The 141627-nt window shown below is 49.7% G+C and overlaps 3 protein-coding genes and 1 long non-coding RNA gene across 9 annotated transcripts in view; 2 read left to right on the top strand and 2 right to left on the bottom strand.

Moving 5' to 3' along the window:
- FOSB (FosB proto-oncogene, AP-1 transcription factor subunit) overlaps positions 1–6466 on the bottom strand; it is a 10055-nt gene extending 3589 nt beyond the window's left edge. The window contains exons 1-3 of one of the 2 annotated variants that reach the window (XM_083627750.1): positions 5668–6466; positions 2332–2649; positions 1388–1495 (exon numbers count right to left, since the gene is read on the bottom strand). In XM_083627750.1, the coding sequence (XP_083483876.1) occupies positions 1388–1495; positions 2332–2649; positions 5668–5799 (558 nt within the window). In that variant the 5' untranslated portion in view covers positions 5800–6466. The remainder of the gene's footprint in view (positions 1–1387; positions 1496–2331; positions 2650–5667) is intronic. The other variant, XM_083627749.1, reaches the window with a different exon arrangement.
- A 22689-nt stretch (positions 6467–29155) lies between these two features.
- LOC310769053 (snake venom vascular endothelial growth factor toxin HF-like) lies at positions 29156–86656 on the top strand. Of its 3 annotated transcripts, none has more exons than XM_083628125.1 (8): positions 29156–29324; positions 71009–71243; positions 73573–73603; positions 75115–75311; positions 76999–77078; positions 79241–79270; positions 81768–81830; positions 83352–86656. In XM_083628125.1, the coding sequence occupies exons 2-8, from the start codon at positions 71196–71198 to the stop codon at positions 83449–83451; spliced, it is 549 nt and encodes a 182-aa protein (XP_083484251.1). In that variant the 5' UTR covers positions 29156–29324; positions 71009–71195; the 3' UTR covers positions 83452–86656. The 3 variants fall into 3 exon arrangements, 2 of the variants coding, with proteins under 2 accessions (XP_083484251.1, XP_083484250.1); XM_083628124.1 differs by having other exon boundaries at positions 29307–29324; positions 83313–86656; XR_014551411.1 differs by lacking the exon at positions 29156–29324 and having other exon boundaries at positions 71101–71243; positions 81768–82862; positions 82915–86656.
- On the bottom strand, positions 57086–91223 carry LOC310769210. Its single transcript, XR_014551528.1, has 3 exons — positions 91003–91223; positions 61357–61485; positions 57086–59361 (listed from the first exon to the last, which is right to left on the bottom strand). It is a non-coding gene; the product is annotated as an uncharacterized lncRNA (long non-coding RNA).
- On the top strand, positions 90567–138654 carry PPP1R13L (protein phosphatase 1 regulatory subunit 13 like; the record flags this gene model as incomplete). 3 transcript variants are annotated; one of them, XR_014551354.1, is made up of 14 exons in its annotated part: positions 90585–90727; positions 112430–112548; positions 118416–118546; positions 119644–120214; positions 121168–121266; positions 122755–122852; positions 123961–124357; positions 125829–126379; positions 126974–127111; positions 130314–130447; positions 132753–132919; positions 133695–133894; positions 134971–136646; positions 136683–138654. XR_014551354.1 is itself a non-coding variant. In XM_083626960.1 (13 exons), 12 exons carry the CDS (start codon positions 112494–112496, stop codon positions 135007–135009), a joined length of 2580 nt encoding a protein of 859 aa, XP_083483086.1. In that variant the 3' UTR covers positions 135010–138654. The 3 variants fall into 3 exon arrangements, 2 of the variants coding, with proteins under 2 accessions (XP_083483086.1, XP_083483085.1); XM_083626960.1 differs by having other exon boundaries at positions 90567–90727; positions 134971–138654; XM_083626959.1 differs by lacking the exon at positions 90585–90727 and having other exon boundaries at positions 112407–112548; positions 134971–138654.
- Positions 138655–141627: the final 2973 nt, after the last annotated feature.

The following is a 141627-nucleotide window of genomic DNA, read 5'->3' as shown; positions in this document are numbered from 1 at the left end:
TGATTAGGTATTTTGTGGTTTTATATCTTGATTTTATTCTGTGAATAAAATCTCCACCTGGAGACCCCCGGGTACAGGGCATTATATAAATTCAAATAATAATAATAATACTGTAACAACAACCACCACCAGAAGGTTGGTGGTTCAAGCCCACCCAGGGACTCCTGTGGGTAAGTCTGCATCTGCCATCTTGCCTCGCTGCCTGCTCCAATACCCAACCAAGGAGAAGCAAGGGTGTTCATGGAGCCCACCAGACTAGGCCCAACTCATCTGCCTTTTCCATATGCTATACAGAGACCAAACTTCCCTGGAGGGCACCAAGCTGTCAAAGTCTTCCCTAATTCCATCAACTTCAGAGGCTAAACTGCTTTAAAAGTGTTATGGGGGGGCACCCTAGTTTTGGGGGGCATTGCAGTCAGGGACTCTGCCATTTCTCCTGCTCTAGCCAAGCAAGCATCCCTTTGCCCTCTTTCAAAATGGCGCCTGCAGGACCAGAGGGGCCTCTGCTGGGCGAGAACCGGTCTGGCCAACGGACTCTATGGCGCCCATTCCTCCAAGATGGCGGCCTAGAGCACTTAGGAACTTGGCAGGGAAGGTGGAGGGAAAGCAAGAGACAACCCCCTCTCAGCTTGAAGCTCAGGAGGGAGGGAGGAACTGGGGTTTGCCTAGTCCCCAAAAGATGGGGATGAGCTGTCCGTTTTTGAAGATTTGTAAATAAAGCTTGTTATCTTAAATATGGGAGCCGAAAACAGCTTAGAACAAGCCACAAGGAGAAGGGCATTAAAAATCAGCGGTTGCAGCCTATTTTTTTTTTAAAAAACCAACACCTTTTTCAAATATCCCAATGGAAGAAAAAACATTTCAAACTCTTTGCCCTGAAAAACCTGGATTTTGGGGCTTCACTGGGGTTTTGGAAGATTGGATCAACGCAGCTTTGGGGCTGTGTGGGGTTGGAGGGCGAGAAGGGCAGGAACAGGCAAGACGTTCCCAGACAGACTCTTTGGCTTTACCCCATGGTCATAGGGAATGAAATAATTGGCCGTTTGTGGCCCCTTAAAATGGTAATACCGGCCATGAGGAGACAACATGGGGTAGTGGTTAGAGCCTGAGACACACCAGGATTCAAACCCCCAACTTGGCCGTGAAGCTCACCGTGAGCCTCCGGTCACAGTCTCTGTCTCTCAGCCTGACCTACTTTGCAGGGTTGTTGTGGAGGTTAAATGTGATGGAGGTGGGATATAAATGCAATAGGCAGAAATTGGCCATTGAGGAAGAACAGGGCCCTGAGGCAGCTCCACCTCTCTCAAAGCTTGTGGGTTTCCCCCCCAAGGGCAGGGCCAGTGACACCAAAAAGCTCATAGCCAGGAAGTCCCCGTTCTCCACTCACCGCTTGAAGTCGGTCTGTCAGTTCACGGCGGCGATTCCTGCACTTGGCCGCTGCAAGCTTGTTCCTCTCCCTCCGGACACGGCGTTTCTCTTCTTCCTCGGGTGTCAGCTACAAGGGCAGGAGAAATAGGCAGTCAGTCCGTGGATGAAGGCTAGAGACAATTCTCCCTTTCTGGACATGGCATCGTCCCAAAGGACTTTGCCACCGCCTCTCTCCTGCAGGGCAAACCAGCTGCATCCATCCCTAATGAACCTTGGAGAAGCTGGTCTATCTTTGCACTTCATGAAGAGACAGAAGATCCCTTCCCCTGACTGGCTGTCAAGAATCCTGGGATCCACACAAGCGACCCCTGCCGTCAACGCTATCCTTGCTCATTCTGGTGGGGCAAATGGACATACTGGGTTTTACCCCAGTATTCAACCCAGGAGAATACACTCAAGTAACCCTGTGAGACTCTTAATCCAGAGGTTGTGGGTTTGAGCCTCACATTGGTCAAAAGATTCCTGCATTGCTAGATGACTCTCATGCTCCCTTCCCAACTCTGCAAGTCTATGAAAAGATGCAGCAACGTCGGAGCACCAAATTTGGGGGGGGGGGGTCAAGCAGCCCACCTTAGCTGGATGCTGTCCAGCCAGGAATCCCAAGTGGTTCCAGCTACAGTGGACTGGCAAATTCATCGCTGCAATCTGAATTAAGTCGCCCATACTTTCTCCCACCTTTCCCCCCAAGCTACCAAGGGGGCGAGAGGGCAGAGAAGGAAACCAGCCAACATCCCACCCCAAATATATATATATATACCAAATGCAGCCGTTAAGGCTGCTTGGGGAATCTGTCAAGCGGGGTCAAATCAAGGGTGCAAAACGATTTGAGTTAATAACCTCGTCGCCGGCTCCCCAGAGGAAATTCCACAGGAGAAGCAGGGCCCTACAATCCTCCCCGCTCACCGTTTCCTCCCGAGTCCTTCGGGGCCGGGCCCTGGTGGAGCGTGGCTGGGCGGCAGGCAGCCCCGAGGGGCCGGCACCGTAAGCAGCGCTCAGTCCTGGGGTGGAGTAGCTGGTCCCCGGCAGGTCGTAGGGGTCCACAGTGGGTGGCTGTTGCTGCTGCTGCTGCTGTTGAGGCATTTGCTGGCCCGGAGGCTGCTGAGACTGGGCCATGGAGGAAATCAAGGTGGGCTGCACCAACCACTGCAGGTCTTGGCTAGTCGATATGGCAGTCACTGTTGGCACAAAGGATCCGGGCATTTCCCCAAGGCCACTGCACTCCTGGAGAGGGAGAGAGAGAGGGAGGCATGCATGCTCAGAGGACGGCAGAAATAAGGCTCCCATGTTCCTTCTTCACGGAACACCTTTGCAGGCAACCGTGGCCTAAATGATCCAGGTGACATGGATCATTCGCCCCCAAGGCGAATGCCTAACAAATGAAGTGTTTTGCTTTATCAATAAAATGTTTGTGGGAGCTAGTCTGTGCAGCTGGTTTCTTCTCAACCTCATTACGGTTTTGAAAAAGCAACCTTGGCCACCACCGAGAGGGCCTTCTCGGTAGTGGCACCTGCCCTGTGGAACGCCCTCCCACCAGATGTCAAAGAGAACAACAACTACCAGACTTTTAGAAGACATCTGAAGGCAGCCCTGTTTAGGGAAGCTTTAGGGGAGACTACTGTTGTTTAATACTTTGTTGGAAGCCTCCCAGAGTGGCTGGGGAAACCCAGCCTGATGGGTGGGGTATGAATAATAAATTATTATTATTTAATGTTTGTAAGTCGCTTTGAGTTCATGGGGGGGGGAGAGAAAAGTGATGAGTAATAGCCTGCTGCCCTCCAGGTGTTCACAGAACTGTAGAGTTGAAATGGGATCTGAGGGTCATATAGTCCAACCCCCTGCATTGCTGAACTACAAATCCCATCAACTTCAGCCAGTGTCAAATCCCATCAGCTTTAGTCCCAATGACACCTGGAGCACCAACCCCATGTCTAAGCCAAAGTGTCACCTAGCTAAGACCAAAGGGGGTTGGGACCAGATGACCCTTTATGACCCCTTGGCAACTCTATGAAATGAGCCACCACAGCTGGCTCTGTCATCTAGTCCTGCCTGCCATCTGGGTTATGGGAGAGGAATTGCCAGCTGCAGTGGAGATGCAACACAGATATTCTGTCAGTGAGCGTGTTGGATTTCTGTTAAAAGAGTTGGTGGAAGCTTGTGGCAAATACTGTTCCCTCCAGCTTGAGAACTGAAGGCTAACCTCTCATTCCTTGAATAAGTGACATCAAGAAATATTAACAAATATCACAAGATCAAATGAAGGGAAAGCATCAGCCATCAGTGACTGCCACCATGATGGACACTTTTAGGGCAAGATACCAGAATTCTCTTTATTGCTTTTCAATAAAGCAATATATATTTGCGTGTGTGTGTGTGTGTGTGTGTGTGTGTGTATATGTGTGTGTGTGTGCGTGTGTGCGTGTGTGTATTGTATTCTGCACCTAAACTGGGAATAATAGTCTCTGGTTTGAAACCTTGGCTTTTTTCTCCTCTTTTTTTAGGTCGAAACCTCAAAGCACACAAGCTACCAGAAGGTGTGATATAATAAGAGTCCCAAGTACAGTAAGATCTGAGGGGAAGAAAGCTGTTGGCGATTCCCCCTGCAGGTAACACAGCTCAGAAATAACTCTTAGACAAGGAGCTCTAAAGCAACTCAGCTCCAGGTGGGGAAAGGAGTGAATTGGAGGGCAAAATGAGGCTCGTCCCTAAAATTTGCTGCTCCTTCCCTCAAAAGCAAAAGGAAAGGGTTTCACCCGAGTGACGCTATGCAGTTCACAGGAAAGCCAAGCTGCCTCCAAGCCACTTTATCTGGCCTTCCGCCCCACACTTCCAAATGGGTCGGGGGCTGGCTGCCATTCCTGGCTGGAGTGTCAGAGGCAAGCACATTGATGCCCAATAACATCATTACCCATTTCCCACGTTCGCCAGTGGGTCAGGGGAAGCTGTGGGGCTCCTCCACCCCTTCACTGCACCCCCCCTCTGAATTTCAGAGGGGCGTGCGCGCCCCTACAGAGCTCCCAGAGGACCAGGGCCAACACTGGGAGGGCGAGCAGGCATGCATCTTCCTCTCCCCATTTAACAAGGGAAGGAAAGAGATGGATGTTTATTATGGGCTGGAGCAAGGCCCCTTTCTCTCTTCCAGCTAAAGGGGGCATTATGGGGTGGGGAGCTGGCAACGGCCCCCCGAAATATGGGACGCAAAGCATTGCACTCCTGCTCCTTCCACAGTTGGAGAGGACTATTTTTAGGATTTCTTTTTTTGCTCTGCTGACTTGCACCAAGATAGAAGCAGCAGCAGCAAGCAGAGGCTGGAGGGGGCGTGGCCTCTCCTTCCCGGGCCCGGCCAATCCGCGCGCTCCTCCCGCCCGCCCCGCCCCTTAGCAACGGGGGTGGACCAGCGTTCCAAAATAACCCGCGCGCCTCGGGGAGGAGGAGGCGGTGGAGGAGCAACGCGCCGTGCGTGCTTCACGTCAGCACGGAGGGTTCCAGCACGTCATGCGTTACGCACAACCCCGCCCCCCTTTCCCCCCTTTCGTCTTCGCGCTCGCCTCCTCCACTCCCCCCTCCTCCTCCTCCTCCTCTCCGCGCATGCGCGTTCGGAACCCCAGAGGAAAGCGGGGTGCGGGAAGCGGAGAGAGTTGAGGAATGCGGACCGCAGGGGAGACTTGCGCGCGCGGGGAGAGTTTTGCGGGAGATCCGTTTCAATTGCTATACTGCCGGAATATTTGTACTTCTATTTTGCTTTCCAATCGCGGGTCGGACACTCGGATCCGGAGAATTAATTTCCGCGTGCTTTAAAAAGAAAATAAAATAGGGAAGCGGGGGGGGGGGATCTGTACCGCGATCGGGATCAATTTGGGAGGGGATCGGCCGAAGTGGGCAGGTGGGGCAAAAAAGGAAGGACGGCGGGGAGGGAAGAGGAAAACGAAAAGCACATGCAGTTGCGGTGGGGGGGGGGGCGTGAGAGTCCCCCGATAGGCAGGCAGGCATGCAAGCACCGGAGACCCCGAGCTGACCAGCGCTTGGATCAGGGGCTGGGGGTGCAGGGAACTGCAAGGGGAGTAAGAAGGGAGCCCCGTCCCCGCCTCCGATCTCCTGGATCCCGGCGCCCGGAAGAGTCCGGTGCAAAGGACGCCGCCCCCCCGCCCCGATTCCCATGGCTGGACGAAAGAACCCGGCAAGCAAGTGTTTGTCCCTTCACACACACACACACACACACACCCCGCGATCCGCGGCTCTTACCTGCGAGGAGGCGGCAGCGGCGGCCGTGGGGCTCCCGAAAGAATCCACCGAGGAGAGGTACTGGGACTCGGCCGAAGGGGACGAGCTGCACCGGGAGGTGGAGTCGTAGTCTCCGGGGAAGCCCTGATACATCTCCCTCGGGGGCGCCGGGGAAAGGCCGCGGCCTCGCCGGGGGCGCCTGGAAGCCAAGGTGAGCGCCGAGCACAGCCAGCCGGCCGACCCTCCCGCCGCTGCTGCTGCTGCCGTGGTCGCCGCCGCCGCCGCCGCCGGATCCGAGGCAGGAGGCTCGGGGCGCCTGCGAGAGTAGTTGCTCTTCTCCGGGTCGCCTGGCGGAGGGGGAGACGGCTCCCTCGGGTCCCCCCCTTCGCTCTCCTTTCAAAGCAACAGCATGGTCCCGAAGGCAGCGGCAGGCCGAAGTTCCACCGGTCGAGCCAACTCCAACCCCAACGCGCGCCCGGGAGAAAAGCCTCCCCCCTCCCCCCCAAACAAGCAGCCAGCAATCCGAAGCGATCGGTCGGTTTCCGAGCAGTAGTGTCGGGATCTCCCCTCCGGCGCTCGCTTCTGTCTCCGCTGCCCGCCGCCGGTCTTCCTTCCCGGGCCCGAAATCTTATGAATGAACCACGCTCTGCCTCGCAGCCTATTTATACAAGAGGGGGGCCGTGCCCCTCGTGACGTCAACCAGGAAGCGCGCCGATCCGGCCCCCCAAACGCGGATCCCCGGCGATCCCGGACCTCGCCGACCCCGAAACTCGGCCCGCGGCTCCCTCTCTCCCCGACCTCCCCGCTTGCCCAAAGGGGTCTCCGTGCGGGGCCGCCAAAGGGCTATTTCAGCGGGGATCCCTCGCTCCGCCCCGCCGGAGTTCCTGTGACGCAATTAGCCATATATGGCCTTGTCTCGGCTGTGTTTGTTTGGTATCCTAGCAATGACGTCAGAGGGAATCCCTTTCTCACAGGCCTCGCGGATTCGGCGGCGGCGGCGACGGCGAGGCTTTTTATGAATAGAAACTTTTACTACCGTTCTAGAAATGGCATCGGGAGCGGGAGGCGCGCGGAGGGGAAGGCGAGGGGGGGCGCATCTCTTCTTGCCCCCCCTCCAGAAACCAACCCCCCCACCCCACATTAGGGAGAAGACTCCGGGCGATGCTTTTAAATACCTGGCAAGGAGTAGATTTGTATTCTTGCCAGGAGGGTCGGCACTTAGTCCCACCTCCCCGCCAAAAATATATATATCACAGTATTATAGTTCACTCACGGAACCCATTGCCACAAGATGTGAGGATGAGCCTTTTAGGGAAAGAGCGTGGGGAAAACAAATTCAGACAAGCTCCAGCACTCTACCGCCAATAACCCGCTTGGTTCAAAGGTAGATGGTTAATTAGACATTTGTTTAATTTTTGCACATTACCAAGAAATAAAATGGTATGTGGAATGAATTGTACAATACTTTGCCATTCACAGCCTAACATTCGTTGTTTGAAGGTAAGAGAATCATATATATATATATATATATATATATATACACACACACACACACACACACACACACACACACACATATATATACACACACATACATATATATACACACACATACATATATACACACACACACACACACAGTGTGTGTGTGTGTGTGTGTGTGTGTGTTCACTCTGAATTGTTGTATCACATCAGATGTAAACTAAATTGCTCTAAACTCTGAGTCTCACAGGTTACTGCCCCCCCCACATCAGTTCAGAAATGAGTTGATTGATCCCACTAATTAAAGCTTACAACTCTCGTATTCTCCTATTTTGGAAAGGTCTTCTGGAGCCATTCTGCTTGTGACCCATAAATCTGCCTGAGTTTTCTTTTTTCCTCTTCCCTCACAATCCCTTTTTCCTTTTGTGCTGTGCGCAGGGGTTGTCTTTTCCGTGACATTTGCTAAGCCCCTCCTCGACAGCTTCATTTGGCTGAAGAGCAGGATGAAAATGCCTGGCATCAATAAGGAACATTCCCACCATCTTGGGAACATGGTGGCGCTGTCCAGATCCATTCTTTGGCTGGCTTTCTTCTCTCTCCCTCCCTCCCCACCCCCTGTTTTTATGATGAATTTGCAAACTAATCATCATCACCCTTCATTCAGATGCCTCACTAAAAGCCCCAGGGCTGCGGCTCAGTGGTGGAACACCTGCTTTGAATGCAGAACGCCCAAGATTAAATCCTTGGCACCCCTGCGCCTCCCCGACCCAAACAAGAGTCCAGTTCTAATCAGAGCGGCTCTGGGTTCGAGACAGCCTGCAAGCAGCGTCCCTCAGTTTCAGAGGGGTGGAGCCTCTGCTAGAGAGCGAATTCAGAGGTGCAAATCTCCTCTGTGGATGAACCGAAATATTGCCACTCCCACGCAGGCTTCACCTGACCTTATGTAAGTGCAAGACAGACACACCCTTCCCAAGGGTTTGGATTGGAGTCTTGTTAAAATCCACTTTCGTCTAGAGGCTGGGAGTTCCCCGGGTTCCATTGCAACACCTAGATTAAAGGGTTTGACAGTGGTAACATCTTCAGGTGTGCTGATAGCATGTATGGAACATAATAAGCAGTTTTATACTGAATCAGACCACTGGGCGGACCTGATTTATTATTGATTACGCTAATTGGCGGTGTCTTGCCAGGGTTTTGCACAGAGAGACCCTGTCTTGGAGATGCTATTTGAAGTGCTAAGATGCTATGAAGTGGTCGATAAAGGACAATGAAGTCGTAAAAATAAGATACCAGTTCCTCTGAGCACATGCAGAAATATAGCACAGAACCGGGAACATAGGAAACCATGATCCCCCTGCCCCACCAAATGGAAAATTGCCTCTGAACATGTGCAGATTGGACTTTACATATCGCTTGAGTATCCACAAACAGTTTGGGGTGAGTTTCGTGTTCAGAGGGCTTGTCTTTTAGAAGAGGCTATGACGCGGGTGGCACTGTGGTCTAAACCACTGAGCCTAGGGCTTGCTGATCAGAAGGTTGGCGGTTCGAATCCCTGCGACAGGAGCGCATGTCAAAGTGCAAGTAGATAAATAGGTACTGCTCTGGCGGGAAGGTAAACGGTGTTTCCGTGCGCTGCTCTGGTTCACCAGAAGTGGCTTAGTCATGCTGGCCACATGATCCGGAAGCTGTATGCTGGCTCCCTCAGCCAGTAAAGTGAGATGAGTGCCACAACCCCAGAGTCAGCCACAACTGGACCTAATGGTCAGGGGTCCCTTTACCCTTTACCTTTACTGGGTAAAAGGTAAGGTAAATGCGGGTGGCGCTGTGGTCTAAACCACTGAACCTCTTGGGCTTGCTGATCTGCAGGTGGGCGGTTCGAATCCCCGTGATAGTGTGAGCTTCCATTGTTCCCTCCCAGCTCCTGCCAACCTAGCAGTTCAAAAGCACGTCAAAGTGCAAGTAGATAAATAGCTACCACTCTGGCGGGAAGGTAAATGGCGTTTCTGTGCGCTGCTCTGGTTCAGCAGAAGCGGCTTAGTCATGCTGGCCACATGACCCGGAAGCTGTACGCCAGCTCCCTTGGCCAATAAAGCGAGCGCCGCAACCCCAGAGTCGGTCATGATTGGATCTCTAATGGTCAGGGGTCCCTTTGCCTTTATGCCCTGGCTGCCCTCTTGTTAGAAACTGAACACCAACTAATGAGCAGTTGTGAGGTGCAACCTCTCACCTCCCAGAGAATGAGCTGCATAGTCGAGAATCTCTTGCTCGGAGCTGTGGGAGACATTGATTCCCATCATGAGGACAGCCAGGTTGAACCATCACCAACTGCAACCAGCCCCATTGTTACTGTTGTTGTTGTTGTTTAGTTGTTTAGTCGTGTCCGCCTCTTCGTGACCCCCTGGACCAGAGCACGCCAGGCCCTCCTGTCTTCCACTGCTTCCCGCCGTTTGGTCAAACTCATGCTGGTCGCTTCGAGAACACTGTCCCACCATCTCGTCCTCTGTCGTCCCCTTCTCCTTGTGCCCTCCATCTTTCCCAACATCAGGGTCTTTTCCAGGGAGTCTTCTCTTCTCGTGAGGTGGCCAAAGTCTTGGAGCCTCAGCTTCAGGATCTGTCCTTCCAGGGAGCACTCAGGGCTGATTTCCTTCAGAATGGAGAGGCTTGATCTTCTTGCAGTCCATGGGACTCTCTAATCTACAGAGCCCCAAATGCCGCAGCCTTTTCCCATTGGGGGGAGTTGCTTCACCCCCATTTGTCATCTTGTTTGCTCTTTGCTGAACCTTTTCCAACTGTGCGACACCCTTTCTGAACTGAGACCACCTGAACTGTTCACAGTACAGTGGTACCTCAGGTTAAGTACAATGGTACCTCGGGTTACAGATGCTTCAGGTTACAGACTCTGCTAATCCAGAAATAGTACCTCGGGTTAAAAACTTTGCTTCAGGATGAGAACAGAAATCATGTGGCGGCGGCAGGAGGCCCCATTAACTAAAGTGGTGCTTCAGGTTAAGAACAGTTTCAGGTTAAGAATGGGCCTCCAGAACGAATTAAGTTCTTAACCCGAGGTACCACTGTACTTAATTCGTTCTGGAGGTCCTTTCTTAACCTGAAACTGCTCTTAACCTGAAGCACCACTTTAGCTAATGGGGCCTCCTGCTGCTGCCAAGTCGCCGCCGCGCGATTTCTGTTCTCATCCTGAAGCAAAGTTTTTAACCCGAGGTACTATTTCTGGGTTAGCGGAGTCTGTAACCTGAAGTGTATGTAACCCGAGGTACCACTGTATTCCAAATGCGGCTGAAAACCTCTGGAGGGACCCCAAGTTGGGGAAGGCTGAGCTGACTCTTAACAAAAGGGGGGTGGTCCGATCTGCCCTGCCAGGCTGAACCAGCTCCGCTTTGATCTCAGGGGAATAAGCCAAGATGTCACCTTCCTGGAGCCCCTCCCTGGCTTCCGGGGAGGTTTTAACAGGTGTTTCCAGGGAAGGCTAATCTGCCCATCCCACACTAATAGCTTTCTAATGCTCCACCCAGCGAGGAGCTGATACTGAGGCCAAGGCAGGGGATTTATGTAACCTGCAGGTGAAAAGGGAACGCCTCCCCGTGCCAGCCTGACTGCTTCTTTCGCGGCATGATTATTCCACAGTCTTCCCCCCTCTCCCTTAGCCAGTGCCTCCTGATCAGCTCCAGATGTGCTCTAAACAGCTGGTGTTGAGGAAGAGCTTCGCTTTTTATTTTTACTGCTCACGGTCGTGGGCTTGACTTGTAAGATGATCCTGCGAGACTGGGATCGGCTCGGCCAGGCCTGTCCAACTCCCAAGAGACTGCAATCTTGTTGTTGTTTAGTCGTTTAGTTGTGTCTGCCTCTTCGCGACCCCCTGGACCAGAGCACGCCAGGCACTCCTGTCTTTCACTGCCTCCCACAGTTTGGTCAAACTCATGCTGGTAGCTTCGAGAACACTGTCCCACCATCTCGTCCTTCGTCGTCCGCTTCTCCTTGTGCCCTCCATCTTTCCCAACATCAGGGTCTTTTCCAGGGAGTCTTCTCTTCTCATGAGGTGGCCAAAGGCTTGGAGCCTCAGCTTCAGGATCTGTCCTTCCAGTGAGCACTCAGGGCCGATTTCCTTCAGAATGGAGAGGTTTGATCTTCTTGCAGTCCACGGGACTCTCAAGAGTCTCCTCCAGCACCAGAATTCAAAAGCATCCATTCTTTGGCGATCAGCCTTCTTTGTGGTCCAGCTCTCACTTCCATACATCACTACTGGGAAAACCATAGCTTTAACTATACGGACCTTTGTTGGCAAGGTGGTGTCTCTGCTTTTTAAGATGCTGTCTAGGTTTGTCGTTGCTTTTCTCCCAAGAGACTGCAATCTACTCCCAGTATAAAACAACATGCATTGATCTATCCATTGTCTTTTTTTTAATAATTTTTTTATTGGTTTTTCAACACATATTAAAAGACAAAACAACACAATACATAAACAAACAAACAAACAAACAAACATATAAACACGTGTAATTTCTTAACCTTTCTTTCCTTAAACCTTCTTTCAGCGACTTCCCCATACCTCCCCTTTCTGCATCCCTGTTTTAAATCAATCCAGCAACCCCTAATTTCAATTTCTTACAACACTTTCTTTAAATCTTTTTTCTCATAACTAATTGTTTGTCACTGCAATTCTGTTTTGCTTTACCCATGACATTTTAGCGCTCATTAATTTTACAACAGTTCTTAAGATAAACTTTAAATTTCTTCCAATCTTCTTCCACCGTCTCTTTCCCTTGGTCACGGATTCTGCCAGTCATCTCCGCCAGTCCCATGTAGTCTATCACCTTTGTCTGCCATTCTTCCAGCGTGGGTAGTTCTTGTGTCTTCCAATACTTTGCTAAGAGTACTCTTGCTGCTGTTGTAGCGTACATAAAGAACGTCCTATCTTTCCTTGACACCAATTGACCTACCATGCCCAGGAGAAAAGCTTCTGGTTTCTTCACGAAAGTGCATTTAAGCACCTTTTTCATTTCATTATAAATCATTTCCCAGAAGACCTTGATCCTTGGGCACGTCCACCAAAGGTGGTAGAAAGTACCTTCAGTTTCCTTACATTTCCAACATTTGTTATTGGGCGTATGGTAAATTTTTGCCAGCTTGACTGGGGTCATGTACCACCTTGATCTATCCATTGTCATCGGAGGGACGAGGAGCATTCATGGAGGGTGGGTGGATTACCCAGAGTTGTTGAGCCCAGAGTTCTTCAGTTTTTATATGTTAACTTTTGGTAAACTTTATTTAATCCCACGATCGATTTTGACCTATGCGGCCTAGGACCCACGTACCTACAGGACCGCCTCTCCTGGTATGCCCCGCGGAGGACCTTAAGGTCCACAAATGACAACATTTTGGAGGTTCCAGGTTGCAAGGTGGTTAGGTTGGCCTCAACTAGGGCCAGGGCCTTTTCAGTACTGGCCCCGACTTGGTGGAACGCTCTGTCACAAGAGACCAGGGCCCTGCAGGACTTGACATCTTTCCGCAGGGCCTGCAAGACAGAGCTGTTCCGCCTGGCCTTTGGTTTGGACTCAGTCTGACCCTTATGTTTCCCTCCCCTTATGGCTTTGACTTTTAAAATGAGGCTGCATTTTAAATTGCATTTTAACCTGTATTTTAAATTGTTTCTTTTTCTTTTTTTCTTATTATGTTTTTACTGAAATTTTATTGGTGTTAGCCGCCCTGAGCCCGGCTCTGGCCGGGGAGGGCGGGGTGTAAATAAAATTTATTATTATTATTATTAGGCTCCCGCGTTCTACCAGGATCAGCCGGGGATCTACTGGTAGATCGCGATCTACTGGTTGGACATGCCTGGGCTAGGCTGTCCCCCCCCATATCATTTAAAATGTAGTCTTAGCAAGATTGCAGTGGAAGCACCGACGAGCGCTTAAGGCTTTCTGCTTGCACAATCCCCTGTCTGCCTTTAATAGTATTTGGAGCGGATTAAGACAGAACTTTGACAGCCCAGACCAAAATTGCCATCAGCTTCAGCCAAGCACTGTGTACAGTGTGGGAGCCTGAGAGGGTGGCTGCCTCCACATGCAATCTATGCATGACCCCATGAAAATTGAGGTCTGTCCCGCTTCCCTCATTTTCCCATTAACTAACCCTGGACACGGGTGGCGCTGTGGGTTAAACCGCAGAGCCTAGGGCTTGCCGATCTGAAGGTTGGCGGTTCGAATCCCTGTGACAGGGTGAGCTCCCATTGCTCCACCCCTGCTCCTGCCAACCTAGCAGTTTGAAAGCACGACAAAGTGCAAGTAGATAAATAGGCACCACTCCAGCGGGAAGGTAAACGGCGTTTCCGTGCGCTGCTCCGGTTCGCCAGAAGCGGCTTAGTCCTGCTGGCCACATGACCCGGAAGCTGTACGCCGGCTCCCTTGGCCAGTAAAGCGAGATGAGCACCGCAACCCCTGAGTCGGCCACGACTGGACCTAATGGTCAGGGGTCCCTTTACCTTTTAACCGTGAAAATGTTCTCCTTCCACCGAGTACCGGCTTCTGGAAACAGCAGGAGAAGAGAGTTGCTCTCGTGTGCATGCTCTGTTTGTGATTTACTGACACAAGGAACCAAAGGAGTGGAAGATTGAACAGATAAACAAAAGGACTTATTCATGGAGTGCATAACCTGCGGAACTCCCTCCCACAGGATGGCTTATGGATGCCAATACGGATGGCTTTAAAAGAGGGTTAGTTAGTCAAATTGGTGGAGGATAATATGGATGGCTACTAGCCAAGTTGCCTAATCTCTGCCTCCACAGCTGGAGGAGGCAGCAATTCTGGAAACTGCAGTAAGGGAGAGTTGCTGTCAGGCTTTGTTTCCAGATTTCCCAATATGGGCATCAGTTTGGCTACTTTGGGGACAGAACTTTGGACTAGGTGGTCCACTGCCTGATCCAGAAGGCCTCTTATATTCTTACTGGATACCAAATACCTTTTTATTTCCAGCAGGCTTTTTTTAATAAAAAAAGGAAATTGCCTTTTATTATTCATTTTGTATATCTATTTCATTCATAACTTACCTCCTTCAATGAATCTTGAAGCGATTTGCAATCTAGTAGAAATGTATGTTAAATCGATGGCATCCTATGCCCTTTTAAAATGTGGGTGTTTCTTTAGGGTGGGGTTTATTGGGTTGTTGTTTTTATTTTGATTATATATTTTGTGGTTTTACATTTTGCATTTTGTTCTGTGAACTGCCCTGAGACCTCCGGGTATAGGGTGGTATATAGATTCAATAAACAAAAAATGAATGCTTAAAGTCAATTTGGAAACAAAATGGAAAACAATTACGTAGAAAGCAACAACCCATTCCTTTGTTGTTGTTGTTGTTTATTCGTTTAGTCGTGTCCAGCTCTTCGTGACCCCCTGGACCAGAGCACGCCAGGCACTTCTGTCTTCCACTGCCTCCCGCAGTTTGGTCAAACTCATGCTGGTAGCTTCGAGAACACTGTCCCACCATCTGGTCCTCTGTCGTCCCCTTCTCCTTGTGCCCTCCATCTTTCCCAACATCAGGGTCTTTTCCAGGGAGTCTTCTCTTCTCATGAGGTGGCCAAAGTCTTGGAGCCTCAGCTTCAGGATCTGTCCTTCCAGTGAGCGCTCAGGGCTGATTTCCTTCAGAATGGAGAGGTTTGATCTTCTTGCAGTCCACGGGACTCTCCAGAGTCTCCTCCAGCACCATAATTCAAAAGCATCCATTCTTCGGCGATCAGCCTTCTTGATGGTCCAGCTCTCACTTCCATACATCACTACTGGGAAAACCATATCTTTAACTATATGGACCTTTGTTGGCAAGGTGATGTCTCTGCTTTTTAAGATGCTGTCTAGGTTTGTCATTGTTTTTCTCCCAAGAAGCAGGCGTCTTTTAATTTCGTGACTGCTGTCACCATCTGAAGTGATCATGGAGCCCAAGAAAGTAAAATCTCTTCTACATTTATAAAAACTCAGTCTTTCAGTGCAGCTGCACCAAACTTCGGAACTCCCTGCCTATTGACACCAGGCAGCAGTCTTCGCTGCATTCTTTTTGGCATCTGCGAAGAAACTTTTGGCTTTGAGAGGCGTATGTTGATGCATGTTCTTAGCTGAATGTCGATTTGAATTTTCGATTTTTTCCCTTTCTGATTATTTCATTGTTTCATCCTTTTTGTAAACAGCTTTAAGTTTCTTAAATCAAGCAGTGTGTCGATTGTGTGAAACGAAATAAAGTCGTACATAACATCGCTTTCAAATTCAACACGAATATTATAAGCCGCCCTGAGCGGTGTGTTTACACTAGAAGGGCGGGATATAAACACTCTTAAACAAATGAAATAAGCTGAAATTAAAGGTTCTCCAGGGTGGCTATAAACGTGCAAGCCTGGATCTGCTCTGCTTGATCAGGCGAGGCGACTCTTGTGTTCTCGATGGGCGTGAACCGAGAAGGAAATGGGTGGGCACCCTGCCAGGCTCATGCCAGCAAGGCTGGCACAAAGGGATGGGAAACGGAGTCCAGATCCGGAACCGCAGTTCCTGGTCTGAGCAGCAAAGCCTCTTCTACTGGCTTTGTTCGTGCCCCTCATTTGGGTGGCAGTGGAAGGGGCACGCGGGACTTGGCGCCCAGATTGTTCTGACGGCCTTTTTCTCCAGGCATAAGGGGGAGAAACCCACTGGAGTAGCACCCAAAACCATTCATCAAATGCACTGGGCGCCATTCAGTGCTTGCTGGTTCCTAGAAATCCAAAAGGAGCAGCAGCATGGTGATGTGGTCCGAGAGGGTCTAAGGTCAGTGTGGGCGGAGTGGAAGAAGAAAAGGCAAACCGTCTCTCAATTAAGCTCCCTTTGTTGCTGTTAATTGCCTGGGTGAATGAGGAATTCATTCCTCCTGGCAGCTGGCTACTAGAGTGGTACCTCGGGTTAAGAACTTAATTCGTTCTGGAGGACCGTTCTTAACCTGAAACTGTTCTTAACCTGAGGTACCACTTTAGCTAATGATTTCTGTTCTGATCCTGAAGCAAAGTTCTTAACCCGAGGTACTATTTCTGGGTTAAGGTAAAGGAAAAGGTACCCCTGACCATTAGGTGCAATCATGGCCGACTCAGGGGTTGCGGCGCTCATCTCGCTTTACTGGCCGAGGGAGCCAACGTACAGCTTCCGGATCGTGTGGCCAGCATGACTAAGCTGCTTCTGGCGAACCAGAGCAGCGCATGGAAACGCTGTTTACCTTCCCGCCAGAGCGGTACCTATTTATCTACTTGCACTTTGGCGTGCTTTCGAGCTGCTAGGTTGGCAGGAGCAGGGACTGAGAAGCAATAATAAAGGACAGAGTGCGACCCTAAGCATACGCAGAGTTCCTCGTTGCCGGCTGGAACTGTAGCCAGCTCCTTTCCCTCACACATCTCGGATTAGCAGGTGGGGTTCTCCCTATTAGGCAGTGTAACGCAAGTAGGTTTGGGATTTAGCCCCTCTTGTACATGTGCAGAGTGCATTTTCACACACACCCCAGACACTTGGCATGTGTTTACGGTATTTCGTAAAATTTACTCACTGCTTGGCTGTAAAAAGACAACAACCTTGAAGCAGTTTACAAAAAAAGATAAAGCTATAATATTATCAATATGAAGAACAACAATAATTTAAGACTTAGAGAAAGTTAAAATAAGAATAAAAACATATTAAGACTTGCATCAGCTTTCTAAGCATCTGGCTAGGCTTGTCTAAACAAAAATGTTTTTAGCAGTTGCCGAAAAGCGTACCGCAAAGGTACCTGCTTGATGTTCCAAAGTGCAGGATCGAGTTCTTACAAATGTGGAACCGGGATTATGTGGCCCCTGTCGCAGTGCCAATTCCCCCGTTCGAAGTGGCCAAATGGGCATATATGGGATAAGGTGATTTCGCAGCTGAACTGGTCCCAAGTTGTTAAGGGCGATTTATACACAAAGAGCAACACCTTGAACTTTACCCGGGAGAAAACCAGCAACCAGTGCAAATCTCTGAACGCAGGCATTACATGCTGACAATGCATCTCTCCTGCCAGCAATTGTTCTGCAGCACTCTTCACAGACTGCAGCTTCTGGAGGGAAGCCTCACAGAGAGCACCTTGCAGGAATCCAGTCTTGAAGTAACTGGTGCATAAACACTACTCTGGCTAGGCTTTCCTGGTCCAGGAATGGCCATAGCTGCTGAACCAATTGCAGTTGATTAAAGATGTAAATCAGAGCTTTCCAGTATACCTGAAGGAGCGTCTCCACCCCCATCGTTCTGCCCGGACACTGAGGTCCAGCGCCGAGGGCCTCCTGGCGGTTCCCTCGCTGTGAGAAGCCAAGTTACAGGGAACCAGGCAGAGGGCCTTCTCGGTGGTGGCACCCGCCCTCTAGAACGCCTTCCCACCAGATGTCAAAGAGAAGAACAACTACCAGATTGACATCTGAAGGCAGCCCTCTTTAGGGAAGCTTTTAATTTTTAACAGACTACTGTATTTTAATACTCTGTTGGAAGCCGCCCAGAGTGGCTGGGGAGACCCAGCCAGATGGGCGGGGTATAAATAAATAAATTCTATTCTATTCTATTTCCTAATTCATTAGTGTGTCGGCTGCAGTGTGTAGGTGTAGCAAAGCTACAGGGAACCAGGCAGTGGGCCTTCTCGGTAGTGGCGCCCGCCCTGTGGAACGCCCTTCCAGCAGATGTCAAAGCGATAAACAACTACCTGACATTCAGAAGACATCTTAAGGCAGCCCTGTTCAGGGAAGTTTTTAACGTGTGATATTTTACTGTATTTTTGGTTTCTATGGAAGCTGCCCAGAGTGGCTGGGGAGGCCCAGCCAGATGTGCGGGGTATAAATAATAAATTATTATTATTATTATTATTATTATTATTATTATTATTATTATAGGTGCATTCCTCGATATGTGTCCGAATCTGTCATAAGGGGTTAGTTTAACCTCCGGTTTGCTAGTGAAACTGAATTACTGTGTCACAAAATGATGCACATCTAAAAAAGTGTGTCACCAACATGAAGAGTTTGGAAAGATGAAGCGACACTGAATTCCCTGTTGAGGAGGAATGTCTCTTGCTCCAGTTTGCGCTGGGCGTGAGTTTCTCTTTAGAGGCAAGGAACCTCCTGACTCGGCTGGCTGTTTGCATTCCACTGGCTAAGGCTCATAACCACAGCGCAAAAGGCTTTCTCGCCGCTGCCACAAACTGATCTTCCCGGGGACAGTGACCAGCAGGCGAGACACAAATAATGACAAGGTGGAGCCTGGCCTGGCCATTTCTGCCTGGGTACCAAATATAGACCCCGCCAGCCTGCCCCACCAGCAATCAGACAGGACCCTGGCGAGGCTTGGCTATTCTGAGCAGCTGGTTTTCACCCCCTGCCTTGCCCCACTGTGCCACCCCCTGTCTGTCTGCCCACTGCTGCTGCCATCTCATTGCTGTCTGATCCCCCCCGCCCAAGTGACAGTGACTAGACAGAAGGGCTGCCCCCTTTCCCAACAAAGTCCCTTCCTCCCGTGGGGAAGCCTAAGTGAGGAAGGGCCACCGTAGCTCCGTGGCCCCTACTTCACATGCTGAATGCCCCGGGTTCAAGCCCCAGCGGCAACTCCAGACGCAGCTGCAAATTTAGGGGTTCTGGATTACTCCATTGGGAAGCAAATATGGTCTGTGGTTCATCACTAGCCCAACGGTACAGGGCAGGACAGAACTACTTCCTCTAGATACTTCCTATGGAACGGCCTCTCCCGGTCTGCCCCACGGAGGACCTCAAGGTCCATAAATAGCAACACCCTAGAGGTCCCGGGTCCTAAGGAAGTCAGATTAGCCTCAACCAGAGCCAGGGCCTTTTCAACACTGGCTCTGGACTGGTGGAACGCTCTGTCTCATGAGACCAGGGACCTGCGGGATCTGATTTCTTTCCTCAGAGCCTGTAAGACAGAGTTGTTCCGCCTGGCCTTTGGCTTGGAATCAACTTGACCCCCTTCCCCTCTTTCCTTTTTCCTTCTGTGATGGAACTCCTATTTGGGGACTTCCCTGGCTTTTTTCTGGCCCACGTAGGACCAGTCTGGATAGTTGGCCTTGGTGAAGACTTGACGTTTTCATCCCCCAAAAAGTTTTTGAGTTTCTGCTGAAAGGAGGCTGCATTTTAATGTTGCATTTTAATCTTGTTTTTTAAGTTGTATTTCATCAATTGTTTTTATACCTGGTGTTAGCCGCCCTGAGCCCGGTCTTGGCTGGGGAGGGCGGGGTATAAATAAATTTTATTATTATTATTATTAGATATGATCGCCATCTTCAAATATCTGAAGGGCTGTCACATTGAAGAAGGAGCAAGCTCGTTTTCTGTTGCTCTGGAGGGCAGGGCCCAAACCAGCGTCTTCAAACAGCAAGAAAATAGATCACGTCTAAACCTTAGGAAGGATGTTCTGAGGGTGAGAGCTGTTGGGTGGTGGAACGGAATCGCTCAGAAGGCGGTGGGCATAGCCCCTCAGAGAGGAGTTTTGTTGTTGTTTGGTTGTTTGGTTGGTTGGTTGGTTTTAAATCAGAACCAGTGAAGGCGGTGAAGGTCCTGTGTGAGTGTCTGGAGGCAGTTGGACGATGGATGGCGGCTAACAGATTGAGGCTGAATCCTGACAAGACAGAAGTACAGTGGTACCTCGGGTTACATACGCTTCAGGTTACATACGCTTCAGGTTACAGACTCCGCTAACCCAGAAATAGTGCTTCAGGTTAAGGACTTTGCTTCAGGATGAGAACAGAAATCATGCTCCGACGGCGCGGCAGCAGCAGGAGGCCGCATTAGCTAAAGTGGTGCTTCAGGTTAAGAACAGTTTCAGGTTAAGTACGGACCTCCGGAACGAATTAAGTACTTAACCTGAGGTACCACTGTACTGTTTTTTGGGGTGTGGAGGACTCCCTGGTCCTGAATGGGGCAACTGTGCCCCTGAAGGACCAGGTGCGCAGACTGGGAGTCATTTTGGACTCATAGCTGTCCATGGAGGCGCAGGTCAGTTCTGTATCCAGGGTGGCTGTCTACCAGCTCCATCTGGTACGCAGGATGAGACCCTCCCTGCCCACAGACTGCCTCGCCAGAGTGGTGCATGCTCTGGTTATCTCCTGGTTGGACTACTGCAATGCGCTCTACGTGGAGCTACCTTTGAAGGTGACCCGGAAACTACAACTAATCCAGAATGCAGCAGCTAGACTGGTGACTGGGAGCGGCCGCAGAGACCACATAACACCGGTCCTGAGAGATCTGCATTGGCTCCCAGTACATTTCTGAGTACAATTCAAAGTTTTGGTGCTGACCTTTAAAGCCCTAAACGGCCTTGGTCCTGTATACCTGAAGGAGCGTCTCCACCCCCATCGTTCTGCCTGGATGCTGAGATCCAGCTCCGAGGGCCTTCTGGCAGTTCCCTCCCTGCGAGAAGGGAGGTTACAGGGAGCCAGACAGAGGGCCTTCTCGGTAGTGGCGCCCACCCTGTGGAATGCCCTCCCATCAGATGTCAAGGAAATAAGCAGCTATCTTATCTTTAAAAGACATCTGAAGGCAGCCCTGTTTAGGGAAGTTTTTAATATTTATTGCTGTATTGTTTTTAACACTCGATTGGGAGCCGCCCAGAGTAGCTGGGGAAACTCAGCCACATAAATAATAAATTATTATTATTATTATTATTATTATTATTATTATTATTATATATGTAGGGGTGGGTCGAGGGGGTAATTGGTTTGTTCTTGTGTTCTTGTTCTTATTATATATTTTGTGGTTTTTTTATCTTGTATTATTGTTTTGAACCACCCTTTGATCTACGACTGGAGGGCAGTATACTATCATCATCATCATCTAATCTAGTGGTTCTCAAATGGGTGGCACAACCCCCTGGGGGTGGGATTACCGGGGGGCACTAAGAGGCAAGGGGAAAGCAAAGGGGTGCTGAAGGTATAAACGGCTGCCGGACTCTGAAAAGCTGCTATCCCTGCGTCAAGTCCCTCCCTTTTGTTAATTAAACTAGTTTTAATTGGGTTTGGAATAAATGTGCAATTACCATATTTTTCCGTGTATAAGGCTAGGTTTCCCCCTAAAAAATAATGTCCAAAATTTGGGGGCATCTTATGCACGGGGGCCATTCCCCCCCCATTTTCTTAACTCGGAGTCCCCAAAATAGGGGTCGTCTTATACGTGGGGGCGTCTTATACATGGACAAATACGTTAACTATCGCTGTTTTCAATTAAATTTTGTGATCTTCTATAGGGGATCGTGCAAATCGCTATTCTGAACAATGCTTTTTAGGGGGGGGGCACTGGGGTGGATGAGTTTATGGAACCGAGCATGGCAGTAAGGCAAAGGTAAAGGGACCCCTGACCGTTAGGTCCAGTTGTGGCCAACTCTGGGGTTGCGGTGCTCATCTCGCTTTACTGGCCGAGGGAGCCGGCGTACAGCTTCCGGGCCATGTGGCCAGCATGACTAAGCCGCTTCTGGAGAACCAGAGCAGCACATGGAAATGCCGTTTACCTTCCCGCCGGAGCGGTACCTATTTATCTACTTGCACTTGACGTGCTTTTGAACTGCTAGGTTGGCAGGAGCAGGGACCGAGCAACGGGAGCTCACTCCGTCGTGGGGATTCGAACCGCCGACCTTCTGATCGGCAAGTCCTAGGCTCTGTGGTTTAACCCACAGCGCCACCCGTGTCCCTGAGGGGGGCAGTGGCTCCCCTAAATTTGGGAAACATGGCTCTCAAATTTTCCTTCCACTGCACCCCTACAGAAAGTGGGGTGTGTGTGTCAAATCCAGACCTCCTGCTCTCTGAATCTACTCCCCCCCCTTTTCCTCGGAGATATATTTTGCTTAGTCATAAATAGCTGCCTTCCCCTAGCAGGGAGGCCTTACTCAACACCCCCATAACGTGGAGGGGCCATTTCAACCCAGCAAAGCCTATTTCTGTGTCTGCTGCTGAGTCACCTCCCTTATGATGCACGAAGAGAAAGAGAAAGGAGAACGGATCGCGCCCCTTTGGAGGGGAGAAGCCTCGTTAGGAAACCTCAGCCCTTCAGACAGATCCAGAGGTGGTCAGTGATTCAGATCCAGGATCCGGGGGATGGATCGGGTCGGCTGGACAGGGGAGACGGACACCAGAGACATTTCTGGCTGTCTGGCCGGGGAGGGAGGTGGGATCCTGCGACGTGTCTGACACAGCACTTTGATGTCACCGGCCAAGAACGCTGCAGCCATTCCTGGGCTCTGAGTCACGGTTTGGGGGCCGAGCCTCCAATTGGGCGCTTTCGCCGGCTGCTGACACAGGCGCCTCGCCATTGCTCCATTCATTCATTCATTCATTCATTCATTCATCCTTCCAGCTGTTAAGGCTCACGTTGTAACCCAATGAGGAAAGCGGGGGAAATGAGAAACCTTTTTTTTCACTCAAGGCGCATTTATTTCTCAACAGGGAAAGGGGGACAGGGGGCGGGCGGGTGTGGGGGACTCCCTGGTCCTGAATGGGGCAACTGTGCCCCTGAAGGACCAGGTGCTCAACCTGGGAGTCATTTTGGACTCACGGCTGTCCATGGAGGCGCAGGTCCATTCTGTGTCCTGGGTGGCTGCCTACCAGCTCCATCTGGTACGCAGGATGAGACCCTCCCTGCCCGCGGACTGTCTTGCCAGAGTGGTGCATGCTCTGGTTATCTCCCGCTTGGACTACTGCAATGCGCTCTATGTGGGGCTACCTTTGAAAGTGACCCGGAAACTGCAATTAATCCAGAATGTGGCAGCTAGACTGGTGACTGGGAGTGGCCGCCGGGACCACATAACAACCATCTTGAAAGACCTACGCTGGCTCCCAGTACGTTTCCGAGCACCATTCAAAGTGTTGGTGCTGACCTTTAAAGCCCTAAACGGCCTCGGTCCAGTATACCTGAAGGAGCGTCTCCACCCCCATCGTTCTGCCCAGACACTGAGGTCCAGCGCCGAGGGCCTTCTGGCGGTTCCCTCCCTGCAAGAAGCCAAGTTACAGGGAACCAGGCAGAGGGCCTTCTCGGTGGTGGCGCCCGCCCTGTGGAACGCCCTCCCTTCAGATGTGAAGGGAATAAGCAGCTATCTTCTTTTTAAAAGAGATTTGAAGGCAGCCCTGTTTAGGGAAGTTTTTAATATTTATTGCTGTATTGTTTTTAACACTTGATTGGAAGCCGCCCAGAGTGGCTGGGGAAACTCAGCCAGATGGGTGGGGTATAAATAATAAATTATTATAAAGCAGGGGTAAATTGGGAGCCCGGATGGTGGGAAACAGCACCTCCCGCGGTTTCTGTCGCTAGGCAGTGAGGTGCAATGGTCAGAGCAAGAAGAGAGGCACATGGCCAGCTTTCTTCTTTCCTAAAGATTTTAAGAAATTCATTTTATAATGTGCATAAAAACTAGGGGAGCAGCTGTAGCGGCGGATGAAAATTCAAAAAGGAAAACCTCTAACTATGCATGATTCCACCCCACCCCACCCCACGACAGCCATGTTCCAGATTGAGCGGTTCCCAACTCCCCCAGTGTAAGATTTGGGGCTGTTTCCCATTGAGCCGCAATTACACACGGATGCTTTAGTTGAGATTCCTGCGTTGCAGTGGGCTGGACTAGATAACCCTTGGGGTTCCCTTCCATCTCTACAGTAAGGTAAAGGTAAAGGTACCCCTGACCATTAGGTCCAGTCATGGCCGACTCTGGGGTTGCGGCGCTCATTTCGCTTTACTGGCCGACAGCTTCTGGGTCATGTGGCCAGCAGGACTAAGCCGCTTCTGGCGAACCTGAGCAGTGCACGGAAACGCCATTTACCTTCCCGCCGGAGCGGTACCTATTTATCTACTTGCACTTTGACGTGCTTTCGAACTGCTAGGTTGGCAGGAGCAGGGAGCGAGCAACGGGAGCTCACCCCGTCGCGGGGATTCGAACCGCCGACCTTCTGATTGGCAAGTCCTAGGCTCTGTGGTTTAACCCACAGCGATATTGCTGGACCGCAGCTCCCATCCTTGCTGGATTTGATGGGAGTTCAGCAGCTTCTCGGAGGGTCTCCCATCTTGGACACCACCACAGCACCACCCGCGTCCCTTATCCCAACAGTACTGTGATACGATTTCCGTATCCTATATCAGACCAGTTCTTATGACAATACAACTACGTTGGTATTGTCTGAAATATTCAGTAACAGTATGAGGCCAGGTTTTCTGAGAAAGGAGCGGATTGCCATACCCCAACCACCCACCCCGAGGATGAAAACGGGGTGGTGGGAGTGGTTGTTTTTGTGGTGTGTACTGGGAGAGGGTGCTTGGAGCTGAACCTGGGTTCTGTACTTTGAGACGCTGCAAGAACATCTCCTAGGAGCTGAGGTCCCTTCGTCACCCAACCCAATAAAATATTTGAGCGCACCCCCCCCCATTCGACGGGCATTGCCATTCAAGTGGTGCTTGTGTGCACCGTGTCTTGTGATCTATTATGCAGGGTGGGGCTTACCTGTCCTCCCCTCACCCCCAAAAAAATATTTAATTCAAGTTGGCTCACCTGTGCAAGAGGAAATGTGGGCTGAGACTTTCAGGAGGCAGGTTGCCTGGGCCCTCCCCTCCACTCTCTGAATGCCACCCCCAGGTTCTAACTCTTGGAAGAATTTGGTATCAGCTGCCAGGGAGGAACAACAGGAGGGGCAACTGACTTAGAATCATAGAGCTGGGAGGAACCCAGCGGTCATCTAGACCAACCCCCTGCAATGCAGGAGTCTCAGTTAAGCGCCTTGACTCCTGCTTTGCTGGCTTCCCATTGGGGTATCTACCTGGACAGCGGGGGTAGCAGAGGGCTGGACTAGATGGACTTCTGATGGGATCTGGGCTTCCTTAAGTCTTCTCTGGGCTTCCTTTCTCTGGCCACAAAGATTAATGGGGATCTTTGTGACCAAAGGGACCTTATTTAGCAGGACAGGGGATGAACATCGCCCTTAGAGATCAAGCTGTAACTTGTGAAACTTAAGCCACCAGTTAGACCTGGAATGGTGGCCCTAGGAAAGAGTGCCTCTAAGCATGGACAGAGTGCTCTTCTCTTAATCACACGAGCAGGCACATGCATAAACAGACTCTCTCATCCCATTCATTAAGATCGGTGGGAGGGTCTCTGTTTTTCCTCGTGGTTAAACGAGGGGAGGCACCCCCCCACCCCCCAGAATGCCAGAAGAAAATTTCCCTTGCACACGTTTTTGTTTTCATTGCGTTTTCAATGAAGCGTTTAAAACTAACTGGCAGCGGGGAATTCTTCAGAGGCAAGTTCCTGCCTGTGAGCTTACAACCGAAAAATCTGCATTTCAAAGGGCAAAGACTTTAAATAAACAAATATATATATATATTAAAAAAACCTCAGTGCAATACTTTGCATGTTTACTCAGAAAGAAGTCCCAGAGTTATATATCCCTCGCAAGGTACGTTTGGGAATGCAGACTTCAGATGTGCTTTTGAAAGCGAAGGCATTAAGACAAATTAGTGATGCTCCGATGGTGGCAACGCCCTTGCCGCTTGGCTCTCAGTCCAAAATTAAACGGAAGCAGCCTTCCCCCACCTGGTGTGCCATCCAGGTGTTGGAAACTACAACTCCCATCAGCCCCAGTCAGCGCCGAATTAAGGAATGGCTCCCGGCCTTGAAACATCTGGAGCAAGACAAAGTCCTTGTTCCCCTCCACCTCTCAGTTTAGAAAAGAAACAATTGCTCCTTTAGGAGGCCCATGTTGTTGTTTAGTCGTTTAGTCGTGTCCGACTCTTCGTGACCCCCTGGACCAGAGCACGCCAGGCACTCCTGTCTTCCACTGCCTCCCACAGTTTGGTCAAACTCATGCTGGTAGCTTCGAGAACACTGTCCCACCATCTCGTCCTCTGTCGTCCCCTTCTCCTTGTGCCCTCCATCTTTCCCAACATCAGGGTCTTTTCCAGGGAGTCTTCTCTTCTCATGAGGTGGCCAAAGTCTTGGAGCCTCAGCTTCAGGATCTGTCCTTCCAGTGAGCACTCAGGGCTGATTTCCTTCAGAATGGAGAGGTTGGATCTTCTTGCAGTCCATGGGACTCTCAAGAGTCTCCTCCAGCACCAGAATTCAAAAGCATCCATTCTTCGGCAATCAGCCTTCTTTATGGTCCAGCTCTCACTTCCATACATCACTACTGGGAAAACCATGGCTTTAACTATACGGACCTTTGTTGGCAAGGTGATGTCTCTGCTTTTTAAGATGCTGTCTAGGTTTGCCATCGCCTTTCTCCCAAGGAGCAGGCGTCTTTTAATTTCGTGACTGCCGTCACCATAACCTCTGGATTTAGGCCTTGCAGGCTGTGTCTGTAGCATCGTGAGGGCGCCACGTTGGCTACCCCTGGCCCAGAACTTTGTGTGCATGTTTCTTCCCCTCTCTCCTGCACTCACATGACCAGCCACAGTCCAGAGGGACTCCAGCAGTGCTGCCAGTGTGAGAAATGTGCAGAATTTCGACCACCAGCTCTGTTGGCTGCACACTGTGTCTCGGGTTCCCCTTCCTTCCTTCCTCAGCTGACAAAAACACACATGTCCCTCTGGACTGCGGCTGGTCATGTGAGCTGGAAGGAAAAGGCTTGGCAGAGGGGAGGGGGGTGGGTGTTTGTGGCGGGGCAGGGAGGAATTGGCACACCCTGTGGAAATAATAATCATACCAGCAATAAGAGACCCGTGAGGACGGCTTGGAGTTTCTGGAGCAGAATTTGGCTGCTGCGGAGACTGGAGGAAAGGACTGAGGATGGGATGTCTGGAAGAAGCAGCGTACGTGTTAATAATAATAATAATAATAATAATAATAATAATAATAATAATTTTTATTTATACCCCGCCCTCCCCAGCCAAGAATAGAATAGAATAGAATTGAATTTATTATTTATACCCCACCCTTCTGGGTTTCCCCAGCCACTGGGCGGCTTCCAACAAAGCATTAAAATACAGTAGTCTATTAAACATTAAAAGCTTCCCTAAACAGGGCTGCCTTCAGATGTCTTCTAAAAGTCTGGTAGTTATTTTTCTCTTTGACATCTGGTGGGAGGGCGTTCCACAGGGCAGGTGCCACTACCGAGAAGGCCCTCTGTCTGGTTCCCTGTAACTTGGTTTCTTGCAGCAAGGGAACCGCCAGAAGGCCCTCGGCGCTGGACCTCAGTGTCCAGCAGAACGATGGGGGTGGAGACGCTCCTTCAGGTATACTGGGCCGAGGCCGTTTAGGGCTTTCAAGGTCAGCACCAACAGTTTGAATTGTGCTCGGAAACAGACCGGGAGCCAATGTAGGTCTTTCAAGACCGGTGTTATGTGGTCCCGGGGGCCGCTCCCGGTCACCCGTCTAGATGCCGCATTCTGGATTAATTGCAGTTTCCGGGTCACCTTCAAAGGTAGCCCCACGTAGAGCGCATGGCAGTAGTCCAAGTGAGAGATAACTAGAGCATGCACCACTCTGGTAAGCCCAGTTACATACCTGGCAGGCCTAGTGGGCAAGGAAGCACCCCCCAGGGTGGCCAAAAAGATCATTCATCATAGTTGGGATTGGAAGAGGCAGAAGGGATGGTAGGCAGGAGGCTGCAGATGTGGGGGGGGGGGCAGCAGGAGGAGAGAAGCGGTGGAGGGGGGAGGAAAGACTGATAAGCAGAGTATGGCTGGGGGCACAAGAAGCAGCAAAGCATCATTCCAGTTGCATCCATGTTAAGCTCTCTGAAAGAGCATGAGCTGGGCTCCAGGAATGGAAGAGGAATGGGGGTGGGCGAGGTCCTTGCTTGGAGACAAGATCGTCTGCCCCCCACCTATGGTGCCGTCCATGTCAGGAGGGGCGAGCAGGCAAGCGGGGGAGGGGCTCAGGTTTTGTGAGGGCGGGCGGGGACTGGATTTGGAGCAGGAGGCGCGGGAGACCCAGTGCAGGCAGGAAGCGATGCGCAAAGGGGTCTTCTGGGGTTGGGAGATGGGATGAACCCCAAAAGGACAGGCGGAAGGCAGAAAGAGTCCCAGGGTGTCCCAGGGAAGGAAAAGGAACGAGGAGGAAGCCCGTGCGAGCAGGCGGGCTACGGGAGCGCAGCAGATCCTTCGGCCCGGCCTCGGGGGCTTTCATAGAACGGTTGATTTGGAAGGGATCCCCCGGGGTCATCCAGTCTGACCCCCAACCCCCTGCAATGCAGGAACCGCAGCTAAGCCCTTTTGCCTCTCCCTTCCGATCCTCTCCGGGTTCCAGAGTTGGAAGGGACCACCAGAGGTCATCCAGCCCAACCCCATCCCTGTAGTGCAGGAACCGCAGCTAAACCTTTTGCCTCTCCCTTCCGTGTTCCAGAGTTGGAAGGGACCCCCAGAGGTCATCCAGCCCAACCCCATCCCTGCAGTGCAAGAACCGCAGCTAAACCTTTTGCCTCTCCCTTCCGTGTTCCAGAGTTGGAAGGGACCCCCAGAGGTCATCCAGCCCAACCCCATCCCTGCAGTGCAAGAACCGCAGCTAAACCTTTTGCCTCTCCCTTCCGTGTTCCAGAGTTGGAAGGGATCCCCGGAGGTCATCCAGCTCAACCCCATCCCTGCGGTGCCGGAACCGCAGCTAAACCTTTTGCCTCTCCCTTCCGATCCTCTCCGGGTTCCAGAGTTGGAAGGGACCCCTAGAGGTCATCCAGCCCAACCCCATCCCTGCAGTGCAGGAACCGCAGCTCAGCCCTTTCCCTCTCCCTCTGCCTTCCTTCCCTTCCTTCTCCGCCGGCCCCGTCCAGCTCCGGCGTCCCGGCTCGGCTCGGCGATCCTCTCCTCGCTGTGCGAGCGCCCGGCCGCCCCACGTGGCTGGCATCCCGTCCGAGAACAAACAACCCGCCCGTCTCCCCGGCAACGGCGTTCCATTCCCCGCGCGCGTCATCACGCCGGCCGTTCGGGGCTTTGTTGACGTTGCCCGGCAACGGCGCCGCTGCCTTGGCGACGGCGGGGGGGGCAGGCGGGGCGGGGCTTCCCGAGGGCAGCGCCAACGGCAGAAGCGAACCCTCCGGAGGCGGAGCCAGTCGGCTGCCGGCGCTCGGCGAGGCAGCCTCGAGGGAGGGGGGGGGCTACTCGCTCGGTCTCCCCCCCCCGCCCCATTGAAAGGAAGTGGGGCTCACGATGGATTTGTAGTAGAGCCTCCTCCCCACGGCTCGTTAGACGAATGCCAGGGGAGGGTTTTGTGTATCTGGTGAGAAAGAGGAGGAGGGGAATGTTTGTTTACTAGTAGGATGACATAGGGAGACCCCTGCGGGGGCCGCATGTGGGGTGAAATGTGTGGGAGGGAGGGGGGGCTGTCGATCTGCGGTGGGGATGACAGCTGGTCAACGTACATGGACTCCCCGCACCCTTCTGCCGAAATACTGTACAGTACTGATATTTATTTACTGAGAAATATAATACTGTGGCCCCCTTTGATCAATGGGGTAGACGACATGACCCCCCTTGCAACCTAGGAATAGTTTGCTTTTAGACGCAGATTGTGAATGGATATTTGGAATGCATTAACAAGAATTGTAGTGACTTGTTCATAATTGCATACTCGTCGGAATCCACTGTTGCATTGGCCGGGAATCGAACCCGGGCCTCCCGTGTGGCAGGCGAGAATTCTACCACTGAACAACCAATGATGCGGGTGGCTCTGTGGTCTAAACCACTGAGCCTCTTGGGCTTGCTGATCGGAAGGTCGGCAGTTCGAATCCCCGCGACGGGGTGAGCTCCCGTTGCTCTGTCCCAGCTCCTGCCAACATAGCCGCTCGAAAGCACACCAGCACAAGTAGATAAATAGGTACTGCTGCGACAGGAAGGTAAGTGGCGTTTTCATGCGCTCTGGTTTCCATCACGGTGCTGGCCACATGACCTAGAATGCTGTGGACAAACGTTGACTCCTTTGGCCTGAAAGTGAGATGAGCGCTGCAACCCCATAGTCGCCTTTGATTGGACTTAACTGTCCAAGAGTCCTTTACCTTTTACCTTACCTTTACTCGTCAGAATAATAACATTTATTATATACCTATATAGCGTACTGTATAACGGTTTCAAGTATCTTTTGGTTTTGGTTTCTTTCACTTTATTTATCCACTGAAATTTGTCAATTTATATATATGGGAGTGGGAAACCATTTTGTGTCCTCGGGGGCCACATTCGCTTCCGGCAGCCATCTGAGGGCAGCATGGGGTGTGTGGCTAGGTGCAAAAAGTGAGTGAAAATTGTACTTTTGCACCGGTAGACTGTTTTGGCCATTAACCTGGAAAAGAGGACTGGACCAATTCGTGGAGGAGAAGAGGTGCTGGAAGCTGCAGGAGGGGAGAGTTCTGCTCTTGTGTTCGAATCCTGATTGTGGTGTGTTTTTCCATCATGGGCATCTGCTTGGCCGCTGTGAGAAAAGGAGGCTGGACTAGATCTCCAGCAGCCAGGCTTTCCTTGTATTCTACACACAAACACACACACAAACACACACCTCTATCCAGGCACACAAGAGGCACTGCCAAAGGACATATCTGCTAAAAAGGATATACCAAGAGCTCAGGCCACAAGTTTCAATATAAGGAATAATTCCTACTCGAGAGTTGAAAAGAAAAACGTGTATATTCTGCTAAGAATAACAATTTGAAGCTGATAGTAAATTTAAACACAACGTGTAGGTACGATAGTTTTAAGTAAATTTAAACACAACATGTAAGTACGATAGTTTTAAGGTAAAACGTTTAAGTACAGGAATAATGTAGTTTCAAATATGCAGTGATATAGTATAGAGGTACATGAAATACCAGTACACAACAATTATTTTGTACAAGTCTCAATGGCAGTCAAAAGGAGTCCATATTATATAGAATCAGAATAAGGAATAAAGAATCAAATAGGGCCGAAAAGGAGTATCCGGAGTGTGAATCAGATGTACGACTCAGTAGTGGTGACCAGGACAGGGCCCTGTTTCGGAGTAAACGCCTTCTTCAGCTCGGTTTTTTGAGGACTATAAATCTGTTGGAAGTCTGTATCATTTAATTCTTTTATGTTTCTTTTTCGACGTGCGTCTTAGATAATGGAATGCTCCCAAGTTTTCTTGCGTTTTTCTGAGCGTGGACATATCCGAGCACTTGGGGAAGCGGTTGGTGCCCAGGCAGGGGAAATGTGATGCATGACTCCGTGGAGTATTTGATGGGCCAGAGCGCCAAGAGCCACGATTGGCCCCTGCAGCCGAGGTTCCCCACCCCTTCCTCTTGTGGAGGAGACACACAAATAAGAACTTTAGAAGATTATCACAGGGTCAGGGTAGTGATACCCTGGTCCTTGAGGCATTGCAGTCCTGAGCCATTTAAGACTTTATAAGTCAAGAAAAGCACTTTGAATTGGGCCTGGAAACGGACTGGCAGCCAGCACAGTCGGGCCGGGTTGGGTGCAATAGGCTCAAACCGTCTTGCTCCTGTGAGCAACCTGGATGCTAAATTCTGCACCGGCTGACGTTTCCGAACTGTCTTCAAAAGCAGCCCCATGCAGAGGCAGAGCTAGCTGCTCCGGATCCCGGAGTGGCGCACACGCTTTGCACCCAGGGGCGGGGCGTGCCACCCACGGGGCAGCGCCGTGAATGTCCCACGGGGCAGGGCAGCGAGCATGTGGGTGGTGCCACCCACAGCGAACGTCCCACAGGGAGCTGTCTGTGGTGAGTGCCTTTATATATACAGTGGTACCTCGGGTTAAGTACTTAATTCGTTCCGGAGGTCCGTTCTTAACCTGAGACTGTTCTTAACCTGAAGCACCACTTTAGCTAATGGGGCCTCCTGCTGCTGCCGCACTGCCAGAGCCCGGTTTCTGTTCTCATCCTGAAGAAAAGTTCTTAACCTGAGGTAATATTTCTGGGTTAGCAGAGTCTGTAACCTGAAGCGTATGTAACCCGAGGTACCACTGTATGTGTGTGTGTGTGTGTGTGTGTATGTATATATATATATATATATGTGTGTATATATATATATATATATATATATATACATATACACATATATATACACATATATACACACACACACATTTTTATTGGTTTTTTTAACATATCATTTCCAACAGTCATATTACATAACTTTTCATCTTATACAATATTTTATACTTCCATCTACACCTCTGATGGTTTTTTGTTCTTTATCACTTATTCTGCATTTCTTAGTTTCACTATCACTCTTAATTCTCACAAACTAATAATTCTCCTCATAGTCTTCCTTGCAATCTTTCGAGTAATCTTCCTTACAAAGCTCCTTGCAGTCCTACTAGCGTAATCTGTTCAGTACAATTTCCAAATACTTTGTATATTTACTCCAGTCTTCTGAGAATCTCTGATCCCGCAGGTTTCGAATCCTTCCGGTTAATCTATCCAATTCTGCATAGTCCATCAATTTCATCCTCCATTCTTCTTTCGTCGGTAATTCTTCTTGCTCCGTGGTGAGCGTCTTACGGGGGGGGCAGCGCAGAGAGTGTCCCAGGGGGCGAGGCGGCGATGTCACCCCCCTTAGGGATGCACCCAGGGCGGACTGCATCCCCTGCACCACCCATCCTCCACCAGTGGCCCCAAATATAAGGCATTGCAGTAATCTAACCCAGAATTTCCCTAGAAATGGAATTCTCGGAGAACAGCACAATCCTCTAGGTCTCTACAAAGGAGAGTCTACCACACGTATTAACTACTAGTGGAATATTTAGGCTTTGTTTTATTGGTGACCCCAATTATGGCAGGCTCTCCTTTCTGCAGGTTTTCTAAACAGAGCTTGGGCAGGCAAGCACATTTCCGAGCGCAATTCAAAGTGTTGGTGCTGACCTTGAAAGCCCTAAACGGCCTCGGTCCAGTATACCTGAAGGAGCGTCTCCACCCCCATCGTTCTACCCGGACACTGAAGTCCAGCTCTTCTGGCGGTTCCCTCCCTGCAAGAAGCCAAGTTACAGGGAACCAGGCAGAGGGCCTTCTCGGTGGTGGCGCCCGCCCTGTGGAACTCCCTCCCACCAGATGTCAAAGACAAAAATAACTACCAGACTTTTAGAAGACATCTGAAGGCAGCCCTGTTTAGGGAAGCTTTTAATGTTTAACAGACCCTGTATTTTAATATTGTGTTGGAAGCCACCCAGGGTGGCTGGGGAGACCCAGCCAGACGGGCAGGGTATAAATAATAAATTATTCCTATTATTCCTATTATTATTATTTTGGGATTCTTTTGATGTGATTCCTGCATTGCAGGGGGTTGTGCCCTGTGTGTGGGGGGGTGTCCCTTCCAACTCGACAATTCCGCGGTTCTGTTTTGGTGCTCGTGCATGTGTGCACATTCATGCAAGGGATCGTGCAGCTGTGCGAGTAACACTGTATGTGTGTGTTTGTGGGAATGCATGTGTGTAAACGGAGATGTTTGCACCAGCCGGGGTGAAAGCCTGGCTGCATCTCCTGGCCTGTGATTGAATGAATGAATAAGTTTATTACGGTCATAGACCAGAAGAAAAAAAACATAAAAACAACAGTAGTTTACAAAACAATACACATATGCACTCACACCCACACACACGCACATATATACTCATATATGCACTACAATATATGTGTAGACTAAAAGAAAAAAAAAAAAAAAAAAAAAAAGGGGGGGGGGGCTTGTCCAAGGGTCAGATCTTTTACTTTTTTACAACTAATGCCCTCCGCTTGATCGCGGCCGCAGAAAACTTGGCCACTTTCAGTGTTACTTCTGGGTTTTTATCTCCTAGTAGGATTTTCAGCCGCTGAGATTCAGATCGACCTGGAAATTTCTGAACGATAGGAGAGATAAACAGTGACCTGATATCCCCGTAGAGGTCGCAGTGTAACAACACATGTGAAGCCGTTTCCACCTCCTTCAGACCACATGGGCAAACTCGTTCGGCATAGGGTGTGCCCTCGTATCTGCCCTTTAGTAAGGCAGATGGCAGTACATCAAATCTGGTAAGGGTAAACGCCCGCCTATATTTTGCGATTTGTAGATCCAGCGAATATGGGGTTAAATTAAACCCTTTCCCATAATCTTGGATAGCTGGGTATTTATCTATCTTGCTCATATGGTCCTGAAGCTCTACATCTCCTATTCGCTGGCTCACCATCATTTTAGCCTTTTCAAAACCTGCGGCTATAAGTTCTTGTAGGGAAAGCCCCAGGCCCTTCAATTTTTCATGAAGCGACAATCTCCATTTAGACTGAAACGGGTCTAATAAGGTCAATGGAGCCACTCCCACTGGGAAAAATATAAGTTTTAGCCAGAAGTGAATCTTCAGGATCCATATCCTGGCATTAATAGGGAGTTGACCTACCTCCAGCCTAATGGCAGTGTTGGAGACACAGGTAGGTAACCCTAGTAGGGAGCGGTAAAATTTAGTTTGTACAGATTCCAGGGACTTGAGTTTTTGGCAGTTAAATATCTGGGTGCCATACATCAGTTGTGGAAGTATTTTTGCAACAAAGACCTGGGAGGCAGCAGGAACATATTGACCTCCTTTTCTGTAAAAGAATCTTATGATAGCTCTAAAAGATCTTTGCGCATTTGCAATGGAATTCTTAATCTGATGGCACCAAGATCCTTTCTCATCAAAAATTATTCCAAGATATCTAAAAGATGTTACTTGCTCAATAGATTGGTTATTAATTTTCCATTTATGTCGGAGTTTTCTCTTGGAGAACACCATAATTTTTGATTTAGTGTAATTTATTATTAGGTGTTCAGCTTCGCAATACTCTGTAAGAGCTCGTAAAAGTTTTCTTAGACCCACACAGGAGAAGGAAATAAGTGCCGCATCATCTGCGTACAAAAGGACTGGGATTGGTATATTGTTTAGGTTTGGGGAATGAGTACTTGCTTCCTCCATCTTTCCGACTAAGGAGTTTATATAGAAGTTGAATAGAATAGGGGCAAGAACACAGCCTTGCTTGACACCATGGAAACTTTGGATTTCCTTTGATAGGTTCCCATAGCGGTCGCATCTAACACGGATCCGAGTATTTTCATGTAGTCTACGGATAAGAAGCAAAAGACGTCTATCGATGTTTGTGGCATTTAATTTTTCCCAAAGTCTATGCCGGGGTATCGAATCGAAAGCTGATTTGAAATCTATAAAGGCTACATAGAGAGAGCCTCCTTTCTTTGAGGTGTATTTCTCCACTAGATGTTGCAATACCAGTCCTTGGTCTAGAGTTGATCTATGTGCCCTGAAACCAGCCTGGGCTTCCTTTAGGATGTGCTCCTGTTCCAGCCAGTCCGCAAACTTTTCACGTAAGTGAGTTGCATAAAGTTTGCTAATGATGCTTAAGAGACTGATTGGTCTGTAATTGGCTGGATCAAGTTTACAGCCTTTCTTGAATATGGGAACGATGATTGCCAGTCCCCAGTCCTCTGGTATTATTGCTGTTTGATCTATGCTGGTGAAAAGGGTGGCAAGGACTGGGGCCCACCAGTCAATATTGGCTTTGAGAAGCTCAGGAGAGATATTATCTGCTCCCGGGGCTTTTCTATGTTTGAGTGCCTGAATAAGCCTCCTAATCTCCACAACCGACACCGGAGGCCACTCATCACCTGCCGCACACTGTATTAGTGGCTGTGTCAAAGGCAGAGCTGAATATAAAGATTGAAAAAATGCCTCCCAAGTCCCTGCAGGTATAGTATACTCCACTTCTGAGGAAGTAGATCGCACTCCATTTGCTACCAGTCTCCAGAAGGTGGCCGAATCTCTCTCTCTGGATGCATCTATTAGGCATTTCCATTCTCTTTTCTGTGCCAGGAGTTTTTTGTTTTTGATCAAAATTTTATAGTTTCGTTTATCTTCAAACCAGCCCGTGGGGAGTTGGGGTAAATTGGCAGATCTATAATTCTTGTATTTTTTCAGTAAGTTTAGCTTCATGTCCTGACATTCTTGATCAAACCAGGGTTTGGAGTTTTTATATGCTGAAGATTGCCTACTTGGCCTGTTCCTTTTTTCCTTCAGGGAATCTTGAAGGAGTGAAATTAACTCCTGAAATAAATTTATCTTTAGTTCATGGCTAGAGGAAGTTATAAGGTTTTCTCTCTTAGTGAGGAATTCCTTTGAGCATAGCCTACTTGAAATTTCCTTATGCAGTTCATCTGTCCATCTGATACGCGAATATCTGAGCTCCAGAGCTGTAGGGCTCGAATGCTCGATTTTCTCAGCGCAGGATAAATCCTTTCCCGCAGCTACGAGTGCACTTAATGGCAGATGGTCACTGTCTAAGCGCTCCTCCACTTTACATTCCAGAACTCTGTTTTGAAAATCATACGACACGATTATATAGTCAATTGTGGAGGCGCCATTGTTAGATATAAATGTGAATTCTCCGACCTTCTCCCCCTCTGTACGGCCATTTAATATAACCAAGTCCAACTTGTTGACCAAGTGTAGTAGGCATAAGCCGGCATAATTGCAGCCTTTATCCTTTGAGACTCTAGCTGGTATTGGGTGGGTTTCCTCTATAATGGGGACTGTTTCGCGGAAATGGGCATACAAAGCCTCATCAGATTGTCCAGTTCTGGCATTTAGGTCGCCTGCCACCACTACAGAGGCATCAGGAAATTGATTTGATAGTTTGTCAAGATACTGTTCCAACTGAGCCCAAGTGTTTCTTATCAATCTTTTCTCTCTTTGTGGGGGTAGGTATACGTTAATCAGCAGCAAGCTGTGGGTTCTCCACTGTACATGCACAGCTGTGGCCAGATGGTCTAGTGGGTCTAGTTCTTTAAATATGGCCCTTAGCCTTGTTGAAATTAGGGTAACTAACCCACCTTTAACTCGCCCCCCTCTAGTACTTAAAAGACCTGGGAGGGAGAACGCAGAAAAACCATTTAGCTCCACTTCACTTGTGCTCCAGGTCTCCTGGAGGAACACAATGTCATGTCTCTGGATATATTTAGCAAAGGATTGGTCAGAAACCCTCTTTTGCCAACCTGCAATATTCCAAGTTAGCAAGGCAAGGTTGCACGCTGTCTTGCCAAACATTGATCTTAGTCAATTTGCCTTTAAAAGATTTTTTGGGCCTATCTTTTTATCTGTTAGTTGGATTTCATTCATTTTGGCAGTGTCCATAGATGTATTGTCGCCCAGGTACTCAATGGAATCAATTGAAGGGTGCAGCGTGCTAACATTAGTGATCAGTACTCCTTTTTTTGGCGAATCTACCTTGAGGTGTTCTATTTGACTGGTACCAAGTTCATCCTCATCCAGGTATCTCATGCTGGTCCAGGAGCGCGTTGTGGTTGTCATAGGGATGGTTTCCTTCTTAGATGGTAGATTGTTGCTGTCCCTTACGCACTGTGTTAGATCTGTTGCTGTCAGGTTTATCTCTGCAGCTGCAGAGGTATTATAAAGGTAGTCTTTCATGGTTGCCATAAGGATGGTTTCCTTCTTAGATGGTAGTTTGTCCCTTGCGCACTGTGTTAGATCTGTTGTTAACAGGTTTATCTCTGCAGATGCAGAGGTATTATAAGAGTAATCTTTCATGGGGTCTGTCTTGGCTTTTTCAGAGAGGTTCTCTTTCTTTAATTGATCCGTTGCCGGTTCTTTCTCTCTTACTTTTTCCTGAGCATTCATCTCTGTTAGCTTATTTCTAAGGGTCTCCAATCTTCTCAAGATCTCAGATTGGGCAGGGAAAGGCAACAATCCAAACTGATTTATTAATGCCTTTTCTTCTGGATAGAAGTTATCCGTCCCCTCATTAGGCAGTCTCATCTCCTGTCTTAGTTTCAAGGACCCTTGCTCAGTATGTTCCAGTTTGTCTTTTGAGTGTCCTCTCTCCACCTTTGGTTTACAAGAAAATCTTATCTCAGCTGTCGTAAACTCATCAGGAAACAATTTCAAACATGTGCTGTTTTCAAAGAATCTTGTTACCGTTATCCTTTTCTTTAACAGCAGATGTCTTGATCTATATATATATTTAGCCAAGTTTTGATCTTTGAAGGAGGCAATCACTCGCAGAGAGTATCCATTGTAGAATATAAAATCTACTGAGGTAATGTCCTTTAATTTTATTTTCCCTGGCAGCATGTCATCTAAAGTATTCACAAAATGCACCGAGCGTTCTTCCTGTGTAAGGAAGCCCTTTGGCTTCGGGTAGTTAAGAAATGCTAACTTCCTATCTGCCAACATCAGTTTCCATCCTTTATCCTGGGGCAAGTCTTGCCCTGCTACTGGCTCAACTTGAGATCTGCCATAATCAATGGTATGGGGTGAGTCTTCTTTAATATTTGTGGATCCTTGGGGTTTCAGCATAGAGCACCCGGGTTGTGATTCCGTTTCCTCACTTGTTTTGTTAGGCAGCGATGATGTTTCTTTCAAAGACTTCAGCTGGATCTTTTTTCCTGAATCCACACTATTGTTCTCTCTGCTACCATGTATAGCAGGTTTGTTAGAGTTTGTTTTTGATTTTGTTGGGATCAGCTTATATAGTCTTTTCCAGCATACTTTACATGCACGTCGGTTTATAACAGATTTCCTTGCAATTTTTATGTTCTTACTTTTCTTTTTAGTTTCAGCTTTCTTCTTATGGGATCTCTTACTGGTGCCTCGCTTCTTTTGATTTACTTCGATAGGAAATTCAGTTTTAGGGACAGGTACATACAACCCTATGTCCTTTCCTTGGTGTAAATGATTTTCCGCTGCTGATCCTTGTGTGCACTTGCTGGTTGCTGGTTGCTTTGTATATTCTGGCTCTTGAAGGGTGGTTGGTGGATCGGCACCATGAAATTCTGAGCCTTTAGCTTGAAGGGGATAATTTTCCACTAATGTCAGGAGCAGCCCATTTGTTATTGTTAAGTATTTTTTCATAGCTGCCAGATCCAGATTTATAGAGAGCAGCCAGTCCTGAGGATAGCAGTCATTGTTTTCCGTCTGGGAGCCCATAGATGAAGTCTGAGATTTCTGGGAGTTTCGGGATTCTTCCTGTAGTTCTGAAGATAATATCTCAGCCAAGACTATTTCATGGGCCAGGCTCATTGTGTTTCTATTTTGGTTGTTATTCTCCGTGTCCTGTATTCCTCTAGAGGAGGTTGAGTGATCTTGAGCAGCAGAGGGAAAAAGAAGAGCCTCATCCTGCTTCGACTCAACCATCTCAGCCATCTTTTGCCCATTTCCATTTCCATTCTCATTGTCCCTTGTATGTAAAAAGTATTGCGTGATTTTACTCTGTTTCTCATAACACTCCTGGAACAATGGGCTTGTCACTATCCCCAGGTCCCTACATTTCTTTCTAGTAAGTACCATTTGTAAATCTTTGTTACCAATCAGGGTTATTCTTCCTATTTCAAAAACTATGTCTCTTAGGAAGTCGGAAGCTCCACCCAGCTATAGGCTAAGGTCCAAATTGAGACAAGATTTGGGATAGCTGTTTATAATTTGTAATTTGATAGCTTGTAGTTCAGGGCATAACACGAAGTTGGCAATAGATCAGCCGTCACCCGTTTTCCTTATTGTCGGTCAGACTTGAGGAGCGTAGCAGCGCGGGGAGCAAACCCTCCGGACATCAAGATAACAAGGCATGAAACGTTAACTAAGAAAAACAGAGGCAGTGGTGAGGTGATAAGGCAGCCAATAAATCATTAAAACTATAAAATTAGAGTCCAGGAAGGATAAAAAACTACTTAAAATCTTAATTGAAAGCAGGCGAACCTGACTGTGCTGCTATCTCCGTCGCCATCTTCCCTGCCTCCCCAATCCTCCTGGAACAGGTGACGTGATTGTGCGGAGACACAATCACACAAGGTGTGTGTGTGTGTGTGTATGTGTGTTGCAGAGGCAGAGCTGCCTTATCTGGGTGAGTGTGCCAGGGAGGTTTTGTGTGCGAAAGGTGACTCCAGCCCAGCAGCGCACTCCCAGCGCATTGCGTGCCAGCGGCCTCTGGCAGCGGCAGGAGCTCAGCCTATCCCTCCTCAGCTGTGGCTTCTGGCCCCGGACCAGGGGAATTTGGCTGGTGGCCTCGGTAAATAACAACAGCCAGAATTGGAAGGCGAAACTTGTTGCTAAGAGACCAATGTTTTGCTCCGCCAAAGCTGGGGCCTCCAGTCTGGGAGGGAGGCGGGCAGAGGAGCCTGGGAACAGGGAAAAAGGAAGGAAGAGGGGGGGGGACGGGGACCACAGAATCATAGCATTGGAAGGGTCCCCCAAAGGTTATCTAGCTCAACCCCCTGGCAACTCAGCGGAAGTATAACTTCATTTCTTTTTGGTGGGGTACTGCAGCCAGCAGTGGTTTCCAGCAACTGTTATTCAGAAGCATCGGTGCTGCCAGCTGTGGAGGCAGAGCCTAGCCATTGAGGCTAGAAATAACCATTGATAGCCCTCTCCTCTGTGAATTTGTCTAATCCGAAATGGAGGCAGTGAGAGATTTTACTCTGTTGGGCTCCATGATCACTGCAGATGGTGACAGCAGTCACGAAATTAAAAGACGCCTGCTCCTTGGGAGAAAGGCGATGGCAAACCAAGACAGCATCTTAAAAAACAGAGACATCACCTTGCCAACAAAGGTCCGTATAGTTAAAGCTATGGTTTTCCCAGTAATGATGTACAGAACTGAGAGCTGGACCATAAAGAAGGCTGATCGCCGAAGAATTGATGCTTTTGAATTCTGGTGCTGGAGGAGACTCTGGAGAGTCCCATGGACTGCAAGAAGATCCAACCTCTCCATTCTGAAGGAAATCAGCCCTGAGTGCTCACTGGAAGGACAGATCCTGAAGCTGAGGCTCCAAGACTTTGGCCACCTCATGAGAAGAGAAGACTTCCTGGAAAAGACCCTGATGTTGGGAAAGATGGAGGGCACAAGGAGAAGGAGACGACAGAGGATGAGATGGGGGGACAGTGTTCTCGAAGCTACCAGCCTGAGTTTGACCCAACTGTGGGAGGCAGTGGAAGACAGGAGTGCCTGGCGTGCTCTGGTCCAGGGGGTCACAAAGAGTCGGACACAACTAAACGACTAAACAACAACAAATTTTTTAAAAGCTGTTCCTGCATCCTGTGGGAGAGAGTTCCATGGTTTAACTTGGGGCTTCGTGAGGAAGGCCTTCCCCTTCCCCAGTCCTTGGCTGAATGCCCCTGTTTCCCCTGAAGCCCTCTTTCTTTTGCTCTGAAATAAATAAAACCGATGTTTATGTGCGAGAGAGTGAGAGAGAGAATATTGACTCCTAATCACTTAGCCAGGTGAGTGTGTCTAGAAGTCAAAGTCTATCTCTTACCAGGCCAGCCAGCATTTTAGAAGGGTGGTTCTTTTCTGGATAAAAGGGGCTGATAAGAGACCTGTGGGTGGGCTAGGACCTCCAGATACCCTACACAGGCTTGCGCCCTGCAGAGGTCGCTTCAGTGCTGCAAATGCAGCATAAACAACGCGGGAGGCGGCAGTTACGAGGACTGGATTATAAAATACACATTATAAAACGAATACAGTGTAAAATAGGCCGGAACACATGCACAACACTTCTTTTTTCCAACAGAAATGGGAGACCCAGCTTCTGAGAAGCTGCTGAACTCCCATCAAATCCAGCGAGGATGGGAGTTGGGGTCCAGCAATATCTGGACCATAAAGAAGGCGGATCGCCGAAGAATGGATGCTTTTGAATTCTGGAGCTGGAGGAGACTCTTGAGAGTCCCATGGACTGCAAGAAGATCCAACCTCTCCATTCTGAAGGAAATCAGCCCTGAGTGCTCCCTGGAAGGACAGATCCTGAAGCTGAGGCTCCAAGACTTTGGCCACCTCAGGAGAAGAGAAGACTCCCTGGAAAAGACCCTGATGTTGGGAAAGATGGAGGGCACAAGGCGAAGGGGACAACAGAGGACGAGATGGTGGGACTGTGTTCTACCAGCCTGAGTTTGACCCAACTTTGGGAGGCAGTGGAAGACAGGAGTGCCTGGCATGCTCTGGTCCAGGGGGTCACAAACACTGTAGCTTCGAGAACACCGCCGCAGCGCGATTTCTGTTCTCATCCTGAAGCAAAGTTCTTAACCCGAGGTACTATTTCTGGGTTAGCGGAGTCTGTAACCTGAAGCGTCTGTAACTTGAAGCATCTGCAACCCGAGGCACCACTGTATTTTTCAATTTTTCCCTCTGTTGGTTCACCCCCTAGCTCTCCTGCATTTTCCCAATTACTCGCTACAACCCGTCTGGCTTCCTGGAGCTTTACAATCCTTATTTCACCCCTCCTTGCAGCAACCCCTTTCGAGCCTGGCCGCGCTTGGTCCCATTTCACACACGGGAAAACTGAGGTGGGGAAGGCAGTGTCTTGCCCGAGGCCACCCACTAAGATCACAGAGACAGAGGCCTGATTCTAGTTGCAGTTCACCCGGTCAGACTCTCTCTCTCTCTCTCTCTCTGTTTTGCCTCATCTGCAAAACAGATTCAGGAGGAGTGCTGTGTGTGGTGTGTGTGTGTGTGTGAACCCAGAATCTCTGCACCTCCCTCTCCAAAGTTCTGCCCGCCTGCTCCTCTCCCTTAGCCGCCCAGCCCAGCCCTTGCCAGTCACCCAGGCTGCACTCACCCTCCCCACCCCCGCCGTAAGGTGTGTACCTGCTCTGGGTTAGCCAGGGGGTTCTACGGAGAATTTTGGCAGGCTGGGCGCATTCCTCCGAGGGGCTGGCAAGAGCCTGCGCCTGCTCCCTCCCTCCTGGAAGTCCTGTTGCTTACATAAACAGCATTTGCTGGAGGCCCCTCCACGGCTCTGTTTGTTTGCCCGCCCGCCCGCCTAGAACTATTGGGTCGCTAAGGAGTTTGGGGGGGGGAGTGTTGCATAGCAGGCCTCGCCTATATATTTATATACACACTGTTGTCACAAAGCCAGCCTCCCCCTGCTTCCTTCGCCCCACGCTTCTGTGTGTTTTTGCCCTCCTCCCCCAAAGAATAGAGTGGGGTGGGATACCCGGAGGTCATCCAGCCCAACCCGCTCCCGCAAGGCAGGAATCGCAGCGGAGGAATCCCCCGACAGGTGACCTTCCACCCCCTCTTGGAAAACCTCCAGCAAATGGGAGTCCTCCACCTTCTGAGAGAGTCCCTTCTACGGTCTAAACAAAAATTATTCCCGGTGTTTAGTTGGAATCTGTTTTCTTGTCCTTTGGCTCGGGTCCCACGCACAGAGTTGGAAGGTGTCCTAAAATAACGTAAGAACAGCCCCCCGGAGGAGGCCAACGGTCCATCAAGTCCAGCGTCCTCTTCTCACGGTGTCCGGCCAGATGCCCATTCCAGGAATCCCGCAAGCGAGACCCGAGTGCGAGACCAACTCTTCCCTCCTGTGTTTTCCACCAGCAGGTATTTGCAAACAGAGGCAGGGCACAGCTGTCCTGACCTCAGTAGCCATCAGTAGCCCTTTCCTCCACCAATTTGTGCTATCCTCTTTTAGAGCCACCCAGGTTGGCTGCCTATCTTCCCTGCAGCAGTGAGTTCCGCAGTTTAGCTCAGCGCTGCCTGAAGAAGTCCGTCCTTTTATCCGTCCCGAACCTTCCATCATTCAACTACGTTGGAGGTCCACGCGCTCCAGAGAAGAACTTTTCTCTGCGCACTGGGAGGTCCCCTTGTGCAGTTCAAGACATGCGATGTCAGATGGGAAAGATGGAGATCTTCAGGCCCAGTAGCTGAATGCATCTCTCCTGGACCCTTCCCAGGTTGACCCCTCCCAAAATCACTCCCCCCCCCCTCCTTCCGAGGCTTAAGCTGCCAGCCTCCTTGTTGCCCCTAGTAGAGCTCAGCCGGGAGAAGGCTGAAGCAGAATTCCTTGTCATTTGGCTCTGGCGCCCCCTACTGTCAGGCTCCCTGACTTATGCCCTACCAGCTGCCTGGACACATTCCAAGCAATCGGAGCCCATTTCCGGAGGCGCGTCTGTCCCGCTCTGGAACAGCACGTACCATGAGGGCGTTTGAGGCTTAGCCTTAGTTCCCTGCATTGGTTCTGTCTACAGAGAGCGCTGGGCTCATCGTCAGTGAGATAGACCTCCAGGTTATGTTTGAAGACCAGGACTCTGCAGCAGTGCCTACCCCCTAAATCATGGATGAGGGGTCCCCGCAAGAACCTCTCTGTCCCATCGTCTCCCACTGCTCCCAATATTCTTCATGGAGGACCTAGTCGCGGACTTAAACATTTCAAATTTCAGAGGCACCCAGCCTCTCGCCTTCTGCTCTCCATCACTGTTGCAGCGCCCCCTGCAGGGCCCTCTCAGCTCGGCACCCAGTGCAGGCGAACCAGTCTTCTTCTTCTTCTTCTTCTTCTTCTTCTTCTTCTTCTTCTTCTTCTTCTTCTTGTTTAGTCATTTAGTCATGTCCGCCTCTTCCTGACCCCCTGGACCAGAGCACGCCAGGCACTCCTGTCTTCCACTGCCTCCCGCAGTTTGGTCCAACTCATGCTGGTTGCTTCGAGAACACTGTCCCACCATCTCGTCCTCTGTCGTCCCCTTCTCCTTGTGCCCTCCATCTTTCCCAACATCAGGGGCTTTTCCAGGGAGTCTTCTCGTCTCATGAGGTGGCCAAAGTATTGGAGCCTCAGCTTCAGGATCTGTCCTTGCAGTGAGCACTCAGGGCTGATTTCCTTCAGAATGGAGAGGTTTGATCTTCTTGCAGTCCATGGGACTCTCAAGAGTCTTCTCCAGCACCAGAATTCAAAAGCATCCATTCTTTGGCGATCAGCCTTCTTGATGGTCCAGTTCTTACTTCCATACATCAGTACTGGGAAAACCAGAGCTTGAACTATAAGGACTGTCCTAAATCCACCTCTGCTGTAGGAGAGGGCTATCAATGGCGTTGGCTGCTAGCCACGATGGATGGCCGTACTCTGCTGCCTCCACAGACGGAAACTGCAATTTCTGAATATCGCTTGCTGTTGCGCTCGGTCTTGCTTGGGGGTTTCCCTTGGGGGGGGGCACCTGCCCGGCCACTGCGATGCTGAATTAGAGAATCTAATTAGAGAACCATAGAATTGTAGCGTTGCTAGGGACCCCCAAGGCTCATCTAGTCCAACCCCCCGCAATGCAGGAATCTCAGCTAAAGCACCCAGGACAGAATGCCACCCAACCTCCGCTTAAAAACCTTCTAAGAAAGGCGAGTCTACTACGTCAAGTGGGAGACCGTTCCGCTGTCAAACAGCTCTTACTGATGTCAGAAAGTTCTTCCTGCTGTTTAGCTGGACCCCTGGCCTGATCCAGCAGCCAACCAGCGTCTTCTTACGTTCTTGCGCCAACCTTCAACACCCTCAAAGCAATGCGCGCACACACAGCCGACCCCACGTATCTGGGACCCCAGAGCGCCAGGCCAGAGGGGTGAGCCTTTGGGCAAGCTACGGGCTTGTAGAGGGGGCGGGATCCTGAGCGCAACAGGTGGACCCACACAGCACTTTGGCCTCTGCCTTGCGATGGGTTGTTCTTGTTGTTGTTTAGTCCTCTAGTCGTGTCCAACACTTCGTGACCCCCTGGACCAGAGCACGCCAGGCCCTCCTGTCTTCCAGCACCAGAATTCAAAAGCATCCATTCTTCGGCGATCAGCCTTCTTTATGGTCCAGCTCTCACTTCCATACATCACTACTGGGAAAACCATAGCTTTAACTATACGGACCTTTGTTGGCAAGGTGATGTCTCTGCTTTTTAAGATGCTTTCTAGATTTGTCATTGCTTTTCTCCCAAGGAGCAGGCGTCTTTTAATTTCGTGACCGCTGTCACCATCTGCAGTGATCATGGAGCCCAAGAAAGTAAAATCTCTCACTGCCTCCATTTCTTCCCCTTCTATTTGCCAGGAGGTGATGGGCCCAGTGGCCATGATCTTCGTTTTTTTGATGTTGAGCTTCAGACCATATTTTGCGCTCTCCTCTTTCACCCTCATTAAAAGGCTCTTTAATTCCTCCTCACTTTCTGCCATCAAGGTTGTGTCATCTGCATATCTGAGGTTGTTGATATTTCTTCCCACAATCTTGCCATGGGTACTGTCCACTTTTGGCGTCGCCAGATCGCAGTGCGCACGGGGCGCCACCCCGAGCTGCTCGGAGGAAGGATAGGCGAAAACGCAGCAAGCAAACCCCCCCCCCAGTCTCTGCCCCCTCCCCTTCGAAGCGGCTGCATCTCAGCATCCTCTCTGAGCAATGCACCTTCCTAAGGGATGCCCCCGGGTTGATCTCTCCCGAGACGGCGGGGGGGGGGGGTTGGGCTGCGCGCGCGCAATGATGGGGTGTGCGCTGGGGGAGTGCCTCTCCGGCTGACTGTCCCCGCAGACGCACGCAGATGCGCGGGCGCGCACGCCAGCGGTGGCCGCCGGAAGCCCGCGCGCCTCGCCGCCGGGCTGCTCCATATAGAGGCGCGCGGCTATTTCGGGCTGCGGCGCTGCAGAGCGAGTGAGGAGAGGGGCTATTTATAGCAGCCGGAGCGTAAAAATGGAAGGTGCTCTCCTGAGCTGCCCGAAGGAGCGCGCAGCGGGTTGCGGGGAGGGAAGGGGAGGGCCAGGCGAGGATGGGGCACCTTAGGTGCACCCAGAACCTGGATGGATGGGTGCAGAGAAGGAACCTGGTCCCTTCTTAGCGGGGTGGGGGGCTCCTGGGTCCCTTATTCCCACGCTGGGGGGGGGCGCATCTTGAATTAAGGGAGCCGCAAATTTGCCTTGGACACCACCACCCAGGGCAGATTTCCTTGCCCCCCGCCAGCCCTCCGAGGTGCTCGCCTGCTCAAAGACTCTTGGGTGCAAAGTCCAAGGGGATGGATGAATTCCTTCCTTCCTTCCTTCCTCTGCGGAGAAGGAGCTGGGCTTGATCCGCCCGGGACGCGCGCCTAGAAGATCCCCAGGAGAGTCTGCGCAACGACCCAGCAACCCAGATACCAACCTAGTAGCAGGGGGGAACTGATGGACCGTTCTGCATGCCAAGCAGCTTAGCCAACGCGCGCTCTCCCGCTGCTCTTCGCGCGGCTCTCTGCTGCCCTTTGGTGGCCGCTCGCTGCAAGAGCAACGATTTGTGGCTCTCGAGTACTACAGTGGCACCTCGGGTTACAGACGCTTCAGGATACAGACTCGGCTAACCCAGAAATAGTACCTCGGGTTAAGAACTTTGCTTCAGGGTGAGAACAGAAATCGCACGGCGGCAGCGGGAGGCCCCATTAGCTAAAGTGGTGCTTCAGGTTAAGAACAGTTTCAGGTTAAGAACGGACCTCCAGGACGAATTAAATTCTTAACCCGAGGTACCACTGTACAGAGAACATTCTCGCCCCTGAGAAGAATTCAGATTTAATTCTAAGAAGTGCAAACTATTGGTGGGCGGGGGAGATCCAGAGCGGACCCCCTTGTGTACACGCACAGCATACACAGACCAGTGAGGAACGGTTGAGGGACCTGGGTAGGGTACCTGAAGTATCCAGTTTGGGGCACCAGTTAAAGAAGGATATTGACAAACTGGAACAAAGGAGGGCAATCCAGATGATTGAGGGTCTGGAAACCAAGCCTTATGAGGAGCGGTTGAAGGAGTTGGGTCTGTTTAGCCTGGAAAAGAGAAGACTGAGAGGAGATATAATAAAGATAAAGGGACCCCTGATCATTAGGTGCAGTCATGACCGACTCTGGGGTTGCGGCGTTCATCTTGCTTTATTGGCAGAGGGAGCCGGCGTACAGCTTCCGGGTCATGTGGCCAGCAGGACTAAGCCGCTTCTGGCGAACCAGAGCAGCGCACGGAAACGGCATTTACCTTCCCGCCGGAGTGGTACCTATTTATCTGCTTGCACTTTGTGCTTTTGAACTGCTAGGTTGGCAGGAGTAGGGACCGAGCAATGGGAGCTCACCCCGTCGCGGGGAATCGAACCGCTGACCTTCTGATCGGCAAGCCCTAGGCTCTGTGGTTTAGACCACAGCGCCACCCCGCCATCTTCAAATATCTAAAGGGCTGTCACATGGAAGAGGGAACAAGCTCAGGAACATGAAATCATAGAATTATAGAATTGTAGAGTTGGAAGGGAACCCAAGAGTCACCTAGGAATTGCTGCTGAAGAATCTCTGGCAGATGGCCCTCCAGCCTCTGCTTAAAAACCGCCGAAGATGGAGAGCCCCCCACTTTCTGAGGGAGTCCGTTCCACATTCTAATTACCGTCAGAAAGTTCTTCCAAATGTTTAGTCAGAATCTCCTTTCTTTTACTTGAATCCATGGGTTCGGGTCTTCCCCTCTGGAACAGGAGAAAGCAAGTCTGCTCCATCCACCATATAAGCCTTTAGAAATTTGAAGATGGCTATCGTATCTCCTCTCCGTCTCCGCTTCTCCAGGCTAAACATTCCCAGCTCCTTCAACTATTCCTCACAAGGCTTGGTTTCCAGACCCTTGGTTTGCCAGTGTGGTGTAGTGGTTAAGAGCGGTAGTCTTGTAATCTGGGGAACCGGGTTCGAGTCTCTGCTCCTCCACATGCAGCTGCTGGGTGACCTTGGGCCAGTCACACTTCTTTGAAGTCTCTCAGCCCCACTCACCTCACAGAGTGTTTGTTGTGGGGGAGGAAGGGAAAGGAGAATGTTAGCCGCTTTGAGACTCCTGAAGGGGAGTGAAAGGCGGGATATCAAATCCAAACTCTTCTTCTTCTTCTTCTTCATCTTGGTCACCTTCCTCTGCAACACCTTCCAGCTTGTCAGTATCCTTCTTAAATTGGTGTCCAAAACTTGACACAGGACTCCAGGTGTGCTCTGACCATGGCAGAGTAAAGCATTTCACTATGGGGATGTGGGTGGCGCTGTGGTCTAAACCACTAATAATAATAATAATAATAATAATAATAATAATAATAATAAATTTTATTTATATCCCGCCCTCCCCAGCCGAAGCCGGGCTCAGGGCGGCTAACAACATTCAAATAATCAAACAATCAAATACAACAACATTCTAAAAATATTTCACTATAAAAATTAATTAAAATCAAGTTGATGGCAACCAACTAAGCCTCTTGGGCTTGCTGGTCAGAAGGTCGCCGGTTCAAATCCCTGCGACGGGGTGAGCTCCCGTTGCTCGGTCCCTGCTCCTGCCAACCTAGCAGTTCAAAAGCACGTCAAGTGCAAGTAGATAAATAGGTACCGCTCCAGCAGGAAGGTAAACGCCGTTTCCGTGCACTGCTCTGGTTCGCCAGAAGCAGCTTAGTCATGCTGGCCACATGACCCAGAAGCTGTCTGTGGACAAACGCCGATCAGAAGGTCGGCAGTTCGAATCCCCGCGACGGGGTGAGCTCCCGTTGCTCGGTCCCTGCTCCTGCCAACCTAGCAGTTCGAAAGCACGTCAAACTGCAAGTAGATAAATAGGGACTGCTGTGGCGGGAAGGTAAACGGCATTTCTGTGCCTCTCTGGTTCACCAGAAGCGGCTTAGTCATGCTGGCCAAGCTCCCTCGGCCTATAGAGTGAGATGAGCATGCAACGTCTGCGACTGGACTTAACTGTCAGGGGTCCTTTACCTTTTTTTTATCTTTTCACTTGATCTGGACCTGAGACTTCTGTTTATGCAGCCTAGCACTGCATCAGTTCCCCTCCTCCTGCTGCATCAGACTCTTGGCTCATGGAAAGCTTGTGGTCTACCAAGACGCCTAGATCCCTTTTACACATGGACTGCTATCACATCTCAGTCTCCACCCCCACCCAGGCTAAACATACCTAGCTCCCTGAACCATTCCTCAAAAGGCTTTCTTTCCAGACCCTTGATCATCTCGCTCGCCTTCCTCTGCACACGCATTCCCCTCCTTTTGTCAAATCCCAATCTGTGATGATCAGGCTTTGCTGAAATCCCCCACAACTCCGCTCCGAGGCCTGAAAAGGAAATTTGTTCATTTATTTGGATGATTCAGATGCTGCCCTTGGCACAAGCTGCTGGCAGCTTACAATAAAAACAAGTAAATAAGAACGCACACACACAAAAATCAATTAAAACACACAACAGCAAATCACTGAATGGGCGGTTAGTATTATTCTTTTATTTAACCGTTCAGTAAATCTCTATCTTGCCCTTTCTTCCAAAACAGAAAGCATTGAAATGTTAAAACAGTGCAATTTAAAATAGATGAAAACCCATTTAATCCTGCTGTGCGCCAGAAGGCTTTGGTATCCCTGCTATTACGCATTGCAAGTATTTCAGGGTGTCAAAAGGGGCCCCTGGAGACCAGGGTTCAAAGCCCCACACATCTGTGAAGATCACTGGGGTGCATAATAGCACCCCACTAGAAATCTCAAGAGCCTATCCCAAAAGATATGGGGGTATAGTTCTCTTGGAACATCTAACTCACTGCCCACTAATCCAAGGGGAGACTGAAGGCAGTGTGGTGTAATGGTTAGTGCATTGGAGACAAGTGCCATTGGCATAACCGGAGGGGGCAGCTGCCCCCCATCAAGTAAAACAAACAGACAAACAACTAACTGAGGTTACTAAAGATGTCGTGGAGGGCGCAGGTTTACATCTTCACGGCAGAGCTATTTGAAAATATAGTCGATGTAGTTTCGACTTTTAGATGTATAACGGACTTAATAGGGCTTGCCGATCAGAAGGTCGGCAGTTCGAATCCCCGCAATGGGGTGAGCTCCTGTTGCTCGGTCCCTGCTCCTGCCAACCTAGCAGTTCGAAAACACGTCAAAGTGCAAGTAGATAAATAGGTACCGCTCCGGTGGGAAGGTAAACGGCGTTTCCATGCGCTGCTCTGGTTCGCCAGAAGCGGCTTAGTCATGCTGGCCACATGACGCCGGCTCCCTCGGCCAATAAAGCGAGATGAGCACCGCAACCCCAGTCATCCGCGACTGGACCTAATGGTCAGGGGTCCCTTTACCGTTACCATATCACAACCCAGTCTTCTCTTCTCCCCTGGGGCTTGTGCATTGCACTCCTTTGCACTCCTTTGGTTCGCCAGAAGCAGCTTAGTCATGCTGGCCACATGACCCGGAAGCTGTACGCCGGCTCCCTTGGCTAATAAAGCGAGATGAGCGCCGCAACCCCAGAGTTGGTCACGACTGGACCTAATGGTCAGGGGTCCCTTTAACTTGTACTAAAAAAGAATTACTGCTTAAAAACATTTAGAACATCCAAATTCATTTAAGAGCAGCAGCAATCGGACACCTGAACCCCCCCCCCACCTGACTCCCTATTTATTATTATTTCTTTATTTATTTGCATTTACACCCCACCTTTTTCTGGAAGGTGCTCAAGCTGGCATACATGGTCCTCCTCCTCCTCATTTAATCCCCACGACAACCCTGCGAGTAGGTTAGGCGGAGAGGCAGTGACGGTTCCAAAGTCACGCCCAGAGAGCTTCCTTCTGAATACCAGTTGCTGGAAACTAGAGGAGGGGAAGGTCTGTATAGTTCAAGCTCTGGTTTTCCCAGTAGTGATGTATGGAAGTGAGAGCTGGACCATAAAGAATGCTGATTGCCGAAGAATGGATGCTTTTGAATTCTGGTGCTGGAGGAGACTCTGGAGAGTCCCATGGACTGCAAGAAGATCCAACCTCTCCATTCTGAAGGAAATCAGCCCTGAGTGCTCACTGGAAGGACAGATCCTGAAGCTGAGGCTCCAAGACTTTGGCCACCTCAGGAGAAGAGAAGACTCCCTGGAAAAGACCCTGATGTTGGGAAAGATGGAGGGCACAAGGAGAAGGGGACGACAGAGGACGAGATGGTGGGACAGTGTTCTCAAAGCTACGAACATGAGTTTGACCAAACTGCGGGAGGCAGTAGAAGACAGGAGTGCCTGGCGTGCTCTGGTCCAGGGGGTCACGAAGAGTCGGACACGACTAAACAACAACAATGGAGGAGGGGAAAGTGTTGCTCTTGTGAGTACAGGATTCTGGACTTTTCTCAGGTTCTTATGGAACCTCCAGGTCCAGGGGCAGTCTATCTAGGTTCCTAGGTTCTCATGGGTATTCGGCCACTCTGAGAACAGCATGCTGAGCTATTTGGGCCTCATTTTGCTGTTCTGGTGTCCTTAACCTATCACAACTAACAGCAGAAAAATAATACAATTTGGGCTCTTCCCTAACCCAGATTTTATACACCTTCCAAGGACCCAGAGGCCTGAATGAAAATCCTGAGCAACCTTTGGGACTGAAGCCCCCAAGCCGGGACCTCCCTCCCTCGGGAGACAACCCAGTCCAAGGGGCACTTCTCCTGCGTAAGAGCCATCTAGGGGCTTGCGCAGGAGCATTTCCCGCGCGGCAGCGCCCCCTTGTGGCTCTGACCCGTTCGCTGCTGCTGCCCTTAATGGGTGCCTGCACTCCAGAACCCCACCTTGCCTGGGGTGAGTAAGAAACCAGGGTGCTGTCGTGGGATACGTTTTGCAAGGACCCGGGACATCTGGGTCCCCCGCCTACCCCCCCGCCTTTGCCACGAGGTTCACTGGGTGGAGCAGGGTCGGGTCTAAATAATGGGGGAGGGGTGTCGTAGCCCAGTCTCCAGTTCTCCCAGTAGCCCCCCCAGATGACCCACTGGGAAGAAGCCCAGAAACCAGCGGGACTGCGGCGCACATCCAGCCCACGCGCGCCGAGCTTGCCGGTGCGTAAAAGGAGCCATAGCCTCTCCATCAGGGACCCAGGAGTCCGGGCTCCCCCTGGACTCGGAGCACGGTTCCTGAGGGATTCTGGCGATGCTGGAGGAGGCTGTCTTCTAAGCCGTAACCCTTGCGCCCTACTGCCCCCGGCCGCGCGCGCCGCCTCTGAATCAGCCCCGGCCCGCGTCATCTCGGCCTGGCCTCTGGCTCCTGCGGCTATTTATAGCTCACCCGGCGCTAAAAATAGCGCGGGGGCCGGTGCGCAGGTGCCCCCTTGAGCGCCGCGCGTCAGCCGCGCTATTCTTAGCTGCCGCGCCTTGCGCGCTTGCCCGCCCGGGGACCCGCACGCAGGCAGGCTGGCTGGCTGGCCGGCCAGTCCGCTGGGTCTCCATCCTTCTCTCCCTTTCCAGGCTTTTCTCGGCGCGCTCCTGCTTGACATCATGCGCGTTCTTGCGGGCCAAGCCCTCCGCCTCCCCGAGGGCGGATTCACAAGTGACGCGCAGAACGCGCCTCCCGGGCTGGGACGGAGAGGATGAGTCACTGGGAAGGGAAAAGACAGGCAGGCTCTGCAGGTGGAGGAAAAGGAGGAGGAATTAGGCGTTTCAGGGAAGGGGAAGCGAATTAAATCATAGAATCGTAGACTTGGAAGGGGGACCCCTGAGGTCATCCAGTCCAACCCCCTGCAATGAAGGAATCTCAGCTAAAGCATCCCTGACAGATAGCCATCCAACCTCTGTTTAAATACCTCTAAGGAAGGGAGTCCACAACCTCCCAAGGGAAACCTTTTCACTGTCAAACAGCTCTTACCGTCAGAAAGTTCTTCCTGATGTTTAGTCGGAATCTCCTTTCTTGTAACTTGAAGCCATGGGTTCGAATCCTACCCTCCTGAACAGGAAATAATAATAATAATAATAATAATAATAATAATAATAATAATAATAATAATTTTATTTATACCCCACCCTCCCCAGCCAAGATCTGGCTCAGGGCGGCTAACGCCAGGTATAAAAACAATTGATTAAAATACAACTTTAAAACAAGATTAAAATAGGACATTAAAATGCAGCCTCCTTTCAGTAGAAACTCAAATCAAAAACTTTTAGGGGATGAAAACGTCGTCTTCACCAAGGCCAAATATCCAGACTGGTCCTACGTGGGCCAGAAAAAAACCAGGGAAGTCCCCAAATAGGAGTTCCATCACAAAAGGTGAAAGGAAAAAGGAAAGAGGGGGAGGGGATCAAGTTGATTCCAAGCCAAAGGCCAGGCGGAACAACTCTGTCTTGCAGGCCCTGCGGAAAGAAATCAGATCCTGCAGGGCCCTGGTCTCATGAGACAGAGCATTCCACCAGGCCGGAGCCATCACTGAAAAGGCCCTGGCTCTGGTTGAGGCTAATCTGACTTCCTTAGGGCCCGGGACCTCTAGGGTGTTGCTATTTATGGACCTTAAGGTCCTCCGCGGGGCATATCGGGAGAGGTGGTCCCGTAGGTACGAGGGTCCAAGGCCGTGTTTCCTCTTCCGTATGACAGATGACGATCACATCACCAGTGTGGTGTAGTGGTTAAGAGCGGTGGACTCGTAATCTGGGGAACCGGGTTCGCGTCTCCGCTCCTCCACATGCAGCTGCTGGGTGACCTTGGGCCAGTCACACTTCTCTGAAGTCTCTCAGCCCCACTCACCTCACAGAGTGTTTGTTGTGGGGGAGGAAGGGAAAGGAGAATGTTAGCCGCTTTGAGACTCCTTAAAGGGAGTGAAAGGCGGGATATCAAATCCAAACTCTTCTCTTCTTCTTCTCTCAGTCTCCTCTTTCCCAGGCTAAACAGGCCCAGCTCCTTCAACCGTTCCTCATCGGGTTTCGTCTCCAGTTCCGTGATTGTCTCGGTCACCCTCCTCTGCACACCTTCCAGCTTCTCAACACCCTTTTTAAATTGTGGTGCCCAGAACTGGACACAGAAGGCTCAAGACACCAAACTGGGAGGGGTGGCTAACACCCCAGAGGACAGGATCACACTTCAAAATGACCTTGACAGATTAGAGAACTGGGCCAAAACAAACAAGATGAATTTTAACAGGGAGAAATGTAAAGTATTGCACCTGGGCAAAAAAAATGAGAGGCACAAATGCAAGATGGGTGACACCTGGCTTGAGAGCAGTACATGTGAAAAGGATCTAGGAGTCTTGGTTGACCACAAACTTGACATGAGCCAACAGTGTGACGCGGCAGCTAAAAAAGCCAATGCAATTCTGGGCTGCATCAATAGGAGTATAGCATCTGGATCAAGGGAAGTAATAGTGCCACTGTATTCTGCTCTGGTCAGACCTCACCTGGAGTACTGTGTCCAGTTCTGGGCACCACAGTTCAAGAAGGACACTGACAAACTGGAACGTGTCCAGAGGAGGGCAACCAAAATGGTCAAAGGCCTGGAAACGATGCCTTATGAGGAACGGCTAAGGGAGCTGGGCATGTTTAGCCTGGAGAAGAGGAGGTTAAGGGGTGATATGATAGCCATGTTCAAATATATAAAAGGATGTCACATAGAGGAGGGAGAAAGGTTGTTCTCTGCTGCTCCAGAGAAGCGGACACAGAGCAATGGATCCAAACTACAAGAAAGAAGATTCCACCTAAACATTAGGAAGAATGTTGGCCCTTGTGGTCTCTTCCAACTCTATGATTCTATTCTATTCTATTCTATTCTATTCTATTCTAAGACATTTTGGTGCCTGATCCCACTCTGTGGGAAGGCTTTTGCCCCCAGAAAATAAGGTAAACTGCCTCTGCTTTTGGAGGCTCCATTTGCACAGCCCTTTCAGTTCTGCCCTCCAAAATCTGGTCACTCTCCCTTGTCCCTCCCAGAATCTGCCACCTGAGTCAGCTGCATCATCCAGCCTCATGACAGGGCCGGCACCATCCTTCCAGATATACAGACACCCCCCCCCCAGAGCTCTTCTTACTTTGGCCTTAATTTGCCCCCTCCCACAACTCTTCTCTCTACCCCAAAATTTGTCCAGAGACCTCTCCAACCTAGCAAAGAGCCCCGTAGTGCTGGCTCGGAGATGATTTCCTGAGATGCCCTGCCATCAAAAGCTTACTGTCAGAGCTGGGGAGGTGTAGACGCGGCAAGTGTATAATAATAATAATAATAATAATAATAATAATAAATTTTATTTATACCCCGCCCTCCCCAGCCAGCTCAGGGCAGCTAACAACAGTAAAATTACAGTAAAAACATAGTGAGGGACATGCAATTTAAAATACAGCTTCATCAAAACCATAAGGGGAGGGAAACATAAGGGTCAGACTGAGTCCAAACCAAAGGCCAGGCCGAACAGCTCTGTCTTGCAGGCCCTGCGGAAAGATGTCAAGTCCTGCAGGGCCCTAGTCTCTTGTGACAGAGTGTTCCACCAGGTCGGGGCCAGTAGTGAAAAGGCCCTGGCCCTAGTTGAGGCCAGCCTAACCACCTTGCGACCTGGGACCTCCAAAATGTTGTCATTTGAGGACCTTAAGGTCCTCCGCGGGGCATACCAGGAGAGGCGGCCCCGTAGGTACGAGGGTCCTAGGCCGCCTAGGGCTTTAAAGGTCAAAACCAGCACCTTAAACCTGACTCTGTACTCCACCGGGAGCCAGTGCAGTCGGTAAAGCACTGGGTGAATATGCTCCCATGGCAGAGACCCCGTAAGGAGTCTCGCTGCGGCATTCTGCACCCACTGGAGTTTCTGGGTCAGCTTCAAGGGCAGCCCCGCATAGAGCGAGTTACAATAATCAAGCCTGGAGGTGACCGTCGCATGGATCACTGTGGCCACTGTGGTATACTCCATTCCAGCAAAGCAGAACCTCCATGGACGGGTGTAGTCTACCTCTGCGTGCACAAGGTTCCTGGGGGGGGGGCACAAATAAGAGGGGCAGGCCATGCCTTCGGAGTTTCCAGAGGCATTTGCTTGGCTCCATTTGGTACAGAGTGTTTTCCTCGCCCTGACCCAGCACACGGCAGCTCTTAGGTTCCTGTGAAATTTAAGCTACCCAGTGGCGTAATTAGGTAACTTTAGACTCTGGAAATAATACTCTTAACCCCTCCAAGTATTGCTTCATTTATTTATTATTATTTATTTAGAGCATTTGTACCCTTCACTCTTCAACCAAGCAGCTTGGCTTATAGGTGGCTTATGAAAACAAGGCAGTCCCTATTAGTAACTTTGCATTAATATAACGTTTTTGTATGTAACCGTGTCTTTGCAACGTTTTGTTGAAGTTCTCTCTGTTGCTGCTTCCGTTTTCCGTACAACCGCTTAGATGTAATAAATATTAATACATCTTTATTTATATCCTGCCCTCCCTAGCCGAAGCCGGGCTCAGGGTGGCTAGCAACAATAAAATAATACAACATGTAGCTTAAATATATCAAGCGGTATAGAAATTAAATAACTGAAACATCAAAAAAATCAAGAAACTCTCTTTTATCTGTCCTGAATTTTCCAACATTCATCTGCTTTAAAAAGGTAAAGGGACCCCTGACCGTTAGGTCCAGTCATGGCCGACTCTGGGGTTGCGGCGCTCATCTCGCTTTCTTGGCCGAGGGAGCCGGCGTACAGCTTCCGGGTCATGTGGCCAGCATGACTAAGCCACTTCTGGCGAACCAGAGCAGCACACGGAAACGCCGTTTACCTTCCTGCCAGAGTGGTACCTATTTATCTACTTGCACTTTGACGTGCTTTCGAACTGCTAGGTTGGCAGGAGCAGGGACCGAGCAACAGGAGCTCACCCCGTCGCGGGGATTCGAACTGCCGACCTTCTGATCGGCATGTCCTAGGCTCTGTGGCTTAACCCACAGCTTCGCATGCCCACAAATTCTCGTGTCGTGAGTGTTCGTTTCAAAATGTGGTTTCCCAGCCCAGCTGCCCCCACCTCATCCTCTTGAGGGAGAGCCCTGGACATTTGCCCTAAAGTCATGGGCTGCCTCATTTTGCAGTATCTGTGTGACTGATTTCTTTTTTAAAAATAAAATAAAAACCAGAGTTGAGTTTAGCATGCGGCTTGCAGAGAGGACCGTGGCCACTAGATGGCGGAATTAACTTTATAAAATAGCAGGAGGGTTTCCTGATTCCAGCGACAAATAATCCAGAATATTTTGCCATGGAACCAAACACCAGGGAAGGAAAATCCCAGGACCTCCTTCTAGTGTTGCAAAACATGCTGGCGAGTTGTTTGGGTGGGGAAGGGACTTGTACATGGTCCAAGAGTTGTGCCCCATTTGCAAACACCCCTGTGCGACCTTCCAAAGGATCGGGGCCTTGAACCCTCAGACCCCAATATACTGGTCTTTCTGGCTTAAGTGCCTTCTGCAACCAGACAGGCACCATCTGGCCTACACAGGAAGGGTGCTGGATAGCAGCAGAGAGCTGAGTGGAGCAATTTCTGGGCTGGCCTGACGGTGTTGTTGTTATTGGAGATTTTTGCTGAGAGGCAAATGCCAGCTTCTCCAGCTGTTGCTTTGGTTTCTGTAGCCTGCAACTGTCTGCAATGCATGGAAGCCCACAGAATAGATTCTTGCAGTGAACAGTGTGAATTACCTTGTTATGGAAATTACGGGGAGTTGCACATCTTTAAAACTGTTAAATGTTACAGATTGTTGTTGTTGTTGTTTAGTCATGTCTGCCTCTTCGTGACCCCCTGGACCAGAGCACGCCAGGCCCTCCTGTCTTCCACTGCCTCCCGCAGTTTGCTCAAACTCATGCTGGTAGCTTCCAGAACACTGTCCCACCATCTCGTCCTCTGTCGTCCCCTTCTCCTTGTGCCCTCCATCTTTCCCAACATCAGGGTCTTTTCCAGGGAGTCTTCTCTTCTCCTGAGGTGGCCAAAGTCTTGGAGCCTCAGCTTCAGGATCTGTCCTTCCAGGGAGCACTCAGGGCTGATTTCCTTCAGAATGGAGAGGTTGGATCTTCTTGCAGTCCATGGGACTCTCAAGAGTCTCCTCCAGCACCAGAATTCAAAAGCATCACAACACAAAACACTGTTGCTGTATGTAGGTTTTATTTTATTTGTTTTTTATCTTATATTTTGGAAATGTGCATCCAGTTTTTCCCCCCTTTAATTTTTTTGGGGGCCCCAAGAGAGTGGGGCCCTAAGCTATAGCTTATTTAGCTTATACAGTAGTACCTCAGGTTAAGTACTTAATTCGTTCCGAAGGTCCGTTCTTAACTTGAAACTGTTCTTAACCTGAAGCACCACTTTAGCTAATGGGGCCTCCTGCTGCCGCCGCACTGCTGGAGCACGATTTCTGTTCTCATCCTGAAGCAAAGTTATTAACCCAAGGTAATATTTCTGGGTTAGCAGAGTCTGTAACCTGAAGCGTATGTAACCTGAAACATATGTAACCCGAGGTACCACTGTACGTAAATCCGGCACTGGCTAGAAGCCAACCAATAGCCCTCTCCTCTATTTATGGCTGTTCTAATGATGGCTGTCAGCTCCCTCCAGGAATATCTCCTCTGAATCCTCCTTGCTTGGAGCTCCAGGTGGGGGGATGCGATGACTGAGCCCATTGTGTCCTGCTTCCCAGAGGCATCTGGTCGCCCTACTGTGGGAAACAGGATGCTTTGCTGAGAAGGCCTTTGGTCTGATCCATCTGCAAAGCTTTTCTGTTAGCCTCACCCTTTTCCCACCGCGATTCCTCAGTTTTCTGTTGGGATAATGCACCTTTCATAGACCACACTCCTTGCAAAGCTCAGCTTCTGGGCTTCGGATGGAGAGGTACACTGCTTCTAACTGAAATAAAAAAATTAAGGTCTCGTATATATAATAAAGGTAAGGTAAAGGTACCCCTGCCCGTACGGGCCAGTCGTGACCGACTCTAGGGTTGCGTGCTCATCTCTCTTAAGAGGCCGGGAGCCAGCGCTGTCCGAAGACACTTCCGGGTCACGTGGCCAGCGTGACGAAGCTGCTCTGGCGAGCCAGCACCAGCGCAGCACACGGAAACGCCGTTTACCTTCCCGCTATAAAGCGGTACCTATTTATCTACTTGCACTTAGGGGTGCTTTCGAACTGCTAGGTGGGCAGGAGCTGGGACCGAAGACGGGAGCTCATCCCGCCGCGGGGATTCGAACTGCCGACCATACGATCGGCAAGTCCTAGGCACTGAGGTTTTACCCACAGCACCACCCGCGCTCCTCATATATATAATAGGTAAAGGTAAAGGGACCCCTGACCATTAGGTCCAGTTGTGGCCGACTCTGGGGTTGCGGCGCTCATCTCGCTTTATTGGCCTAGAGAGCTGGTGTACAGCTTCCGGGTCATGTGGCCACCATGACTAAGCCACTTCTGGTGAACCAGAGCAGCGCACGGAAACGCCGTTTCCCTTCCCGCCGGAGAAGTACCTATTTATCTACTTGCACTTTGACGTGCTTTCGAACTGCTAGGTGGGCAGGAGCAGGGACCAAGCAACGGGAGCTCACCCCGTTGCAGGGATTCGAACCGCCAACCTTCTGATCGGCAAGCCCTAGGCTCTGTGGTTTAACCCACAGTGCCACCCACGTCCTATATATATAATAAATGTTCATAATTGTACCAAGCAAACATGTACATAAATATATATAAACCACATGTCTGAAGCAGCACAGGAAAACAGCCAGGAAGCCATTTTGGCTCCCAAACTGACCAAATGTTTTCTTGCAAGTTCAAAGGAAAATGGAAAAGCCTCCCCATTGTCTTTTGCTTCACAAATCCTGTCTTAAGGGTATGTCTGTGTATGAATAGGGTGAGCCTGTGACCTGGCTCAGGAACTAAGTATTTATCATTACAAAAGACTGGCCAGACTCCCCAGGACATCCAATCAAGTGAGCATTAACAGGTAACCTGCCAGACAGGAGAAGAACAACGCATTCAGATTTCTGTTGTAGACCGCCTTTTCTGTGATCTAGGTATGATGTTTCTGGGGATGGTCTTGGACTCCAATGTGGGCAATTTAAAATGTCTATATAAGGGCGGACACACCTAGGTTCTGGGTCCCCCTCCTCCTGTGTGTGAAGGGGGCACCCTGTTGCAACAGTTCAATAAAGATCAGGCTTACGAGCTGCTTTGCTTCTCAATATTCTCTGGTTTGCCTCTGTTCTTTTCTCCGACCGATGGAGAACCTACAAAGGACTCTGTAAGGGCTCTTGTATTCCCCATAAGGGAATAAGGGCAGATAACTGTTGAGGGGTTCCATTTGTTATCAAGGCTAATGTGTGCTGACAAGCCCGTCTCCCTATGAAATCCACAGAGGGGCATCCCAATTACCAGACAGAAGAGAGAGAGTCACAATTTGTGGACGGACGGAGCGGGATGCTCTGTGGGGAGGACGATGGGGCCTGGCCTGATGCAGCTGTGTTGCTAAATACCCTTCATCGTTGCAGGTGGAGGGACAGAATCATGGCGCTGGGCTGACAGGCTGTGTCTCTCACCAGACGGGATGATGGACAGGGCTGGTGGCCTTGCTCATTGCTGGCAGAGTTTGCTCCATCCATCCCATAATGAGCTGGCCGCTCAGCTTTTCACCCTTGCCCCTCTATCTGTTATTTCCTCTATCCGACTCTCTCACGGCATTCTTCAGTTTCCCATCGCCCCGTCTGTCTATTATTGTCTTCTGCATCCATCCATCTATCTCCGCCCCGCCCCCGCCCGCCTCCAGTGACCTAGTGGATCGCGTCCACCGTGTGGAAAACTCGCCTCCTCCATTCAAGACCTCCCCCTCCATTGCTCTCACAGACACACTCGGTCACACACCTTCGCTGTGGTCCATTGCGATGGGATGAATTTCCTTGTCCATAAAACACCCTTCTTGAAAACAGAGCCAGCTCTGCGTTCCCTGGGGGCTGTCAGGTCCTGCTTCCCATACGGGCGTCTGGTTGGCCACTGTGAGAACAGAATATATCTTTCAGGATGTATACCTTTATTTACACATATGTAGACTCCGAGCCTGGGACATGGGTGGCGCTGTGGGTTAAACCACAGAGCCTAGGACTTGCCGATCAGAAGGTCGGCGGTTCGAATCCCCGCGACGGGGTGAGCTCCCGTTGCTCGGTCCCAGCTCCTGCCAACCTAGCAGTTCAAAAGCATACCAGTGCAAATAGATAAATAGGTACCACTCCGGCGGGAAGGTAAACGGCGTTTCCATGCACTGCTCCGGTTCGCCAGAAGCGGCTTAGTCCTGCTGGCCACATGACCCGGAAGCTGTATGCCAGCTCCCTCGGCCAGTAAAACGAGATGAGCGCTGCAACCCCAGAGTTGTCTGCAACTGGACCTAATGGTCAGGGGTCCCTTTACTTTTACCTTTACAGTGGTACCTCTGGTTAAGTACTTAATTCGTTCTGGAGGTCCGTTCTTAACCTGAAACTGTTCTTAACCTGAAGCACCACTTTAGCTAATGGGGCCTCCTGCTGCTGCCGCGCCGCTGGAGCCCGATTTCTGTTCTCATCCTGAAGCAAAGTTCTTAACCTGAAGCAGTATTTCTGGGTTAGCGGAGTTTGTAACCTGAAGCATATGTAACCCGAAGCGTATGTAACCTGAGGTACCACTGTACAGTGAAGGCACCTGCACGATTTCAATAGGCAGGGAGTTCCACAGGGTCAGTGCTGCCTCACTGAAATATCGATTTCTTCCAAAGGTTGAAGGGCTGTTATCGAAGGTGTCGGCTGGTTGTTTATGGGGCAAGGCGCTCTCGCAGGTCAACTGATCCCAAGTCGTTAAGGGTGTCACACACGAATAGTAACGCCTCAAACTTGGCCTGGTAGCAAATTGGCAGCCAGGGCAGATCTGTGAGCACAGATGCTATATGTGGACAAGGCCTCCCTCCCGTCAGCAATCATGCTGCAGCATTCTGCGCTAGCTGCAGTTTCCGGCTCGGGCGCAAGGAAAGCTCCACAAAGAGCACATTGCAGGAATCCAGCAATGTGGGAAAGAGAAGGGGTGCCTTGGGGGGGCCCCAATCAAACTCCTTTAGCTGCCTTACGCATAGAATTGTAGAGTTGCAAGGGGTCACAATGGTTTGGTTTTCCCAGTAGTGATGTATGGAAGTGAGAGCTGGACCATAAAGAAGGCTGATCGCTGAAGAATGGATGCTTTTGAATTATGGTGCTGGAGGAGACTCTTGAGAGTCCCATGGACTGCAAGAAGATCCAACCTCTCCATTCTGAAGGAAATCAGCCCTGAGTGCTCACTGGAAGGACAGATCGTGAAGCTGAGGCTCCAAGACTTTGGCCACCTCAGGAGAAGAGAAGACTCCCTGGAAAAGACCCTGATGTTGGGAAAGATGGAGGGCACAAGGAGAAGGAGATGACAGAGGACGAGATGGTGGGACAGTGTTCTTGAAGCTACCAGCATGAGTTTGACCAAACTGCGGGAGGCAGTGGAAGACAGGAGTGCCTGGCGTGCTCTGGTCCAGGGGGTCACGAAGAGTCGGACACGACTAAACGACTAAACAACAACAAGGGGTCACAAGGGGTCATCTAGTCGAACCCTGCTGCAATGCAGGAATCTTTTGCCCAATCTGGGTTTCGAACCCACAACCCTGAGATTACTGATAGCCAGAAGTTGGAAAAGTGAGACAACACCTACAAGAATAGATTGGCAATCACTCATGCTAGAGTACTTTCAATTAGTAAAGCTGACCGGAAAAATCAGAGGAGCCCCAAATCAAAAATTATTTAGAGAATGGAGACTATTCAAAGAATATATTGTAAAAATGACGTTACCCTAGCAGAACTGAATGATACTTGTATATAATAAACAAATGGAATACATATACTAGAAAAATATACAGGAAAAGTTATAAAACAAACTGTGCAATAAAATTAAGACAATGGAAAAAGTACAAGAATGTTTGGAAGTTTCTTTCAGAAGACTTCATTAGAAAAGACAGGATGTTCATCTCTTATTGTTAACTCTTCTTTGCTTTTTTATTTTTATTTTCCTTATCTTTGTTCTTTTATAGTTTTGTGTTTAATTTTGCTGTAACTATTTGTAATGTATATGCAAGATGATATTTTAAATCAATAAAGACGAAACACTTACTGTATTTTTTGCTCTATAAGACTCACTTTTTCCCTCCTAAAAAGTAAGGGGAAATGTGTGTGTCTTACGGAGCGAATGCAGGCTGCGCAGCTATCCCAGAAGCCAGAACAGCAAGAGGGATTGCTGCTTTCACTGCGCAGCGATCCTTCTTGCTCTTCTGGCTTCTGAGATTCAGAATATTTTTTTTCTTGTTTTCCTCCTCCAAAAACTAGGTGTGTCTTGTGGTCTGGTGTGTCTTCTAGAGCGAAAAATACGGTATTTTTTTTTTAAAAAAAGAGAGAGATTAAGAGTCTTGCGCTCTGCCAACCGAGCTACCCGCTGGGGTGCCACCTGGAATCCTATTTGGGGTGACTAGGCCTCGGAGCATCCCTTGCTCTGGGCATTTGGGTCCGGAGGGAGGAGAGGCGGGAGGCCTTAGGGATACGAAGGGCTGGCTGCCAGCCAGCAGCTGGACTCCCAGACACACGCCAAGCCCGGGAGTAACCTTGCTCCTTGTTTATACAGAGAGCTGACCCGACCCTTCGCCATTCACGTCAGATCAGTCGCTGCCGGAGGCATTTCTCAGAGCCGCAGAGCCTTCCCTAGGGAGCCAGGGGTCCATTCCCACACTGGTCGCCCCCCCAGTTCCCAGCCCGGCCTGCCATGGGACAGGAGACAGCGCTCTCCGCCAAAGAACAGCCGCCTTTGCCAGCCTGCCTGGCCAGGAAGCCGAGCAAACCAGCAACTTCAGAAATAACAGCAGTAAGACTTGAAGGACAGATCCTGAAGCTGAGGCTCCAGTACTCTGGCCACCTCATGAGAAGAGAAGAGAAGACTCCCTGGAAAAGACCCTGATGCTGGGAAAGATGGAGGGCACAAGGAGAAGGGGATGACAGAGGACGAGATGGTTCGACAGTCTTCTCGAAGCTACCAGCATGAGTTTGACCAAACTGTGGGAGGCAGTGGAAGACAGGAGTGCCTGGCGTGCTCTGGTCCAGGGGGTCACGAAGAGTCGGACACGACTAAACGACCAAACTGCGGGAGGCAGTGGACGGGGAGAGGGGTCTTGCGTTCGAATCCTGCTGGTGGGCTTCCCGTTAGCGTGTCCGGGATGTTTGACCTCGTGAGCCACCAGCCTGACGCAACAGGCTCTCCTTAGGTTCTTAGAGGGGATGGAATAAGGCTGGCAAGGTCTTGGGCTTGAGGGAGACGAGCGACAGCCCCCTGCCCAGGCTCCCTTGTGTCCATATATGGCGACCCCCTTCCAAACTGGACCCTGCAGCCGAGTTTGCCCAGCAGGAAAGACGAGCCAGGGAATGCCCAGCTGCTCAGGGGCTTGGATTCTGCAGCTGATGCAAGGATCTGCAATGCAGCCTGGCACCCACCCACCCACGGGGGACAAGGCCTTTCCCCTCCTGCCCCTCTCTCTCCCCCACCCTGCCATCAGTGCCCAAGGCCCCCCGGGGCTCCTTGCAAACTCTGAGGAGGCCGGGGACCTGGAGAGGGTCAGGTGTTGGGCAAGGCGCACACACCACAGGAGACGTCTATTATTAGAGGCAAATACCAGCCAGGATAATGTCGCACGGAGGGTCACGCCCAAAGCTCTCCTGGTGGAGACATAAATAGCCTCTCTCCCCCCCACTCTGCTTGCTTCAAATTATTATTACTCTTATTAAATTCAACTGCCACAGTTTAATAATCATAGTACCATAGAATTCTGCAGTCTTTTCAATGTGTCTGTGTTTTGCTATCCCGTTTTACTTATTTGCTCCTTTTATCCTGTATTTTATTGTGTGAACCGCCTTGAGATCTTAATTATAATAATAATAATATTTTCATTATTTATACCCCGCCCATTTGGCTGCATTTCCCCAGCCACTCTGGGCGACTTCCAGCGTATATTAGCGCAGAGTATAAATCTAATATAAATAAATAAATAAACAATATTTAAAAAATAGAATTGTACATTTGGAAGGGGCCTCCAGGGGTCATCTATTCCAACCCCCTGTAATGCAGGGAGGAGCGCTTCCTAGGGACCCACAGTTCGTTCTTTGTGGGTTGGCAGCAAAGTGTGTTGTGCTATCAGCGTCTCTCCTTGAGCGAAGGAACGCAAGGTGCTCCATGCTCTCGAGAAAGCTGAAAACCTCAAGTCGACTTCTTCTTCTTCTTCTTCTTCTTCTTCTTCTTCTTCTTCTTCTTCTTCTTCTTCTTCTGTCGTTTAGTTGTTTAGACACAACTATTCCGACTCTTTGTGACCCCTGGACCAGAGCACGCCAGGCCCTCCTGTCTTCCACTGCCTCCCGCAGTTTGGCCAAACTCATGCTGGTGGCTTTGAGCACACTGTCCCACCATCTCGTCCTCTGTCATCTCCTTCTCCTTGTGCCCTCCATCTTTCCCAGCATCAGGGTCTTTTCCAGGGAGTCTTCTCTTCTCATGAGGTGGCCAAAGTCTTGGAGCCTCAGCTTCTCCTCCAGCACCAGAATTCAAAAGCATCAATTCTTTGGCAATCAGCCTTCTTGATGGTCCAGCTATCGCTTCCATACATCACGACTGGGAAAACCATAGCTTGAACTATACGGACCTCGGGGTCCCTTCCAGCTCCACAATTCTGTGATTCTATGAAGTTGGCAGTGAGACTCCCTCGGAAAGGGGCGCCCTCTCCTCTGTTGAAAGACAGGTTGTATGGGCATCTATTAATAATAATAATAAGAAGAAGAAGAAGAAGAAGAAGAAGAATATATTTATACTCCACCCATCTGGCTGGGTTTCCCCAGCACTCTGGGCAGCTCCCAACAGAATATTAAAAACACGATAAAACATCAAACATGAAAAACTTCCCTAAACAGGGCTGCCTTCGGATGTCTTCTAAATGTCAGATAGTTGTTTATTTCCTTGACATCTGACGAGACGGCGTTCCACAGGGCGGGCGCCACCACCGAGAAGGCCCTGTGCCTGGTTCCCTGTAGCTTCACTTCTCACAGTGAGGGAACTGCCAGAAGGCCCTCAGAGCTGGACCACAGTGTCTGGGCAGAACGATGGGGGTGGAGACGCTCCTTCGGGTTTACTGGGCCAATTCTTTAGCTGCGATTCTTGCACGCAGCGGGTTGGGCTAGATGACCGTTGGCGTTCCCTTCCAACTCTACCGTTCCATGATTCCTTAAGCGAGGGAATGAAGGCCAGAGCACAGGAGGGAGGCTGAATTATGTCCCTGTGGTCTCCTTGTGGAAGGGATGCTTCCTCACCCCTCCAGCGGAGAGCTCCTTAATTGGGGTCACTTCCCTTCCCTCTGACTGGACTCCCCTCCTCCTCCTCCTTCCTCTGCTGATCAAAGTCAAACAGACATGCAAGCTGTCAGCAGGTCCACGATTGATGACTGTCGGTCAAATCCCCTCATCCGGCCCAGCCTTGGTTCCTTGTGTGCTGAGCTGGCTTCCCAGCCTTGCAAAGTGTCCGCTGACTCCAGCAATGCAGGGGCGTCCCCTTGCCAAAAGCCTGTCCCGTTCTGTAGCTGTGAGCCACGCAGGACCCAGCTGCTAGGCCGGCAAATGTCCGGCAGCTGCATCCAGGAATTGAGGTCCTTGGAATGACGCCATCCCTGCTTTTCGGAGGGTCGTGTAGAAGACACCTGTGCGGTGATCCCAGCTGGTCCAAAGCGCATGACCCTGTTAGCTTTGTTGACTGCGGTGTGAGGCGGACAGGATCCACGGGAGACAGACAGAGCTTCCTCAGCTGGGAAATGACACAGCAAGAAAAATGGGGTGGGAATCTCACCCACCCCCAAGGCCTCTTCGTTCAGCCCAAAGAGATTCAGGGGGATTCTTTGGAGCTGCCCTGATGGCACACCGCCTTTTAGTCCTGGAATCTCACAGAATCATAGACTTCTCGACTTGGAAGGGATCCCAATGGGTCATAATTTGAAACCATGGGTTCAAGTCCTGCCCTCCAGAGCAGGAGGAAATAAGTCTACTCCATCTCCCCCCTGAAAACCCTTCAGATATTTGAAGATGGCTATCGTATCACCAAGGGACGCAGTGGTGCTGTGGGTTAAACCACTGAGCCTAGGGCTTGCCGATCAGAAGGTTCAAATCCCCATAACGGGGTGAGCTCCTGTTGCTCGGTCCCTGCTCCTGCCAACCTAGCAGTTCGAAAACACGTCAAAGTGCAAGTAGATAAATAGGTACCGCTCCGGCGGGAAGGTAAACGGCGTTTCCGTGCGCTGCTCTGGTTCTCCAGAAGCGGCTTAGTCATGCTGGCCACATGACGCCGGCTCCCTCGGCCAATAAAGCGAGATGAGCGCCGCAACCCCTGTCATCCGCGACTGGACCTAATGGTCAGGGGTCCCTTTACCGTTACCATATCACAACCCAGTCTTCTCTTCTCCCCTGGGGCTTGTGCATTGCACTCCTTTGCACACCTTTGGTAATCCTCACTGAACTCTAGCCCAATGGTTGCCATTAATTTAATTTAATTTGATTTTGAATTGATTTTAAAATGAATTGATTTTAGAATGCTATGTACTTTTATTGCTGTTAGCCACTCTGAGCCCGGTTTCAGCTGGGGAGAGCGGGATAGAAATAAATTATTATTGTTGTTGTTGTTGTTGTTGTTAAACCACAAAGTGGAGCATGTGCAGAGAGCGCTTTCCTAGCAAATGAAAGCCATTAAATGATTTTAAAAAGGCAAGAAAGGCAAGAGGGCCTGGGAATTATGCTCCCTACCCCATTGCTGCAGAAAGTTGTCTTGCCTGGTGGGGGCTGCTGTTCTGGGTGGCGGTGGAAGAGAGTGTCCCAGAGCATGTGCAGAGAGCCCTTTCTTCAGCATATGTGGTGATCTTTCAGATGCCTGCATCAAATATATCTCTGTCTATGTGACACACACACACACACGTTGGTCTGTAAGAAAAAAAATTCCAAAGCTCACAACAGGCCAAACCAAATATTGCAAAATAGCCTGGAAGCTTTTCGTTTCTTCACAGTCCTTCAACAGGCCAGCAAGAAAACAGAACAGTGAGATGGGATGGGAAGCAGGCAGGGAGGGGAAAATGTTGGCCTGAATCTCCATGTTTTCAACAGCCGAAAAACCAAAACCCTTCCCTTCCCCCTCCTCCCTTCTCCCATCAAGCCTGATGAAGATTTCTGGAGGACTCAGAAGCTAATTTTGTGATATTTTATTTTGTGGTATTTTGGCTGGCCTAATAAAGGTATGCACTACATCATTAATTACAACAGCCCTTTGAGGTAGGTTAAGCTGTCAGGCAGTGACTGGCCCTGAAGGCTGCACCTGGTGAACCCCATGGCCAAGTGGGAGGATGTGAACCCTGGTCTCTCGCAGGTCTCAGTCCTACATGCTAAAGCAGTGTTCAAAGTGTTAGTGCTGACCTTTAAAGCCCTAAACGGCCTTAAAGGCCCAGTATACCTGAAGGAGCATCTCCACCCCCGTCGTTCTGCCCGGACGCTGAGGTCCAGCGCCAAGGACCTTCTGGCAGTTCCCTCACTGCAAGAAGCCAAGTTACAGGGAACCAGGCAGAGGGCCTTCTCGGTGGTGGCGCCCGCCCTGTGGAACATCCTCCCACCAGATGTCAAAGAGAAAAACAACTACCAGACTTTTAGAAGACATCTGAAGGCAGCCCTGTTTAGGGAAGCTTTTAATGTTTGATGCATTACTGTATTTTAATATTTTGTTGGAAGCTGCCCAGAGTGGCTGGGGAAGCCCAGCCAGATGGGCAGGGTATAAATAATAAATTATTATTAGTATTATTATTATTATTATTATTATTATTATTATTATTATTGCAGTGGCACCCAAACTCAGAAACCCGCTTGCTTCCATAAACTCATGCCCCAGAACCCCACCCACCCTATAAAAAGCATTATTCAAAATAGCAGATTCCACGACCCACTGAGCAAGATAATAGCCCAATAAAATTCAAAGCAGGGAAGATTAATTGCATCTTTATTCAGATTCCAATATAAACGATGTAGTTTAATTGATTCAACAGCACAGATGAACTCAGTCGAGCGGCCCCCGCCTTTCAAAATCTGACAGTCATTTAGCAAGAGTCTTAACATTCCACATTATTGGGGACTAACTCGCTACTCAGCACATTCTCAATGCAATGGGTGGCCTTGATGAAGTGATAACCAGTGCCTGGCTTAATAAAGCCGCTTTAGCAGGGTTCTCCCCATCACCTCCTGGCAGATACAAGGGGAAGAAATGGAGGCAGTGAGAGATTTTACTTTCTTGGGCTCCATGATCACTGCAGATGGTGACAGCAGTCACGTAATTAAAAGACGCCTGCTTCTTGGGAGAAAAGCAATGACAAAGCTAGACAGCATCTTAAAAAGCAGAGACATCACCTTGCCAACATAGGTCCGTATAGTGAAAGCCATGGTTTTCCCAGTAGTGATGTATGGAAGTGAGAGCTGGACCATAAAGAAGGCTGATCGCTGAAGAATGGATGCTTTTGAATTATGGTGCTGGAGGAGACTCTTGAGAGTCCCATGGACTGCAAGAAGATCCAACCTCTCCGTTCTGAAGGAAATCAGCCCTGAGTGCTCACTGGAAGGACAGATCCTGAAGCTGAGGCTCCAAGACTTTGGCCACCTCATGAGAAGAGAAGGCTCCCCGGAAAAGACCCTGATGTTGGGAAAGATGGAGGGCACAAGGAGAAGGGGACGACGGAGGACGAGATGGTGGGACAGTGTTCTCGAAGCTACCAGCATGAGTTTGACCCAACTGCGGGAGGCAGTGGAAGACAGGAGTGCCTGGCGTGCTCTGGTCCTGGGGGTCACGAAGAGTCGGACACGACTAAACGACTAAACAACAACAACAAAGCAGGGTCCTTATATCACCACTTCCAGCGCCCCTGGGTGAATCCCGCCCCCGCCCCCAGGGGGCGTCACGGGCCACTTTGTAAACCCCCGCTCTGACCACCGCACAACACTGGCACCGCCCTCCTTTCAGATGCCACAAGACTCTTCCACCTGCGTGGCCAGAAGCGCCCCGTGTGCGTGCGCCAAGACGCACGCAGGCGCCGCTTCCCGTGCCAGGGCGCAGGGATCATTCCCTAGCATCTGCTAAGTTGCCGTCCCCCCCCCCCCCGCCTCACCCCCGGTTCCCTGAGCACAGACAGAGCCCTGGAGAGGCTCCAGCTGGAGCTTCGACGGGGGGGGGGCAGCCTGCCTCTGAAAGCCCCTCCTTTTTCCAGCTGGGGTGGAGCTCCAACTTTATTTCCTTCTCTCGTGGACATGCCCTGATCCCGCTTCCCTCTGCCCCTTCCTGCCCCCCCCCCCAGCCTCCCAGCCTCCCAGCCTCCCCCCCCCAACACTCTTGGCCCGCCTCTCCCTCCCTCATTTCGTCCATCCTCTTATTTGCTTCCAACTTCCAGGAGAAGCGGGTCAGAAGAAAGGTCTCCCTCTCCGCTGCCATCCATGGAGCGCCCGGTCGGTGCCACCCGCTTGTCCCCCTCCGGCTTGGCTGATGCCCTCCTCTGCTGACTCCGGAGCTGGGCGAGCCTGGACCTCGCTGCCCCAGCACCCATCGTCCGCTCCTCGAGCAGACCCAGGACGAAGAGGATGCCAGTCCCTGGGTACCTGGTGGCAATCGCCCTCTTGTGCGCTCAGGTAAAAAGAGCCTCCGGGTGGCACCGGGTGGGGTCTGGAGGAGGAGGGAAAGGCGCGAGGGTCTCTTCCAGGGCTCGGGGCTCCTGCATGCCCTCTTCAAAAAGTGGAAAAGGGAAGAAAAAGACCAACCTTCTTCCCAGCACGAAGGTCTTGCCATGTGTCCCAGAAAGCCTCGCCTCGCTGTTGCCGTGGGCAGAGCCAGCGGGAGACGGGTGTTAAATTCCCCTGAACTATCCGGCCTTGCGTATTTTTAAAAAATGCATCTGGGGGTGCAGAGAGTTTGGAAGGAGGCGAGAAACTATTTCTGTCCCAGGCAGAGCGCGCCGTGGTCCTTGCAAAGCGGGGGTTTTTTTTGCAGCAGGGGCACAGATTTCTTCTCCGTATGGGGATGAATCAACCCGGCGGGCATTCATTAGCGAACGTTTTTTGTATTCATTAGACATTATTAATTTCATTGCCTTATTCATCGCCTCTGCTTATGAGCCTCCAGCGAAGGGCAGCTCTGCGCCTGTCCCGGCCAGAAGGTATTTTTCATGTTTAGCTTGAATTCGCCTTTTCTTGTTTGGTTTGGGTCCTGTCCTCCGGATCAGCCGAAACGAGATGCGCTCCATCGTCTAAGCGACAGCCAAATAAGCCAAGTTAAAAGTAGGGGGGAATATGGCACACCGCCGCGCCCCAGTAATATCCCTAGAAGCGGCAGAGAAACCAACAAACCCAGTGGAGGCAAAACAGCTCGAATTGATTCGGATGCCTGAGAAAAGAAGGCCTTAAAAATATATATTTATTTACTGTTATTTATTTACCATATTTCTGTCCCACCTGTTTCTCCAAGGAGCTGCGCCTGCATCCCTCCCGTCCTCATTTAACCCCCACAACAACCCCGCGAGGTAGGTTAGGCTGAGAGGCAGCAATACGGTCGAGTGGGGGATTCTAACCACTAGGCAAAGCTATTAATTTATTTAAGAAATTCCAGGGCAAGACTCTCTCTGCAAGTGGACATGCGCACGTTCAAATGCATGGCGAGACGAGCTGTAGCCTGTAAATAAATGAATTAACGCCGTTTTGCCCAGATATTTAGAAAGCTGGTGCGAGTTTTAATCTGTTTTTAGCCTGTTCAACTTTTTGAAAGAATAATTGTCGTCAGTTCTTCTTATTGCTAATTTCATTGGTTTGGTTTTTTTTTGCAAACTGCCGTCAATAGCTCTTTTTTTAATACAATTAAACGGTGTATAAATTTTATGGAATAATAAAATGCATAAAATGATTATAGACAATAATTTTTGCCCCCGAAAACCGGCCGATTGATTCCCTTGAGCTGAAGCTAACTTTTAATTGTCTTGTAGCGGTGGACCGCCATCTAGTGGCTATCCCTGGTAAAACAGCTTCTAGATAGTTTTAAAAGAACTGCTTTAGAATTAAGAATTAATAAAAAAAAAATTTCTTCCAGTAGCACCTTAAAGACCAACTAAGTTAGTTCTTGGTATGAGCTTTCGTGTGCATGCACACTTCTTCAGATACTTAATTCTTTAGAATTAAGGTCTACCTACAAGAAAACATCAAACATTAAAAACTTCCCTACACAGGGCTGCCTTCAGATGCCTTCTAAAAGTCATGTACAGTGGTACCTTGGTTCTCAAACTTAAGCCGTTACAGAAGTCCATTCCAAAACCAAAGCGTTCCAAAACCAAGGCGTGCTTTCCTATAGAAAGTAATGCAAAATGGATTAACACATTCCATACTTTTATAAACAACCCCATAAACAGCAATTTAAAATGAATTTTACTATCTAGCAAGACCATTGATCCATAAAAGGAAAGCAATAAACAATGTACTGCAGTCACACGATCAGTCAGTTAGTAGCTGAATTGGGTTTCACACAGTCAAAAAACCAAAACAAAAAAGCCGCAAAAACAAAAATGCAAAATAGCAGAAACAGACAGACCTCAGCGTAATGCTCAAAGTGGAAGTGTGGTCCTCAAATTGGAAGTGTAGCACTCAAAATGGAGCACGTTTGGCTTCCGAAAAAAGTTCGCAAACCAGAACACTTACGGTACTTCCAGCTTTGCAGTGTTTGGGTTCCAAGTTGTTTGAGTATCAAGGTGTTTGAGAACCCATGTGCCACTGTAGTTGTTTATTTCCTTGACATCTGAAGGGAGAGCATTCCACAGGGCAGGCGCCACCACCGAGAAGGCCCTCTGCCTGGTTCCCTGTAGCTTGGCTTCTCGCAGGGAGGAAACCGCCAGAAGGACCTTGGAGCCAGACCTCAGTGTACTATCGCAGACCCCACCCAAGGGTGCTCCTTTCTAACTGGTCCTCCGTTCACTTACAGCCGGTGTTGACTTCCGAGCAGCCAGCAGGAGGTGAGTTTCTTGTTCCCACCTTCCCCTTTCTGAAAAACTCACTGCCTTCCCCACGTGGAAAAGCCACAACCTTCCAAATTGCAAAGTTTGCACCCAGGGGCAAAGAGCGTTTTGTTCGCCAGCTACAGCCCCTTTCGGACAGAGATGACTTGGCCACTGCACTCCAGGCACTGGTAACTTTCAGGCTGGATCATTGCAATGTGCTCCACATGGGGTTTTCAGTTGGTCAAAAATGGAAATGTCAGTGGTCCAAAATGCTTCGGCCAGATTACTGGCTGGAGTTCCAGTTAGATTTCATAAAAAGGTAAAGGACCCCTGACAGTTAAGTCCAGTCGCAGACGACTCAGGGGTTGCAGTGCTCATCTCGCTTTACAGGCCAAAGGAGCCGGCGTTTGTCCATGGACAGTTGTTCCATGTCATGTGGTCAGCATGACTAAGCCACTTCTGGTGCTATGGAACACCGAAACCAGAATGGCGCACGGAAACGCCGTTTACCCTCCTGCCAGAGCAGTACCTATTTATCTACTTGCACTTTGACGTGCTTTCGAACTGCTAGGTGGGCAGGAGCAGGGAGCGAGCAACGGGAGCTCACCTAAAACTTCCCTAAACAGGGCTGCCTTCAGATGTCTTTTAAAAATAAGATAGCAACTTATTTCCTTGACATCTGGTGGGAGGGCGTTCCACAGGGCGGGCACTACTACCGAGAAGGCCCAGACAGGTTCCCTGTAACCTCACTTCTTGCAATGAGGGAACCGCCAGAAGGCCCTCGGCACTGGACCTCAGTGTCCGGGCAGAACGATGGGGGTGGAAATGCTCCTTCAGGTATACCGGGCCTTTGAGGCCGTTTAGGGCTTTAAAGGTCAGCACCAACACTTTGAATAGTGCTCAGAAACGTACTGGGAGCCAATGCAGATCTCTCAGGACTGGTGTTATGTGGTCCCGGCGGCCGCTCCCAGTCATCAGTCTAGCTGCTGCATTCTGGATTAGTTGCAGTTTCCGGGTCACCTTCAAAGGTAGCCCCATGTAGAGCGCATTGCAGTAGTCCAAGCGAGAGATAACCAGAGCATGCACCACTCTGGCAAGACAGTCCGTGGGTAGGTAGGGTCTCATCCTGCGTACCAGATGGAGCTGGTAGACAGCCGCCCTGGACACAGAATGGACCTGCGCCTCCATGGACAGCTTTGAGTCCAGAATGACTCCCAGGCTGAGCACCTGGTCCTTCAGGGGCACAGTTGCCCCATTCAGGACCAGGGAGTCCCCCAAACCCGCCTGCCCCCTGTCCCCCCAAAAAAGTACTTCTGTCTTGGCTGGATTCAACCTCAATCTGTGAGCCGCCATCCATCCTCCAACCGCCTCCAGACACTCACACAGGACCTTCACCGCCTTCGCTGGTTCTGATTTGAAAGAGAGGTAGAGCTGGGTATCATCCGCATACTGATGAACACCCAGCCCAAACCCCCTGATGATCTCTCCCAGCGGCTTCATGTAGATATTGACTGTATGTTCTGCAGTGGTGCCCTTTGAGGAGGTCTGGAGCCGCAGCTACTGCCGAGCCCGGGAGACCCTGGTGGACATCCTGAGCGAATTCCCCCACGAGGCCGAGCACATCTTCAAGCCCCCCTGTGTCCCCCTCTGGAGATGTGCCGGTTGCTGTGGAGACGAGAGCCTGGAGTGCATCGCGGTGGAGACCCGGACCATCGACTTGCAGGTGCGCCAGTGGGGAAAGGGCTGCTGCCCTGCCCCGAGTCCTAGAACCACAGAGGCATCATGGAATTGTAGAGTTCAAAGGGACCCCCAAAGGTCATCCAGCTCAACCCGCTGCAAAGCAGGAATTGCAACTTCAGCCCTTCCTTACCATTGTCACCTTGCAAAGCTCTGGTGGTGTTCCCTCAACCTCACTCCACTTATTGCAGCAACTGGGGTCTGCTCAGGGTCCCAGACTCACAGTTGCTTAGTTACATGTAAAACCAGAGGCACACTTAATGCTCATAGTACTGTACGGTTGGAAGGGATCCCCCAGAGGTCATGCAGCCGACCCCCCAGTCAATGCAGGGATCACAACGAAAGAACTCATGGCAGATGAACCTCCCAAGTCTTGCAAGGAACGGCTGAGGTAGCTGAGCCTGGAAAAGAGGAGACTGAAAGGTGATATGATAGCCATCTTTGCATGAAGGGCTGTCCCATGGAAGAGGGAACTAGCTTGTTTTCTCCTGCTCCAGAGGGGAGGACTCGAACCCAGTGGCGTAGCGTGGGGGGTGCAGGGGGGGCGGGCCGCACCGGGCGACTGCTCGAACCCACAGCTTTGAGATACAAGACAGGAGATTCCGACTAAACCTTAGGCAAGGCGGCAAAGAGCTATTCAACGCCGGGGAAGGTGATGGATTCTCCTTCCCTGGAGATTTTAAGCAGTGGCTGTTTGGCCATCAGTCATGAATGCTTCAGTTGAGATTCCTGCATTGCAGCGGGTTTGACTAGATGACCCTCGGGTGCCCCTTCCAACTCAGTGATTCCACGATGGATGCCAATGGGTCAAATCCATATGACTTTTTCAGCCTTCCCCCCCCCCCCCCAGCCGTAGGCCGGTCCACCATCCCTCAGACCATGTGGTGGGCCGGACTATATATATTTTTTCTTTTTTTAATTTCGGGATTTTTGCATACATTATATTATCGCCTTCCAATTTTTAAATTTCCCGTACATTTTTTTCCTTTCTCTCCCTTCCCACCCCCAACCCCCAATATCCATTGGAAGGGTCAAACAATTATCCTCAGCCACGGGCATAGCGTCTTTCGTTTCCACTGAATGTCTTTTGTTCCAGTAGTTTTTATCCATTGAAGATAGGGGTTCCATCTGTTCCTGTGGACTTGACCTTCCACGTTGTTTCCTGTGACGTTACTGCGACAATGTCCAACTGAATAAGTTCAAAAAAATAACTATTCCATGCCTCTACTGTCCATTTTCCTCTATCTTCCCAACCTAAAGCTATCGTTGCTTTTCCCGCTGATATCATAGCTTTGAAAGTAAACTGGTCCCCTTTCTCTCTAGCCGTGTTCCCATTGTCATGAAATCAAAGTCTACTGAAAGCTTCAGTTTAAACAGTTTATTAATAACCTTTAGGATTTTATTCCAGAATTCCTTTACCGCTGGGCATCCCCAGTACATATGGGGAAACCATCCCTTGGCTAGTTTAGTGTATGACTAACATTGGATCTGATCCAGGATTTGGCGAGAAGCCTAGCAGGCACGCGAGGGTACGTCTGGCTGGATGAGGCCCAAAGTTCAGTCTTCCCCAGCGCACTGTCTCCGCCGTCTAGTGGGGCAGGTGCCTGGGGAGGGCAGGAGCTGGAGTGCGTGCAGCTGGTGGAAGGTGACGTGTCCCCCTTCCCCCTTGGCAGGTGGTCCGAGTGAGCCCCATCCTGGGGACGACGCAGCAGGAAGAAATGAAGTTTGTGGAGCACACCCGTTGCTCTTGCAGGTGAGACGAAGGCCAAGCAGGAGCCAGCTGGGAGATTTGGCAGGGAGGGTCTGCAACTGGATGTTGGGGGTGTGTGGAGGGGCATAAAGGGTTCCGCGACCAGAAGGAGGAGGAGTATCAGGAAGAGTGGAATAAATTTAATGATTATCTAGTTAAATTTGTTAAGTCAAATTAATTGAAAATAGCTTGCAGATACTTAATTGGCTTAGGATTTTATTTATGTTAAGTGATGAATTAATATGTTTAATTCCATAAGGTGAAGATTTAAGGATGTTAATGTTTAAGTTAAATTTCATAAGAATTGGGATTTGGAAAACCGTTAAAAGGACATGCAATGAAATTCAACCAAGGGGAAGCGAGGAAGTCACTTAACTTAATTTTCAATAAGGCTATGATTTATGTTTGTTTGTCTTGTGTGTTTGTTTGTTTGTTTATAATATTGTGAAAACCCGAAAAAAAATTGGGGAGGGAAAGGGTTCCGTTTCATGCCACAGCTCATTCTCGCTGTACCCCAGAACCTATTTCCCAAACCTATAATGTACGGTGCACTTGTAAAAGTGCCCCTGAGCACGTACAGAGGTCCCCCCCTCTCCCCCATATACACCCATTCCCTGAATTTTAGAAAATGTGCATTTGGGACTCTTTAGTTCAGGGGAAAAGAAGAGGAAGAAGCGATATAGTCGAAGTTTATAAATAAGTATGGTATCGGATAATCTGAAAGCTCAACTAAAAACCCAGGAAGTGGACAAATTGATGCAGACTGTAGAGAAGGATCTAAAGACCTTCACGGAGGAGGTCAGGTAATTGAAAGCGCAGAAATTCAACGGGGACAAAAATGATTATGCTCACAACAAAACGTATATTGGTGGTTCAGTGACAATGATAAAAACAAGAACAAACAGACCAGAAGATGTGCTGGTGGAAATACGCCCTAGTGACTGTGATTCCATTAGTGCCTCCAGTCACAGTGACATGGAGAGAGATAGGGAGTTGCAGCTTAGATCCAGTAGGCGCTGTCCGGGTTTTCGCAAGGGCCAGATGACACGTCCTCACAGGAGAAAAGGATTTCAACAGAATCACTCGTTGTTAATTTGTCTTCTCATAATTTAACTAGAGCAGAATTAAGTATATTAAAGCCCTATACGGCCTAGGACCCTCGTACCTACGGGACTGCCTCTCCTGGTATGTCCCACGGAGGACCTTACGGTCTTCAAACAAAAACATCTTGGAGGTCCTGGGCCACAGGGAGGTTAGGCTGGCCTCGACCAGAGTCAGGGCCTTTTCAGTACTGGCCCTGGCCTGGTGGAACGCTCTGTCACAAGAGACTAGGGCCGTGCAGGACTTGACATCTTTCCGCAGGGCCTGCAAGACGGAGCTGTTCCACCAGGCCTTTGGCCAAGGCACAGTCTGACCCCCTCCTTTGGTAATCCTCACAGAACTCTAGCCCAATGGTTGCCATTAATTTGATTTTGAATTGATTTTAGAATGCATTGATTTTAGAATGTTGTATTATTTTACTGTTGTTAGCTGCTCTGAGCCCGGCTTCGGCTGGGGAGGGCGGGATATAAATAAAATTTTATTATTATTATTATTGAGAAAGGATTGGGTTTTGTACCCACACCAGGCTATTCTGCCTTCCAAACTCATGTAGATATTCATAAGATCATTCGTCAAATCACACTTAGATCATGTTTTGCATGTATGGCATGGAGAAAGTGGCAATTCCTCGTCTCCCTCTCTCATAAGACTAGAACTCATGGACATATAATGAAGCTGGAAATTCAGGACAGATATAGGAAAGGGCTCCTTTCACACAGCACAGAGTTAGACCATGGAACTCACTGCCACAGGAAGCAGGGATGGCCACCCGTTTGGATGGCTTTAGAAGAGGAAGAGACAAATTCATGGAGGATGCTGGACTAGTTGGGCCATTGGCCTGATCCAACAGCCAGGCTCTTCTTAGGTCCTTGTGGAACCTCCAGCTGCATCGGCAGTCTATCTACATTCCTAGGTTCTTAGGGATATTTGGCTACTTCGAAAACAGGATGCCAGACTTTGTGCTTTTTCTACGGGAGAGACGCACACACCAGATCAGCTTCAACCAATCCCTCCCCTTCCGCTTGTTACCTAGAGTGTAAATATACGTTTTCCTCTTTTTCCAGGCCTCGGCGGAAACGTTTGAAAGGCGAGAGGTAAGTGGTAAAGGGATGGATGTGGGCATTGTGTATGCATTTACTTATTTCATAAGATTAAGATAGCACTTGATTGCAAAAAAGAAAAGAAAAAGCAGTTTACTACTACTACTACTACTACAGTGGTGCCTCGCAAGACGAAATTAATTCGTTCCATGAATTTTTTCGTCTAGCGAATTTTTCGTCTTGCAAAGCACGAAATCCCATAGGAATGCATTGAAAATCAATTAATGCGTTCCTATGGGCAAAAAAAGTCCAAACAAAGCCAAATTTGGTACAACAAGAGTTTATTAAGTGCTCTTTAAAGTCACACATACTGCAAAGAGCATTTCAAAATTCAAACCCAGAAAATTTTTTAAAAAACAGCGGAGTGGCCCAATGGTCACAGAAAATCATAAAAATGCAGGAAAAAAAAACCAAGCTTCCAGATTCTTGCAAACCCCTCCCCAACTGTTCCCCCAGCCACCCAGCACACAGAAATTCAAATCCAGAATTTTTTTAAAAAAACAGCAGAGTGGCCCAATGGTCACAAAAAATCATAAAAATGCAGGAAAAAAAACAAGCTTCCAGATTCTTGCAAACCCCTCCCCAACACCAAGTCCTTGAATTCCAAACACCCCAACCCAAAATCCAAAAACCCCCAAAAAAGTTTTAAAAGCTTAACTTACCAAATGGCTGCAAAAGAAGTTTTGGAAAAGCTTCAAAAATCACCAAAGTCTTTAAAAACCTCAAAAAAGGCTACTATGTACACTGCGTTCTATTAGTTGCTCCTTGAAGTCAAGTCGCAACTGTATTAACGGTGTTAAGAAAAAGGAAACAAACTTGCAAGACATTTTCGTCTTGCGAAGCAAGCCCATAGGGAAATTCGTCTTGCGAAGCAGCTCAAAAAACGGAAAACCCTTTCGTCTAGCGAGTTTTCCGTCTTGCGAGGCATTCGTCTTGCGGGACACCACTGTACTACTAATAATAATTTATTTATTGATACCTTGCCCATCTGGCTGGGTTTCCCCAGCCACTCCGGGAGGCTTCCAATGGAATATTAAAATACAATAACCTATTAAACATTTTAAGCTTCCCTAAACAGGGCTGCCTTCAGATGTCTTCTAAAATTCTGGTAGTTGTTGTTCTTCTCTTTGACATCTGGTGGGCGGGCATTCCACAGGGCGGGTGCCACCACCGAGAAGGCCCTCTGCCTGGTTCCCTGTAACTTGGCTTCTCGCAGGGAGGGAACTGCTAGAACAGCAGAACTAACCATGAAAACTCTTCAAAACATTCGGAAGATAAAATAAACAATGAAAACATGCATCAACATCTGCTTGCCTGGTGCCAGAGTGCAGGTGCTGCCACACTAAAATATTGACTTCTTTAGAAATGTGGAATGGGGTCTTATGCGGCAGCTGGAACAGGGCCATTTCCATAGATCAAAGTGGTTGAGAGGGAGGTACTTGGGATAAGCTGATCTCACAGGTGAACTGGTCCCAAATTGTCCAGGGCTTTATATATTAATAGCAGCACCTTGACTGTGGCCACTGGGAAGCAGAGCAGATCTCTGAGAACAGGTGTTGCCAAGGCTACCTTCCTGCCCAGGGCTGGATTTAGGTTTGATGAGGCCCTAAGCTCCTGAAGGTAATGGGGCCCTTTATATGTCCAGCTGTCCTTTGTCAACAACAAATGGCCGCTGTTTTTTTGTGTTGAATATATGCTATATGGTAATTGATGGACCTAATAGGAATCTAAAGCCATTTGTACATAACAAAATATGTATTTCACCAAAGTAATTGATATAGAAATGAGCAAACCAGTGATATTTTAGGGAGCAGCCTAGGAGGCAGGGCCCTTGACTCACATCATTTGTTGTTGTTTAGTCTTTTAGTCGTGTCCGACTCTTTGTGACCCCATGGGCCAGAGCACGCCAGGCACTCCTGTCTTCCACTGCCTCCCGCAGTTTGGTCAAACTCAGGCTGGTAGCTTCGAGAACACTGTCCCACCATCTCGTCCTCTGTCGTCCCCTTCTCCTTGTGCCCTCCATCTTCCCCAACATCAGGGTCTTTTCCAGGGAGTCTTCTCTTCTCATGAGGTGGCCAAAGTATTGGAGCCTCAGCTTCAGGATCTGTCCTTCCAGTGAGCACTCAGGGCTGGTTTCCTTAAGAATGGAGAGGTTGGATCTTCTTGCAGTCCATGGGACTCTCAAGAGTCTCCTCCGGCACCAGAATTCAAAAGCATCCATTCTTCGGCGATCAGCCTTCTTTATGGTCCAGCTCTCACTTCCATACATCACTGCTGGGAAAACCATAGCTTTCACTATACGGACCTTTGTTGGCAAGGTGGTTTCTCTGCTTTTTAAGATGCTGTCTAGGTTTGTCATTGCTTTTCTCCCAAGAAGCAGGCGTCTTTTAATTTCGTGACTTACATCATAGGAATCTACATAAGACCGTTAATAAATAAATAAAATTGCCAAAAAAGATTAAAAAGATTTACCTGTCTTTCCTTTCCCCAGGAGCCACCGGATTGGGGCCAAGAGGAGACCCCGGGAGCCAAGCCTGACGCCTTTCACACCACTGTAGGTACACGAGAGCATGGTGTCTGCGTGGCAGTTGGCAACAATAGGAAAGAGGCCTTAGCTAATTGGCGGGGGGAGAGATTGCCTACATTTAATACAAAAGCATTTCCAAATTAAAAATAAAAGGTCCATTGGGAGAACGTGAAGGGAAAGACTGAGAGCGGCTGCCAGCCAGAGTAGACAACATGGTTAGATGGACCAACGCTCTGACCCAGGTGGTTTCATAACATTATTCCTTACTTGTAAAACTTCTCAGGTGTCCTAGGAGACTGAAAGGTCAGGCAAGCCTTGCCTGCAGGCTCTCGATCAAAAAGATGCAAGAGGAAAGAGGAACGGGGAGGGCAGAGGAAAAGTAGCGAGCACAGTTGCCAATGCTTGAAGTTACATACTCAAAGCAGTGCAGTCTGATTTGGAGGGGCACCGTGCTTTTACTAGCATATTTCACACCCGACCAGCACCCCTTAGTTCTCTAGATGGTGGGTGGGGCCAGAGCATACCCCCCCCTCTGGCTTCGGGATGGAAGGAGGGAGAGAGGGCAATGTTACTATAGGATTAGCAATGTCCTGAGCTGCCTGTAGGTGCCGCTGTTGCTTCAGCCCTGGCGTAAGGAGCACCATAAGGTACCTTCCTATTTAAATCAGCCCTTTATCTGCCCAATTCTCCTCTCCTGCAGTGCAGAATTCTGGAAAGTCAGCAGGTGTGATGGGGACTGGCACCTTCAGACCTCTCAAGTGTAATAAACGAAAATCTGCCCTTATTTCCTTATGGGGGACACAAAAGCCCTTACAGAGTCCTTTGCAGGTTCTCCATCAGTCGGAGAAAAGAACAGAGGCCAAGCAGAGAATATTGAGAAGCAAAGCAGCTAGTAAGCCTGGTCTTTATTGAACTGTTGCAACAGGGTGCTCCCCTCACACGCAGGAAAGGAGGAGGACCCAGAACAAAGGTGTGCCCGCCCTTATATAGACATTTTAAATTGCCCGCCCTCGAGTCCAAGACCACCCCCAGACACATCATACCTACATCACAGAAGGGGTGTAGCTCAAGACCACCACCCCAGATACATCATACCTACATCACAGAAGAGGCGGTCTACAACAGAAATCTGAGTGCATTGTTTATCTCCTGTCTGGCAGGTTACCTGTTAATGCTCACTTGATTGGATATCCCGGGGAACCTGGCCAGTCTTTTGTAATGATAAATACTTAGTTCCTGAGCCAGGTCACAAGCTCACCCTATTCATACACAGACATACCCTTAAGACAGGATTTGTGATGGAAAAGACAATGGGGAGGCTTGTCCATTTTCCTTTGACCTTGCAGAGAAATCATTGGGTCAGTTTGGGAGTCAAAATGGTTTTCAGGGCTGTTTTCCTGTGCTGCTTCAGACATGTGGTTTATATATCTTTATGTACGTGTTTGCTTGGTACATTTATGAACATTTATTATATATATATATAAGACCTTAATTTTTTTATTTCACCAGCATCACCCCCCAAACCTGTTGCATGTGGTTTTATTTCAGCAGCTGCAAACTCCCCGGTGCGGGGAGACCAGACGCCCAGCACAGAGACCAAGAAGAAGCCAAAAATTTGCCCCTGTCCGAGAGAGACATTCCTGTCTGAAATCCGGACGCAGGCAGGACTGCCTCGGTCCCAGCTGCCCATGCAAGAATGGCGGACAGAAAAATCCCTGCAAGGCCCAGTCTGGGGGCTGCCCTCCGTGGAGGCTGGGGTCAGGGGCTGCCCTTTTCTGGACGCTGATGGGATCAGGAGACCCTCCATCTGCAGAGGGGTGGGGCAGACGTCCGCTGACTATCCATTAAAGAGTCCTCCTCCCTGACTGGTCCCCAGATATGTCTTACAGACTTCCCTGATCTGGTCCCCGCCAGCTGTTTCGAACTCAGAACTCCAAAGAGACCACCAGGTTGGGGTGGCCGGACCGTGGCGTGCCTACGCGTTTCCCCCTTCTTCTGATGACCCAACAAGGCATGTTCTGTTTCTGCACTAAAAAAGGGCCTTTTGCAAAGCATTCCTGCCCTCCACCCCATCATTGCCTCCCGCCCCGCCTCTTTTATTTATGACACATCGTTCTTAGGTCTGAAACACACGTCTGGTCCAGGCATGCGTCTCGCGTGTGGCTGTATGTGTGGAAGTGAGTGTTTGTGTGTCCACCCGAAGGACATTGCGTTGGCTTCCGTGCGCTCCTAGCATGAAAGAAGCCGCAGCTTTTTGCAAATGTTGTGTTTTTAAAATAGCATTTTCTATGCCCCACCGTCAGGGAAAAACCCAGTGCTTACTTTTGAAAACAGGAGATGTTATATGGGCTGACCGAAATTGAGGCACTTCAAACCCCAGATAAGTGGGAGTCAGCTTTGGCTACTCAGTGGTGGTGAGGGAAAAGCACTCTGCACATGTGCAATGACACTCTTTCCACTATTATTATTATTATTATTATTATTATTATTATTATTATACTATATATTTCAGTTTATGTCTTCATTAGCCTCTCATCTTGCAAGTCAGCCTTCCAAGTGCATTAGAATTACTTGAGCAGCGTTGAAGGGCATTGAAGCCCACCTCATTGATATTTCTTTTTAGCCACTGTCTTATGAAGCCACTCACGCCTCCTTCATTTCCTCGACGAAACACCACAGAGCCTTTCCTTCCGCACTGCCGAGAAGCCTGCCTTTTGAAGTGCCTTGGAGTTAATTGTACAGCGCTAAACCGCATTGAAGTCTGCTGCGTGTTTCTTTCAAGCACCGACAGATGGAGCTGTTGCTTTCCTTAACCCTGCTGTCAGGGATGCTCTGGGGAAGAGAATAGCACTTTTTAAAACTAGGCCCCGAGAGAGTAGGAATCCTGAGCCAGGAGATCCTGAAGTGTAGAAGGAAAGTCTGCGGTAAACCTGGGTGTGGCACTGGTACCCTTTTGGTTATTATGGCCACAAACCACTTTTAAAAAACACACCCACCTGTATGGACGAAAGAGAGGATTATATATTTTTGCATGCATGCTCTGTAGATGGGTAAGAACAGATTTACCACCTAAAACACCACCTGCAAGTTCTGTGCGGTGGTTTGATTTCATTTGATACATGGGATTACAGAGGATAAGACTTACCCATGACTATCAGTGGCTAAGAGCCACAACGGCTATGCCCTGCCTCTACGGACAGAGGCATCAATTCTGAATACCAGGAGGGGAGAGCGTTCTTGTGGTCAGATCCAGTTTCTGAGCTTCCCATCGGAGCACCTTGTCGGCCACTGGGAGAACAGGATGCTGGCCAAATTGGCCATTGACCTGGTCCAGCAGGGTCTTCTTATAGAGCCTCCAGGTCCAGAGGCAGTCTACCTGGGTTCCTAGAGGTATTTGGCCACTGGGAGAACAGGATGCTGGCCTGAAACAGGATGCTGGCCTGATCTTATGGCCTTACGACTGCAGAGCTTAAACAAACTCAAAGGGTTTGTGCATGCGCTGTCTTTCAACCTTTATTGGGAGTTGGGAAATAGATTGAGGATGCAGAACGAGACTGGGATGTTCACTTCCTTTCTGGCTCTATGTAAATCCTGGACGCGGGTGGCGCTGTGGGTTAAACCACAGAGCCTAGGACTTGCCGATCAGAAGGTCGGCGGTTCGAATCCCCGCGACGGGGTGAGCTCCCGTTGCTCGGTCCCTGCTCCTGCCAACCTAGCAGTGCGAAAGCACGTCAAAGCACAAGTAGATAGTGCAAATAGGTACTGCTCCAGCGGGAAGGTAAATGGCATTTCCGTGCACTGCTCTGGTTCGCCAGAAGCGGCTTAGTCATGCTGGCCACATGACCCGGAAGCTGTACACCGGCTCCCCCAGCCAGTAAAGCGAGATGAGCGCCGCAACCCCAGAGTCGGTCACGACTGAACCTAATGGTCAGGGGTCCTTTACCTTTACCTTTAAATCCCGGAGATCAAACCACTTGCAAAAATTATATCTGTGTCTATGGGAAAGATATGTCACAAAGTGATAGGTTTTGTGGTTTCTGGCGTGTGGTTTTGATGTTCCGATCGAGTGAGCCGGTTGTAAAGGTGAGTTTTATCTGCTTCCTTTTCTGGACTGTTAAATCTTCAAGAGTCCGACTGTGATTCATTCGCCTCGCCCCAGTTATGGCCAAACAAATTCTCTCTCCCTGCCAGTGTTTGCTTTACAAAAATGCACACGGATATTCTTAAATGTAAAGTGAAAAAGTTCCCAGGCAGTTTTCGAGGGGTGGGATGGGGGGGGGATTTCCTGATTAAGAGGCAGTGTGGTGTAGTGGTTAGAGTGTCAGACTAGGACCTGGAAAACCAGGTTCTTATGACTGCAGAGCTTAAACAAATTGGTAGGGTTTGTGTTTGTGCGTTGTGTCTTTCAGTTTTTATTGGGAGGTGGGAATCAGATTTAGAAGGCAGAATGAGACTTGAGTGCTCACTTCCTTCCTGATTCTATGTAAATTCTGGCGATCAAACCACTATTAAAATTTTTATCTGTGTCTGAGGGCAAGTTCTGTGACACAGTGGTTACTTTTGTGGTTTCAGACATGTGGCTTTTTATGTTCTGATTGATTGAGATGGTTGTAAAGGTGCGTTTTATCTGTTTCCTCTTTGGGGCTGTTAAATTTACAAGAGTCCGACGGTGATTCACTCGCTTCTCCCCAATTATGGCCAAATAAATTCTCGCCCTGCTGGTGTTTGCTTTACACAAATGCACATGAGTATTCTTATTTACAAAAAATCTGTTTACAAACAGATATCCCCCCCTTTTTTCTGGCAAGTGTTTTTCAAATTGTGGGTGTCGTTGGATTTCGGGATTTTAAAATTATTTATTTTTTTTATGAAAAAAGCATTGGTGCCGCAGCTAAATCCTTTTAAAAGGTTCGATTTCAATGGCACAAGGAACCGTTTTCAACTGAAAAGGCTATTTGCTTTGCTTTGACTCCATCCTATAGAAAGGTCACCAGACATTTTTCTATAGACAGCTTAAAGATTTCTTTTTTAAAGAAAAAAAAACAAAAAAAGAGAATTCAGCTTTCAAAAAAGTTCCCAGGCACTTTTTGACAGTGCGGTGGAGGGAAATTTCCTGATTAAGAGCCAGTGTGGTGTAATGGTTAGAGCGTCGCACTAGGACAGGGGTTGGCAACCTAAGGCCCGGGGGCCGGATCCAGCCCAATTGCCTTCTAAATCCGGCCCACGGACGGTCCGGGAATCAGCATGTTTTTACATGAGTAGAATGTGTGCTTTTATTTAAAATGCATCTCTGGGTTATTTGTGAGGCATAGGAATTTGTTCACCCCCCCAAAAAAAATATATAGTCCAGCCTACCACATGGTCTGAGGGATGGTGGACTCTTCCGGCAATCTTAATTCCAGCTAGGGATTCATCCAGCCCAGCCTTTCGCATGATGAATTCTGCATATAAGTTAAATAACCAGGGAGACAATATACAGCCTTGTCGTACTCCTTTCCCAATTTTGAACCAATCAGTTGTTCCATATCCAGTTCTAACTGTAGCTTCTTGTCCCACATAGAGATTTCTCAGGAGACAGATGAGGTGATCAGGCACTCCCATTTCTTTAAGAATTTGCCATAGTTTGCTGTGGTCGACACAGTCAAAGACTTGCATAGCCAATATGATTTGATGTTGTTGTTTAGTCGTTTAGTCGTGTCCGACTCTTCGTGACCCCCTGGACCAGAGCACGCCAGGCACTCCTGTCTTCCGCTGCCTCCCGCAGTTTGTTCAGACTCATGTTTGTAGCTTCGAAGACACTATCCAACCATCTCGTCCTCTGTCGTCCCCTTCTCCTTGTGCCCTCCATCTTCCCCAACATCAGGGTCTTTTCCAGGGAGTCTTCTCTTCTCATGAGGTGGCCAAAGTATTCGAGCCTCAGCTTCAGGATCTGTCCTTCCAGGGAGCACTCAGGGCTGATTTCCTTCAGAATGGAGAGGTTGGATCTTCTTGCAGCCCATGGGACTCTCCAGAGTCTCCTCCAGCACCATAATTCAAAAGCATCAATTCTTCGGTGATCAGCCTTCTTGATGGTCCAGCTCTCACTTCCATAAATCACTACTGGGAAAACCATAGCTTTAACTATACGGACCTTTGTCCGTATATTTGTCCGTATGATTTGATAGCCATCTTCAAATATCTCAAGGGCTGTCAAATGGAAGAAGGAGCAAGCTTGTTTTCTCCTGCTCTGGAGGGCAGGACTCGAACCCATGGCTTCAAGTTACAAGAAAGGAAATTCCGACTGAATATCAGGAAGAACTTTCTGATGGTAAGAGACATTCAGCAGTGGCACCAACTCCCTTGGCAGTCTTTCAACAGAGGTTGGGTGCCAGGGATTCTTCATCAGTGATTTCTGCATTGCGGGGGTGGGGGGTTGGACTAGATGACCATGGGAGTGCCCTTCCAAATCTATGATTCTAAGTCAGCCACCCTCTTATTAAGGATGGAGTTTTTTCCAAGGTGGAGAGGAAGCCCTGGAGGGAATCTGGTGTTGGACTTCTTATTTTTATTTTCTTTTTTTTTTAAATAATTTTTTTATTAATTTTCCAACATATATCAAAACACAACACAACTGACAATACACAAACAAACAAACATACAAACACGTATAATTTCATAACCTCTTTTTCTTAAACCTTCTTTCAACGACTTCCCCATACCTCCCTTTTCTGCATCCCTGTTTTAAACTTTTCCAGCAACCCCTAATTTCAATTACTTATAGTTCACTTTCTTTAATCCTTTTTCTCTTACCCAATTATTTGTCACTGCAATTCTGTTTTACATTACCCATAACATTTTAGCACTCATTAATTTTACAACAGTTCTTAAGATAAGTTTTGAATTTCTTCCAATCTTCTTCCACCGTCTCTTTCCCTTGGTCACGGATTCTGCCAGTCATCTCGGCCAGTCCCATATAGTCAATCACCTTCGTCTGCCACTCTTCCCGGGTGGGTAGTTCTTGTGTCTTCCAATACTTTGCTAAAAGAACTCTTGCTGCTGTTGTAGCATACATAAAGAACGTCCTATCTTTCCTTGACACCAATGCCCAGGAGAAAGGCCTCTGGTTTCTTATGAAAGGTACACTTAAGGACCTTCTTAATTTCATTATAGATCATTTCCCAGAAGACCTTGATCCTTGGGCACGTCCACCAAAGGTGGTAAAAGGTGCCTTCAGTTTCATTACATTTCCAGCATTTATTATTGGGCGTATGATAGATTTTTGCAAGCTTGACTGGGGTCATGTACCACCTATAAGTCATTTTCATAATGTTCTCTCTTAAGGCATTACATGCCGTAAATTTTATACCGGTAGTCCATAACTGTTCCCAGTCAGCAAACATAATGTCATGACCAATGTTTTGTGCCCATTTAATCACAGCTGATTTAACCATCTCATCCTGTGTATTCCATTTCAACAGCAAGTTATACATTCTTGACAAATTCTTAGTATTGGGTTCCAACAATTCAGTTTCTAATTTTGATCTCTCCACCTGAAAGCCCTGGTGTTGGACTTCTGAATCTTCAGCAGGGGAGAGAAATGCCAGGCTGGCAAGTCCAGAGACCGCTCCTGGCTTGGCTGCTACTTTTCTGCTTTCGGGGAGAGGCGCTGCTGAGTCCTGAGGGCGACTCCCGGCTCTCTGGACCGGTTTGGAGCCCGAGAGAAAGGCTGGCAGCAGCTGGCATTCCAAAGCCATGTGTCACCCGGCGGGCGCGGGGGATGCTGGGAGTTGTAGTCTTCTCCCCCCCTCCAGCTGGAGAAGTCCCAGGTGGGCTGCAGTCACCTTTTCTCTTTCCCGTTCCTCTCCTCGGTTCTTTTAGCTGGCCCCCACCCCGCCTGCCCTCCACGTGCCGGCTCATCAGAGACAGTGATGTGGCCTCTGAGCATGGGCAAAGTGCTTTTGCCCCCTCCCTCCCTCCAGGGAATCCAGGGCGAATCAGAATGAAAAAACAACAACAGGGAATGCAATTGAACGAAGGCGCAGTGTTTCCAATAATAATAATAATAATAATAATAATAATAATAATAATAATAATAATACAATTTTATTTATACCCCGCCCTCCCCAGCCAAGACCGGGCTCAGGGCGGCTAACAATCAATAATAAAAACAAGTTGATTAAAATACAACTTTAAAAACAAGATTAAAATACAACATTAAAACCCATGGGGGGCGCGCGTTGTTCCCCCGTATCCACACCTTAAAATAAGCGCCCTCCACCCCCCCGACGGTCCAGCAGCCGGAGCGACTTCAGATCCACCCCCAAGAAGAAAAAGAGAGGGGAAGGGCTTGCGAGGACAGCCTGGGCACTCTGTCCATGCTCAGAGGTCTCCCTGCAGCGTCGGCCTCCAATCGGATTCCACCCCGCCCCGTCGCGGGACCTTGTGTGTGTGTGTGTGTGTTTTAAATTTTTATTCATTTTATTAAATGATGCAAGAATGTCAAAGAAAGAGACAAATTTCAAACATGTGCCTCTAAACACAATCATTCACACGTTGTTAAACAATATTTAGAAAACAAGAAAAATTGGAAAATGGAAAGATACTTTGCGTAAACAACGCTTGCACACAGACATGCATTTCCATGCCGCAAAATACAAAATGCAAATCCTTGTGCGTGTGAACGGCCCTAATAATCCGGTTCAGGGCAGGACTACCAGTCCCAGAATGCAGCAGGAGCCGCTCCGGAGCTGTCCTACCTGTTGGACGGCCAAGGGAAGCCGCGGTGGGCGGAGGCAGCGGGCAGGGAGCCCGACCTGTTCCCGGGAAGAGGCGTGGGGCGCACGGCGCACGGCGGCGGATCAGTCCCAGGAAAAGCCCCGACGGCGGCGGCGGCGGCGGCCGGAGCCCCCCCGGGAGAAGCACCAGCAGCGCCTGTTCAGCCCCAGGTCGGTCCGCGGAGGGCGAGGGGACGGGGGCAAACTTTGGGAAACTTGGCCAAACTTTGGCAAACTTGGCCAAACTTTGGCAAACTTGGCCAAACTTTTCCCTCTAAGCGCCCAGCCGGCGTCGAAAAGCCTCCTGGAGGTGGGGGCGGCCAAGTGTTGGGGGTCAGCCTGGGTCCTTCACCCCCCCAAAAAAACTCCCCCAAACTTTGCCAGGCGGGGACTGGGCGGAGGAATGAGGGTCCCCCCTCCCCAAAGCCGTCCGACGCGCCTCCTACCTCTGCGTGGGAAACTGCTGCTCTGCGTTTTTCTTGACGCTTTTTGGGGGGGTCTTGCCAAGATGCACCCCCATTTTCGAGGGGAGGGTCTGCCTGCTTTTCCGTCTCCCCTTTTCCCCTCCTCCCTGATTCTCTCTCTCTCTGGGAATCGGATCCGCCTGTCTCCAGGGCACCGCGGCGGCTGGAGGTGGGGGGGTCGGCCGGCAGGCGGATCCGATTCACGCCCGGGCTTGCTCTCGCCCTGCGCTGCAGACATTTTGGGTGCGATTATTCACCGCTGCAGAGCCAGGCAGGGAGGGAGGGAGGCAGCTTCAAACCCCCCCCTTCCACCAAAGACTGGAGGGGAGGGGAGAGGGAGGGGCCGCCCTGGAATTTGACTTGGAAGAGAGAACGCACCCCCCCCCCGCGCGCGCAAAAAAAGAGATTTATTTATTTTGTTTTGCAAAAAAGATGTTTGCCAAAAGAGAGCCTAGCCTCCCGGGTTTCTTTCCCCCTTCTGAGTTTGCAAATTTCATCCTCTCCTATTTTTGGCGGCTGGTACATTAGGGGGTGGGGTGGGAAAAGGATGTCAGCATTGGAGAGATGCTTGGCATGCAGAAGGGCGTCCCGGGTTCAGGGACTCGGGTGGCGCTGTGGGTTAAACCACAGAGCCTAGGACTTGCCGATCAGAAGGTTGGCGGTTCGAATCCCTGCAATGGGGTGAGCTCCCGTTGCTCGGTCTCTGCTCCTGCCAACCTAGCAGTTCGAAAGCACATCAAAGTGCAAGTAGATAAATAGGTACCGCTCCGGCGGAAAGGTAAACAGCGTTTCCATGTGCTGCAACTCAGGCGCTGCCCCCAAAACTTCAGTCGGCCGTCTCCCCATCTCCTGGCCTGATTTCTTACATACAACCGGCCCAGCGTTGTCTCTGCCTGCCATGGGGCTCGGACATCACGGTGGCTGCCCTCGAGTACCCTGCGAGCGGCACAACTGTGCGTATGCGTGTGTCATAGGGGCACAAAACAGGCCCCCAAGCTCCCTTGAATATTGCGTTGTTGTCAAAGAAGCTTCGGCGAATGATACATGGAATAAGCAGGGTAGGAAGGGACGCCGAGGGTCATCCAGCCCAACCCGCTGCGATGCAGGAGTCCCAACGGCAAATGACACACACCGGCAGCTAAAAATATTTCACGTTTTCTTTGCTGCGTGAGAAGGTGCGGCTGCGGTTTCACCGGAGGCTTGGTGTGGGCAGCTGCCCGGGCAGAGGGTGTGGCGGGCGGCATGTTCTCCTGGGCCTGGGCCCAGCTGCCTCCGGTGGCCCCGTGCCACGTGAGGAAAGCTTCCAGTGGCGAAGGCATTGTGCGATAATTGGGATAATCCGTACGTGTAAAAGATGGGCATGCCCGAATCTGCCTTGGGTGATCCTGATCCAAGTTAATGGCGCTTTACCCAACATGCAGGGTCCCTGCCCCTCCCTCTCTCACGCACCCTAAAAAAATTGGGGGTTGACCACCTGTAAGCAGCACAAGGGGTTCCTCAGAGGTAAAGGGGGGCAGGGGGGGAACAGAGTGGAGGAAATATGCATTTATTTCTGATATGTGTGATTCAGCGTAATAGGAGGATGGAGCAAACAAAACAGTCAGGGAGACCGAGAGACTAGGAGAAAAAGGGTTGTGGCATTTTGGATTCTTTAGTTTAGAGAAAAGGCAAGTGATACCTTTTAACCTTTAAAGCCCTATACGGCCTAGGACCCTCGTACCTACGGGACCGCCTCTCCCGGTATGTCCCACGGAGGACCTTACAGTCTTCAAATAAAAACATTTTGGAGGTCCCAGGGCACAGGGAGGTTAGGCTGGCCTCAACCAGAGCCAGGGCTTTTTTGGTCGTGGCCCCGATCTGGTGGAACGCTCTGTCACAGGAGACTAGGGCCCTGCGGGACTTGACATCTTTCCGCAGGGCCTGCAAGACGGAGCTGTTCTGCCTGGCCTTTGGCCAAGGCACAGTCTGACCCCCTCCTTTGGTGATCCTCGTAGAACTCTGGTTGCAATTTGATTTTGAATTGATTTTAGAATATTGATTTTAGAATGCTGTGTTACTTTTATTGCTGTTAGCCGCTCTGAGCCCGGCTTCGGCTGGGGAGGGTGGGCTATAAATAAAAGTTGTTGTTGTTGTTGTTATTATTATTATTATACAATAGAAGCTTATTATAAAATAATTCGTGGCCTGGGGAAAGTGGGCAGAGAGGATTCCCCCCCCCCCACATAACACTAGAACCCGTGTTCATCCAACGAAGCGGAACTTTGGAAGATTCAGGACAGAGGAAAGATAATGACTTTGTCACGTGGTTAAACTTTGGAACTCTCTGCCACAAGAGGCAGTGATGGCCTGGATGGCTTTAAAAGAGGACTAGGCAGATTTGTGGAGGAGGAGAAGGCTCCTGTGCTCTGGCCCTGCTTAAGGGTTTCCTTTGTGGCATCTGGGGGAACAGGATGCTGGACTCGATGGGGCTGATCCTGCAGGCTGTTCTGTTGTTGTTATGATAGCCTTGGCTGGCCCAGGCTGAGCTCAAAAGAGCCGAGGCTTTTAGACAGATAAGCTAATGCATTCCTGGCCCTGCGAGTTCCAAAAAAAGGAATCTCCGCTGTTGAAATTGGTTCCTCCTCTGCCGATAACCTCAATGTCACCCTTCCCTTCTCCTGATCACGTGGCCTCACGCTCAGACTGCAAGGCCAGGATCTGCGGGATAGCTCAGTCGGTACAGCACAAGACTCTTAACTTCAGGGTCGTGGGTTCGAGCCAGACGTGGGGCAAAAAAGATTCCTGCATTGCAGGGGGTTGGACTAGATGACCCTCGTGGTCCCTTCCTCCTCTTCAGTTCCGGGGTTTCTATGATGCATGGCTAGCTAAGGACGTCGGGGGACTCCTAATGGACCAGGGTACACCCAGTCCTGAGTCCATTTCTTGCAGTGCCACACAAATTCAGTTTTGTGGCAACTAGTAGAAAAGAAAGCTAAGTGCAGCTCAATATGCAGAAACTGAGTAGATGAGGCACAGGGTTAAGTGCCAGCCCCCTTGGTGGTGGGTCTACGGGTGAGGGTCAGCCTGCATGGCCTCCTGGCCTGCTCACCGTTCAGACTTACTTACAGCCTGCAGGGCTCCTGGTTTTAATGCCAGCTTTCCTGAAGGACTAAGGACTCAGTTGCAAAAAAGGCATCTTCCTTACCTTGGCTTTAAGATCTGCTTCGAAAGCCTTGCTTATTATTCCACCACCAAGTAAGGCACGAATATCCATCACTCATGGCAAGGGCCTTCTTGGTGGTGGCTCCGTGGTTGCTGGAAAAGCCACGCAGCAAAGACTCTGTTTAGTTTTTGGCCCTGGTGAAAACCTGCCTCTTCCTCCAGGCTTTTAACGATGCAGAACCCTGAGGTTTTGGGCTACTAATTGGCCGGGGTGAGAAGCAGCAGTTAATATTGTTTTGACAGTTTTAATGCTTCAGGTGTGAGATCTGCAGGCGAAGGGCAGCATGCAAATTTTAATAATAATAATAATCAGGGCTTTTGTCAGTTGGAACTCACTGGAACTTGGCAACTCTCATAATAATAATAATAATAATAATAATAATAATAATAATAATAATAATGTTGATGAAGAAGAAGATAGATCAGGTCTGTGTTATGGGCAAATGTGGCCCACAGGGTTCTTCCCAGGCCACTGACCCTAATTTTCACCCTTCTTGAGTATTCTTCCCTGGTTGGGAAGTGTCCTTCAACTCTGAATCTATCTCCTGCTCGCTTGGCTGGAAGACAGAGAGCGCCTGTGTGTCAGTGTCTTGTCGAAACTGGCCTACGATGCCAAAGTGAAATTCAGCGCCTCGCCCTCTTTTTGTCTCTGGCCCTGCCCAGTGTTGGCATTCGGCCCCCAGAACATTGCCCAGGAGGGAATTTGGCCCTCGGGTTCCCAATCCCTGTTTTAGATTTCGTATTCGATGTGCCCGGCCCTTGCGTGACGAGAAGGCAGGTGAAAAGCAAAGAGAATGAACAAGGAGGAATAACTGCTACAGATCCACAAGGAAGTACACCTAAGATTGCTGTCCATGCATCCTTAGACATGAAATGAATAACAATTATTATTTTGTTATTTATTAAAGCTGTATGACACCCTTTGTCCGGAGATCACAGGGCGGTCTGAGGCAGAATAATACAAAATGAGAACACACGACAATGTGAAAAAATTTAGATATGATGTAAAAAAGCCAGGAGGAAGGAGGGAAGTCAGCTCTTAGGAGCAAGTATAAATGTAAAATGTAAAACCATATTTGTATGTGGAGTATGTAACTGAAAAACCAATAAATATCATTAAAAACAAAAACAAAATGAGAACACAAAATACATATGGAAACAAACCAATAATTACACCCCCCCCCCGCAAACTCATTTTAAAAGCCATAGAATGTTAATCAGCTGCAAGACTGGTTGAAGAGGAATGTTTTTGCCTGGCACCTAATGTTATGTAATGAAGGTGCCAAGCCAGCCTTTGTGGGGAGAGCATTCCACAGATGGGGAGCCACTGCAGAGAAGGCCCCGTTCCTGTGTTGCCACCCTCTGGACCTCTCGAGGAGGAGATACACAAAGAAGGGCCTCAGAAGGTGATCTTGGTCCGGGTACGTTCATAAGGAAGAGGTGGCCCTTGAGGTATTGGGGTCCTGATCCGTTTAAGGCTTTATAGGTCAAAACCAGCCCTTTGAATGGGGCCCGGAAGCTAATTGGTAGCCAGTGCGGTCAGACCAGGATCGGTGTAGTATGCTCAAACTGTCTTGAGCAGGGGTCAGCAAACTTTTTCAGCAGGGGGCCGGTCCACTGTTCCTCAGACCTTGTGGGGGGCCGGACTATATTTAAAATAAAAATAAAAATAAATGAAGGAATTCCTATGCCCCACAATCAACCCAGAGATGCGTTTTAAATAAAGGGACACATGCTACTCATGTAAAAACACGCTGATTCCTGGACCGTCCATGGGCCGGATTTAGAAGGCGATTGGGCCGGATCTGGCCCCCGGGCCTTAGTTTGCCTACCCATGGTCTTGAGCAACCTGGCCACTGAATTCTGCACCAGCTGAAGTTTCCAAACCGTATTCAGGGTCAGCCCTACTTATAACACATTGCAGTAATCTAACCTTGAGGTTAAGGGACGCGGGTGGCGCTGTGGGTTAAACCACAGAGCCTAGGGCTTGCCAATCAGAAGGTCGGCGGTTCGAATCCCCGCGACAGGGTGAGCTCCCGTTGCTCGGTCCCTGCTCCTGCCCACCTAGCAGTTCGAAGGCACGTCAAAGTGCAAGTAGATAAATAGGTACCACTCCAGTGGGAAGGTAAACGGCATTTCCGTGCGCTGCTCTGGTTAGTCATGCTGGCCACATGACCCGGAAGCTGATTCCACCTAAACATTAGGAAGAACTTCCTGACAGTAAGAGCTGTTTGACAGTGGAATTTGCTGCCAAGGAGTGTGGTGGAGTCTCCTTCTTTGGAGGTCTTTAAGCAGAGGCTTGACAACCATATGTCAGGAGTGCTCTGATGGTGTTTCCTGCTTGGCAGGGGGTTGGACTCGATGGCCCTTGTGGTCTCTTCCAACTCTATGATTCTATGATTCTGTAAGCCGCCTCCCTCGGCCAGTAAAGCGAGATGAGTGCTGCAACCCCAGAGTCGGTCACGACTGACCTAATGGTCAGGGGTCCCTTTACCTTTACCTTTAACCTTGAGGTTACCAGAGCATAGACAACAGCAGTTAGGCTATCCCTGTCCCTGTCCACCTGGGCCACCAGCCAAAGCTGATGGAAGGAACGGAGGCCACCTGAGCCTTGAGCGACAGCAAAGGATCCAGGAGGACCCCCAAGCTGCGAACCTGCTCCTTCAGAGGAAGTGTGACCCCATCAAGAGAAGGCAGTCTTCCACCTATGCGGTCTAGGGAACCCCCACTAACGGTGCCTCCATCTTATCTGGACTGAGCTTCAGTTTGTTGGCTCTCATCCAGTCCATTTCCAAGGCAAGACACTGGTCCAGTACCTCCACAGCCTCACCTGCAGATGTAAAGGAGACATAGAGCTGAGTGCAATCAGCATATTGCTGACAACATGCCCAAAACCTGCGGATAACCCCACCCAGCAGCTTCATTTAAACAGCCTGGGGGATAAAATTGAACCCTGAGGAACCCCAGGTAAAGGTAAAGGGACCCCTGACCATTAGGTCCAGTCGTGACCGACTGTGGGGTTGCGGCGCTCATCTCACTCTATAGGCCGAGGGAGCTGGCGTTTGTCCGCAGACAGCTTCCGGGTCATGTGACCAGCATGACTAAGCCGCTTCTGGCGAACCAGAGCAGCGCATGGAAACACCGTTTACCTCCCCAATGGAGTGGTACCTATTTATCTACTTGCACTTTGATGTGCTTTTGAACTGCTAGGTTGGCAGGAGCAGGGACAAGAGCAATGGGAGCTCACCCCGTGGCGGGGATTCGAACCGCCGACCTTCTGATCAGCAAGTCCTAGGCTCTGTGGTTTAACCCACACCGCCACCCACGTCCCTAAGAAATGCATAAGAAGTGGTTAAAACGGTGGATCATCAGAGGTGCTGATGGAAGTCTAAAAAGATTGTATAAGTGATAAGTTTTGTGGTACATTTTATAATTTATATGTTAAAATCAATAAAAATTATCTAAAAAAAAGAGAGAGAGAGAGAAGTTGAGGAGGATTAACACATTTTCCCTGCCTCTCTCCCGACGGAGGGCGGTTTCTGTGCTAAAACCGGGCCTAAACCATGACTGAAATGGATCTAGAAAATCAGTTTCCTCCGAGAGTGTCTGGATCTGGTGCACAAGCACCCGCTTAAGAACCTTGCCCAAGAAGGGGAGATGAGCTATTGGCCAGTAGTAACTTAGATTTTCCAGATCTGGAGGGGCATTTCTTGAGAAGTAGTCTTATTCATTGAACTTGTTTTTATTATTGCTTGTTAGCCGCCCTGAGCCCGGCCTTGGCTGGGGAGGGCGGGGTATAAAATTATTAGTAGTAGTACCCCTCTCTGCCTCCTTCAAACAGGCAGGGACCACCAGGAAAACATTCATCACCTCCCTGGCCCAGCCAGCTGTCCCTTCCCTCCTAGTTTTTATCAGCCACGAGTGTCCAGGGCACAAGCAGTCGCCCTGACCGAAACAAGGACTTTGTCCACATTATCAAGCCTTGCCAACTGAAACTCATCCAGCACAACAGGACTCAGCTGTGCCCTGGACACCCCAGGAGATAAATCTGCTGTCAAAGCAGAGTCAAGATCCCAGTAGAAGGAGCGTCTCCACCCCCATCGTTCTGCCCGGACGCTGAGGTCCAGCGCCGAGGGCCTTCTGGCGGTTCCCTCACTGCGAGAAGCCAAGTTACAGGGAACCAGGCAGAGGGCCTTCTCGGTGGTGGCTCCCGCCTTGTGGAACGCCCTCCCAGCAGATGTCGAAGAGAAGAACTACTACCAGACTTTTAGAAGACACCTGAAGGCAGCCCTCTTTAGGGAAGCTTTTAATGTTTGATGCATTATTGTATTTTAATATTTTGTTGAAAGCCGCCCAGAGTGGCTGGGAAAACCCAGCCAGATGGGCGGTGTATAAATAATAAATTATTATTGTTATAGATGACGCAAACAATTCTATCCTCAAAATGATTTGCAAAAAAAAAAGTCACAGCAAGTTCTGCCACCTCCTTCGGATGGGAAGCAGCTGAGAGTTTAGGTGCCGTCGCTGGAAGGCGCTTCTCCGCTAGAAATAAGCTGGGCCGCTGGCCGTTCCTAGACTAGGTGATGGTTCTTGGGCAGACTTTGGGGCTGTGGCCACAGTGGGCAGCTGGGTGGCTCCTGTGAGAACAGGATGTTGAACCAGATGGGCTTTGGGTCTGATCCAGCAGCCAAGCTCTTCTTATTTCCTTATGCTTGGGCTAGAGCTTGCTGCTCACCTCTTGCAAAGTGCATCTTGTTTTTTTGGCACCCCGCTCTGTCTGCCTTTTCTGGAAGCCCTGGAGACACTAAATAATAATAATAATAATAATAATAATAATAATAATAATAATAATTTTTATTTTTACCCCGCCCTCCCCAGCCAAGACTGGGCTGGGGGCAGCTAACACCAGATATAAAACAATTGATTAAGATACAACTTTAAAACAAGATTAAAATACAACATTAATATGCGGCCTCATTTCAATAGAAACTCAAATCAAAAACTTTTTGGGGGATGGAAACATCAAGTCTTCACCAAGGCCAACTATCCAGACTGGTCCTAGGTGGGCCAGAAAAAAGCCAGGGAAGTCCCCAAATAGGAGTTCCATCACAGAAGGAAAAAGGAAAGAGGGGGTGGGGATCAAGTTGATTCCAAGCCAAAGGCCAGGCAGAACAACTCTGTCTTACAGGCCCTGCGGAAAGAAATCAGATCCTGCAGGGCCCTGGTCTCATGAGGCAGAGCATTCCACCAGGCTGGAGCCAGTGTTGAAAAGGCCCTGGCTCTGTTTGAGGCTAATCTGACTTCCTTAGGGCCCGGGACCTCTAGGGTGTTGCTATTTATGGACCTTAAGGTCTTCTGCGGGGCATACCGGGAAAGGTGGTACCGTAGCTACGAGGCTCCTAGGCCAATATATATCAGACGCAGGCATGGGATCAATTTATTTCTTCCATTTCATCAAATTGGTTTGGGGTTTTTTTTATTTTGCCAAGTGAAACGCCAAAGCCTTGCCCTCTCTCCTTGGCAAATCCATGTGGGTTTGGCAACACAGATTAATATGCTAACTTGCCTGGCTCTCTGGAACTGGGTGTGGGCTGAGAAAAATAAGAACAGGTTTTTCCCTCCGGATGGGGCCGGGAAGAGCAGCTGTGGGGCGGAAGAGTCTTGCGTAGCGGCGGTTTGTTTCGCTCAGACGCCTTCCGAAAGGAGTTTCGGCGCATGCCATGTGCCAGGGAACCCGGGGCAAACCCTTTTGCCCCTACGCAGTGGCTAATTTCGCACTCGTGCCTCTTGCAGAGGAGCAGCTACGGAGCTGTTCCGTGCCATCCTTTTGCTGGGCTCCAGAAAAGCACTTTGTGTCTTGAGAACGTGTTTGGGGTGTGTAAAATCTATTGACGAAACGTCTATCCTGCTCTGATTTGGGGGTTCCCCAGTGGTTCTCCCTTCTTGCTCCCAGTTAGATCCCGGCTTACTTAACTTCAGCAATCCTACAGCATTCATTTATTTCCCATGGAATCGTAGAATTGTAGAGTGGGGACACAAAGGGCCATCTGGTCCAACCCTTGCTTTATTTAGCAGAATTTGCATCCTGCTTAATTTGTAAACGAAACTTCTTAATTGGTCCTCCCTGTGGACTTTATTTTGGAAAAAAGAGACCCTGCCTGGAAGCATCACTCAGCGATTAGGCAGACCTTCTCCCATATTCTGAATATTTGGAAACTTCACAGCAAAGAAGGGAAAGGCACTCTGCACATCCCTAGAAGCTCATTTATCCCGGGCAATTAGCACACGCTCTGCAGCCCTGCGCCTGCCATGGGAGGAGTCAAGCCTCAAAGCTGCCACTTTAATGACAGGTAACAAAGAAGACCAGTGTGCAGCTCTGAGCTGTGCTTGCCCTATTTCTGCAGGCTGCGGCTGCATCCAGGTTAGACTGCTACAATGCACTGTGCCTGGGGCTGCTTTTGAAGACGGTTCAGTAACCTCGGTTGGTGCAGAACGTGGCCATTTAGATTCCTATTTCGGGCCCAATCGCAATTACACAAATATTCATTTTTATTGGTTTTTTATTTGTTTCCAAGGGACGCGGGTGGCGCTGTGGGTTAAACCACAGAGCCTAGAGCTTGCCGATCAGAAGGTCGGCGGTTCGGATCCCCGCTATGGGGTGAGCTCCCGTTGCTCGGTCCCTGCTCCTGCCAACCTAGCAGTTCAAAGTGCAAGTAGATAAATAGGTACCGCTCCGGCGGGAAGGTAAACGGCGTTTCTGTGCGCTGCTCTGGTTCGCCAGAAGCGGCTTAGTCATGCTGGCCACTTGACCCAGAAGCTGTACGCCGGCTCCCTCGGCCAATAAAGCGAGATGAGCGTCGCAACCCCAGAGTTGGCCACGACTGGACCTAATGGTCAGGGGTCCCTTTACCTTTATTTGTTTCCAACTCATGATATTGAGATACACACACACCCCACACCCCTTTTTAAAGCTCTAAATTCCCGCTATGGGGAATACTGTCCCCTGGGGAGTGATGGTAGTGGCATTTCCTGGTGCAAAGAGGCAGCAGAGGTGTAAATGACTATCAGACTTCGACAAGTTGTGTCAAGTTCTCCAGTTCAGTTGAATTCATTAAACTACATAGTTTTAATGGGATGTTGAATAAATGTGCAATTAATTGTTGCTATTTTGAATCATTCTGTGCTACTCACTTCCTTAGTGGGTCGAGCCAACTGTGGCTCCCGGTTCCAGAAGAGCCTTGTTGTTGTTGATATTGTTGAATTTGACCAAACTGCGGGAGGCAGTGGAAGACAGGAGTGCCTGGTGTGCTCTGGTCCAGGGGGTCACGAAGAGGCGGACACGACTAAACAACAACAACACTATCGAATTTATATACCGCCCTATACCTGGGAGTCTCAGGGTGGTTCACAGAATAAAATCAAGATATAAAACCATTAAATACCTAATAAAAATGAAAGCAACAACCCAATAGCCCCCTCCCCAAAAACAGGGCATAGGATGTAAATCGGATCAACCAAAGGCCTGGTTAAAAGGGAACGTTTTAGCCTGGCACCTAAAGCTGTATAATGAAGGCGCCAGTCAAACTTCCTTGCGGAGAGCATTCCACAGATGGGGAGCCACTGCAGAGAAGGCCCTGTTCTCATGTTGTCACCCTCCGGACCTCTTGAGGAGGCGGCACACAAAGGAGAGCCTCAGAAGATGATTTCAGGGTCCGGGTAGGTTCATATGGAAAGAGGCGGTCCTTGCGGTGTTGCGGTCCTGAGCCGTTTAAGGCTTTATAGGTCAAAACCAGTGCTGTGAATTGGGCCCAGTAGGTTGGGCTTCATGGGGACACGACTCCTGTTCCAGTTTGGGTTGCTACTTGCCGGGGGGTGCGGAATAGCACCAGTTGGCAGAGTCGCATCGGAGCCTGGCCGCTGGCAGCTAGTAGCTGTGGGCAATCAAACAGCGAGCTGGTTTGCCTTCCCCAAAACAATGTTTTAAATAATATGTTTTTCTTAAATTGCGGTGCCCAGAACTGGACACAGTATTCCAGGTGTGGCCTGGCCAAGGAAGAATAGAGTGGGACTATCCCTGGACTATGGACTTCTGTTGATGCAGCCTAGAATAGCGTTAGCTTTTTTTGCTGCTGCATCACACTGTTGACTCATAATAGTAATAATAAATTTATTATTTATACCTTGCCCATCTGGCTAGGTTTCCCCAGCCAATCAGGACGGCTTCCAACAAAAGATTAAAAGTGCATTAAAACATCACCTATGGTTTTCCCAGTAGTGATGTATGGAAGTGAGAGCTGGACCATAAAGAAGGCTGATCACCAAAGAATGGATGCTTTGAATTATGGTGCTGGAGGAGACTCTTGAGAGTCCCATGGACTGCAAGAAGATCAAACCTCTCCATTCTGAAGGAAATCAGCCCTGAGTGCTCACTGGAAGGACAGATCCTGAAGCTGAGGCTCCAAGACTTTGGCCACCTCATGAGAAGAAAAGACTCCCTAGAAAAGACCCTGATGTTGGGAAAGATGGAGGGCGCAAGGAGAAGGGGACGACAGAGGACGAGATGGTGGGACAGTGTTCTCGAAGGTACCAGCATGAGTCTGACCAAACTGCAGGAGGCAGTGGAAGACAGGAGTGCCTGGCGTGCTCTGGTCCAGGGGGCCACAAAGAGGCGGACACGACTAAACGACTAAACAACAACAACAACAACAAATTAAAAACTTCCCTAAACAGGGCTGCCTTCAGATGTCTTCTAAACGTCGGGTAGTTGTTTATTTCTGTGGTGTTTTGAGACACACATCCTCTGATTTGCGAGAAAGAATTGTGCCATGCAAGATAGGCCGCTGAACATCACCTGGTACCTCTGGAGCTCCCATTCCTGCAGTGAGGTCAGGCGAAACCAAGGCGCTCCACTACCTGAGCTATCGCGATGTGGAGACCAGTGTAGCCGCTGACAGGTGGCACATTTGGTACATGACCCAGGTTCGGTGTGGCCTGCCCCCGAAGCAGATGCCTTTCCGAGAGTAAGGTGTGGTGAATTCGCCCCGGTCAGGAGTGAATAAGAGGGAAGCTTGCAAACAGCCAGAGGCTAAGGAAGAGCAGAAGGGAAAGGAGACAGGAACCAAACAGGTGAGCAGAGCTGGGTGAGGTCCCCGGGGGGAAGTTGTCGCCCTGGGCCAAAGAGAAGGCAGGCAGAGATCCCAGGAACAAAGTGCCGACAAAGGAGAAGAAGCTGGAGTTTTTGACAGTAGCCATGAACCGGTTTGCTGTTGTTTTGCTGCAAAGTGGAGAGTCGGACACGACGAAACGACTAAACAACAACAACAAAGCATGAAGTTGCTGAAGCTGTGTCGGATTCTGCTCAAGCTCTCGCTCTACTGACACTTCACCAACACCCTCATCCGATGTTCAAAATTAGCCAGGCGCATTTTGCACCTGGCTTTTGACCACTTGTAGAATTCTATCTGCACAATCGGAATGAATTTCGGGAACCAAAACGCAGGAGCAGCCACCATTATGAAAAAGAGGTCAGAGTCCCTGGATCAAGCAACTTTTCTTCTTTAAGTTCTCAAAGCTCTTTACCTGGCTCAAGGTTGTCACCTGAACTAGCGAGATGTTTAACTGAGAATCGATCACAGTCATTCCATCATTTGAAAAATTAAGACTTGAGAGCCGCTGTGCCCAAAAAAGGGAACTAGACATTTGGCACCTAGCTTATATATCTGAATTTCTAACACTGCCCTCATTCCATTCGTTATCTTCATAATATGGGCCATTATCTGTCTGGCGAGAGCTGTGGATCGACGACACCTTCTGTAGGTTCCTCTTCTCCATCATCCTGCTGGCGATCGTGTTCCTCTGGAGACACTCGGCCACCAACCAAAGAGATTTGGACCAGAATCCATCAAGTTCTCTGTTGCAAGTGCTACTATGTGCCGGTGCAGAAGATCTCGTCGGAAGCAGAGGACCTGGGAAGGCTGCCGAGCGCAGAATAAATGTTGGCTGGGAGGAAAGTCACCTTCCCATCGCAATAACAGCCTCACACAACTGAACTGGAGTGAAGGCATTGCAGCCAGGACCCTAGTTTACCTCGAGGAAGATGTTTCAGTTCAGAAACCCCCATCGTTCTACTCGGACACTGAGGTCCAGCGCTGAGGGCCTACTGGTGGTTCCTTCACTGAGAGAAGCAAAGCTACAGGGAACCAGGCAGAGGGCCTTCTCGGTGGTGGCACCCGCCCTGTGAAATGCCCTTCCACCAGATGTCAAAGAGAAGAACAACTACCAGACTTTTAGAAGACATCTGAAGGTAGCCCTGTTGAGGGAAGGTTTTAATGTTTGGTGCATTCCTGTATTTTAATATTTTGTTGGAAGCCGCCCAGAGTGGCTGGGGAAGCCCAGCCAGATGGGCGGGGTATAAATAATAAATTACTATTACTATATTATTATAATGCTCTTCATCACCTTTTCTCTCTCTAACATGTGGAACGAGTAACGCCTCGCTCTAAATTTGCTGAGGCTGCTTTAGGTGCCCTTCCATCTTCCGTTCTGTGGGCATGACCAAACCAGCGTAGACGTGGCTGAGACAGGAGTGCAAACCGGCTCGGAATGTCGGCTTGGGAGAGCACATTTTTGCTTGGAGTTCTGTCCTGCCGTGCGATGCTCAAAATCCTGATGCAAGGCCTTGACGCATCGCTCCTGGCCGTTGCAGCTTGCCTGCGACTCACTTCCATAAAGCAGCGTGCTCAATGCACAAGTCTGGCAGGCCTTAGATGTTAGCATCACGTTCTCCCACACCCTTTCGGAGAGGCGAGCCATTGCCGGGGCTGCCTTGCCAATATGCATATCCAGCTCAGCGTCAATGGAGAATTTCCTGGTTATGGTACAGCCCAAGCAGGCAGGATCCCAAAGGATATGCTGTACGAACAGCTGGCTTCAGGCACCAGGCCTGTTGGCAGACCAATTTTACAAAGATGTCTGTAAACAGGACATGAAGGCCTTTGGGAGTGGCTAATGGCTTGGCTTGAGGGACGTGGTTGGCGCTGTGGGTTAAACCACAGAGCCTAGGATTTGCTGATCAGAAGGTTGGTGGTTCGAATCCCCGCGACGGGGTGAGCTCCCGTTGCTCGGTCCCAGCTCCTGCCAACCTAGCAGTTCGAAAGCACATCAAAGTGCAAGTAGATAAATAGGTACCGCTCTGGCGGGAAGGTAAACGGCGTTTCCATGCGCTGCTCTGGTTCGCCAGAAGCGGCTTAGTCCTGCTGGCCCCATGATCCAGAAGCTGTACGCCGGCTCCCTCGGCCAATAAAGCGAGATGAGCGCCGCAACCCCAGAGTCGGCCATGACTGGACCTAATGGTCAGGGGTCCCTTTGCCTTTATCTTTACTGGCTTGGCTTCTCTGCATCCCGGGTGGAGGAAAGGAACCCCAATTTCCTTCTTTTAAGCTGCAACAAAAATTGGGGAAGAGAAGGGGCAGCCTGGCCTACATTGCATGCTGTTTTGCCTTGCAATCCCTTACAAAAAGTATAATTAAAGGAATAATTCATTTCCCCCTCTCTTTTAGCTGCTGATTACAAAGCAGAGGAGAAAATGAGCTCCTAGGAGAGGGGAAGGTCAGGGTTATGCCTCCAGCTCAGTCCTTAGGGCTTAAGGTGAGCTCAGGGGTCAGATCAACAACCTGTTTGTTTTTCCGTGAGGGAGGCAAAGGCGTCACCAGGGAGGAACGCCCTCTGAGCATGTGCAGAATACCGTCTCCTTCTCCTTGAAGGGTGGAATATTCAGGGCAGGATCAAAGAAAGAAAGAGCTTTTCATGCGCCACAGAGTTAAACTACGGAACTCCCTGCCACAGGAGGCAGCGATGGCCACCAATTCGGATGGGTTTAAAAGAGTAGTGGATAGTTTCACGGAGGAGAGGGCTATTGAGGGCTCCTAGCCAGAGGCAGCCATGCTTCTGAATACCCATTGAAAACCGCAGGAGGAGACAGTTGCCTTGTGTTCGAATCCTGCTGACATCGGGGTATCTGGTTGGCTATTGTGAGAGCAGGATGCTGGCCTAGATGGGCCATTGGTCTGATCCAGTAGACTAGCTGGAGAACTCTAGTTTTCCTTTAAAAAAACAATATTATTTATTTGGTTTTTCAAATTAAAATTTTACAAAGATATATCAAACATAAATCATAAAAACAAGATTCCAGGGAATCTTCCATCCTCTCCTTTGTGGGTCCTGATATTAATCATTTCCTTCGGCATCTTTTATGACACTCCAAATCTTTTACATCTCTGTTATATCCAGAATTCACCCTTAAAAACTTCAAGGGATATTCCAATCCTACTAACGATTTTAACTGTCTGCAGTAGTCTTTAGGGACGTGGGTGGCGGTGTGGGTTAAACCACAGAGCCTAGGACTTGCCGATCAGAGGGTCGGCGGTTCGAATCCCCGTAACGGGGAACGGGGTGAGCTCCCGTTGCTCAGTCCCAGCTCCTGCCAACCTAGCAGTTCAAAAGCACACCAGTGCAAATAGATAAATAGGTAAGGTAAACAGCGTTTCCGTGCGCTGCTCTGGTTCGCCAGAAGCGGCTTAGTCCTGCTGGCCACATGACCCGGAAGCTGTACGCCGGCTCCCTCGGCCAGTAAAGCGAGATGAGCGCCGCAACCCCAGAGTCGGCCACGACTGAACCTAATGGTCAAGGGTCCCTTTACCTTTACCTTTAATGGTCTTTAAGATAAGTTACAAATTTCCCCCATTCCTTATTGGAATTTTGGTATTCCTGATTTCTGATTCTTCCGGTCATCTTAATAACAATAATAATAATAATAATAATAATTTATTATTTGTACCCTGCTCATCTGGCTGGGTTTCCCCAGCCACTCTGGGCGGCTTCCAACAAAGATTAAAAGGTACATCAAAATGTCACACATTAAAAACGTAGTCATTTCAGCATAGTCCACCTGCCATTCTCCTCTGGTAGGGACTTCGTCTTCTTCCCATCTCTTTCCAGCAGACTATTCTTAGTTTTTTATGAGATCCGGATGCCGGACTAATGGGCCCCCATTGGCCTGACCGGCACCCAGCAACACTTATTATGTTCTTACGTCATGTTCTTATTGTGCAACCGACGCCCTCGTGTTTGGGACCCTGCGAGGCCTCTAAAATCGGCAGTTTGTCATTTCCAGACTGGTTTGGCAGGTGCGCAGGATGCGATCTCCCTTGGGAAATGGGGTGTCCCTATTATTGGTGGTGGTGCTGGGGGTGGAGGAACTGTGAGAGAGGTTTAGGGCTGGCTCCGTCCTTGCCTGAACTGGTTCCCTGGGCATTACAAAATGGATTTGGCTTTCTGCCAGGGGAATCTCTCCTCCTTAGACAAAGGGCTCTCTTTTGTAGAGAACAATGCTTTGCAGGCAGAATTGGGCTGCCAGATTCTTTCCTGATTAAGGATGGCCTCTTGGGAGAAATCTGGCTGCACCCTGTCTCCCAGATCCCCAATTTTGTCCTATACTTATTTATCTATGTTAACGGAAAAATCCGAGGGCTCACTTGGACAAAAAACAAAGACACCAACCAGGATAACTTGGAGCAAAACAGCAGCCTGTAGGCTTGGCCTTTATTGAACTGTTGCAACAGGGTGCTCCCCTCACTTGCAGGAGAGAGGAGGGACCCAGAAAAATGGTGTGCAAGACCTTATAAAGCCTTTTGAAAATGCCACCCTGTAGATCAAGACCACCCCCAGAAACATCATACATACATCACAGAAGGGGTGTAACTTAAGACCACCCCTCAGATACATCACACCTACATCACAGAAATTTTAATATTGCTTTTTTCTCCTGCTGTTGTTTATCTCCTGTCTGGTAAGTTACTTGATTGGATTTCCTGGGTAGCCTGGCCAGTCTTTTGTAAACTTACCGTATTTTTCGTCCCATAGGACGCACCGGCCCATAGGACGCACCTAGTTTTTTTGGGGGGGAAATAAAGGAAAAAAATTTCCCCTTTATTTCCCCCCCAAAACTAGGTGGGGGAATCCAAACCAGGTCGGGGAACAGCGGGATGGCGGCGCTGCGCCTCCCCGCTGTCCCCCGAGCTTGTGGGGCTGCCCGATGTCCGCCCGAAGCCCGGGGTGCTCTGCTTCAGGGCGCCCCGCGCGCCGGCAGCAGGCTGCTATCCGCAGCCTAGAGAGCCCTGCGGGAACTCCCGCGGGATCCCCAGGCTTGCTAATAGCTTCCTGAAGCCTGGAGAGCGAGAGGGGTCGGTGCGCACCGACCCCTCTCGCTCTCCAAGCTTCAGCGAAAGCCTGCATTCGCCCCATAGGACGCACACACATTTCCCCTTCATTTTTGGAGGGGAAAAAGTGCGTCCTATAGGGCGAAAAATATGATAGTTTCTGGGCCATGTCACAGGCTCACACCCGATTCAAAACACAGACATACCCTTAAGACAGGACTTGTGAAGGAAAAGACAATGGGGAGGCTTTTCTATTTTGACCTTGCAGAGAAAAGATTTGGTCAGTTTAGGAATCAAAATGGTTCCAGGTTGGCCTTCCTGCGCTGATCTATGTATGTGCTTGGTTGGTACACTTATGAACATTGCCATATATCTAAGACCATAAAATTCCTATCACATCTATTAAATTTACGTCCTTCATCCAAAGCCCTCAGGGCACTTCGCAGCACGAAATACGGAACAAAAACCACAAAGTACACAATAAAAACAAGAACAGGAACAAATGAAAACAAGAACAGGAACAAAACAGTAACCCTGCCTCGCCACAAACACATTTAAAAGTTTCTTCCGTGAGGGCAAATTAGATCAGGCATGTAAATTGGTCTAAATATATTTCCTCCACGTGTTTTTGTAAACAACAGCTGCCACCTAATTTATTTATTTATTGTTTAACATCCCACATTTTCCTCCCCTCCAAAGAGCTCAAAGTGGCAGGTATGCGAGGATTCGAACCTGGCTCACTCCCTGGTCCCAGCCCACTGCCATGACTGGTGCAATTAGGTGGTTAGCTTTTAACTTGACTCATCTGATCACGCACCGAACAAATGTTTGCATGTTTGCGTGCTGTAATATCTCCGCAAAAGTGCCTCTGAGCAACTCCTGCCGTGTTCAATGGGACTTGCTGCCTTGCAGGTGTGTTCAGAGTCGTGGAACTTAAACAGTGTTGAAAAATACAACATTGTAACCTTAAATATAACAATAAAAAGGATAAAATGTTCAAATGTTAATAAAGGTACCTTCTGTATACTTTGGGTAATTTAAATTATACCTTGCCCTCTCTGAAGACCCAAATGAGACAACAGATGAGTTACTATTCTGCATTAGGTTATTGTATTTTAATATTCTGTTGGAAGCTGCCCACAGTGGCTGGGGAAACCCAGCCAGATGGGCGCGGTAAAAATAATAAATTATTATTATTATTATTAACCATACTCACGAGTTCAGTGGAGTTTTGTGACTTGTCCATGGATCTGAGTGGGTCTACTCTGTGGTTTAACCCACAGCGGGTGGCGTTAAACCACAGAGCCTAGGACTTGCTGATCAGAAGGTCGGCGGTTCGAATCCCCGCGATGGGGTGAGCTCCCGTTGCTCGGTCCCTGCTCCTGCCAACCTAGCAGTTTGAAAGTACGTCAAAGTGCAAGTAGATAAATAGGCACCGCTCCGGCGGGAAGGTAAACGGCATTTCCGTGCGCTGCTCTGGTTCGCCAGAAGCGGCTTCGTCATGCTGGCCACATGACCCGGAAGCTGTACGCCGGTTCCCTTGGCCAGTAAAGCGAGATGAGCACCGCAACCCCAGAGTCGGCCACTACTGGACCTAATGGTCAGGGGTCCCTTTACCTTTACTTACTCTGAGTATGACTTTGGTGGCTATCACCCAATATTTTTTTAAAAACGGAACCTTTTGCTTTTAATTGTTTTTAGAAGAGCATATTGTTTTAATTCATTTTTTTAAAAAAAAATATAATTCCATTAATCCCCTCCCAGTTTTTCTTCTGGCAACTGGTGGTGTTATTTCTTCTGTTCTACTTCTGATGTTTGCTTGATGGCTTTAAACGCAGCCAGCGTATGAAATGTGCGTGGAGTTGAGAAAAAGATGTGCGATTTGCTTAAGGATATTGAGTGGTGAGAATCCTTTCTGGCAGAAAATGCATGTTTGCTTTCGCATTGTCCCCTGCTGTTGGTTTACAGACAGCCCATAGTTTTATAGAAATTTGGTCCCTGCCCTGAGGATCTTACATTGAGGCAGGAGCGAAAGGAAAGAGTTGTCAGCCGGCAGACAGCGCAGGAGAAGCCATGGTGATGATAACGGAGGATTTTGCTTCTCAATTCTTAGTTCAAGGGAGTCATGGGAAGTGGTTGACTCTCCCCAATTACTCAGATAGGAGCATACAACCATAAGAAGAGCCTGGGTCCTGGATCAGGCCAGGGGCACATCTGGTCCAGACTTCTGTTCTCACAGATGGCCAACCTTTATGGAAAACTCACTCTTCCAGTTTCCAGCAACTTGAATTCAGAAGCATCGCTGCCTCCGGGACGGACCAAATATTTAAAGTTTTTACAAATATTATGCCTGAATGTATCCTTTCGACTTGACGGCTCAGGGAAGATACGTAGCTTTATGAATTTGGAGAAAATCCATACTTTAACCAACTCTCCTCATTCTAATGCCATTTTAACCCGGCTCTGACCCACGAGACTAGGGCCCTGCAGGACTTGATCTCCTTCCGCAGGGCCTGTAAGACAGAGCTATTCCGCTTGGCATTCAATTTGAATTAGCCTGATCCACTACAGTCATACCTCGGGTTACAGACGCTTTAGGTTGGGTTTTCTCAAGTTGCGGACTGCCGAAACCCAGAAGTACCAGAACGGGTTACTTCCGGTTTCAGCAGTTGCGCATGCACAGAAGTGTTAAATAGTGCTTTGCGCATGCGCAGAATCGCCGAAGCGCAACCTGCACGTGCGCAGACGCGGGTTGCGAACGCTGCAGGTTGTGAACGCGCATCCCATGCAGATCACGTTTGCAACCCGAGCGTCCACTGTATTCCCTTTTCCCTTTCCTCTTCTATGAAGAAACCCTTTCTGGAACCCCACATTTAAATTCTTCCTTGGTCTCCTTGCTGGCCCTAGTAGGACCTCCCAAAAATGACCCCTTAATTTTTGAATTTTATTGATATTGATGCTGCATTTTATTTTGTCTTTTATGCTGTTTTATGCTCTTTTATGCCCTGATGTTGGGAAAGATTGAGGGCAGAAGGAGAAGGGGACGACAGAGGACAAGAAGGTTAGACAGTGTTCTCGAAGCTACAAACATGAGTCTGACCAAACTGCGGGAGGCAGTGGAAGACAGGAGTGCCTGGCGTGCTCTGGTCCATGGGGTCACGAAGAGTCGGACACGACTAAACGACTAAACAACAACAACATGCTCTTTTAAAGCTGCATTTTAATCAATGTTTTATATTTGCTGTTAGCCGCCCTGAGCACGGTTTTTAAACCGGGAAGGGCGAGGTATAAATAAAATTTTAATATTTATTATTATAAAGAAAGGTGAATTTGGGCTCCACCTCCCTCCATGAACCAAAAAGCAAGAAGTCACGCAGGGCATCCCACCATAATTCCCCAAGTGTGAGAGCACATATACGGCCCCCCACCCAGGGAGTGACCAGGGGGGCAACACTGGACATCCGCAGAGGCAGTTGAGCAAGTCAGGTGTTCTGAAAGCCCATCTCCAGTCACCCCAAATTCACCATCAGATCACATAGCATGTCCGTGGCTACAGCCTGCACCAAAAAAACCACGCACCCACTGTTGTGTGGGGCCGCAATGGCGCAAAAACAAAGCACGGATCCACGTGGATTCTCAGGATTTTTGCATTGGACTACCCCAAACTCACCGTCAAATCACATCTGTGGCCACAGCATGAGCCACAAAAATCATGCATCCACTGTTTCGTTCAGAATATTTTTTTCCTTGTTTTCCACCTCTAAAAACTAGGTGTGTCTTATGGAGCGAAAAATACAGTATAAGTGGGTGACTGGCACGGCTGGCTTCTCAGTTTGCTGCAAAACATCCCTGGGAAACGAGGGGCGGAGAGTATTGGTGGGACAGGGGGTGGGCCGGGCCGGGGGGGGAGGGGGGTGGGAAAGCTGGGATGCTCTGCTAGCAGGTGGCCCATGTCCACAGACACCAACCATGGAGCTGCTCCATCTTCCTAGGTCCCTGCGACGCTTGGGGTGCTGGTGGCTGAGAGGATCGGGACCCCGATTGCCAGCTGGCATTATGGCGAGCGAAGACATCACCAGTGCCCAGGACCTCTTGGATCTCAGCTTCAAGTGTGAGTCAGGGGAGCTCACCAGCAGCTTTTCAGGTTGCCTTGGGGAAGAAATTACTCTAGAACAGATTATTCACCTGTTGTCCTGTGAGCAGGGAATTGCCGCTCTGTGGGAGGAATGGGGGTGTGTGTCTCCCTCCTAACAACCCTCAGCGCCCTTAAGAAACTATAACTCCCAGGATTCTTTGAGGGAAGCCAAGTGGTATCACAGAGCAACAATTTCCGGAGTAGTAAACTGTCAATCCCACTTCCCTAGGAACTCTGGGAACAGCAGCGTGGCGGGAATATGGACCTCCCTCAACAAACTACAACTCCCAGGATTTGGGGTGGGGTGGGGAGAAGCCATGACCGTTTAAAGTGCTACCAGGGTGCTTTAAATGTATGGCATGAGTGTGGTTCCAGAAGGGACCAAGAGTCTGGCTCAGTACAGTGGTACCTTGGGTTAAGTACTTAATTCGTTCCGGGGGTCCGTACTTAACCTGAAACTGTTCTTAACCTGAAGCACCACTTTAGCTAATGGGGCCTCCTGCTCCCGCTGCGCTGCTGGAGCACAATTTCTGTTCTCATCCTGAAGCAAAGTTCTTAACCCGAGGTACTATTTCTGGGTTAGCGGAGTCTGTAACCTGAAGCGTCTGTAACCCGAGGTACCACTGTACATTCCTAACCCACTGTTGGTGAAAACGATTAGGATAAAAGTTTGGTAAATTACGCTGAGGGAAAACAAATAAGTCCGGAAGCAGATGGGTCTGCCTTTTGTCCCCTGCATTTTTGGTGTTCCTGGTTTGGCGGCTGTGCTTTGGAACATGAAGAGAGCAGGGTTTGGCTTTTTTCTCTGACCGAAGTGTGAGGGTGGGGGGGGGGGGTAATGTCCTGAGCCTTTGAAAAGCGTCTCTGGCTCCCAAGCATGTTACGTGAGCGGTTGCAAACTGAGCCTTTCTATGGGGCGATTATGCAATCTGCCTTTGGGGCTACGGCGGGCTTTGCCGAGCCCGCCCCAGGAATGTCAAAAGAGGCTGCAGGCCAAAGACTTTGCGTTGCTCATCTCCGCTTTGAAATGCCCAACTAACTTCAAAGGGAGAAAACGACCGGATAGTAATAATAAGAATAATCGTAATAAACATTCTCCAATGCGTGTGTTACTTTGCAAAGTAGCAGAGGAGAGTGTCCTGTCCCCCCCCCCCCAAGGGACTTTTGCAACCTAAGATTTGACACGGGAGGCAGGCGGTAAACAGGCAGATTCTTTAATCTGTCCCGGTTGCCCAAATCAAGACGCAGACACTAGATCTCCACTCAAGCAAACAGGAATGCCAGAGAGGGAGAGAGGAACAGAAGACACGGCTTTTCTGCTCCAATTAGCTCAGTATGGGCAGTTCTTTTGTCAACAGGGACAAATGTCAGGTTCTGCTTAGGCAGGAAGAACCAGGCGCACAAATTTAGGATGGGGACACCTGACCCGACAGCAATACACGTGAAAAGGATCTAGGGGTCTTAGTGGACCACAAGCTAAACATCTGAAGGAGCGTCTCCACCCCCATCGTTCTGCCCGGACACTGAGGTCCAGCTCCAAGGGCCTTCTGGCGGTTCCCTCGCTGCGAAAAGCCAAGTTACAGGGAACCAGGCAGAGGGCCTTCTCGGTGGTGGCGCCCTTCCTGTGGAACGCCCTCCCACCAGATGTCAAAGAGAAAAACAACTTACCAGACTTTTAGAAGACATGAGAAGGCAGCCCCGTTTAGGGAAGCTTTTATTTTTATTTTTGTTTTAATTTTTAAAATACAACTTTGTTAAATAAATAAATAAATAAATAAATAAATAAATAAATAAAGACATCTGAAGGCAGCACTGTTTAGGGAAGCTTTTAATGTTTGATGCATTACTGTATTTTAATATTTTGTTGGAAGCCGCCCAGAGTGGCTGGGGAAGCCTAGCCAGATGGGCGGGTTATAAATAAAATAATAATAATAATAATAATAATAATAATAATAATAATAATAATAATAATAATAATGAGTCAGCAGTGTGATGCAGCAGCAAGAAAAGCTAACGCTATTCTAGGCTGCATCAACAGAAGTCCATAGTCCAGGGATAGTCCCACTCTATTCTGCCTTGGTCAGGCCACACCTGGAATACTGTGTCCAGTTCTGGGCACAACAATTTAAGAAGAATATCGACAAGCCAGGGAACCCCAAGCAGGCACAAAAAGAGCCCTCTGCCTTGCTTTCTGGGCAAGATCGTCTCTGCACGCTAGGGATGCTTGCAGCAAATCTCACACAAACTCGGACGGCCCCACAGGATCTCACAAGAGCGTCTCAGAGCTGGTGCACTGAGCAAGCTTTGCCTCCCCAAGTGAGGCAGAGAGCTTCAACGCTCTTTCTGTGCCAGCAAACCTGAAGCAGACCTGGCTCAAAAAGAGCTTTTGAGCTCTCTGCCTTGCTCAGATGCAACTTGCGCAGTTTCAGCCCCCTTGCCTGCTACCGCGTATGGTTGGAACTGCACAAGTTAAAAGAGCGTGAGGTTATTATTATTTATTAAATTTATATACAACCCTTTTTCACAAGATCTCAGGGAGGTTCGCAGGATAAAAAATATATAAAGCAACAAAACAACACCCCCCCAGAAACACATTGAAAAGGCAGTAGAATGTTAGCCTTATAAAACCCAAAAATACAAAATAACATACTTAAAAGGTAAAGGGACCCCTGGCCATTAGGTCCAGTCGTGACCGACTCTGGGGTTGCGGCGCTCAGCTCACTTTACTGGCCGAGGGAGCCGGCGTACAGCTTCCGGGCCATGTGGCCAGCATGACTAAGCCGCTTCTGGCGAACCAGAGCAGAGCACGGAAACGCCATTTACCTTCCCGCCAGAGTGGTACCTATTTATGTACTTGCATTTTGACATGCTTTTGAACTGCTAGGTTGGCAGGAGCAGGAACCGAGGAACGGGAGCTCACCCCGTCGCAGGGATTTGAACCGCCGACCTTCCGATCGGCAAACCCTAGGCTCTGTGGTTTAACCCACAGCGTGAACAATTTAAAAATACAAACGTGTGTGTGTAAGGCACTTTGCTCAGGCTCTGCTGGGAAAAGTGACTCAGAAATGTTTTTATAAAACACACACACATACATTCAGTATTACATCGCCTGCTGGTGTGTGTTGCTCTATGGGAGCAAACGCCTGCCCTTTTTAATTTTAATTTTCTTCACTTGGCAACTGGCCCGGCATTTCATAGCCGCGAGCAAAGCAGGGCTCTTCCCCGGGACGTCCTGGGCTTGTCTTGACATTCCTGCGGCATTTTCGGCCGAACCCTTTGTAGCCCGCTGAGCCTGCCCAGGAGGCAGGTGGCGTAATGGCCCCGTGGCAAACAGGTGAGGAAACCAGGAGGGCTGGGCCCGCACTGCAGGGCCGGCATGTCTTTGCGAGCGGGCGCCAAGCTTGATCCTGCCCCATGGGCCTCCCTTCCCTGGGGGGTGCCCTAGAGGGCTTTCCGGGAAAAATGGGTGGCACCTGCTAGGAATTTTGCAGCCTGGTGGCTGAGGAGTGTTTCTGTGTGTATCTGCTTGGATCTCATATGCTACAGCGCTGTAAAGTGCCAAGTCCCCTCTGGCAGCTAAAAAAACCATTGGAGAGAAATCTGGTTCCCCCAGATCCTTAGCGGAATTATTTATTGCTTTATTACATTGTCACACAGCTCCCTTCCTTCCTGTTTCGTCCTCACACAACAACCCTGCGAGGGAGGTGAGGCTGAGGGAGGCAGCGACTGGCCCAAGGGGACAACCAGTGCGCTTCATGCAAATGAGTGGGAATTCGAACCCAGGCTTCTGCCATACCCTAGTTTGGTAATCCAGATCCATTTAAACAGAAATCCTAAATAGGATCCTGGTAGGCTGTGCAGTGGGACGCGGGTGGCGCTGTGGGTTAAACCACAGAGCCTAGGGCTTGCTGATCAGAAGGTCGGCGGTTCGAATCCCCGCGACAGGGTGAGCTCCCGGTGCTCGGTCCCTGCTCCTGCCAACCTAGCAGTTCGAAAGCATGTCAAAGTGCAAGTAGATAAATAGGTACCACTCTGGCTGGAAGGTAAACGGTGTTTCCGTGCGCTGCTCTGGTTCGCCAGAAGCGGCTTAGTCATGCTGGCCACATGACCCGGAAGCTATATGACAGCTCCCTCAGCCAATAAAGCGAGATGAGCGCTGCAACCCCAGAGTCGGCCACGACTGGACCTAATGGTCAGGGGCCCCTTTACCTTTACCTAGGCTGTCCAGTATTTTGTGATCGCATTTTCTGTTTGTTCCACCCACATGTCAGGGCCAAAATTCTTGCGAAAAAGGGGAATACGGTAGATCGTAGAATCATATAATTATATAAAAATTTATTATTTATACCCCGCCCATCTGGCTGACTTTCCCCAGCCACTCTGGGCGGCTCCCAATCAAGTGTTAAAAAAAATACAGTATTAAATATTAAAAACTTCCCTAAGCAGGGCTGCCTTCAGATGTCTTTTAAAGATAAAGATAGCTGCTTATTTCCTTGACATCTGAAGGGAGGGTGTTCCATAGGGCCGGAGTCACAACCGAGAATGCCCTCTGCCTGGTTCCCTGTAACCTGGCTTCTTGCAGTGAGGGAACTGCCAGAAGGCCCTCAAAGCTAGACCTCAGTGTCCGGGCACAACGATGGGGGTGGAGATGCTCCTTCAGATATACTGGGCCTTTGAGACCGTTTAGGGCTTTAAAGGTCAGCACCAACACTTTGAATTGTGCTCGGAAACGTACTGGGAGCCAATGCAGATCTCTCAGGACCGGTGTTATGTGGTCTCTGCGGCCGCTGCCAGTCACCAGTCTAGCTGCCGCATTCTGGGTTAGTTGCAGTTTCTGGGTCACCTTCAAAGGTAGCCCCACGTAGAGCGCATTGCAGTAGTCCAAGCGGGAGATAACCAGAGCATGCACCACTCTGGCGAGACAGTCCGCGGGCAGGGAGGGTCTCATCCTGCATACCAGATGGAGCTGGTAGACAGCTGCGCTGGACGCAGAACTGACCTGCGCCTCCATGGACAGCTGTGAGTCCAAAATGAATCCCAGGCTGCGCACCTGGTCCTTCAGGGACACAGTTGCCCCATTCAGGACCAGGGAGTCCTCCACACCTGCCCGCCGCCTGTCCCCCAAGAACAGTACTTTTGTCTTGTCAGGATTCAACCTCAATCTGTTAGCTGCCATCCATCTTCCAACTACCTCCAGACACTCACACAGGACCTTCACCACCTTCACTGGTTCTGATTTAAAAGAGAGGTAGAGCTGGGTATCATCTGCATAGAACTGTAAGGGCCCACAAGGGTTATCTAGTGTGACCCCTTGCAATGTAGGAATATTTTGCCCTGCGTAGGGCTCAAACCCACGACCCGGAGTCTCGTGCTCTATCAATTGGTGCTCTCCTTCCTGGGGCAGGAGCAGATAGTGCTCGGAGGGGCCTGGGGGCCACATTCGCTTCTGGGGGCCGCATGTGAATGGTAGGCGGGGCCAAATGGACAAAAGCAACACCTGTGGATTTTCTACCTTGCCTAGGCTCTCTACATGCGCTCACATCATCTCAGCAGGGATGGCTGGGGGGGGGGGAGGGCGGCTAAGGAGAGGTTCAAGGGCCAGTCAGAGAGCTGTGTCTGGCCCTCAGGGGCGAGGGGCATCTTGGACCACCACTAGCCCTGCTCTGAACATCTCTGGTTCCAGGCATCCCTCGGGAACCAAGTGTCTTGGTTCCTTCGTTTTAAAAATGGTAGAGTTTTAGAGTTGGGGGCACACCCAGAGGTCATCTAGCCCAACCCGCTTCCCAGGCAGAGACCTGCCTCTCCTCTCCCTCTCTTACCCTCCTTTCTCACATTCCCCACAGCTCTGGCCTCGAAGCACATGGACCTCAAGCAGTTGGAACTGGACACGGCGGTGGCCAAAGTGGACGAGCTCTCCAAGCAACTGGAGTCCCTCTGGACGGAGAACCCAGCCCAGCCTCTCGGGCAGCTCAAGGTGCGGAGGCAGCAAAGGAGACTCTCGGTGGGGGGGGGGCGGTCCTGGAACCAGCATCCATCCAATAAACATTAGATGATCACCAGGGCTAGCTGGCTAAATTAGTCCTGCTTGGGCCAGCGAGGAGGCCAGGGGAGAATTAGATGTGGGGTCTCAGAGCGGGTGATCTTCATAAAAAGGGGAGGGGGAAGGAAGGAAGGGGAATAAAAGATCAGGCTAAGTTCAAGTTGAAAGCCAGGCGGAATAGCTCTGTCTTACAGGCCCTGCGGAAGGAAGTGAAATCCTGCAGGGCCCTGGTCTCGTGGGACAGAGCATTCCACCAGGTCGGAGCCATCACTGAGAAGGCCCTGGCCCTGGCGGAGGATAGTCTGGGTTCCTTAGAGCCCGGGACCTCTACACTATGGTTATTCATGGACCTTAAGGTCCTCTGCAAAGCCGAGTGATAGCTTGCGATTGCATGATAGAATTAATGCATTGAAAGAATTCTTGCTGGTACAGTGGTGCCCCGCAAGACGAATGCCTTGCAAGACGGAAAACCCGCTAGACGAAAGGGTTTTCCGTTTTGGAGGTGCTTCGCAAAACGAATTTCCTATGGGCTTGCTTCGCAAGACGAAAATGTCTTGCGAGTTCCTGCAGGTTTTTTTTCCTCCCCCCCCCTTTTTCCCAAGCCGCTAAGCCGCTTAACAGCTGATCCGCTAAGCCGCTAAGCCGCTTAACAGCTGATCCGCTAAGCCGCTTAACAGCTGATCGCTAAGCCGCTTATCAGCTGATCCGCTAAGCCCGCTAAGCTGCTAATAGCGCTAAGCTGCTAATGGGCTTGCTTCGCAAGACGAAAAAACCGCAAGACGAAGAGAGTCGCAGAACGGATTCTTTTCGTCTTGCGAGGCACCACTGTACTTCATTTCAAAATACAGCAGCCTCTTTTGATGCTCTTGCAAGTATCTTCAGGAGAAGCCAGTTGTTGGGGAATTGGAGGTGGGGGCCACCACACACGGTCCCACCACCCTGGCCTGTGGCTGCCAGCTCTTATTTTACCAGACCTGGCGGGGGAGACGTTGTTGAGTCACCCTCCAATCTCCTTTCTCTGTTCCTGGCAGGCTATGGAGAGATTCAGCACCAGCCCCTCCCACGAGCTGCTGGGCAGGATGAGTCCCATCACCCCCTCCCCGCTGCCCCTCTTCCCCCGCAAGAGCCTGTCGACGGAGACCACGGAGAGCGCCCACTACTCCTTTGGGGAAGCAGCGCCGGGATTCGCACACAGCTCCACCTACGGCTCGCCATCCCCCAGCCAGCTCCTTGCACCCAGATCCCCGCTGGGCCGCCCCACCTCTCCGCGGCCGTCCCTCTTCCTCCAGCCAGAGGTGGACCGGGCACTGCCGCCCCCCAGGCCCAAGGTGCTGCCTGTACCCTACGAGACGGCGCCCAGCCCCACGGCCTCTCCCCGCTCCCTCCGGCCCAGCCTCTCCCTGGAGCGCCAGTATGACTACAAGACCTATGGCGGGACGCTGGGCCGAGCCAGCTCCCCACGGATGCCCACGGAAGGAGCTGCGCCCCAGTCCTTCTTCCCGGACCGGGTGCCTTCCCCACGGCCGCCTCTGCCGCCACCCTACGAGAGCCATAGCCTGTACCCATCACCACCCAGCACTTTCGCACCTTTCCGGTCTCAAGGTAAAGGTCGGGCGAGGACTGGGGGGGGCACTTTTGAGATGGGGGTGGGACTGCTAGCCTTTGGGTCACGAGCCCATTAGTTTCATCAAGTTAACGAAACAGAATTAATTGGATTTTGGATAAGTGTGCAATTCAAAGTCTGTTGTGTTATCAGCCTTGGTGGGTCATGAAATTGCTTTCTGAATGTGGCTTCTTTATAATAAAGGGTAGGTTCTAATAAAGGGTAGGTTCTAATAAATATAATAATATAATATAATATAATATAATATAATATAATATAATATAATAATATAATATAATATAATATAATATAATATAATATAATATAATATAATATAACATAATATAATAGGGTAGGTTCTGTGAGCTGCCCTGAGACCTCTGGGTATAGGGCAGTATATAGTGTCTAATAAATAAATTTTTATTTGTTTGTTTGTTTGTTTGTTTGTTTATACCCCGCCCATCTGGCGGGGTTTCCATCGACTCTGGGTGGCTTCCAACGGAATATTAAAATACAATAACCTATTAAACATTAAAAGCTTCCCTAAACAGGGCTGCCTTCAGATGTCTTCTAAAAATCTGGTAGTTGTTTTTCTCTTTGACATCTGGTGGGAGGGCGTTCCACAGGGTGGGTGCCACCACCGAGAAGGCCCTCTGCCTGGTTCCCTGTAACTTGGCTTCTCGCAGCGAGGGAACCGCCAGAAGGCCCTCGGTGCTGGACCTCAGTGTCCAGCAGAACGATGGGGGTGGAGACGCTCCTTCAGGAATAATAATAATGTTAGGGGGCACTGGGGATGAGCTCAAGGGGACAATGGCTTGAAAAGCTTTGGAAACAGCTGGGCTGGAAGGTCAGGAAAGACGTGGTGAGCCAGAGGTTCTGGGTCAAGGGATGGCAACGGCGTATCCCCGAAAAAAGTCCTCGGGTGGAACTCTGAAGATCTCCCTCTCTGCAGATGACCTTGTGATCCGGAGGAGGGTGCAGAAAGGGTGGAACGAATCCGACCTGGACGTGGCGTATGAGAAGAAGGCGGCCCACCCGGTTGGTTATGAGCGTGAGTGTCGGCCGGGGTCTCTGGAGGGAGGAGAGAAGTCTTAATGCATCAGTGGGTGGGCAGACGGGAGGCAAAGTGGGGGGCAAGGAAAGGGCTTCACCCTGGGGCATTGTGGTGGGGCAGCCAGGCTGCTGGGGCACCCGATTAAGACCTTTAGAGGCCCCCCCCATATATATCTAATTCAAAATATAGGCAATAATAAACTGTCAAATAAAATTTTAATTTTTGAAATTCAATGAAACTTACAGTAGGAACGCGGGTGGTGCTGTGCGTTAAACCACAGAGCCTAGGACTTGCTGATCAGAAGGTTGGCGGTTCGAATCCCCGCGACGGGGTGAGCTCCCGTTGCTCGGTCCCTGCTCCTGCCAACCTAGCAGATTGAAAGCACGTCAAAGTGCAAGTAGATAAATAGGTACCACTCCAGTGGGGAGGTAAACGGCGTTTCTGTGCGTGCTCTGGTTCGCCAGAAGCGGCTTAGTCATGCTGGCCACATGACCCGGAAGCTGTACACTGGCTCCCTTGGCCAATAAAGCGAGATGAGCGCCGCAACCCCAGAGTCGGCCACAACTGGACCTAATGGTCAGGGGTCCCTTTACCTTTACCTTTTTAAAACTTACAGTAAGGTGGAAAACAGTGCCTAGAACCCACGTACCTATGGGACCGCCTCTCCTGGTATGCCCCGCGGAGGACCTTAAGGTCCACAAATGACAACATTTTGGAGGTCCCAAGTCGCAAGGTGGTTAGATTGGTCTCAACTAGGGCCGGGGCCTTTTCAGTACTGGCCCCGACGTGGTGGAACACTCTGTCACAGGAGACCAGGGCCCTGCGGGACTTGACATCTTTCTGCAGGGCCTGCAAGACAGAGCTGTTCCGCCTGGCCTTTGGTTTGGACTCGGTCTGATCCTTATGTTTCCCTCCCCTTATGATCTTGATCTATGGGCTATTATTAAAATGAGGCTGCATTTTAAATTGTATTTTTAACCTGTATTTTAAATTGTTCCCCCCCCCCCAATTATGTTTTTACTGGTGTTAGCCGCCCTGAGCCCGGCTCTGGCCGGGGATGTGCAGGGTATAAATAAAAATTTATTATTATTATTATTATTATTATTATTATTATTATTATTATTATTTATTTATTATTACTTCCACTTTCTTTACATTTGAAAAAAAAATTATCCAACTTTTTCTCATTGCAAAGTCTTTTGGTCAGATCCTCAAAGCCAATCTCGCATGACACATCTCCTCCTATACTTGCCTTGTCGCATTAGTTGTTTTGCTGGGGTTTCTAATAGACTTCAGCTGAGAAAAGGACCGCTCAGCTGAGCCATTTCTGGCCATTAATGGTAAAAATCTGGCAATGGGGAATTTCTGTGGTTGCCCCCCTTCTTTCCTCAATGCCCTAAGTAAGTGCTTACTTTGCTTAATGGTTTATCCAGCACTGGGCACCCCATCCCCAATCAGTCTCTCTTTCTCCACCCCCCCATTCAGGAGGAGACACCCACATAGGGCTCCGCCAGAGCCCGGCTGGCGTCCCGCTGTCTCCATGGAGGGAATCGAGTTTAGATGGGGGCATCGGGCCAAGCAAGGTAAGTTTGGGCCTGCGCGGCTCCCCTTTGGGTCTGTGGCATAGCTGTCAACTTACAGATTTGAAAATAAGGGACCAGCAGCCTCGAAAAGAAGGGATCAGCAGCCAAAATAAGGGATTTTAGTCAAGCAGCAGCCAAACGAAGCCTCAAGCGGTGGTTCCCACAGCGCAGCAACCCGGCAAAGGGGATGCAGCAAGGAAAACCACCGTCACCTCTCCGCTGGGAAGCGCTGAGCAAAGGCGAGTCCCCAGGCAACGCGGCCGATTTGATCGGCACAAGGCATGCAAGCTCCACCCCCCAGTCGTTCTTAGACTCCTTATTGGGTGAGCAACACAGCCAAGCAACATAGCTGGAGCCTCCCTCCTCCCTGGCCGGCAGGGAGGGAGGGAGAGGAGCTGCTTCCTTTGAAACCCGGGACAATTTAAGGGACATCATCAATAAGGGACAGCAGCGGGACACAGCTCTGGGATAAGGGACTTTCCCGCCAAATAAGGGACGGTTGACAGCTATGGTCTGTGGGGTTTACTCATTTCATGTATATCCCACCTTTTTTTCCCTTTCTTGTTCTCCTCCTCGTTTAATTCTCCACGACCACCCTGCGAGGTAGGTTAGGCTGGCCCAAGGTCACCCAGGGAGGTTCATGGCCGAGTGGGAATTTGAACCCCGGTCTCTCCTGGTCCAGCGCTCTAACCACTACACAACACTACCTCTCAAGGAAGACTTTCCAGGGGAGGGTGCTCATTGGGGAACCCTGCGACAAATGGCAGGTTGAAATCTCGGGCGATGGTGGCAAATTAAAGTAAGGGGAGGGGATACGGATTTGCAACCTCAGGGGCGAAAAATGTAATAGCTAGATCTCAAATAGAATTCCGCGCTCAGTAGAGCGTTGTGAAAATAAGTGTGTTTAAGATGATGGAACTTCATTCTGTTTTTTTGCTTGGTTTTTGTTAAAGAAAAATCAATAAAAAAGCATTAAAAAAACAGATTATGTTTTTATGGAACCTCCAGGTCCAGGGGCAGTCTATCTAGGTTCCTAGTTTGTTAGGGCCACTTCAAAAACAGGGACTTAGATGGGATGTCTCACTTCTCTTTGCTTCCTCTCCCCTAGGAGGAGCATTATGGGATGCACAGCGCCACCTTGCCCAGGAATTACAAGGTCTCCCCGCTCGCCAGCGAGCGGCGCCCGGACACCTCCTTCCGCCGCTCCCTCCCCAGCAACCCGACGGGAACCCTGCCCCGCAACTGGCAGCCCATCTCCCGCATCCCCATGCCGCCCCCGAACCCGCAGGGCAGCCTCCCCAAGCGCCACAAGCCCCTGCCGCTCTCCATGATCTTCCGGCTGCAGAACGCCTTCTGGGAGTACGGGGCAGCTGGGCAGAAGTTCCCCCTTCCCCAGGGCCCCCCGGGCTCCTCGCTTTTCCTCCGCTCCCTCCACAAGCAGCTGATGCAGCCCACTCTGCCCCAGAGCCAGCACCACCTGCGCATGGCCTCGCTCGGGAGTGAAGGTAAGCGTCACGCGGCAGCGAAAGAGGCTGATACTATTCTTGGCTGCGTCAACTCTCTTCTGCCTCTCTCTTCTGCCTTAGTCAGTCCACACCTGAAATGCTGTGTCCAATTCAGGGCATCGCAATTTAGGAAGGATGTTGACAAGCTGGAAGGTGGGCAGAGGAGGGCAACCAAGATGATCAAGGGTCTGGAAGCAAAGCCTGATGAGGAACGGTCGAAGGAGTTGGGTCTGCTTAGCCTGGAAAAGAGGAGACTTGAGAGGAGATAGGATAGCCATCTTCACATATCTGAAGGGCTGCCCCATGGAGGATGGAGAAAGCTTGCTTTCCGCTGCTCCAGAGAGAAGGACGTGAACCAATGAATTGAAGTTACAGTGGAACCTCGGTTTTCGAACGTAATCCGTTCCAGAAGACCGTTTGACTTCCAAAATGTTCAAAAAACCGAAAAATGAAAGTGGAAGCCTCAGTACAATAGGGAAACTCAAAACTGAAGCTGTGCGGCTTCCGAGAATCGTTTGAAAACTGATGCAGTTACATCTGGGTTTTCGGCATTCGAGTTCCGAAACGTTCGTCAACAGAGACGTTCGAGAACTGAGGTTCCACTGTACACTGGTACCTCTGGTTGTGAATGGGATGCGTTCCGGAGGCCCATTCACAACCTGAACAGAACGCAACCCGCATCTGCGCGTGCTGCGATTCACTGCTTCTGCGCATGTGCATGACGTCATTTTGCACATCTGCGCATGCGCGAGCGGCGAAACCTGGAAGTAACTCATTCTGTTACTTCCGGGTCGCCACGGGACGCAACCTGCAAATGCTCAATGCGTTTCCACCCCCATCGTTCTGCCCAGACACTGAGGTCCAGCTCCGAGGGCCTTCTGGCAGTTCCCTCATTGCGAGAAGCCAAGTTACAGGGAACCAGGCAGAGGGCCTTCTCGGTAGTGGCACCCGCCCTGTGTAACGCCCTCCCACCAGATGTCAAAGAGAACAACAACTACCAAACTTTTAGAAGACATCTGAAGGCAGCGCTGTTCAGGGAAGCTTTTAATGTTTAACAGACTACTGTATTTTAATATTTGGTTGGAAGCTGCCCAGAGTGGCTGGGGAAGCCCAGCCAGATGGGCGGGGTATAAATAATAAATTATTACTATTATTATGAGGTATGACTGTATAAGAAAGGAGATTCTGACTAAAGATCAGGAATAACTTTCTGAACGGAAGAGCTGTTTGGCAGTAGAACGGCCTCCCTCGGGTGCTTATGGACTCTCCTTCCTTGGAGGTTTTTAAGCAGAGGTTGGGCGGCCATCTGCCATGGATGCTTCAGCTGAGATTCCGGCATTGCAGCGGGTTGGACTAGATGACCCCAGGGGTCCCTTCCGATGCCGCAACTCCAGCATTCGTTTCCCAGGAAGCTCTCTCTTCCCTAGGAACCGCATCCCCAGCGGTGACCCCTCTCTTCTTTCTCTTCCAGGGAACGGCGTCGCCAAAGCGGCCAGCCCCCCGTCTGAGCCCGTCCGCATCGTCCCCATCGTCTTGACCGGGGGCGACGCAGAGGCCGAGTTGGAGAACCTCCTTCCGGGAGGGGAGCCGGCCGAGGCGGAAGAGGTCCCCCGGCCGCTGAGCCCCACCCGCCTGCAGCCTCTGCTGCCCCCCGAGGCCCAGAAAGTGCCCGAGTTTGAGGAGGTGGCGCGGGTCCTGGCCGAGATGCCCCGGCCCCTGAAACGCCGCGGCTCCATGGAGCAGTGTCCCGGCCCCGTCTTGCCCCCCACCCACAAGAACCAGTACCGCCAGATCATCAGCCGCCTCTTCCACCACCATCCCCGCAAAGAGGACGCTGGCTTGGCCGGAGAAGCGTCCCCGCAGACGGAGCTCTCGCCCATCACCGAGGCCATGGAACAGAAGGCGCCAGGGGCTGTCGTGGCCCCCATTCCAGCAGCCCCCCTGCCACCAATGCCAGCACCCCCCATTCCGCCTCCGCCGCTGCCAGAGAGCCCCGTGAGCTTCAGTCCTTTGCCCAGTCCGGTAGGTCTATTGCAGGGCTGGGGCCGCATTGCCTTGTGGGCAAGCTTCTGGGGTCCGCATGTGGGAGGTGGGCAGGGCCGAAAGTGGGTGGGACCAAGGGCTGTAGTTTTATCATCATTATTTATGAAATTTCTGAGGCTCAACAAGATAAACACTTCTTTTAAACTGCTTATTAATTGTATTTTTTTTAAAAAAATGTTTTTAACTGTTTCATGGGGCTATTCGGCTGTTTCTGTTTTGTTGATGTGTTTTGTGTTTTTATATTGTAATTTTACCTTGTGAACCACTCTGAGAGCTGTGGGTATAGGGCGGTATATAAATTTAAATAATAATAATAATAAATGGAGCCAAAGAGACTAAACCTGCGAGACCTCGAACCCAGTCCCTGGCTGTCCCCGGTAGTTGTGCTGTAGTTATTGACTAGAGAGCGCTCTGCACCTGCTCAGAGGCACTTGTGGCCTTAAAAAAAACAACACGCTGGATGGAGTTTTGGCTTCAAAAGGCAGAGGGAGTGGGGAACGGCTGCATGTGGGTTGTTCGTGCTTTCCAAGGCAGCCTCCCTGCTGATGGCTGCCTCCCTCTGCCATTCAACAGGAGAAGCGCTCAGTGCTGCGCAAAACAGCCTCCCCACGGAAGCGGTTGACAAAGAGGGCGCGACTCAACCCCCTGGTGCTGCTGCTGGATGCGGCCCTGACCGGCGAGTTGGAAGTCGTGAAGGAAGCCATGAAGGAGGTGAGTTTTTTTGGGGGGCTTATCTTTGGGGACAACCAAAAATATCTAGAACCTCAGATATGCAGATGACACAACATTGGCAGTAGAAAGTGAGGAGGAATTAAAGAACCTTTTAGTGAGGGTGAAAGAGGAGAGCGCAAAGTATGGTCTGAAGCTCAACATCAAAAAAACGAAGATCGTGGCCACTGGGCCCATCACTTCCTGGCAAACAGAAGGGGAAGAAATGGAGGCAGCGGGAGATTTTACTTTCTTGGGCTCCATGATCACTGCAGATGGTGACAGCAGCCACGAAATTAAAAGACGCCTCTTCGTGACCCCCTGGACCAGAGCACAGCAGGCACTCCTGTCTTCCACGGCATCCCGCAGTTTGATCAAACTCATGTTCATAGCTTCGAGAACACTGTCCCACCATCTCATCCTCTGTCGTCCCCTTCTCCTTGTGCCCTCCATCTTTCCCAACATCAGGGTCTTTTCCAGAGAGTCTTATCTTCTCATTAGGTGGCCAAAGTCTTGGAGCCTCAGCTTCAGGATCTGTCCTTCCAGTGAGCACTCAGGGCTGTTTTCCTTCAGAATGGATCGGTTTGATCTTCTTGCAGTCCATGGGACTCTCCAGAGTCTCCTCCAGCACCATAATTCAAAGCATCAATTCTTCGGCGATCAGCCTTCTTTATGGTCCAGCTCTCACTTCCATACATCACTACTGGGAAAACCAGAGCTTGAACTATACAGACCTTTGTTGGCAAGGTGATGTCTCTGCTTTTTAGGATGCTGTCTAGGTTTGTCATCGCTTTTCTCCCAAGAAGCAGGCGTCTTTTAATTTCGTGACTGCTGTCACCATCTGCAGTGATCATGGAGCCCAAGAAAGTAAAATCTCTCACTGCCTCCATTTCTTCCCCTTCTATTTGCCAAGAGGTGATGGGACCAGTAGCCATAATCTTAGTTTTTTTGATGTTGAGCTTCAGACCATATTTTGCGCTCTCCTCTTTCACCCTCATTTCCTGGAGCAGGAACCAGCAAGCCACTCCAGTATCCCTGCCGAGAAAACTCCCTGGACAAAGACAACAGGCTACCAGTCTAGATGGCTTTAAAAGAGGACTGCACAAATTCATGGAGGGCTATTGACGGCTTCTAGCCGCAATGGCTGTACTCAGTGTCCTTAGCAGAAGGCAACAATGCGGTGCTGGAAACCGCAGGAGGGGAGAGTTGCTCTTGTGTTCGAATCCTGATCGCTGGTTTCTCTTTGGGCATCTGGTCAGACCCTGTGAGAACAGGCCGCTGGACCAGACGGGCCCCTTTTGGCCTGGCCCAACAGCCTCTTCTCAAGTGGCAGGGAGTTCCACAGTTTGCACTGCATGAAGAAGGATTTTCTTTTATCCATCCTGAATCTTCCAACGTTCAGCATCCTTGGATGTCCACAAGTCCACATGCTTTCTCCTTGGCATGTGTCGTTTTATAAACTCATGTTGCTTCTGACACGCCTTTAATTTCTCCACTTTTTCAGTGCCATGTGTAGTTTTATGACCTTCCATCACGTCCCTTCTTGGTCACCTTTTCTCTGACCATAACATATTCACGTGGTTTTTGTCGTAGGACTTTTGTGGCTCTGATATCTTTTTAATGAATACAGTGGCACCTTGGTTCTCAAACTTAATCCGTTCCGGAAGTCCATTCCAAAACCAAAGCATTCCAAAACACGTTCCCATAGAAAGTAATGCAAAATGGATCAAACCGTTCCAGATTTTTTAAAATAACCCCTAAAACAGCAATTGAACATGAATTTTACTATTTAACGAGACCATGGATCCATAAAATGAAAGCAATAATCAATGTACTGTACTATAAAATAAATAAGACAGTATTGTAGATGATAAAAATAATATTTTTTTTCTTACTTGCACTGATGATAGTCATTGTTTGGATGGGGGGCTTGTATCCATTTACACAGTCACACAATCAGTCAGTAGCTGAACTGGGTTCCACACAGTCGCAAAAACAAATTAAATGAAAAAGCCTCAAAAACACCAAATAAATAGCAAAAACGAAAGCGCCAAACGTAATCCATTCTGGAAGCTCATTTGACTTCCGAAATGTTCGAAAACCAAGGCGCAGCTTCTGATTGGTGCAGGCGCCCCGGAAACAATAGCCGACCGCCGCATTGGATGTTTGGCTTCAGAAAAACATTTGAAAACTGGAACACTTCTGGGTTTACGGCGTTTGGGAACCAAGGCATTTGAGAACTAAGGCGTTTGGGAACCAAGGTACCACTGTAGTGGTATATGATTATGTCAGAGCTGCCCGAGGTCCCAGCTCACAAAGGACCAACGCTGCTTCGTAGTTAAGTACAAAAGTCTTTATTGAAGTTCAGTTTCACTTCCACAGCCGCAGCGCGCAGCTCTACGTCTCAAACTCTAGACCGCTGAAGCTCCGTCTGAATCTCCTCCCCCCAGACACCAGTTTAAGAGTCTAGCCTTGCTCCACCTCTTCCTCTGCTCTTTCCTCCTCTGGGTCCGCCTGTCCATCGGGGTCTCGCCCTTTCTAGACTCTTCTGACGCTGAGTCCCCTGAGTTTTCCCCCTCCCTCCGGCGGGCTTTAGGAGCTGGTTCCCAATCCGGGTCTCCTGCTGTCCCCCGCGCCTGTACATTTGAACTTGGCGCGCGCGCCCAGCCTTCCACTTTCCTCCCGACCGTTTCACTGCTGCTGTCACTGCTTCCCCCTTCGGGGGGGCTAGCTGCAGCTGACCTCCCCTCCGTTCCCCCACTCTCCGATGGAGGCGTGGTCAGCCCTGACTCATCTTCTCTCCCTGCTGGAGGAGACGCTGGTCCTGACACGTGACTCTTCCCCCCCCACTACGCTCTGGTGGGGAAACTGGTCCTGATCCCCCACTGCTGCTTTGGGGTTCCCCGCTGGCCCCTTGTTTCTGGTGCGTCCCCCCTGGGACCCCCCTTGCCCTGACCATCGGCGCCCCCTTCTGGGAATCTTCTGATTCGCTGGAGAAGCTCATGGAATCTCTCGGGCCACTGTCATACTCCCCTACGCTGCCCTCGGATTCTTCCCCTTCGCTCTCCATTTCCTCTCTCCCCTGTGCTTCTGCTCCTGAGCCCCTGACAGATTATTTTTATAAGTAAAATAAAACCATGGGAGCTGAAACACACACAAGCACACGGACCCTCCAAAAGTAACATTTTCCTGCTTCTCCCCCCAGCTGAACGACCCGAGTCAGCCAAATGACGAGGGCATCACTGCTCTCCACAATGCCATCTGCGGTGCCAACTACAACATCGTGGACTACCTGATCAACATTGGGGCCAACGTCAACTCCCCGGACAGCCATGGATGGTGAGCCTTATTTATTTATTTATCCAAAAACCCTCAAAGCAGCTTACTAAAAGAAGCTAAAACAATTAAATTGTTGCTCTTAGGATTCTTGGGTTTTCCTTGTTTTTCATTATGTATTCTGTGTCTTTTAGAGCGTAATTTTATGTTGTGAACCGCCCTGCGGGTATAGGAAGGTGTACATATGTAAAATATAAATATAATGTAAAATGTAAAAATAAAATAATAATAGTACAGTGGTACCTCAGGTTAGGTACTTAATTCGTTCTGGAGGTCCGTTTTTAACCTGAAACTGTTCTTAACCTGAAGAACCACTTTAGCTAATGGGGCCGCCTGCTGCCACCGTGCCGCTGGAGCCCGATTTCTGTTCTTATCCTGAAGCAAAGTTCTTAACCTGAAGCACAATTTCTGGATTAGCGGAGACTGTAACCTGAAGCGTATGTAACCTGAAGCATATGTAACCCGAGGTACCACTGTAAAGGTAAAGGGACCCCTGACCATTAGGTCCAGTTGTGACCGACTCTGGGGTTGCGGCGCTCATCTCGCTTTACTGGCCGAGGGAGCTGGCATACAGCTTCCGGGTCATGTGACCAGCATGACTAAGCCGCTTCTGGTGAACCAGAGCAGCGTGCGGAAACGCCGTTTACCTTCCCTCTGGAGTGGTACCTATTTATCTACTTGCACTTTGACGTGCTTTTGAACTGCTAGGTTGGCAGGAGCAGGGACTGAGCAACAGGAGCTCACCCTGTCGTGGGGATTCGAACTGCCGACCTTCTGATTGGCAATTCCTAGGCTCTGTGGTTTAACGCACAGCGCCACCCGCGTCCCAAAATAATAATAATACGATATTTAGAAAGTTACAATAACAATCGCCTAAAAAGAAAAAATGGCCCAGTTTTCTGAGCAGCCGGGCGGGCTTGTCTAAACAAGGACGTTTTTAGCAAGTGCCGAAAGGGCTTTACAGCAAAGGCGCCTGTCTTATCATGAGGCAGGGAGTTCCGAAGTGCAGGCACTGCCGCAGTAAGCCATCTACAGATGCAGAACAGGGAATATGGGGCACCTGGGACAGGGCCAGATCCACCGACCTGAATGGGTGTTTGTGGGGTGAAGTGATCTCGCAGACAAACCGGTTTCCCAAGTTGTTAAGGGCTTTGTGTACTAGTTATTAACACCTTCAACCTGGCAGCGAGTGCGGATCTCTGAGCACAGGTGTTCTATCCTGGCAAGCCCTTGGCTTTTGTCAGCAATCGGGCTGCAGCGATTCCCTGGGGGAAGGTAGGAAGTGCAGCTGCAATGCTCCACAGCTTCCTTTTCTCCTTACATTCCTGCCATCCCCCAGGAGGAAGCTGCAGAACCACAGAACTGTAGAGCTGGAAGGGAACCCTAGTGGCCATCTAGTCCAACCCCAGCAATGCAGGAATCACAGTTTAATAATTATTATTATTATTATTATTATTATTATTATTATTATTATTATTATTATTATTTATACCACGCCCATCTGACTGAGTTTCCCCAGCCACTCTGGGCGGCTCCCAATCAAATGTTAAAAACAGTACAGCATTAAATATTAAAAACTTCCCTTAAGATGTCTTCTGAATGTCAGGTAGTTGTTTATCTCTTTGACATCTGAAGGGAGGGCGTTCCACAGGGCGGGCGCCACCACCGAGAAGGCCCTCTGCCTGGTTCCCTGTAACCTCGCTTCTCGTAATGAGGGAATCGCCAGAAGGCCCTTGGCGCTGGACCTCAGTGTCCGGGCAGAACGATGGGGGTGGAGACACTCCTTCAGGTATACTGGGCCTTTGAGGCTGTTTAGGGCTTGAAAGGTCAACATCAACACTTTGAATTGTGCTCGGAAACGTACTGGGAGCCAGTGTAGGTCTTTCAGGACCAGTCTCGGTGGCTGCTCCCAGTCACCAGTCTAGCTGCTGCATTCTGGATTAATTGTAGATTCCGGCTCACCTTCAAAGGTAGCCCCACATAGAGCGCAGTGCAGTAGTCAAAGCGAGAGATAACCAGAGCATGCACCACTCTGGCGAGACAGTCCGCGGGCAGATAGGGTCTCATCCTGCGTACCAGGTCGAGCTGGTAGACAGCCACCCTGGACACAGAATTAACCTGCGCCTCCATGGACAGCTGTGAGTCCAAAATGACTCCCAGGTTGCGCACCTGGTTCTTCAGGGGCACGGTTACCCCATTCAGGACCAGGGAATCCCCCACACCCGTCCGCCACAAGCAGGGCACACACACACACACACACACACCTTAACTGAGCTTGGGTGTTTTTCCACCCCCCTCTCTTTCCCAGGACACCCCTGCACTGTGCTGCCTCCTGCAACGACACGGCCATCTGCGTAGCCCTGGTCAAGCACGGAGCGGCCATTTTCGCCACCACTTTCAGCGACGGCAGCATGGCCATTGAGAAGTGCGACCCGTACCGTGAGGGCTACAGCGACTGCTTCAGCTACCTAGCAGGTGAGGCGGCAGGAGGGCACATGGGAAAGGCACCAGGAAGTCCTTTTTAAAAAAATAAAATAATAGTAACTTGTATTAAATTTTCCATTTTAACAATCCACTCAAATCACATTAAATATTCCAAATTATACATATTGTTGTTTAGTCGTTTAGTCGTGTCCGACTCTTCGTGACCCCCTGGACCAGAGCACGCCAGGCACTCCTGTCTTCCACTGCCTCCCGCAGTTTGGTCAAACTCATGCTGGTAGCTTCGAGAACACTATCCAACCATCTCGTCCTCTGTCGTCCCCTTCTCCTTGTGCCCTCCATCTTTCCCAACATCAGGGTCTTTTCCAGGGAGTCTTCTCTTCTCATGAGGTGGCCAAAGTATTGGAGCCTCAGCTTCAGGATCTGTCCTTCCAGTGAGCACTCAGGGCTGGTTTCCTTCAGAATGGAGAGGTTTGATCTTCTTGCAGTCCATGGGACTCTCAAGAGTCTCCTCCAGCACCAGAATTCAAAAGCATCCATTCTTTGGCGATCAGCCTTCTTTATGGTCCAGCTCTCGCTTCCATACATCACTACTGGGAAAACCAGAGCTTTAACTATACGGACCTTTGTCGGCAAGGTGATGTCTCTGCTCTTTAAGACGCTGTCTAGGTTTGTCATTGCTTTCCTCCCTGGAAGCAGAGCACCCGACACTACAATTCTAGGATTCAGATGGTGGGCGGCAGTGAAGTCATGAGTTTTGAATGAATGTTGATCCACATTTTGGGGGGCTCCCCATTCCTCTTTGCAGATGTTGAGCAGAACATGGGCCTGATGAACAACGGGGTGGTCTACGCCTTGTGGGATTATAGCGCCGAGTTCAGCGACGAGCTGTCTTTCCGCGAGGGTGAGCCGGTCACCGTCTTGCGCCACGACAACCCCGACGAAACAGACTGGTGGTGGGCGTCTCTCTACGGCCAGGAGGGCTACGTGCCCAAGAACTACTTCGGGGTGAGTGTTCAAGACACGCGCAAGGATGCGATGGGAGGTTTGCAGGCTACGAAGGACCCGTTCACAAATATGTTGACAGCTGCACGAATTATTATAGCTAGCAAGTGGAAGGGGCAAGCAGAATATAAAATGGAAGAATGGAATAAAGAGGTGTGGGATTTAGCTGTTAATGATAAATTAACATGTGCCATTAAGGTAAGACGGGGAATATACAGGAGAAATGATTTTGAGGAGATATGGAAGGTGTTTGTAGAATTTGTACTGAAAGGGGTCAAACCATCGCAAGAGGCGTTGAAAATCTGGGAGGCTGGAAAGTTACAATAGTTATTCTTATTTATTTCGGATTATTACTTTGTCAAAAAGAAAAATAATTTTTAAAAGACACAGACATGTGTGAGGGTCCTTTGTTTATGCTTAATAATAATAATAATAATAATAATAATAATAATAATATACCCCACCCATCTGGCTGAGTTTCCCCAGCCACTCTGGGGGACGCCCAACCAAATATTAAAAACACGATAAAACATCAAACATTAAAAACCTCCCTAAACAGGGCTGCGTTCAGATGTCTTCTAAACGTCAGATAGTTGTTTATTTCCTTGACTTCTGATGGGAAGGTGTTCCATAGGGTGGGTGCCACCACCGAGAAGGCCCTGTGCCTGGTTCCCTGTAACCTCACTTATCGCAGGGAGGGAACCGCCAGAAGGCCCTTGGCGCTGGACCACAGTGTCCAGGCTGAACGATGGGGGTGGAGACGCTCCTTCAGGTATACTGGGCCTTTGAGGCCATTTAGGGCTTTCAAGGTCAGCACCAACACTTTGAACTGTTCTCGGAAACGTACTGGGAGCCAACGCAGATCTCTCAGGACTGGTGTTATGTGGTCTCGGCGCCTGCTGCCAGTCACCAGTTTAGCTGCTGCGTAAAAGCACCTGGGTGAGCCTCTGCTTACGTTGTGAACCAGCGATGAGCTTCTTGCGGCCACCAGGATCCAGCTTGGCGTGCTGGTTTCTCTGCCTTGCTGGGCTTGCTCCGTTCCAAAATACGCAACCCACCTGTGCTTCTCTCCTCCGCAGCTGTTCCCCAGGGTGAGGCCGCAGCAGAGGAAGGCGTGACGTTTCGGAGGGAGGAACCCCGTCGCTGCCATCCCAGGAGGAACCTGAGGAATGTGCCTGGACAGGATCCTGAAGAACAGCTTCGCAGTGCGGATGAATCGCCTTGCCTGCCTCAGGAGGGCGGCTGTCTGGCATCCTCAGATGCGCTGTATTGGTGGAGGGAAGGGAGAGACATGAGAAGATGGCGAATCCTTGGCTCTCTCGCTCTGTGTGTGTGTGTGTCTGTGTGTGTGTGTCTGGAAAAGCATGCCTAAAAGGAGAGGGTCTGACCTGATTTTTTTTTTTTTTACTATCTGCCTTCCTCTCCTCCTGCTTCCATTAAGGACCTGCCATGACTCTAGGAAGGGTGATAGTATTTCATAGCTGTCAACCTTCCCTTTTTTTTTGCGGAGAATTCCCTTATCCCAGCGCCGTTTCCCGCTGCTATCCCGGATTGTTAGATATCCCGTAGACTGTCCCTGGGACAGGTGAGGCTGCTGATCCCTTATTTTCAAATCTGAAAGTTGACAGCTATGGTATTTTTTTATTGTTTTGCATAGAATTGTAGTGTTATAAGGGAGTCCCTGGGACGCGGGTGGCGCTGTGGGTTAAACCACAGAGCCTAGGACTTGTTGATCAAAGTCGGCGGTTCGAATCCCCGCGACGGGGTGAGCTCCCGTTGTTCAGTCCCTGCTCCTGCCAACCTAGCAGTTTGAAAGCACGTCAGAGTGCAAGTAGATAAATAAGTACCGCTCCAGCGGGAAGGTGAACAGCGTTGCGCTGCTCTGGTTCGCCAGAAGCGGTAGTCATGCTGGCCACATGGCCCGGAAGCTGTACGCCGGCTCCCTTGGCCAGTAAAGCGAGATGAGCGCCACAACGCCAGAGTCGTCCGCGACTGGACCTAACAGTCAGGGGTCCCTTTACCTTTAAGGGAGTCCCTGAGAGGCATCTAGCCCAACCCCCTCAGCTGAGGAATCCCTGGTGGATGGGAATCCCAATCTCCAAGGAAGGAAAGCCCCCACCACTTAGGATTCTAGCTCCAGCAGCTGGAAGGTTTTTGCCCCATTCATCCAAACGAAAATTCAGATGCTGGGGTGACTAATTGATTTGCCCAAAGGGTACATAGCGCACCTCTGGGGGAATCGTTCCCATAAATTCAACCACTTCTGGAGCAGCCTTGCCTCTCAAAGAGACTGCCCCCATCCCTCCCTCCCAGCTCCTGCCCTGAGCATATTCAGAGGTGCCTGACCCTCTCTCCATCCCCTTGGCTTCCTTGCCTCTCTGGACACGTCCACCACCAGCTGACCTCTCTGCTCCCAGCTCCGGCCACGTCGCCAACAGCTTCCTTTGGGCCTCAGCATGAGAACTTCAGCAATGGCAGCTGCTTCCCCCTCTCATTTCTACGATCGCTGCTCAGCTGCGGTTCTCCCTCCACGAATCTCCGGCTCCCTGTCCCAGCGTTGAAACTGGAGACATGAGAGAAGAGGACCTCGCTTCCCTGGGACTCGCAGTTTCAACGGCATTCTCGAGGAGAGCTCCCTCTCTGCCCAGGAGGAGAGCTCCGCAGGACGGGACCGTGGCCTGGGCAAAATCCACTGCTTTCTGCTCTTTTGACTTTTGCACAAATGGGAGCCACTAGGGAGCTTGTGCCTTGGCGAGTTTGCCTCACCAAGAGGGTGTTGCCTTCTACACAGCTCCATCTAGCCCAATGTGGCCTACACGGACTGGCAGCTGTCTCTCTGGCAGAGAGACGCCTTTCCTGCTGCTAGCTCCCTGATCTTCCTAGCTGGAAAGGCCCCGGTTTGAACCCAAGACTTAATTCATGTCAAACATGGTCTCTGCTCCAGAGCTGGGCTGCCTCCCTTCCGACTGCGGAGGAAACCCCGGCTCAATTGCAAAAGCTCTGCTTTGCTCTGCCTTTCCCCCCTCCTAAAGCCTTCCCATCACACCTGACACTCACCCTCCTTGGGCAAGCTGCCCCACGCCCTCCCTACCTTATTTTGTGGGCTGTTATTCTGCCAAGGAGGGACGCGGGTGGCGCAGTGGTCTAAACCACTGAGCCTAGGACTTGCTGATCAGAAGGTCGGCGGTTCGAATCCCTGCGACGGGGTGAGCTCCCGTTGCTCGGTCCCGGCTCCTGCCAACCTAGCAGTTCGAAAGCACGTCAAAGTGCAAGTAGATAAATAGTTACCACTCTGGCAGGAAGGTAAACGGCGTTTCTGTGTGCTGCTCTGGTTCACCATAAGCAGCTTAGTCATGCTGGCCAAATGACCCGGAAACCGTACGCCGGCTCCCTCGGCCAATAAAGAAAGATGGACGCCGCAACCCCAGAGTCGGTCACGACTGGACCTAATGGTCAGGGATCCCTTTACCTTTACTTATTCCCCTAAGGCCGGCCAGCCGCCATAAGAGAGACAAGCCCCTCCACTCATCACCTCTAGCCGAGCCGATTGCTCAAACTGCAGCCAGGGGTGGAATTTTAAAGCGAATGAAAAGGAGGGGGTACTTGGTGGTGGTGGGTTAACAGATATAAAGCCAGTGTTCTGTATCTCCTGAATATTAGCCTTGGAAGGTTGCACCCCCAGCCCAGATACAGGCTCATCCATGCAACTGCTGCAAAAAGATTCCTCTATTTGCAGGAAGGATTGCAGGGGGAGAATTTGGGGTTTTTTGCTTCTATCAAGAACACTGGCTGGGAAAGCATAGAGCTAACTATTAAAAATTGGACCGCTCCAACACAGACTCTTCGTAATCCTTCTTTCAGGATGCCTCTAATATTTTGTGAATATATTCTTTCGATTCTTGGAGAATAGCTAACCCCGATCTCAGGTGTTTTCCACGCACGTCTGCTAGAAATAAGAGTCATGCAAGGCTACACAATTAAATATTTCCAAGGGATGGGCCTCTCTTGGAGATGGGTTTGATGGGGTTCTCTGATCTTGCCCCCATCAGGACACTTTTTCAACATGACCCACGGGAAATTGGGTAACAAAAAAAAAAAGAAAAACCAGAAAGGGAAAAACTCCTCAAGGAGAGTCCATGCCTTTTTCATTAAATGGGGGGGGGGGGGGCAAACCCTAGCAATAATCTGAGACACGTTTGAAGCTTTTGTCCATGGAATCTGTATTAGTAAAAAATGTGGCATTAAAAAGGAGAAAAGTAACATTAACGCTCAAATTACTACAAGAAATACTACTACGGGAGCTTGAAACGAAACAGAAATGCACACAAAGCAAAAGAGTTTACTGTAAGCCTAGGGGGAAAAAGGGAGAATTGGAATCATTGGAAATATCCCAGATACTAAACTCTCTTATCTAGGAACTGGATCACATAAATTTGGAACTTAATACTTAGGAACAAGTATTACCACTTTGCTACGAGAACCTCAAACGGGGAAAAGGGACTCCTTTTAATGCAACGTGGTTATTCACTATGTACAATCCATCGAGCATCGGTTCTGCCCTCCAAAAATGCACAGGGACCCCCTGGAATGACACTCGCTTCCTGTTTTTGCACCTGTAGCGTGTAATGGATATTGTATTAGGCATAAAACTGGAGCCACACTCTTTGGCGAGGGGGATTACTTTTCTGTTGATGGTGTATTTGTAATTGCTTATATCTAAAAAGTATGTTTTAAAAAATAATAATAAATGTGGACTAACTGGATCATCGATGCGTTGCTTCCATTTATCGGACAAGTGCCTCTGCTGAATTGTGGAGGTATTGGGGTAGGGAGGAAGGGTGGATTTCATGCGCACACCCCAGCATAGCTGTCAACTCACAGATTTGAAAACAAGGGACCAGCAGCCTTTAAAGTAAGGGACCAGCAGCCAAAATAAGGGATTTTAGTCAACCAGCAGCCAAACGAAGCCTCAAGCGGTGGTTCCCACAGCGCAGCAACCCGGCAAAGGGGATGCAGCAAGGGAAACCATCGTCACCTCTCCGCTGGGAAGCGCTGAGCAAAGGCGAGTCCCCAGGCAATGTGGCCGATTTGATCGGCACAAGGCAGGCAAGCTCCACCCCCCAGTCGTTCTTAGACTCCTTATTGGGTGAGCAACGCAGCCAAGCAACCCAGTTGGAGCCTCCCTCCTCCCTGGCCGGCAGGGAGGGAGGGAGAGGAGCTGCTTCCTTTGAAACCCGGGAAATTTAAGGGACATCATCAATAAGGGACAGCAGCGGGAAAAGGCACTGGGATAAGGGAGTTTCCCGCCAAATAAGGGACAGTTGACAACTATGCACCCCAGCTAATTTACTATTCTCTTTTGGCCCTAACAGAAGCTGCCTTTAACAGATTCAGGTTAGACAGAAACATGCACAGTTAGTTCCCCTTGTTCCTACCCTAATTTATACCATCAGCTATGAATAAGTGCTTGACCTGCAATTCGCCTTGAAATACAGCATGATTTCTGTTATAAGAATTTTAAGGTCATATATAAAAAAATTAAATGTTCATAACTGTATATATAAGCCGCATGTCTGAAACCCCCCAGAAAAGGTCCTGAACAAATTGACCTCAAATATTTCTCTGCGAGGTCAAAGTGGGAAACCTCCCCATGGTCTCTTTCCTCACAAACCTGCCCTCACAAATCCTGTCTTAAGGGCACATTCAAGATATAAAATACAAAAATTCCTTCCAGTAGCACCTTAGAGACCAACTAAGTTTGTTATTGGTATGAGCTTTCGTGTGCATGCACACTTCTTCAGATACAAGATATGAGCCTGTGACCTGTGACCTAGATTCAGGAATTAAGTAGTTCTAACAACAAAAGAGTGGCCAAAACCCAGATAATGCAATCAGGTAACTTGCCAGACAGGAGATAAACAATGCACTCAGATTTCTGTTGTAGACCGCCTTTTCTGTGATGTATGTATGATGTTTCTGAGGGTGGTCTTGGACTCCAGGGTGGGCAATTTAAAATGTCTATATATAGGCTTGCATGCATGGCTCTGGGTCCTCCTCATCTCTCCTGCGTGTGGGGGAGTACCCTGTTGCAACAGTTAATAAATATCAGGCTTACTAGCTGCTTTGCTTCTCAGTATTCTCTGGTTGGCCTCTGTTATTTTCTCCTACCGATAGAGAACCTAAAAAGAGGACTCTATATGGGCTCTTGGGTACCCCATAAGGGAAAAAGAGCAGTTTTTTTCTTACATCATTTCCATCTCCTGAAACACTGCTTGCTCACGCCTTTTCAAACCCATCAAATATGGCCTCGTTTTCTTTCCACTTAGCAGCTTCTCTTCAAGACAACTTAATTGAACCATTTAACTATTCCGGTCTCTCCCTATGCTCCCTATAACCAGCAATGTGTCTCCAGCTCTTTGGGCCAGTTGAGATCCCTGCGCGCTTTTCAAAGGATAGCCCCAAGCACAGCACATTGCAGTAGTCCAAATGGGATGACTAAGGCGTGCGTCACTGGGGCCAGACCAGAAACCCACAGCCCTACTGAGGATTGCAAAGGGCTGTTGCTGCTGGAGGTGCTCATTCCGAGAGTCTGTGGTTGGGAAATCTTTTTATCCTTTACTCCTCCCTTCCCAGGCCTTTCCTTCTTTGGTTCCCTGGGTCTAGTTTGAGCTTGCAAGCCCCCACGGGCTACAGGTTTGCCAAACCGGTTATTCGCAACTTTGCAAATCACCACATCCACGAAAGGGTCTGAAGAAATTAAAGGTGTGGAGGCCGGGGGGGGGGGGAACTGGTGAAATGGTGGGGGACCTGTTCACACCCAGATCCATATATATTATTGTATATTTATTTATACCCCACTTGCTGTGCTCAGCCCCTGCTTTGGGGCCTTATTGCCATTCTCCATGTTATAAGAATTTAAGGTCTCAAATATATCAATTAAATGTTCATAAATGTACAAGGCAAGCAGGTACATAAGTATGTAAACCACGTGTCTGAAATAGTACAGGAGAACAATCGCGAAGCCATTTTGACTCTCCCAAATTGATCTCAAATATTTCTCTGTAGGGAGGAAGGAAATGGGAAAGCCTCCCCGTTGTCTCTTTGCTCACAAATCCTGTCTTAAGGGTGTATCTGTGTATGAATTGGGTGAGCCTGTGACCTGGATTCAGGAACTGAGTACAGCGGTACCTCGGGTTACAAACCTAATTCGTTCCGGAGGTCGAGTTTGTAACCTGAAGTGTTTGTAACCCGAAGCATTTGTAACCCGAGGTACCACTGTATTTACCATCACAAAAGAATGCCCAGGTAAAAGCAGTCATTGACCATTATCAGGTATCCTGGCAGGCAAGATTTCTGCTGTAGACCACCCCTGTGATGTATTTCTGTTGTAGACCGCCCCTTCTGTGATGTATGTATGATGTGTTACGGAAATTACGGCGGGGGGGGGCACATCTTTAAAGTTAAATATTACAAATATGATACCTGAATGTATCCTTTCAACTTGACAGCTCAGGGAAGTTGCCTAGCTTTAAAAATAATATAAAATCATCTCCTTTCCCAGTTTCCTCCATTCCAAAGCTATTTTCCCTTTGAAAAGGGACTCCAGGAAGTTCTCAGAGGTGACAATTGCTGGGACAATTGTTAGCCAAGGGAAGCCAAATCTCATCACCTGACTCGCCTCAGGCTCCAGACATGCAAAGGAAGTTCTATTGTACTTTTGCGTGGTGGGTACTTAA

Source organism: Podarcis filfolensis (assembly GCF_964270895.1).
Source record: "Podarcis filfolensis genome assembly, chromosome: 8".
Taxonomy (NCBI): domain Eukaryota; kingdom Metazoa; phylum Chordata; class Lepidosauria; order Squamata; family Lacertidae; genus Podarcis; species Podarcis filfolensis.
This window is presented reverse-complemented; position numbering and strand designations above follow the sequence as displayed.

Coding starts and splice junctions, on each gene's coding strand:
- LOC310769053 (XM_083628124.1), top strand. CDS start 71,196: ATGCCAGTCCCTGGGTACCTGGTGGCAATCGCCCTCTTGTGCGCTCAG. Junction 77,079..79,240: donor CACACCCGTTGCTCTTGCAG/GTGAGACGAAGG, acceptor CTCTTTTTCCAG/GCCTCGGCGGAAACGTTTGA. Junction 79,271..81,767: donor AAACGTTTGAAAGGCGAGAG/GTAAGTGGTAAA, acceptor TCCTTTCCCCAG/GAGCCACCGGATTGGGGCCA.